A 144,179-nucleotide genomic window follows, 5' to 3' on the forward strand; every position below is an offset into this window, starting at 1 on the left:
GCGCAGACAGACATTAATCCTGAAATGACTTGCACATGTTAATCAACAACAACTGCAACAGACTTTTTGTGGCCATGCTGAGCCATTTCACAAACATGTTTTTTTTCAAACACTGGTTACTTGCAGTGGTTTAGATTAAATGTTAATACGTTTTAGGTTGATTAGAAGCATCTCTCCAAATGGATGTAATACCAGTGGCTCTGTCTTTCCACTGACTTTCATCAGTCATTTTTTCTACAACTTATGTCTACCTTTACCATGCCTCAATTTGTACCCCATGTGTATCACAAGCTAATCTTATTTAGCTATGGCTTCCCTGATGCAATAACAGTTGCTGCTCACTAAAAGACAAGGCATAGTGGCGATACAAACCAGTTAATCTCACCAATCTGTGCCATGGAGAGCAACATAAAATACACTTGAATCGAGTCTTCACCATAAAGACTCGAGCAGCTTTCACTGAAAGTGACCCAAATCAGAATTTAAAAAGGCTTTTCTGTGTTTGTTTGCTGTTTTGTTTTTTTTGTTTATTTATCAAGGCATCCCGAAAAAAATCTCATCTGCATAAAATTAGAGGAAAAAAAAGTCAGAAATGGGCGAGATTTGAGTTGCAGTCTGTTTTTCATTGAAAGCAATTTGGTAAAATTATCTTGGCCAGTGTTTAAATTGTGTCTGGTATATAAAAACGTTTCATCAGCCAGAAGACATGTAGACCTGTATATAGCTCAAAACATGCTTTAGGAGATACATCAAGATTTTAAAATATTGTTGAACACTAGTCTTAAGCCAATTAGATAGCTAGTAATATATTTAGTGAATGCTATCAATCCATGTATTTGCCATATGTCTACTGGATTAGTGCACATTAGCTGATAGGGAGGAAATGGATAAAACCGATGGCAAGTACCCATCAGAGTGGTGCTCAAGTAGGATTAGTCTGTACAGTTCATGTGTACATTATTTAGGTTAGCATCCAATGTCTAAGACCAGGGGAGTCGACTTAAGACCACTAACCAGGTCTCATCATGTCAGTCTGACTTTTTAATTTACAGTACCAAGAGTACAGTACAGTAAACAGAAACACACTCAATGACGATATCATAAGATATCATAATAAATCAAAGACCTTTTTGCATTTCAGTTCTTTAATGTTTTAATGGCAAAATGAGTCATGGAGAGTGTATTCAGCAATAGTGAATCATAAAAAAAGATAATGATGTACAGCCTGATGCAAAATATGTGTTGTCACAAAGGCACATTTTCAGGATCTTTATTATGACTGATATACATGGTCTGATAAGCTCAGATGATAGTGGACTGAGCCTACTGATGCTGAATAATTTACCTTGTATGCAGAGCTCCTGTTATAGTGATATGCATGTGGTAAGAAGCTCCAATGTCCTTTCAGCATGGGGGCTTAAGCCTACTGAGTCGATGGGCACAATAGCTGAATCCGAGCTGGTAGTAGCACATAAATTGTCTGACATTTAAGTTGTGATGAACTATATTCTATAATTCTCTATTATCAATATGACCTGGTCATGGTTTTAATTTTGATTCAAATATTAGCATTTGCCACAGTGTACACTGACAGCCCTGGAGTAGTTTGACAGGAGAGGTTTATCTTTTAGCAATTGGTTTTACAGGAAAATCATCTAGTTGGTAGTTAGAAACTATTGTATGTTGCGCCTTAAATGCATATTTATGAAGCAGTTTATTGTGTCATACAGTTTGAATATATAAGGTTTATGAGTCTTACCATGACTGCAAAAAGCAGAAGGTTTGATTTCCACATCCCTAATGTTATGAGAAGCAGTCATTGAGGACCTGCAATGGTCAGAGCCACCCCGACATGAAGTGAAAGAAGTGCTAGGATAACAAACAGTCAATGATAAGAGCTAAAGAGAGAGGTGGTGTTTGTCTTAGCCTTTTATCTCCTGAGACAGTTGTTACTGATTTTGCCATTCCCCCCCTGATATTTGTAATCTCAAGATTACTTCCTGGTTAGAGAAGAGATTTTATATATAAAGTAGGTGGGAGGGTGTGATATGGGAGAAAAAAAAACATGATTCATTGTGGAGAGGCGGACATTGGGTGATTCTTAAAGGGATTAGTTTTCATTTTATGATTGTAAGCTGGGAGAAACGCCGACACTTGTCTGTAGCTCCTAATGGGAGGTATGCTTGTACTTACCTCACAATCAACCATTCACACCTTGTTTTCTGCATCTTTTTTTTTTTACTAAGGCTTATTTTGGCTACAGAAATAACCATCTGTCTTTGGCCCAACAGCCCTGTCCTCTGTAAGCACCTCCTTCCCTATTGTATTCAGCAGCCTTGCATAACAAATGTCCTTAAGCCTGTCAGCATGTGCAATGGCACAGAAATGTGGCCTATCTTGTAAGACAGTGCTTGTCAATCTGAGGGTCAGGCTAAAATCAGGCCATGACACGGTTTTCCTGAGTCATCATGTTTGCAAATATTTGAAATGATACTTTTAATATACATCCAGCATTTATTATCATCAGTTTAGCTTCTAAAATTAGTGGCCTTTTTTTTTCTTGTGAAGATATGCATCCTCAGAGTTTCTTCTGATAATTAATCAGTGGGGGAACATAAAAGTAATCAGTTCTTATCGATGTTTACCATTTTGCATGTCAAAATCTCAAACAAAGCACTTCCACGAGGCCTAAATTGATTTTTAAAGGTTGTTAAACAAAATGCAGAGCTGTGACGTACTATGGATTGGGAAAACAACAACTTAAAATACCTGAAAAGGGGCGAGCCATAAGGCTGGTAGAGCTGATACCTCTCCCCCTCTCTGTACCGTCCATACCCTGTAAATACATTCCAGGACAAGCAAAGGACAAAGCAGAGACGTTATCTGATCTATCTCCCTCAGATAAGCTTTATTATAGTAAAAAAGGCAGGTTCTGCAGGTTATGGCCTAATCATTTTCATTTAATGTTACCCCTAGCCCAGGCATATTCTTTTAGCTGCCACTCTTTACAGAAGGCACTTCTATGACTATGTACCTATATCACATAAGTATGTAAGTAGCTAGAATGAGTAGGATTTGTTGGTTGTGGTTTGTAAACACATTCAAAGTTGGCCCCTCCTTCCCAGCTCAACGTCACCAGAAGCAAGCACCCCTGGACTGCAGTTGCCTTGCCAGTGTCACACATCCCAGTGTAAAGGGTGTAGTGACCCTGTACTGTTGGGAGTGCTAATTGTCTGAGTCAGTCTATCGTCCCCCTGCTCTCTGTCAATCATGGGAATGCATGTTATGTTGGTGAGTGCACCTGCCTGTGGTTGGTGGAGCTGGGGGGCGGGGTTATTGGTTTCGTTGTTTATCATTCGGGGTGAGAGGACCAGTGAGTTGTTCAGATAATGGCGGTCTGTATGGCGTGGATGTGGCCGACAGCAGCCAAGAATAAAGTCGACATTTGGTTGCAAGTTCTGTAAGTGTGATCTATATAGCACTGAACACAAGGCCAACTTCATTCTCATCCTCTCCTTCAGTGCTCACCAACGTGTGAAAGCCAACCCAAGATTCACTCTCATTTTGGAATGAGCTTTGTCTGCTTGGCGTTTCATCTCGCTATATTTGCGTCGTTTCAGCGCTTTCAGGGTTCCCACTCTTAAAAGGAAATAATGTTTCAAGGACATATTCAATGGCTTACATATATACACTACCGTTCAAAAGTTTGGGATCACCCAAACAATTTTGTGTTTTCCATGAAAAGTCACACTTATTCACCACCATATGTTGTGAAATGAATAGAAAATAGAGTCAAGACATTGACAAGGTTAGAAATAATGATTTGTATTTGAAATAAGATTTTTTTTACATCAAACTTTGCTTTCGTCAAAGAATCCTCCATTTGCAGCAATTACAGCATTGCAGACCTTTGGCATTCTAGCTGTTAATTTGTTGAGGTAATCTGGAGAAATTGCACCCCACGCTTCCAGAAGCAGCTCCCACAAGTTGGATTGGTTGGATGGGCACTTCTTTGAGCAGATTGAGTTTCTGGAGCATCACATTTGTGGGGTCAATTAAACGCTCAAAATGGCCAGAAAAAGAGAACTTTCATCTGAAACTCGACAGTCTATTCTTGTTCTTAGAAAACGAAGGCTATTCCATGCGAGAAATTGCTAAGAAATTGAAGATTTCCTACACCGGTGTGTACTACTCCCTTCAGAGGACAGCACAAACAGGCTCTAACCAGAGTAGAAAAAGAAGTGGGAGGCCGCGTTGCACAACTGAGCAAGAAGATAAGTACATTAGAGTCTCTAGTTTGAGAAACAGACGACTCACAGGTCCCCAACTGGCATCTTCATTAAATAGTACCTGTTAGAGCCTGTTTGTGCTGTCCTCTGAAGGGAGTAGTACACACCGGTGTAGGAAATCTTCAATTTCTTAGCAATTTCTCGCATGGAATAGCCTTCATTTCTAAGAACAAGAATAGACTGTCGAGTTTCAGATGAAAGTTCTCTTTTTCTGGCCATTTTGAGCGTTTAATTGACCCCACAAATGTGATGCTCCAGAAACTCAATCTGCTCAAAGAAGTGCCCATCCAACCAATCCAACTTGTGGGAGCTGCTTCTGGAAGCGTGGGGTGCAATTTCTCCAGATTACCTCAACAAATTAACAGCTAGAATGCCAAAGGTCTGCAATGCTGTAATTGCTGCAAATGGAGGATTCTTTGACGAAAGCAAAGTTTGATGTAAAAAAAATCTTATTTCAAATACAAATCATTATTTCTAACCTTGTCAATGTCTTGACTCTATTTTCTATTCATTTCACAACATATGGTGGTGAATAAGTGTGACTTTTCATGGAAAACACGAAATTGTTTGGGTGATCCCAAACTTTTGAACGGTAGTGTATGTGTTTTCTGTTGCTCACAGGTCACCTAAAAATGATTCAAATTGGACAAAGTGGCCAAACAGTTCAAAACTACGTGAAATTGATGTTTACATGTAAAAAATGAACACGCGAACAATGCACAAATGTGTTGATTTCGTATAAACACTGTTGATCAAACCGTCGTTTCAGTTCCCAACACGTGGCACTGCAGAACGGCAAGAGACAGCAGCTGGGTGTCAACGGGTGCTGAAATGGGGCGTCAGCCGCTAAAAATGTGCAATGTAAGCTCAGGAAAACATTTGAAAAGGTAATCTCAGATTAACTTTATAACTTTCAGGATCTCATGTCTATTTACAAAACATTTATAAGTCTTCATATTTTCCAGTTGTTTTCCATGACTTGGAAAACTAATCCGTAAATTCCCAGATTTTCCAGGACGCGTGGGAACCCTGCTGGCCTTGTATCTGCCATTGTCGAAGCTTCCCCTTGGATGTGTACTTGCAATCTTGATCTGCCACCTGGTCGCTACGTTTGTATAGAGCCCCGCTGCCCAAAGCTTAACGCCCAGAAACGTCCCGTACACAGCAAAATAAGAAAATACAGGCAGGATCTCTGCACATACAGACACCACCAAACACATCTAGAGGGGCATAAGTGATGATTGCAAGGGTTTATTTTTGTATGAGTCTATACATTGATTTTTAGGAAAACCCTACTCTTTCGACCTTTACATCGAGAAAGCGTCAATCACATGGATCCAACAGCAATGAGTGCAAGGGTTAAAAACAGCCACCAGATAACAGCTGTGATAAACTACTTGGAAGAATATTTCCTACAATATGTGTCAAGAGAAACCATGGACACTGAATGGCTTTTGAGCCATGAAAACCCAAGGGAGGTCTTAAAAGTTATCCTGGATATCCACACGTGTCTATGCACACACACACACACACACACACACACACACACACACACACACACACACACACACACACACTTAGGCTTTAGTCTTATATCTCATATTATATAAAATGTGAGATTTTTGCTCCATTTTTACTAGATGCATTATTTGCATGAATTTGACTTAACCTGAATGTAGTGCCCTAAAAACACACGTCTCTCAATTCAAAATCGCAAGTGAAACAAGCATTTTGAGTCTTTGTAGTTATCTTACATTATACCACATGTTACATTACAACTTCACTACAAAAATTGAGAGAATTTACAAATTATTTTAACCCAAAACTTCCTCTTCTACCATAATTATAATATATGAACACAGATTATGGTTTATAGCATACTCCAAATAAGTGCTGTGACAGAAGGTCACTTCAGGAGCTTTTGCATGACTAATATTCATGGTTTGACAAGCACAGCTCATATCAGAGTGACCCAAACTTCCTCAGCTGGACGAAAATGAATTAACTAATTTTCTTTTCAATTAGCGGCACCAAGATAAAAAAAAAGTCTTGAGCGAAATTGTTTCCATAGAGAACTAATGTTGGCAGTGAACTCTGTTTTTACTAGAGGGTAAAATACGTAGACAGGGTGTGCATGTAGAGGTGGTTTTCCACATAAGAGCTAAAATCGTGTAAACAAGTAAAATTGAATGTCAAAGAATTTACTGGCTGAGTTTTTGGCACCGGTTTTCATTTGCAGGCAGCATGTTGTTTTTTGTGCGTGTGTTTTTTCACGGTTCACTTCTGGAGTTACCCGGCTCATACATTCTTCCACAGGTTGGGGTGAGGTTGCCAGGATAAAAAAAAGGTATTTCAAGGCATAACAATTTTGCCTTTGGTGTTCGGCGAGTGATTTATTGGTGTTTTACTAGTGTATGCATAGACTCCTTGCATGTTAATCAGGTCAGAAAATAACACGGAATAATACATTTTGGCATATTTTAATCAGAGCAGGAAATAAACACCAGCTACAAGATAAATACTGCCAGTTGCGGCTTGCAAGCATGTCTACTACACCAGCTAATTTGGCAGGCAGTCAACCATAATGACTGGCTTTTATTCTATTATAAAATATCTAGTCTACTTGGGGAAACAATGAAAGTAGTTGGTAAATCTTGGTACAAACCATCCACTATAAAAGACAAGTTTTCTGCCCTAAATCACACACTAGTCCCATCTCCCAAAATCGAAGTTTATTAGATTTAAGGTATTTTAACTTGGACTGGCATCAGTGTCCAGCTTAAGGATGCTCCAGCAGATCAGATGCAACTCAAACTGTAATGTTTCTGTTTCAAAGCAAGTGCACAAGCCACTAGGCCTTGCAGCCGTCCTATATATCATTTCACATTAAGGTCTGGTGAAAATTATTTTAATGCACAAATAATATGCTTATATAGTGCACTGGATGCTTTATCGTGCCATTTTAAATACATATCATAATAACGTTAGAAGCATGCTTATGACCAGAGGGCTGCTTGACTGCGTCTGCCAGAGAAGCACCTCTAAATGTTGGGTTATGCCAGGATCAGACTACACGATTTCAGCCTGATTTTGCCCCGATTTTGTCGTCGCCAACAAATTTCCAGGATCGGGCGTGATTATGAACATCGGAAACGACGAACGGGCGTCTTTACCCCGTGGTGTGACATCAGAGCCGGCCCAAGGCTTTATGAGGCCCTAAGCAGAATTTGATTTCCCTCTCCAACCGCCCACCACCGACAATATTATGTACACGCTTGATCGTTACCATACCATTGTCATGACTTACTACCGTGCTGGCAAGTCTTAAAATAAACGAGTAGACAATGACTGAACAAGTTAACTATTTTAATTGCTTTTGAACTGTGCTAAAGTGCAGAACAGTAACAAAGAAATAAATTATTTTCTAACATAAGATGCAAATGCAAAAACAGACAATATTAAATAATTTTTTGGTGATTACTACTGATATAACACACACACACAAACTATATATATATATATGTATATTGATCAACCTGTCGTATTCGACATTTCAAGCGCTCTTAGTTAGCTTATGCCTTGTGTGACATAATCGAAGAACAGCGACGTGGCGTCTGGGACGCCCCAGGACACCCCGACGAAAAGTTTATTAACTCAGAATTTGATGTATTTTCTTGCCTAGTCTGGTGTCTCCTATGAGTGTTCCTTGGCGTTGACCAAGGAACACTCATTCATAGGATGACAGAGGGCTCTTTGGCGCACGTAAAAATGGCAAACAGGACGCTATGATGCTATTGCTGCTGTCAGGTTGACCAACGGAACCGAGGAAACGTACGTTGAGCAGTGGCAACAATACCCTTGTCTTTTTGACGTTTCCTCTAGGAAGGACCATGACAGAGTCAAAAAAGAGGCTAAATGTTGGCGAGAAATAGCGGAGGCACTTCAGCGACCCGGTGAGTAGCTGGTTAAGCTATGCTAGGTTAGCATTCGCCAGTAGCACTAGCCGCAACAACGTCCACAATCAAGGAAGGTGGAATCAGTTCATGTGGATACAGCTGACCCAACCTTCTTTGGTTTTCTTACCTGGATTACTGAGCGAGCATCAAGACGACATCCACAATCGTTTTTTCTTTTACTTTTCGTAACAGAAGGCCGCCAGTGTCACACAGCGTTTCTGTAGCCATGATTGAGAATTTCTTCACCCTCCTCCCCGACGACCCATGAACTCGCGCAAGCTCGTGAAAGGCAGCGTACGGTGATTGGTCGGGGTCATACTTGCACTGTTGCCAGTCTCCCGGCCAAGACACGGCAGGACTGTATGTCGCCATGATTGCCTAATCTGACCATCGTAAAAGACAAAAATATCGTGTAGTCTGATCCCGGCATTAGTGGAATTAAAGACAATATGCGTCCCCCTCTATCAGCCACTATAGTGAAGAGGCCGTCGAACAAGGCACCTAAATAATGTCCCTGGTTAGAATAGTATGCAAAAGTAAAAACAAAAACAAAAAAACAACAACTCCCTAATAAATGATATCAAAAACAATATTTCGTCTCTGTGACCCACACAATTTTCACATGGATCATGCAGAATCTGAGACAGTTGCATTTACTATCTTTATAATGTCAGGATGCACCTGTGTGTGTGTGTGTGTGTGTATGTGGGTGGGGGGGGGGCACTGCTGATGCCATGGTAGACCTTTTGTATTTATTTATTTATTTTACACATTTCAATGTGTCTTTTCTTCACTTGTTATTGCTGTGGTCATGATCCAGATAAACTACAGTTAAGCTTCAAAGTAAACCATTTAATGTGTGCCCTTATGATGTTTTATCCAAAAAAGACACTACATGGCAACACCATCATGACTTCTTGAAAAGCTCTGTAATAAAGTCCGCAGGAGAATGGACCTTTATACAATGATGCCAAAACCATCAAGTTTGCTCACATCATAGTCTTGTTGCATTGTTACATCCTCTTGGGCACATAATTCATGAGCGTGTCTAGCAGTACTTCCGCAGTATTACTGTACAAGTGCAGTACTTTTCCATAGGTTGTTAGACAGGTTAATAGAGTGGAATAAGGCCATTTGAAAAGTAAAGCATTCCCTCAGGTTATTCCCTCTTGGCGGGCACAGGCTAGATGTCTAGCCAGGGAAGGGAAGCCTCTTGAAGAGCAGCAGCCGTACATGTTCTAACATGTCCCCCTTATCAGACACCTTCACTATGCTGAGGAGGGAACAGACTGCAGAAGCAAAGCAAAACACACTCACGTGACAGCATGCCCGCTCACTCACACACACACACACACACACACACACACACACACACACACACACACACACACACACACACACACACAGATAGACATCAATTAGACATGCAAACATGTACACTTAAAAACACACATGCATGTGAAATACAGATACACACACACACACACTATGTCATCCTATACTTGTGGGGACCCCTTACTGATGACATTCATTCCCTAGCCCTTAACCTTAACCAACATAAATACATGCCTAGCCTTAACCCTTACCCTAACCTGAACCTAATCCTTAACTCTAAAACCAAGTCCTAACTCTAAAAATAGACCCTTTTCCTCATGGGGGACCCATAAAATGCCCCCACAAGGTAGGTGGTTTCAGGTTTTTTTTTATCCTAAAAGGGAACCAAATGTTCCCATTAGGATAGAAAAACATATTCTCTGTCAGAGGACTCATAAAGTAATGTGACAGAAAACAACAATGTATTGAGCATATAGTATGTTTAATATTGTAATGTTGAGGGATGTTTGCCGTGTTGTATATGGATTTCACAGTGACACGTGTCACGTCAAGGCGTCGCTCGTTCTTGATGGTTATCCTTCTTCTATATGTAATTTCAGATTTCATGGAGATATCTTTTAGAAAGTGCCAAGACACATTAATATAAGTGGAAGTTAAGGTGGCTTACTATATATATTTAACGATGAACGCTATCTGATGCAATTATACCCCATTAAGTTACGCATGTGATAAAATGTCTGAACCCGGTAATGTTAGTGCCATGATTTAACACCAAGTTGTGAAACTACTTTCTCAAAAGGTCGCTCTGGATAAGATATACTCTTTTCTTGTATTTGACACATATAATGTATTTCTTTTCTGCTCCGCTCTTTGTTTTACTCGGACGGGCCTTAGCGCTGCTAACTAAAACACAGTGTGTCTCTGTATCCCTGGAAAGTTTCCCTCACTGTGGTCACAGTCGCCCACAAATTCAGTCTCCTCTTCATTCTCAGTGAGGCCCCGCAAAGTGCTGCCTGAAGACGTCACATATACACAGAACAGACATCTAACTCACATGTTTGTCATAATGTTCATACGATCTACGTTAATCCCAACCAAAACCTAAAATCAGACTCCGAAAGATTCCTACACTGTCGTTACACTATGTGGGCATGAACAATTTTGGAGACTATTTTAGATTCACACACACACACACACACACACACACACACACACACACACACACACACACACACACACAATTTTTAAAAGACGGAGTATTATAAACCTTGTACCCCTAAATAAAGCTATGAGCATATGGAATCCATTGGGCCACCAGATGTTTTCGTGTGTTACGTGAAGGTTAATTTCTTTTCAAACAACTTCCTGAGTACATAGGCTGTAGATTTTATCAGTGTGCTGAGATTTATACTGGGAGACTGAAGACCTTTTGGGGGTGGCAATGAGTGATATTGTAATATAAAAAGGGAAAATAATCTCTATATTAATCTCAAGGATTTAAATACAATTTGAATATGGCGCCCTCTGGTGTCTAGTTTGGGATATCACCGCTGCCTGGTGAACACTGCGGTTTAAATCCACCGACGAGTCAATATAACGAGTGTCAAAAGTTTCCTCATGTCACTGTGTCATCTTTTTCGTATTCTAATATTCATATTTATTTTATTTATACTTTTATGTAAATATCTCAAATAGCTAAGTGGTTAGAAATAGTGTTCACATTCTTAAAAGTCAAGCCAATTTTATTTGTATAGCCCATTATTACAAATTACAAATTTGCATTGGGGGACTTTACAGCAATACAACACATCCTGTCCTTAGACCCTCACATCGGATAAGGTACAACTCCCTACAAAAAAAAAAAAAAACCTTGAACATGGAGAAAAAAATAGGAAGAAACCTCAGGGAGTGCAACGGAGGAAGGGTCTCTCTCCCTAGATGGACAGACGTGCAATTGATGTTGTGTGTACAGAATAAAACACAATGTACAGAATACAATACTGAAAGAAGATAACAGAATTATAATGGAATTATAAGATATATGAAGAATGTGATGAGGAGGATGCCAAGCAGTGTCCAGATGCCACCAGAACAGCCCAGGACCTGAGCCACGCGACCACCGTCACCATGTAGACCTGACAGAAGGACAGACTACACATGCACACAGGGGAGACTCGCAACACAACATTCACATACACAGGAGAAGAGACAAAAAAAAGAAGACATTAGTCACACATCGGCGAGAGAGAGGGATAAAACATTGAAACTGGATAACAACATTATATGGATTTATAAGATATATAAAGAAGGTGATGAGGAGGATGCCAAGCAGTGTCAAAGTGGCGACCACCATCACCATGGAGACCTGGGAGGACAGACTACACATGCACACAAGGGAGACTCACATCGCACCATTCACATACACAGAAGAAGAGAAAGGAGAAGACATCATTCAGAGAGAGAGAAAAGACATGAGAGAAGAGAACAGTTTCCAACAGCCAATAATCTATACTCTATAATCTCGTCGGCAGAACAGTGCTCGGTAAATTCATTGAGACACAAACTGATCCGCCATGCAGTACAGATTGTGAAGTACTCAATTTAAAGGCAACTAATTGTAGGCTAAAGCAAGAAGATTTGGATTTAAAGGACTCAACAGACTCTGATTATCTGTTGGCAGCAGGCCGGTTATTCCACAAGAACGGGGCCCGATAGGAAAAGGCCCTGCCACCAGCAGCCTTCTTCTTGACTTTGCATACACACAGGAGCCCTGTATGTTTTTCATACACAGGAGAACATGTCTCTTTAACGAGGAGTTTGCTGAGTACACATGCTTTTTTTTTCTTTCTTTCAGCCATTTTCTGCCTCAGAGCCACACAGCTCCACACATTCACATCCAACTACAACACACTTGCAGCCATATAGTCCTTTACTGTTCGTCACAGAGCAAAGCCACTGCAGCGACGGAGAGTGAAGTGTCCTGCCTATGGGCCTATGGGAGAGTGTGGGTATGGATTCATCTACTGTCCCCACCCATTCTTGTTCCTGGTCTTGAGAATCAATTTGACAGCCTTTTGGTGATAAGTCCTTACATTTCTTCACGCTAGGTGAAAAATAAAATTGTTTTTCTAGGTAAATCTGAAAATATATGCCGTACATGTTCCACCAACATGGTAAATATTTACATATACAAGTATGTGTGCACATTAAGCACCAAGTAAAACGTACTTGTGTTCAGCTACAGACGACAGATAAGCATGCGAATGTACCGTAACAGGTTCCTATTTCCCCAGCATGTACTCCTGAATCCGTTCAAAGTGAAGGATTCATAATCTCTAACAGCCAGCAAAATTCTTTTGGATTCACTCGCAGTGCCACTCGGTGTGACTGATGTGTGTTATCAGCATATCCACGGATGAGGACGAGTGCTGCCTTATCAGTGAATGCTTTATGAGACAGGGATACTCTCTCTTCGCTGTAGGTCAGAGCACAGCGTCGGCTACAGAACCGTCTCCTGATTCAGTGATTTAGCGTTTTCCTGCAGTATGCCTCAGCGGAGGAGATGCTTGCTGACACATGACTTGGATCATCTGATTGCAGAACGGTTTCTCTACTCTCTGGGCCCCCTTTGCTGCAAAAGTGTTGCAGACTTGGTGATGAAACGTGGCATCATTTTCACTTCTGTGTCCTTCTCAACGAGCCTCATATTCAGTCTTAAAACGCCCCGTATAAATCTGTCAATATGTCTTGATGCATGCTCAATAATGTTGGTAAGGAAATCACAGAAAGTTGGATCAGTCTGTGTCCAAATGGACTGATTCAACTTTCTGTGAAATCTGTCAGTGGCATCTGGCAGTTACGTGTTTCCCTAGTGCAACCTCCCTCTTGTGCATTTCACATTGGTCTCAGTATCTCAGCTAACAACATGAAGCAAGTCCCCGAACAGGATGCTTATTTCCAAGAGACAATAAAGGCACATGAAACTCTATGTGATAGTGACAAGTAAGACACAGGTAGTATGCACCACACGATGGCGCTGCGTACCTTATTATTCTCCTAACACTGCAGTCACTGCAGCCTTGGACTTCACTCCCACCCTCCTTCTCAGGTTGTGTATGTTTGCCTCCTGGCTTCCCCTACCGTACCTCCAGCTGAGACGAGTGATGGGTTAGACAGGGAGTACCCATCACCACCAGGGACATGGAGGAATCAGCACGTTGCAAACAAAGCTGTTCTTATCACCCTTAATACCCTTGAGATATATATATATATATATATATTTTTAATCTTTATTATTATCGTTCAGAATATTTTTTTTGTTAAATGTAAATAAAGAGACATTTTATCATTTAATAAAGACAAATATTTTCAATGAAACTCTTTCTATTCCCAGTGAATAAGTCGCTGTCCAAAATCGAACATAATCAAATATGAACTACACGTAAAGACGGATCAAATGTGTCACGTGTCGAATACCGAGCGTCATGTGCTTCTTTCTGTGTGTGTGTGTGTGTGTGTGTGTGTGTGTGTGTGTGTGTGTGTGTGTGTGTGTGAGTGTGTGTGTGTGTGTGTGTGTGTGTGTGTGTTTAAGTGTTATCGTTCAGCTATGTTGGTGAGGACCAATATGATTTATTAACCACAGCTGTAAGGACATTTTTGCAAAGTGAGGACGTTTTGGCAAGTCTTCACTTCTTCAAGGGTCTGTGTTGGGATTAGGACTTGGGTTTAGGGTTAAGGTGAGGTTAAGGGTTAAGGTCGGGCATGTACTAGTTCTAATGGGCAAAGTTAGAGTTAGGGGCTAGGAAATGAAGGTCGTCATTAAGGGTCCTCATATGTGAAGAAATACGCGTGTGTGCATGTGTGCGCGCCTACCGTCAGAGCCCGTGCTTGTGTGTACACGTGTGCGGTGTGAGTTGCTGAACAGCACCAGCTCAGCCCTGAAGTTATCAGTCGTCCCTGTCATTCATCCCTTCACTGCTATACGTCCTCGAAAGGGGGATTTGTGGTGGGGGCTTTATCGCTGTTCAGTGTGTTTATTTGATTGCGTAAATTTAATTTATAGTCGGGTGAGAAAAGTGTAAAGTAGCCTGCTGCAAGCGACTGATTCAATGTGTGTAATTGCACAAACGTTAATCAACCTGTAACCTGCAGGAAAAATCAACTCAGGCGTGGATTAACGTGATACGCAGTCATAATCTAGCACCGCACATCTCTGAAGCTCTTTTGGATTTATAGGCAAAAGGCCAAACACATGTATTTCATCACCCATTTTTATTTCAACTAGATGCACTAGTAGATGAAAAAAACAAAACATCTAGTAATATCAGTAATTGTGTAAATTATTCAGATTGGGTGGAAGGATTGTGCTGGAAAGCAGCCATTCCATTAGAAATATTCAGTATTAAAATAATACTCGCTGATCACTTATATACCAGACTCGTTTCACAATAATTATAACATTGTGTAACATGTGCACATACAGCCTTTACTTATCTATAAATATTTGTGGACCATACATGCTCTTAGTCAGCAACACCTTGATTGACACCAAGGAGCTGCCCGGTATGTGTTAGGGCTCGGTCTGTTGACCAACCTGGCAACCAGCAATGAGAGCGGGGGAAGGGCGCGTCTGAAACACCTGCAGCCTACCTACTCGTTAACCACTCTAGTATAAGTTTGTTTGCTTTCCAGAACTCGTCGCGAGTTCGTCCTGAACAGTCCCGTGAGTAAATTCTTCGTCTCGAGTTTTGTGACATTTCTGTGTCTCCCGGTGGAGTACAGATTGTAGTATTCTCCGTGTTTTTGCTTGTTTGATTATTCCCTTGTGTCAGTTCTCCTTGAGAGCTTGTTCGGAGAAGAACTCTCTTTGTGTTTTCCCCATTGGATTTTCCCATCGTGATTTTCTAGTTGAGATCAAGTTTTTGATATTCTAATTTCTCCTCTCTCACTGTGGATCTTATTACTCGGTTGGACTTCTACCTTAAAGGAGCAGTTTGTGTTTTTTTTTCCCTTTCGGACTTTAAAGGAGCAGTTTACGTTTTTTCCCTTTCGGACTTTAAAGGAGCAGTTTACGTTTTTTCCCTTTCGGACTTTAAGGGAGCAGTTTACGTTTTCCCATTTTTAAGAAGCTATTCTCAAGTTCCGCCTGAAGCGCCTCCCCCTTCTGTCCAGGCCCGGCCGGCTCTCCTCCACGAGTCCTGCCAGGTTGGTGCTTTACTTTGTCTTGTGTTGTCGCTATTGGGTTCGTTCTACAAACCTTAACAGTACGAACTCGCCCTCACTATGAACCCAGACAACCTAGACGCCAATCCTGTCCAGGCTGCTCTCTATAAGCAGATTCAGCTTACAGCCTCCCACGGCCAGCAACTACAAGAGGCCGCTGTTGCCATGCAGGGCCTCCGGGCTCAGGTGCAACCCCTCCAGGCTTCGGTGGATTCTCTTTCGGCCCAGCAAGCGGCGCTCGCGAGCCAACAAGAGGAGGTTCTTAAGCAGTTGCAAACTCTCACAGCGGCTATCACCATCCAGCCAGCTGTCCCACCAGTTCCGGCCGCCCCTCCTCCAGCAGTGCCCGCAGCCGTTGCCTTAGACAATCCTACCGTTTATGTTTCGGATTTCCGGGAGCCCAGTATCTCCAATCCCAAGCCTTTTGATGGCAACTTTGAGACCTGTGCCACGTTCATCATGCAGTGTGAGCTTGTCTTCGCCCACCATTCCAGGGGGTTCACCACAGATGCTGCAAGAGTTGCTTACGTGACTAACCTGCTGACTGGCCACGCTGCTCAGTGGGCCACTGCTTCCTGGTCCATGGGGGCCAGTTTCTGCTCTTCCTACGATGACTTTGTGGCTGAGCTTCGGAAGGTATTCCATCATCCAGTGTACGGTCAGGATCCGGGTGTCCGATTGAGCAGGATCCAGCAGGGCAGTGGCAGTGTCACTGACTACTCAGTCGAGTTCAGGCTGGCTGCGGCTGAGAGTGGCTGGAACGACCAGTCACTTCGGGTAACCTTCCGTAGGGGCCTCAGCGATGCCGTCAAGGATCAGCTAGCCACCCGGGAGGATCCTACCTCTCTCGACGACCTTATCAGCCTTGCCATCCGCATCGATGGACGTCTCCGCGAGAGAAGGCGCGAGCGAGGTCTACGGGGAACCGTTTCTACCTCTCAGCCATCCAGAGCTTCCGAAGGGGGCTCTTCTTCGTCGCACTCCACTTCCCCTGTGGCAAGCCTCTCCTCCTCCCAGACAGTGACAGAGGAGGAACCTATGCAGCTTGGGCGTACACGACTGACTCCCGCTGAACGTGAGGCCCGGTTCAAGGCAGGTCTCTGTCTTTACTGCGGTCTTAAGGGACACCGGATCAGCGAGTGTCCTACGCGGCCAAAAGATTAGGCTCACTGGGACCCCGGGAGATCCTAGTGAGCCGTCTTTCCTGTTCCCGCCATCCTGCTCCGGCTAACCATCTTGTGAGCGTTACCCTGGCTTGGGCAGACCAGCGGCTCACTGTAGGCGCACTCATCGATTCGGGAGCTGATGGGTGTTTCTTGGACTCTACGTTTGCTGCTCAAGCTAACATTCCATGTGAGGAATTGGAGAGGCCAATAGAGGCCTTTGCTCTGGATGAGCGCCGCCTGGCCAGTGTTACCCGACATTCCTGTCCCGTGTCTCTCACTATTGCTGGAAACCATGTGGAGAGCCTTCAGTTCTTCGTCATCCAGTCTCCCTTAGTTCCTGTGATCTTGGGGCGTCCCTGGTTGGCTCAGCATGAGCCACACATTGCTTGGTCGTCTGGTAACATTTTGGAGTGGAGCTCCTCCTGTCACGCCCGGTGTCTTCAGGCCGCACCTGGTCCAGCAGTCCAGACTGTTCCGATTGCCCCTCCTCCCGATCTTTCCTCTGTTCCTCCCGAGTATCATGATCTCGGGGAGGTCTTCAGCAAGACGCGGGCTCAGTCTCTCCCTCCGCATCGGCCATATGATTGTGCTATCAACCTCCGTCCTGGGGCCTCTCTCCCTAGCAGTCGTCTTTACAGCCTTTCCATTCCCGAGAAGGCTGCTATGGACGATTACATTTCAGAATCGTTGGCGGCAGGGCTCATCCGACCCTCATCCTCCCAGGTGGCAGCTGGTTTCTTTTTCGTTAAGAAGAAGGATGGTGGTCTCCGACCTTGCATTGATTATCGCCAACTCAACGACATCACCATTAAGAATAAATACCCCCTGCCTCTGATGAGCTCCACCCTCGAACCCCTGACCCAGGCGACTGTCTTCACTAAGCTGGATCTCCGGAACGCCTACCATCTCGTTCGGATCCGGAAAGGGGACGAGTGGAAGACAGCCTTTAAGACTCCCCGTGGTCATTATGAGTACCTGGTAATGCCGTTCGGCCTCACCAACGCCCCGGCGGTGTTCCAGGCACTCATGAATGACATCCTTCGCGACATGCTCGACCAATTCGTTGTCGTCTACCTTGATGACATCCTCATCTTCTCCAGGTCCCTCGAGGAGCATGTCCAGCACGTGCGGCAGGTTCTCGAACGCCTCCTTCGTAACCGGCTGTTCGTCAAGGCTGAGAAATGCCTGTTCCATTCTGAGTCAGTGGACTACCTAGGTTTTATCGTGGAGGGAGGCAAGACTCGAGCTGATCCTCGCAAGATCAAAGCGGTGGTGGAATGGCCGGATCCTAAGTCACGTAAGGAACTGCAGAGCTTCCTCGGGTTCGCGAACTTTTACAGGAGGTTCGTCCGAAACTACAGCTCTGTAGCAGAACCCCTCACCCGTCTAACCTCCCCCTCTCAGCCGTTCGTCTGGTCCCCAGCTGCTCGCTCTGCATTTCTGTCGCTCAAGGAGAGGTTCACCAGTGCCCCCGTCCTACTCCATCCCGATCCCAAGAGGCAGTTCATAGTTGAGGTGGACGCTTCGGACACCGGATTGGGGGCTGTGCTCTCCCAACGATCAGAGACCGACCAGAAGGTTCATCCTTGCGCGTTCTTCTCCCGCCGGTTCCTTCCCGCCGAGGAGAACTACGATGTTGGTAATCGGGAGCTTCTCGCTGTAGTGGCTGCACTTGAGGAATGGCGCCATTGGCTGGAGGGGGCAGAGCATCCATTTACCATCTGGACTGATCATAAGAACCTGACGTTCATCCGGGCAACCAAACGTCTCAATGGTCGGCAGGCACGGTGGGCCAGTTTCCTCAGTCGGTTCGACTTCACACTGACTTATCGTCCTGGCTCCCGCAACACCAAGGCAGATGCTCTGTCTCGTCAACACCTTAAGGAACCTGTAACGGTGGAACCAAGTCCCGTCCTCCCTGAGACCAAGGTCGTTGGCGTGGTGACCTGGGGCCTTGAAACGGTGGTCAAGCGCGCCTTGCGCTCCAGTCCAGCCCCGAGCAACGTGCCGCCTCGCCGACTGTTTGTTCCGGACTCAGTGAGGTCTCGGGTCCTCAAATGGGGCCACACCAGTCAGCTCGCTTGCCACCCTGGAGTCCACCGCACTTTCACTTTCATAGCTCGACGGTTCTGGTGGCCCACTATGAGGAGGGACGTCAAGGAGTTCGTCATGGCCTGCACCATCTGTGCCCGCAGCAAGGCCTCTCACCAGGCACCGGCTGGTCTGCTGCAGCCCCTTCCTATTCCCAGTCGGCCCTGGTCCCATGTGGCGTTGGATTTTGTCTCTGGACTTCCTCCGTCTCAGGGCAACACAGTGATCCTGACGGTGGTGGATCGCTTCAGCAAGGGTGTTCACCTGGTGGCTTTGCCTAAGCTTCCTTCTGCTTCAGAAACCGCTGACCTCCTGATGAGCCACGTCTTCCGTTTGCATGGACTTCCCAAGGACATTGTGTCAGACAGAGGGCCCCAGTTTGTTTCCCGTGTGTGGCGTGCTTTCTGCAAGGGGTTGGGCGCCTCGGTCAGCCTTTCGTCGGGATATCATCCGCAGACTAACGGACAGACTGAGAGGATGAACCAGAGTGTGGAATCTGCTCTCCGTTGCGTCGCTGCCAAGAAGCCAACCTCCTGGAGTCAGTTTCTCCCCTGGGTCGAGTATGCGGTCAACTCCCTGGTCAGCTCCGCCACTGGCCTCTCGCCCTTTGAGGCATCCCTGGGTTACCAGCCGCCCGTCTTCTCTGCACAGGAGTCCGAAGTGGAGGTTCCCTCCGTGCAGACTCATCTGGACCGCTGTCGTCGTGTCTGGGAGATCACCAGGGCTGCGCTGCTCCGTGCTACGGAACGTGCCAGACGAGGAGCTAACCGTCGCCGATCCACAGCACCAGCTTACCAACCCGGACAGAGTCTGGCTGTCCACCAAGGATCTCCCCCTTCAGTCCTCTGCCAAGAAGCTGAATCCCCAGTTCGTTGGACCCTTCGAGATCCAGGAAGTACCCAGTCCTGCAGTTGTGCGTCTTAAGCTCCCGGCCTCCATGAAGATCCATCCGGTTTTTCATGTGTCCCGAGTAAAGCCTGTCTCCGAGAGCCCCCTTATGCCTCCGGCCCCAGCTCCGCCTCCCCCTGAGATTGTGGATGGGCATCCACAGTGGAAGGTCCGTCGGCTGATGGACGTCCGACGCAGGGGACGGGGGTTCCAGTATTTGGTTGACTGGGAGGGCTATGGGGTGGAGGAACGAAGCTGGGTATCCCGCCAGCTCATCATGGACCCTGGTCTGCTCGCTGAGTTCTATCGCCGTCACCCTGACAAGCCTGGCAGGTCGCCTGGTGGCTCCCGTAGAGGGGGGGGTACTGTTAGGGCTCGGTCTGTTGACCAACCTGGCAACCAGCAATGAGAGCGGGGGAAGGGCGCGTCTGAAACACCTGCAGCCTACCTACTCGTTAACCACTCTAGTATAAGTTTGTTTGCTTTCCAGAACTCGTCGCGAGTTCGTCCTGAACAGTCCCGTGAGTAAATTCTTCGTCTCGAGTTTTGTGACATTTCTGTGTCTCCCGGTGGAGTACAGATTGTAGTATTCTCCGTGTTTTTGCTTGTTTGATTATTCCCTTGTGTCAGTTCTCCTTGAGAGCTTGTTCGGAGAAGAACTCTCTTTGTGTTTTCCCCATTGGATTTTCCCATCGTGATTTTCTAGTTGAGATCAAGTTTTTGATATTCTAATTTCTCCTCTCTCACTGTGGATCTTATTACTCGGTTGGACTTCTACCTTAAAGGAGCAGTTTGTGTTTTTTTTTCCCTTTCGGACTTTAAAGGAGCAGTTTACGTTTTTTCCCTTTCGGACTTTAAAGGAGCAGTTTACGTTTTTTCCCTTTCGGACTTTAAGGGAGCAGTTTACGTTTTCCCATTTTTAAGAAGCTATTCTCAAGTTCCGCCTGAAGCGCCTCCCCCTTCGGTCCAGGCCCGGCCGGCTCTCCTCCACGATTCCTGCCAGGTTGGTGCTTTACTTTGTCTTGTGTTGTCGCTATTGGGTTCGTTCTACAAACCTTAACAGTATGACCAGAATTGCACTGCTGTTAAACGGACCTAGTGCCTTGCTCAAGAGCACCCTGATGGTGGTTGTTCAGTCCAACACTTCTTGAGTGATGACGGATTTGCCGGGCAGTGACGTTGACCTAGTATTTGTTTTATTGATAAGCCTATCATATGGTCCATTTAGAAAAAAAATTATCTATTTGGATAATTCATCCAGATCATCTTGACAAACACCTTCATGTTTATCTAACCTGTATGTAGAAAGATAAGATCATCCATCCATCCATCCATTATCCAAACCGCTTATCCTGCTATCAGGGTCGCGGGGATGCTGGAGCCTATCCCAGCAGTCATTGGGCGGCAGGCGGGAAGACACCCTGGACAGGCCACCAGGCCATCACAGGGCCAACACACACACACACATTCACACCTAGGGACAATTTAGTACAGCCGATTCACCTGACCTACATGTCTTTGGACTGTGGGAGGAAACTGGAGTACCTGGATGAAACCCACACAGACACAAGGAGAACATGCAAACTCCACACAGAGGATGACCCGGGACAACCCCCAAGGTTGGACTACTCCAGGGCTCGAACCCAGGACCTTCTTGCTGTGAGGCGACTGTGCTAACCACTGCCTACTGGGCCACCCAAGATAAGATCAGTGGTATGAAAAACCTCTTCCACTAAGAAAGGCCTGGCCAAGAAATCAGTTTCTTAAATCAAAAACGTTTGTTAAGCAACAAACAGCAAGATAATTTCAACCATAAGCACAAATAGCAATAACAATGAACTTTCGTTGCACTTTTACTTTATCAAACCTGCAGATGTTCAGACCATCAAAAACTGCAAATATTACACTTGAAAGATAGCTAAAAACAGGTGTAAGGAGAGAAGTAAATCTGAAAAGCCTGCAGGGTGCTGTCCAACTGTAATATCTTTTTCCGGCTGTGGTCTTTTAACATCTGGAGGAGCACGTTCTATGGGAATGGCCGCTCATCATGTCTGCACAAACAGCAATACTACACATCAAGCCTCCACTCAATCCTCTACATATGTCCACATATTCCACGAGCTCCACTTTTACTGTCTACTTAGTGAATCCATTCACACACTAAGTTCTTCTGAACATCAGCATAGCTTTGGTCTGATTCCCATGCACAATATCCTCCTTTGTGCTTCACTGCCAGTTTGAAAGCCTTTTTTTTTTTTGGAGACAGAGTTGTCCTAAAGTAGATTTACCTTCAATCACCATTTATTAAATCTCCATCCATTAAAGAGCACTGCCCTCTGTCCCCAACCATGTCCATTAATCCTGATTATGGAGAGGGGAAGGGAGAAGGGGGTCCATGTGTCAAGCACTGTTGCTGTTGAGCTCTCACCCACGCTCCATCGCGCTCCTGTCTAACTCTCTTCATAAACGGTGGTGAGGACAAATCGGCAGGGAGAGCCGACCTGAGAAGGCAGGCCCAGTCGAGACAATATGACTGGGTCTCCTGTGAGACTGCTGTTGGAGCCTTGTGTCTGAACTTGTGGGTTTACTCTCAGTTTGGGATGCATCCTGAAGTTGATGGACAGGAGAAGAGTGAGATAGGCTGTGGCTGAGTGACTGACAGAGGCCAGAGAATGAGCATGGAGAGCAGGGGCTTCATCGGGAAGAGGGCCACCAGCGGGTCCATCAAACGGTCCTCCATCAAGCGCAGCACATCTTCGGGGTCACAGAAGGTAAGTTTAACTGCCCCCCCCCCCATTTCGGGACCTGTTTCCCATGAGCAACAAGTGTTTGTGGATTGAATTCTCCTCAAGACTGTCTAATTTTATAGATAGTGGCCTGTAACAGAGCAGTTGTAGAATGGTTGTGATCTGTTTCAAGAGACACAAATTACTCAAGTTGGAATAGGCTCAACGAATCTTAATATTGTTGCATTATCACATCTTCCTCCTGACAAGAACCCAATAGTTTACTTTGCTGGACTTGGTGAGCTAGTCCTTGCCAAGCTTAAGGAAAGCTGGGTAAAGAGACTGTTACACACAGGGTTTTTTTCATGGGAAATATCCGTCGGCTTCTTCTACCAGGCTTGCAAAACTTTTGAGCTGCAACTCAGTCCTCTGTCGAGTGCGTGCGTGTGTGTGTGTGTGTGTGTGTGTGTGTGTGTGTGTGTGTGTGTGTGTGTGTGTGTGTGTGTGTGTGTGTGTGCGTGCGTGCGTGCGTGTGCGCTCACGTGTGTAAGGTCCTCAGCAGGAAGCATGCTGTTACATCATGCACGGGATTTTTCATCACTTTGATTAACAGCAGGTACATCTACTGAGCTGCGAGAGGCTCTCCCAGACTCTCTGCCTCCCGCTGGTGCACAGACTAGGCCTTCAAATCAAAGGTGTTCTTAAGGAAGCAGCCACAACTCACACAAACTGAACAATCTTGTTCTTATTAAGTCACAAAGAGAGAGGGGATGATGATGCTTTCTCATCCTTACGCTCAATACTTTCACATGGAAACCGTTGGCAACCATTCCCAAGCATCCAGCAGTGCTTGTGTCTGTGCACCCCGATGCTAAAATTATCCTCCAAAAGTTTTATTTTATTTTGATATTGCGCAGCTATTGCTTTATTGATTTACTGTGGCATGTTGAGTGATTCTGAAGTGTGTAATAAATCACTGTTATATTGTGGAATCCTATGATTTGGCTTCAGTCTTCTGGGCTCTGCCTTCTGTGTCAGAACTGCCGGAGGTTTTGAGTTTGTGTTTGAGGCAGTTTAGAATGAGATTGTGCAATTTAGTTATAGGAATGGATTTTGCAATTGTTTTGAGTAGACACAGTACAGTGCACACATTGTTTGTCAGTGTGCCATCTCCTCTTTCTGTCAGTCCAGAGTAACTGTCTACACTTTTTCACATTGCCACTTTTTGAAGTTCAAGCTTATGATTCCTGTCTGCCTGTTGCTGGTAAAACTGACCATCTGTAATGCTGGCAAATTGCTGTATGTCACCATCCCAATTAGATTTGATATGTACTTCATGTGGGTGGCACGGTGGAGCAGTGGTTAGCACAGTTGCCTCACAGCAAGAAGGTCCTTAGTTCGAGCCCCGGGGTAATCCAACCTTGGTGGGCCATCCCGGGTCGTCCTCTGTGTGGAGTGTGCATGTTCTCCCCGTGTCTGCGTGGGTTTCCTCCGATTTCTTTCCACAGTCCAAAGACATGCAGGTCAGGTGAATCGGCCATACTAAATTGTCCCTAGGTGTGAATGTGTGTGGGTGTGTCGGCGCTGTGATGGCCTGGCGGCCTGTCCAGGGTGTCTCCCAATGACTGCGGGGATAGGCTCCAGAATCCCCGCAACCCTGAGGGCAGGATAAGCGGTTTAGATAATGGATGGGTGAATGGATGTACTTTATGTATTGTGCTATACACTCAACCAAAGTGTATCGTGACAGTGTACTTTACAACACAGTAAAACAATGGGAAACAGGGTACCATCGTGGAAATGGAGACTGCCCGGTTTAAACCCTATATTAGTAAATATCCACTCTGCTGAAGTGTCCTTGTGCAAGAAAAATAATCTCCAATGCCTTCAGGGGAGCTTTTCTGTAGCCGAAAAGAGAAAGTATTTATCTACGGTAGATCGATGAGGCACCACATCATTATCAGTAGCACAGCATCAGTTGAACTTGGTGTCTGCCATGCTGCTGTGTTCAGGTTTTGCTTTACAGAAAGATTTACCTGTTAATCTAAGAGAATTGACTATGTAGAGGCCAACATCTGGCCCACCCTAAGCCTTTTGTTCTCCCTGATGTCCATTGCTTTTATGTGATTAATGCACTACAATAATGTACACTTTAGAGATCCGTTGCACCAGAGTGATGCCGGAGGGGCTTAGACAGCCAAAAGCAACAATATAGAAACTGAAACTGGGTCAGGTGACTATTCCATGATGAACTAAGATGCAAAATAATAATATAATATCATGTCTAGTATAGATATGAGTGTATGGAGTCATAAAATTTCATATAACTTGAAGCAACTGACAAGAAAAATTGCCAGTAGGATGCAATTATCTCATTTGCTATCAACAAAAATAAGCTTGTTTCAGAAACCTTATAGATTCAAGATATTTTATCTTGCCACCCTTGATGCAGTGAAAATGTTTGCACTTGTTTCAAGTAAATTAACCAATTGGACCAGTTGAAACTGATTGAGAAATGTGAAAAAGAATTTTCAGACTCAAACCTACATTGAAGAAGGTTTAAAGAAGGATTGCTTAAAGCACATCCGCAGCAGGTTTGAGCAATTGTATTTAGATTTGTTCTTTTACTGACATTTTTATACATTTTAAAATTAAAATGTTCCTGCGTATAATAATTGCAGTAAGGAGTTTCTCAACATAAACATTTAATTTAATGAAATGTGATCATTTATCCAATCAAGTGCAACATGAATGTGAGTGAAGTTTGTGCATAACAGCTCTTAGAATGATCTGGATGACTTTTTGGTTAATGGCATTTGTTTGTAAGACTACAAAAATCAAATACCTTATGTCCTCTAGAGCAGTGGTTCTCAACCTTTTTGGGGTCCTGGACCCCCTGCGTATTTTTGATCTACCTGAGGACCCCTCCACCTGATCTTGGGGGAGGGGGGCTGCAATTTGATAGAAACAGTAGAAACTGCATTTTAAATTGCATTATAGCATTTATTCACTCTTTGGGGCAAAAATAAGAGCTTTCAGTTGTAACTTAGATATAGTTAACAAAACAGAATTCTTATGCAGTAACTTTCAGATATATGTAACAACCGAATTGTTATGCAGTAACTTTTAACAATGCAAACGGGAGCGAGATCTCTTATTAAAATACAATAAATTACACTTGTGAAACAGATGTCATTAGAGAAAAAAGTCCTGTTACCCTTTATAGTTTAGGTAGATAAAGGTCTCAGTCACATTTGAGTAAAATAATCCTATTTCTATAAATGTCATAGGATATTTTTTTTAAAGATGTTTTATTTTCACGGACCCCTTGCAATTACACCACGGGCCACTAGGGGTCCGCGGACCCCCGGTTGAGAAACACTGCTCTAGAGGAACCAAGAGGTGGTCATTGTAGTTAGCCGGTACAATTGCCGGCTGCCATATCAACATGTACCCTGGCTCTGCCAAATGATGGAAGCTAAGTAGGTATGGGCTTGGGTAGTACTTGATGAGAGACCTACCGGGAAAACTGAGCTGCTGCCGGAAGTGGTGTTGGTGGGCCAGTAGGGGGCAGTCTTCCCTCTGGTCCTAATAAAAAAAAAACAACAAATATCAAAATCCCAATGCGCCAGTGCAGTGACGGGGACACTGCACACTGTAGGATATACTGTCCTTCGGATGAGACGTTAAACCGAGGTCCTGACTCACTGTGGTCATTAAAGATCCCATGGCACTTATCACAAAGAGTAGGGGTTCCCCGGTGTCCTGGCAAAATTCCTAAGCTGGCTCTCTCCATCTGGCCACCTAATCATCCCCCCATGTAATTGGCTCAATGATTCCTCCCTCTCCACCTCAAGCTGATGTGTGGTGTGCGTTCTGACACAAAATGGCTGTTGGGCATCACCCAGTTGGGTGCTACACATTGGTGGTGGTTGAGGCAAGTTTCCCCCTTCAATGTGAAGCGCTTTGGGTGTCTGGAAAAGTGCTATATAAATGCAATTATTATTATTACAATAGTGAAATAATTCATCTTTGGTATTTAGTTTTAACTCAACTCAGACTAGATCTTAATGAACAACAACAAATTTCTCCATTTCTCTGTTGGCACCAAGTCCCAATCTGTGTCTCAGGCAAAAGCCATTCAGCTCTAACTGATTTATATGGAAATGGCGGCTTGGTGATGCTCAAACATTTAATCAGACTGGTTGAGAGGATTTTGCAATCACTCAAATTGGATATGATCATCTTGGATAGGCTATACTCAGATAATATTGCCAGTGACCTGAGAACCGTTGTGGCCGGGCCTGTTTTATTGATGGGACACGTGCCCCCTCAGGTAAACAGGGGTTTTTAGTTTGATTTTTGTTGCTAACATTTAGGCATGCAGATTTATATTGTATAATAAATTCTATCTTTATGATCCATCTAGCGCTCTGTCTTGTGACTTCAAATAATTACACAAATTTTACAGCAGCCCATTTTGGACATAGTGTATTTTTGTGACAGAACAAATACGATGTACCACAGTGTAGCTATCAAATCAGGTAGTAAAATCGCACATGTCCAGGAACAGGGTGGGCAGTGAACATTGTCTGGTGGTAAAAGAGACTGCCTCCCTACCAGAGAAGTCATTGGTTCAGTTCTCCAGAGATAACCCTGAATCTAAACCAGCTTCATGGGTGATACTCTGTGGTCGACTCAGACCTCCCTCAGTACAGCAGACTACCCTCCAAAAGACTAGAAGAGGTAAGGGAAAACAGAATTAAAGGTGCTTTGTGATGTTTTGGCTCTCCCAAGGCATACTAGGAAATATCAGCAGGAGTCGCTGACTGGCGGTGACTGGCAGAAAGTAAATGACTCAAAGCCCCACCACTCCCCTGATTTCTGCATTTTTTAAAATGCAGGAACCTGCTGAGGTTTTTGCTGTTGTTTGACACCTTGCTCACTGGAAAGACTTGAACTCACAGTCCTCAGCAAGCAGTAACGCCACACACACAGCAAATGACATCTACTGAGCAGGGCCGTCGCGGGGGGGGGGGGGGTGCAAGGCCCTGCTTATTGACATGCATGCGCATGAATCACGGTCTAGTCTAACTATTCTAGTCATAACAATTCTAGTTCTACTGCACGCGTAATTATAGTGCAATATATTTTAACGAGAAGAATAATACAGGACCAGATAGAGGAGGACATGAGGAGGGTTGGACTGCGGGAGAGGGATGCATCAGACCGAAAGTTAGAGAGGGCAAAAAACCTCTGGTGACCCTTGAGAAACAGGGAACAAGCCGAAAGAAGAAGAAGGAGAATACAGCACCATCATATATACAGTCTCAGTTATTACCTTTTACTAATATAGTCTTTCAAAGGAGAAAAATCAACTGTAAAACTACCCAGCAAACAAAAAAAAATGTCCCCAGCATGTCCCCTAACGGTCCTCTCTGAAGGTCTGATAAATGTCATTGTGTAGGGTTTTCATTATGTCACAGGGACGTTATCGCGGGACGTCCCTGTAACGTCGCGAGGACATTACAGGGACTTAGGGGAACGTCCTCTAGACATCCCCACAACGGATGTTATCGCGAGATGGCCCTGTAACGCCCCGAGGACATTACAGGGACTTAGGGGAACGTCCTCTAGACATCCTCCCGACATCCCGGGGACGTTATTGTTACAGGGACATTAGGGGAAAGTCCTCTAGACATCCCTGTGACGTCCTGGGGACGTTATCGCGAGATGTCCCTGTAATGCCCCGATGACATCACAGGGACTTAGGGTAACGTCCTCAAGATGTCCCCGCGACATTCCGGGGACGTTATTGTGGGACGTTCTCCCGAGGACATTACAGGGACATTAGGGGAAAGTCTACTAGACGTTCCCGGGACGTCACGGGGATGTTACTGTGGGACATTCTTTGAACGTCTCGTAATAATGTCCCCGTGACGTAATGAAAACACAACATAATGACATTTACTGGACTTTGGGAGAGGACCTTTAGGGGACGTGCTGGGGACGTTCTTTTGTTTGCTGGGTATTGGCTCTACATCATCAAGTCATCTTTATTTTGGCAGGATGAAATATGACAGCATGTTACAGTTCAATATTTCAGGTCTATAGCCTGCATTTCATTCAGAGTTTAGATCACTTTTTAGACCGGCCATTACATGTAGCCTGCGGTCACAGTCACATGCAAATAGCTACTCACCACATCTCTGGAAGTGGTGACAAATTTATCTAGCGATCCTTGAGACTTGTGAAATTCTTCCTTCTTTTTTTTCTTTTCTAAATTTATTTCTGATTTTTCAATTTTATCTCCCAATTTAGTGGCCAATCGATCCCTATTTTAGTTCAAACACCCACCCTCGTACTGCATGCGTTCGCCAACTGCATCTCTCCGGCCGGCAGTCTGGAAGGAGACTCCTCGCCACTTTCGTGACAAAGCGAATCCAGGCCGAACCACTGCTTTTTCCGACACCCCCCCCCTTTCCGCCCCCTTCCCGAAGACAGCGTTGCCAATTATTGCTGCTTCATCGAGTCCGGCCATAGCCTCCAGTGGGCAACCGCATCGACACAAAGCTGATGCTTAGGCCGCTACACCACCGCGGACCCTAGTGAAATTCTTCCTTGTTTATTTTTTTCCCCTTTTCTTTGCACCTGACCTGTGTTTACAGAATTGGTTGTGCTTTCGTGGAACCGATATTGTTTCCCCGTATCATTCTTCCTGCAGTGAGCAGCGAGATGGAGCACATACTTCGTAATGACGCAATATCGAAAATGAAAAAAATCTGAATACATTTTTTGATTTTTTTTTTCATGTGACCTTGACTATGCATAATGGAACTGATACACGGGAATTTCAATTTAGAAAGATACTGGGTAGAGAAGTCATGAAACAATAATCTATTAAGGGCTAAAAAAAACCCCAAACAAACAACAAAGGCGTCCGGGTGGCGCAGCGGTCTATTCCGTAGCCTACCAACATGGGATCCCAGTTCGAATCCCCGTGTTGCCTCCGGCTTGGTCGTGCGTCCCTACAGACACAATTGGCCATGTCTGCTGGTTGGAAGCCGGATGTGGGTATGTGCCCTGGTCGCTGCACTAGCGCCTCCTCTGGTCGGTCGGGGTACTTGTCCGGGGGGGGGGGGGGCTGGGGGGAATGGCGTGATCCTCCCACGCTCTACGTCCCCCTGGCGAAACTCCTCACTGTCAGGTGAAAAGAAGCGGCTGGCGACTCCACATGTATGGAGAAGACATGTGGTAGCCTGCAGCCCCCCCCCGGATCGGCCGAAAGGGTGGAGCAGCGACAGGGACGGCTCGGAAGGGTAGGGTAATTGGCTACTAATTGGATACAATTGGGCAGGAAAAAAAGGGGGAGGGTCCAATAAATATAAAACTTTTTTTTTTTTAAAAGGCCTGCAGGATTGCAGGCCAGCTGCGAGGCCCTGTGGAGTTGCACACTTCACACGGTCCATGCGATGGTCCTGCTACTGAGGTTGTTGGAGAAGGGCAGATCTGGGCATACCTGCTGTGTATCAGTTACCTTTTTATTTGAATGTGTTTGTTATGCTTGCTTTGATGTGGTGTTGTTGTTGTTCACATCTGATGATTGATAAGTTTAGGATTCTAGTAGAATTGCACATTAACCCTGAAACTTGTGTCCCAAAGCCTCCAAATTGCTGTTGGCCTTCTCTCTTCAACTAAGCAAATGTTTAAAAGCATCATGCAGAGTAGTTTTAGTATGGACTAAAGCACATTGCCTCGTACAGGGCCATGGAAGAAAGAAGAAGAAAGGGAATGTGTTCCCTCATAACGGCTTGTGTGCCCGTGCAAAAGTGAGCAGAAGATTCTAGCAGGCCACAACTCCACCTCCTCTAAATCATTACATTCTTTCGGTCATCTTTCCGTCAAGACAGCCCCTCCATTGTAATAAGCATTTACATCATTGCGATACACACTTAGCTAGACTTGACATCCTTCTAATTAAGACCAAGTACAAAGTAAAATGAAGCAAATTGCTTAACAGTTGCATCAAAGTCTGGCTGCAGTCCGTGTAACAGACTATAATAGTTCAATGAGCAGCTTAATTCATGTGACTGAAACGTTGCAAGAGCATATAATTAATTGCTTATGGACCTGAAACATTGATTGTTGAGGGACAACAAAAGTATTGTGGGGGCCCCTAAATGTGACAGGAGGGGACACAGAACCGTCCATTTTAATTTTCCTCATGGTACCATGCATTTGAAAATTTGAAATGTAAAAAAAAAAAAATCTGATTCATGATATAACTTTAGTCTTGGATAAGCAATTTTTTTATGAGACATTTGATCCCTGCAACACTGAAGCCAGACAGTAACCGTTTGGCTAGTTTGCTGCTTACCTGGCTCGCCGTATTTACCACACGGAGAGGGATCCCACAGGAAATGTTAGCGCATTTTGCAACCGAATGTTATTTTTTTTAAGGCAAATATGAATCTCTTACAAGTGAGAAAACTATAAGCCATTTTTGTCCCCATTCCTGTTCCTAGCAGACTCATAAAGACCACCTGACCTTGTTTTTCAGGGCTAATCAACAGCGTGTCCGCCCCATGTGATCGGCCCGCTGCTTCCTCAGAGATACAGAGACACAATCAGCTATTTCATTGAATGCTTGGACCCCAAATGCATGCAAACACATGTGCCTGTTAAATCGTAGACTGAGGACAATATTGAAGTCACAGTCGGTCAGAGCTTACACACAAACGCTTTATTCAGTGACCTCAAATAAATCACAATCAATTTTCAGTTATCATTCCTTAAATATCTTCAGAAGTCCGGACACGGATAAATTGCTTTTTTACATACAAGTACCGTTAATTGTGCATAATTGTGTATAATTTTTCCTTCATCTCACGGTAAAAGCAATTGGCCGGGAAGTTTGAAAAAAGAAGCGGGGGAACTAAATTGCTAAAAGAAGTACGCTGACTCATCAACATGAGAAATGAGATATTATCGTAAAGTAAATTAGAAGTTCATGCTTAAACTGATAAAAAAAAAATGCAGCATAGCTCTATGACTGTTCTCCGTATGAGAAAATGTGACTTCTTCTTCATTGAGCAGACATTTTTTATCCAATGCAACTCACAACGACTGAATGTCCTTATGGCTAATTTGATTTCCACTCGGGTTAAACTGCGGACTTTCCCTACTTCTCCATGTCCTCGTCCATTTTCAGCAGTATTTGATCTAGTTTCGGTCCAGCATTATCCTCACATCTTATGCTCTTATATGCATTAGGATACTGAGGTCAGTGCCTGCACCCAGACCCTGCCCCAGGTCTGCTTCATGTTGTGATAAAAACAATGATATAACAGCTCATATAATCCAAACAATTTGTTCCCGTCTAAGCACTAGTAATCTCTTTCTAAAGCCTGAACCAGCAAAAGGCCAATCATACACTTGGTTCGCACTCAGTCGCCATTCTCAATTGTTTATTGTTTGTCTGTTAATTTCAAGAAGTTGGATGCTTGTCATTTTGATTTGGTTTACGGTAAAAAAAAAAAAAGAACGAAAAAGAAAAACTAATCTGATTCTGTAATTGCTTGCAGGAGCCCCTTGCAAAGTTATTCATTACTGGTAGGATTTCCTATTGGACTGTGTGGATAAAGTATTTAAGTGGCCCTTAATAAGGGTGACCTGCTCCTCATGAGGCTCAGGCTGAGGACTGCAGTACACGTGGGCTTCATTACAATTCACACTACTGTAGTCACCTCCCAGGCATTTTGGGTCATATTGTCTCAAAAATAAGGAATTTCAAAGTTTGTGCGTGTGTGTGTTTCGGGGGGGGGGCACGTGGTATTATAAAATAAATCTGACTGCACTTGAACTTTCTGAATAAAATAAAGACAGAAAGAGACAAAATTTTACCTATGGAAATTAAACATCACTACACAAAGCAGGGCAGCATAGCTCAGGAGGTGGAGCGGGTCATCTAGTAATCGGAAGGTTGCTGGTTCGATTCCCAGTTCCTCCAGAGAGCATGTTGAAGTACCGTTGAGCAAGACATTGAACCTCTAACTGCTCCTGCAGGTTGGCGCCTTGCATGGCAGCCTCCGCCATCAGTGTATGAATGTGTGTCTGAATGTGTGAATGTGAGGCATACGCTGTAAAGCACTTTGAGTGGTTGGTAGACCATAAAAGTGCTATTAAATGCAGTCCATTTATACACTGAATCAAAATTGTTCTGAATTTCAAAATACTTCAGCAGAAACTCTGGCAATCCTCATAAAAGTCCTATAAACTCAATCACCGCGTAAGAACTCTTTATAATATCATTTGAAAAGTATAGCATTTTGATACACACATCCTCTGAATACATAATTGTTTGGGCAAAACCCAGAACGGACGTGTTGCATCTGTCCCAAATAAATACAGCTTACAACACCAGTGCAGATAACTATGTATTCACCAGCACTGGCGGTCAGACCATTTGTTCAAACAGTGATTTTTTTTCTTTTCTTTTCTTTCTTTCTTTTTTTAATGAGAAGCCTTTACGAAACAACCCAGCATCCAATTGTCCCAATTATGCAAATAGAGTTCAACTATAGCAGCAGGGGGTGTGACATGCTAGAAACAATAAAAAAAAAAAACCAAAACAAAACAAAATTTTGTCCTATATTTTGTTTCCTCTCTCATCATCCTCCCTGTTTGTGCTTCCTCTTCCACCATTCAAAGTTTAATTTGCACAACTAGAAGAGTTGTAAACGGTGTTGCGAGGGGAGCTATCTGCTCCATAAGCTGAGACAGTGGGCAGAAAGTCCTCAGCCCCACTGTGGTTCTGCAGATTAGCGGAGAACAGAAAGGAGGGAGGACTCTGGGCTCTCAAAGTAGATTTGTTGTGCCTCGTTCCAGTTGAGGGTGTAAATACCCTGTGTTCAAGTGGACGGGTCATGGGACTCCCTAAAGGATTACCCTGGACCAGAGTCACAAGACTCGCTTGAACAAAGACCCTGCTTGCTCACATGCTCATCATATGAACCTCCAGCTGCATAAAGTGAAGTAGTTTCATATCTTGTGGACTTCATTGAGCTCAAGAGAGCTGAAAGGAGGGCAGCCAGACATGAGGGCCGACTTCTTCCCCGTTGAACGGTGTTCACTGTCTGTCCGGTAGGGTTGGTGTTGGGGCCCTGGTGCCACGTTTGGATGTGTAGTAGAAGGTAAGGTCTGTTTGATAAATCAATGATGTTTTATGTGTTGTAGATAACTATTACATTTGTGTTTTTTTTTTTTTACTTCTTCATAACCTTTCTTAGGGGGATGATAAATGTTAAATATGGGATGGGAAGTTAAATGTTAATTTCTAAATTACTATACATGCATTTTAAAAAATAACTTATTATTATATTATTATCATAATCATAATTACATTTATATAGTGTTTTTCTAGACACCCAAAGTGCTTATCACAATCATCATTACCTACAATGTATTTTCCAATTTCCAGTTTATAAAAGATAGTACTACTCTGTGTCATCCTTTAAAAAAAAAAAACTTAGTTTATTATAATTATGTTCTGTTCTTTTTGTAATACTAGGTTCCCCTGTTTCCCAATGGCTGAAATCCAGCCAACTCTTTTATCGTGCGATAAATCTCTTTCATTTCACGAGTTATTATAGACAATCATCACTCTTGGCTTTTGGTAGGTGGCGCTCAATGAAGATTTATTGGATGTTGGCAGAATTTGCATTATGCATCTTATGTTTCATATTTGCCTAGTTTGGGGGTCAGGCAAAGTTGATCAGATTGGAGTTTTGTTCTCTAAGTACCTCAGATAGGAGGCACAAGAGTGTAGAAAACGGTTGCGCTGAACAAGTTGCTTTTACTTTCACCATTGGGCCATTGCCACCATTTACATTCACCATTCCAAAGGGAAACAAATGAATCTGAGAAACTCCTTGGTGGAAAAGTATTTTCAAAATATTTTGAGACAGCACTTTTCTTTATTTTTTTCAAAACTCCTATTTTAAAGAAGTGGGTAACTTGACAAATAACACGTTGACTATTGTGCGTAGTGGCTGCACTGTAGTAGCGGCTGCTATGTGGTAATGGGAGCTAGCTGCCTTGCTCAAGTGCACTTCAGAAGGACCCACCACCGCTACCACTTCCATCACAGCCTAGATGTTCCCAGGCCGAGCAAGAATTTAAACCATCAACCTGTCGGTCACAACACTGGCTGTAATAACCTTCAGGGATCCCCTGGCATAACATTCCCAAGAAACACACAGGCCTTTTTGTTTTCTTTTACATTCCCACCTTTGAGGCTAGAATTAGCTTCTGCTGTTATAAGCATCAAGAGCAGCAAATAGCACAAAAAGCCACTAATAGTTTTTTGACCGTTTAAATTTTCAAAATGCGAATAAGCTGTTTTTTGTTGTTGTTTTTTCTTCGTTGAGTTTATTTCCTGGGAAACTTCTTGGAAATTGGAAAGATAAAATGTTTAGCTAAAAAGATGGTGGTAATGTGAGCAGTGACTCAGCTCAGTGCTGGACACGCTCTTGGCTTAAAGCTAAATTGGACTTAAGTCCACTGTTGAAAGAGGTGCGTCTCACATTTTACAGAGGCTCTCCTGATCTAAAACCATTTCATCTGAGCCAGCTGCCCATAGTAAAACAGAAGCAAAGAAAATAAAATGTCACTTGAAATGAGTTAGTTTTATAATCAAAGCTTGGAAATGATTTAACTGCAACGTATAGCTGAATTCTATCTGTTAACCACTTAGTTAAGCACCTTGAGGCTACAACCATCAGGACATGTCACAGATAAGATAAGATGAAATAAGATAAGATAAGATAAGATGAGATAAGATAAGATAAGATAAAGATGAGATTCGCATATTGACGGGTGAACATATTGAGAGTCAGTTTGCATGCTTAATCATTAATATTGGATAGATCTATTTCCTTGTAACAGAAATTTTGTAAGACAACTTTGGTAAAACTTTTTTTTTTGCTGCTCTTTTTGATGTGAAAAAGACAACTTTGGATCTCACAAGATGTGTACTATATACATGAGTATTGTACGTCATGTGACTTGTAGATGTTGAGACATGAGTTTAATCTGCTATGATCCATAGTGAACTTTTTTTTTTTAAACTGTAGCCAGAGGCCACTGCGTATCTCTCCCACTGCAGAGAATGGTTAATCACTGTGGCGCAGAAGCACACAACGTAGTAGTACAAAGTCACACAACTGTATACATGCATACTTGATAATGCACTCAGCACGCATACACACATAAAAGTATAATTAATACACAAACAGATACACATGCAGACCCTCACACACGAATGATCACAGTCACAAAGACTGACACACACAAAATTAATCACACACACAACCACAACACATACACATGAATGCACCAAAAGACCAGAGTGGACTCTGGGTTTTCTTTGCAACAGCATTTAGGACAGGATTAGGAGCAGGCAACCCATAAGCGGATTTGATGTATAATTTTTTTAGTTTTTATTTTTTTGCATGGTGCAGTGGAAAAAAGCATTCTCCTAGTAATTAGGTCGACACATCCACGCTGTGAGACATGAATGGGACACTTGGCGACAGCCATTTGCTGCGGATAAAACCGGCTGTTATGGAGTAATATTACCAACAAGAGGTGATAACTAATGTGACACTCAAATTCAGACAAGAGTAATTCTTTGGGAAAATGTGACTTTGCTCTTAGTTCAGTGATCAGACGTTACTAAGACTAGTCTAATACTATGTCAGTTGAGACACAAGAGTTCTGTGTTATGATGTTTACTTCTACTGCAGGATGTTCAAGCAGAAGCAGAATAAAAGAGTGATTTCTATAGTGGTTACTGCTGTTTCCCACTGCTACCTCTCGTTGCCGCTGATTAAAATTAAAATCCCTATTTAGGAGAATTGGGACAGAAACATGGACAGAGTGTGTTTCCAGATTCTGCTCCAGATCATTCTTTCTTGATTTTTGTTTTCTTCCCCTTCCTCAGGTTCACAGAGTGTGGATTGAAAGAACATTCCAGAAGAGGGAATGCATTCAGATTATACCCAGCAAAGACGCAAGCAGGTAGCATGCATTTCATCAGCCTGCCATTTAACCGTCCAACTCTTTTGCAATTATGAATTTGAGCACCGAACCAATTGGTTTGTCACAAAATTGTTTGGAGAAATCAAGATAGACATTAGATTTGTGCTATACCTATATGCAAATCTGTTTTTGACAGTAAAACATGGGGGGAAAAATGCAGTTTTGTATGACACAAACATTTTTGAGTGCTTAAGGATGAATGAAGGGGCCACTCTAGAAAAAAAAAAAGTCACAAAAAAACAACCTATCAATAAATGTGCACAAAATCCCTCCAAATCGCATGCTTTGCATAAAAAGCCTTCGAAGAGATGAAAGTGAAATTTGCCCAGCACTTGCATTAGATGCAAACAGCTGCTTTTGGTGTGCAAGTGAAACGCTGCTTAGTGAAACCGTTAAAGTCTTAAGTCATTATTTGCATAAACCGTCCATCTCACACACTGTCCCCATTATTATTGTTATCTGCATCACTGAAGTTTTGATTCATTTAACTTCCCTTAATTGATGTTTTCATGCCACTCTCTTCGCGGACACGCGCTGTCTCAACCCTGGCAGGTGCTGCTGCGGTCAGCTAGTGAACCAACATGTGGCCATCCTTCCTGGACCCGCAGCCAAAGAGGAGGGCAGCCTGGTGGTTCAGGTGGACACTATCCAGGAACGCTGGTCTGTTCCCAAACACACCCAGGCTACTCCCACAGACGCCTACGGCATCATCGAGTTTCAGGGAGGCGGCCATGCAAACAAAGCCATGGTACAAAAACTGCAAATACACAAACATACAACTATACTGCCTTATTGTACTCTCATAATCAATATACTGTACATTTGTATTCGGTGATAAATACAGCAAATCAAGTGGGGGTTTTTTGGGGCGGTTTTCTTCGCTTTCTTCAGTACATCCGGGTATCTTACGACTCCAAGCCAGACAACCTGCTCCATCTGATGGTTAAAGACTGGCAGCTGGAGCTCCCCACATTGCTCATCTCGGTCCACGGAGGCTTGCAAAACTTTGACCTGCAGCCCAAACTCAAGCAAGTGTTTGGGAAGGGCCTGATCAAAGCTGCCGTCACCACCGGGGCCTGGATCTTCACTGGTGGAGTCAGCACCGGTATGTGCCTCACAAACTTCTCTGTTTAGTTCTTCTTTCAAGAACACTTTGTTTATGTCTGACTTGTGTTCTGGTCAATTTTAATTTCCCTTACAAACGATGAAACCGAAAAACAAGATGACAGAAATGTAAATTGAGCAGTTAATAAGACAAATGGGATCGGATGGGCTCCTAAAATCATCTAACCTTAAAAGAAGAATGAAAAAAAAATCTGAGATGGTAGACATAGATGAACAGAAACCAATCCACAAAACTATGCCTGTCTTTGCCAATACATTATGGAGCTTGGCTACAGAGATTGTTTGAAGAGTAACTGCACTTTTAACAATTAAAAAAAAATTATCATTTCCAAATATAACAACGTACATATTTCGATATTACTGCAATAAATCTGCCAACTTCCGTCGTGTTACCTCCGGCTTGGTCAGCCATCCCTGGGAAGCTGGATGTGGGTATGTGCCCTGGTTGCTGTGCTAGCGCCTCCTCTGGTCCGTCGGGGCACCTGTTCAGGGGGGATGGGGGGGGAACCAGGGGGAACAGCGTGATCCTCCCACGCGCTATGTCCCCCTGGCATAACTCCTCACTGTCAAGTGAAAAGTGGCTGGTGACTCCACATGTATCGGAGGAGGCATGTGGTAGTCTGCAGCCCTCCCCGGATCGGCAGAGGGGGTGGAGCAGCGACCAGGGTGGCTCGAAAGAGTGGGGTAATTGGGGGAAAAAAAAGGGGGGGTCTACCAACTTCACACTCCTGCTTGATGAGCTCTGCCATACGTAGGCATCCCAAAAGTTTAAGCGTCAGAGTACTTCACACAAAAACGTCTCACACACAAAAAAAAAGGATGACCGTTACAATCCCCAAACCAGCCACTCCTCAAAATGTCCCATTTCTGAGCATTTTTCCAAAGATGATAACGGGGCAGAGCACGGCTTGATACTGGGGGTGATATCACTCTGTAAGTCTACTTTGCTAATGTGAACACTTGCAAAACTATCCTACACCGATGCACTGCATTATCTTTACGGTCACTTTCATTAAATATACCATGCTTAACGGGTCAGCAGTGTGTTTTTCATGATATGGTCACGTTTTAGTTTTTATTTTGGGATTAGTTTAAGCACTTGATGAAATGAGAACGGCCATTGTGGCTGCCCGGAAATGGTGGGAAAAAAAACAAAACAAAATAAATAAATGTCACTAATGCTAACTAAGTAAGTGAGGTGAAAAGGGCTGCAACATGGATGCAATTTTAGTCAAAATCCCATTTAGCATTCAACAAAGTCTTATTGTTCATTTAATGGTTTAATGGGATTTGGGTGATAGTTACAAAATGGCACTCCCATTTCTTTACTTAGTCAGATGTTTGTTTGGTAATTACAGAGGAGCCAAACCATGTGTCAGCGGTTTCACAGGACACACTCTCATGTCTCCTCTCTTGTCCTCTCTGACCATATAGGCGTGATCCGCCATGTTGGGGATGCACTGAAAGATCACTCCTCAAAGTCCAGAGGGAAGGTCTGCGCCATCGGAATTGCACCGTGGGGAATTGTGGAGAACAAAGAAGATCTCATTGGGAGAGATGTAAGACAATACAAAAAAAAAAAAGCCAAATACAGCAAGGGAACAGCCAAATGGTGTCAGAGCATCTTCTCATGAATAAGCAGGCAGAGCTTTCAAAAGGACACATGGATGTTGTAGGGGCTTTAACCAGGAACATCTTATTTAAGGTGTGGGGAGTGTGTCCACTCTGCATGCCATATCTGCACACGGTGATCCTTTGTACATTTATTTTCACTTACATGAGCCAGGTGCCTGTCAGAAGTACTCTAGAAATGACAGGACTTTTTGCACTTTTGTTCAAAATATGAAAATTGGACAATTTTTGCCAAGTTCCCTCCGACAAGGGTCCAGAAATTTTTCCAGTCTCACAGCAACTACACCGAAATTAATATACTAAGCGAGTCAATAAGCCCCCAACTGCACCTCCAGAGCTGCTTTGTTGTCAATGACACCACTTGGTATTGGGCTAATCCCAGTAACTAGCTGTAAAACATCATGGTTGTACTGCACACGCCCCAGTGGCCAACTGCATAACACTGTGGCTGTAGTGGGCAGCCCACAGTCCCCGACAATAGAAGCGTGTGTAATCCCCCTCCCCTAGATAAACCCCCCCATCCTGGGCATTGCTTAATTTACAGTGTGCTTTGAGGTAACTCTCAAGGTTCTCTAACGGTTACAAATTGTAATTTGATGCCAAACTGTTGCAGTGCAGGATCAGCATTAGTGTCACAGTAACTGCCACCATCCACTGTGCTGAATTTACCTGCTTTGCATTGCAAATGCAACTCACAGTTTTTACATGTTTGACCACGAGTGTTGTAATGGCTCCCAACTGCTCCGTTATATAAAACTCTCTCTGTAATGTCTGACGACTAAGGAGAGGTCTGCTGTAGTTCAACAAGCATGTATAAAACATGGGACTCCCATGTTGGCTATATTGGTACATGACACTTTTCATATATTATATAGTGTGTGTGTGTGTGTGTGTGTGTGTGTGTGTGTGTATATATGTTCCGCTCCTCATTAGTTGAGCACTTCTATCAACACCATTGGTTTTGGGGGAAAAACACTATATATATATATATAGAGAGAGAGAGAGAAAGAGAGAGAGAAAGCGAGAGAGAGAGAGAGAGAGAGAGAGAGAGAGAGAGAGAGAGCAATAAAGAGAGACTACTAGTCTTCCATTATTTCTGTCCCGTACAGGTGACGAGGCCATATCAGACCATGTCCAACCCTCTCAGTAAGCTGTCAGTTCTAAACAACAGCCACTCTCACTTCATCCTTGCCGACAATGGGACTTCTGGGAAGTATGGCGCTGAAGTGAGGCTGCGACGGCAGCTGGAGAAACACATTTCCCTTCAGAAGATAAACACACGTGAGTCACTCACACTTCATTTCACTGTCTCTTCTGTAGTTTAAGTCTGTTGAGTAAATTGTTGACTTGGGTCCCATGTAACACGTTTTATTGCCCCGGTTGTGTCTGCGATGCAGTGATACTTTTCATAATAAATGGATTTGTTCTTACTCCTCAGAACTTCAATTTTCAATTTCCTTCATTCTTCTTTTTGCGGTGGATTTTTTTTTTGGTGAATCTTTAATAAATGGGAAATGTGACTGCAATCATGCTGTTTTTCACAACTGCTTTTCCACTGGTGGAGATAGTATTCATGCTGTGATCGAGCATCTTTGCTGAATAAACAAAGGGAATTGTTTCAGTTGAAGCCTGCATGTAAATGAAAAACTTTAGTGCAAAATGAAAATGATGTCTACCATTTTAGATAAAAAGGAAATGCCCACTCCAACTGAATGATTCATGGTATGACACTAAAGCATGCTAATTTCTATTAAACCTTAGATGTTAACTTCCATTACAGTGACTGGACATTCTCACCACATAGTTCAGTTTTTTTATAGAATTAATAGTTTGAGTTTTGAAAATTACAACTGATGACGCAGGTAGGAGAATTTTAAATGATCCTCAAGCGTTTTTGAAAGAGATCCCTCATCAGCTCTAACTGACCGATAAGAGTTTTCTGTGGGTGGATGTGAGTCAAGTCCAGGCCCTTTCCACTGTGGCATGTCAATGTAAACCCTTATGTGACCTGTGGGTTTCCCTTTGTCATCCTATGCCTGGGACTTCAGTAAGGCAGGGACAGCAAAGGGAGGCTCAGCTGTCACCACTCACCTCAGTCCAACGACAGAGTCTGGAATGGGGTGTAATGGCCCAGCGCAACATTTACTGCCTTTGCAATGTGTTATTCACCATTTTGCTTGGACACGCGTGTGTATGTGTGTGTGTGTGTGTGTGTGTGTGTGTGTGTGTGTGTGTGTGTGTGTGTGTGTGTGTGTGTGTGTGTGTGTGTGTGAGAGAGAGTGTGAGAGCGAGAGAGAGAGAGAGAGAGAGAGAGAGAGAGAGAGAGAGAGAGAGAGCCTATCTGAGATTGTCTGCCTTGTAAACCTATAAACTCATGACTTGATATTCTAACATGTGTACGTGTGATTGTGTGTGTGAAGGCTGTGCATTATCTATTAATCTCCATAGCAGTCCACCAGGTGATTGGTGTGAGAGAGTGTATCTGCATATGTATGTGGGTATTTTTCCAGCCACCACGTAACTCAGTTTATTTTTCTTGTGTCTATGTTGAGGCAGGTCTGGGTCAGGGGGTGCCTCTGGTGTGTCTGATTCTGGAGGGAGGACCCAATGTGATCTCCATTGTTCTGGAGAGCCTGAGGGAGGAACCACCAGTCCCTGTCGTGGTCTGTGACGGCAGCGGGCGAGCATCTGACATAATTTCCTTTGCCCACAGATACTGTGAGGAAGACGGGTGAGTCTTCTGAAACACAGGACCTGTGCGCTAGTTGAAGCGTTCGGCTGAAGCTTCTGACATGTCACCACCATAACCCCCCTCCTTGTCATGTCTTCTATTCTTTCACTGAATGAGGCTATCTTTCTTATTGTTTGTCGTTGTGGTTGTTTTGCTTCCAAATCCCAAGATTTCTGTTGTTAAAGACATACTGAAATCGGGAATCAGATTTAACTTTTCACATTTAAAAACCTTGAACATGGCACATTATAACATTCAGCAATAATTTTTTATTTGTAATTGGTTAATATTGTTTTTTATACCTTTATCTATTACTGTTCTCCACTGTATCAAGAACTGTGAGGGAGTGGTCTAGCCCTCATTAATATTCATGATATAACTTTTGCGTGACAATCACAAGCAAGGGCTGGTGGTAAGGGTGGGCGGGGTTTCATAATTTGATGATTTGATGTGATCGGCCGTGTGTAAACGAATGTGTCTGATGACATGAGCAGAAAAGAAGATGGGTTGAAATAAGCTGAACTATGGGGACCTCTTTTAGAAAGAGCAAAATCATAAAAACTGACTTCACTATTTACACATTTTTTTTCAGTAGAAAGAGACAGCACAAAATGCACAATGATAAAAGTAATAAGTGATGATAGACAATATCAGTAGTTCAAATTTCAGTCTGACTTAATAAGTAAAGAAATCTCCCCCACAGTGATTGCTCAAAAGCTATATGAATTTTCCAACAGGTTGGTCAGTGAAAGCGTCAGAGATCAGCTCCTGGTCACGATCCAGAAAACCTTCAGCTACAGCCGCAGTCAGGCGCAACAGATCTTCCTCATGATAATGGAATGCATGAAGAAGAGAGCACTGGTAGGTCATACAGCGGGAAACCACCACAGACAACACAGTTAAAAAATAGTAGCCTTCAAAATACAGCATTAATTTCCAACACATTTTGAATCGCTCCCATTTTCAAATACAGCATAAAATCAATACCTTAGGATTATTTTCATGGTGTGTTTAAATCCATCTGCATTCATCTGCTTTTCCATTAGTGTATGTAAAAATAAAACTACTGTGCTGTTTATTAATAATTTGCATTGTCATTTGTGTGTTGTTGTCCATTTCTCACACCAAACTCTTTCTTTAACAACAGTCATATTCATCAAACAACACATTTACTACATCATCATTAATTTATTCTATTTGTTGAATTACTTCTTAATACACTTTCTTCTTTTGAGCCAGCCAAGAAAGCAGCAATGGAGGCAAAAAGACAGCAAGTCGAGTTCTACATTAAAAAAATATTATCTAAGTAACTGTCATCTTGTTCACACACCATCCATGCTTCACATTTATTGGCTTCATAAGGGCAGAATGTCTTTTTAAAACCACTGTATATATAAACATGTATAAACATGTTACTCATTTCTCTGAGATCAATGGTTGTGATAATACTACGTACATAACATCAGAATAGATGATAAATGATATCTATATATGTTGATTTAAATAGCTGTAAAAAAACTAAAGGAGACTCGATGCAAGGTTTTTAAGCGGTGTTTGACAAGTGACAAATTGTAAACGTGAGCTCTCTGGAAGGGGCATTTCACAGAAAAGGAATATGAAAAGCATGCACTTTATCACTTCTTGTCTTGAATCTAGATTAGGAGTCAGGATTAAGGATTGCAAGAGGAGTCCTTCATGCAGGCTCGTTGATAAGTCTAACGTTGTCAGTCAGTCGAAGGGTAGAAACGTTGTTTCTTTACACCAGCTAGAAGTTTGAGTTCTGTATTAAGAAGCATGAAACTTGCTTTTATCTAAGGCAGGAGTGGAGAGAATTGCAGTAATCCATATCTGAGATTGCAAACACATGAATGACCTTCTAAAGGTCACTCAAAAATGAGCTGGTTTTTAAAATGGTTCTCAAATGGCAGTTTGCAAAGTTTCTTGGAGTTGTGCCTCCCCTGGTTAAAGTGATAATCTCAGACTTTTCTGTTTTGTTACTATCTGTCGCCGACTATGGTAAAAAAAAGAAAAGAAAATTGGTTCAGCTCACTATCAGTTCATGAAAGCTTTTGCTTCTGGAAGCTTTTGATGTTTAAAAATAGTCGTGAACACCAACCTGATTATTCTGGGGGGGTCGCGACTCGAAAAGTTTGAGAACCACTGATCTAACAAGACAGTGGAAATCTTTCAAGAATGCCACTTTAATGCTGCTATGTCAACATTAACTAAGGGAGGAATAAATGGCTTTTGGACATCACGTTTCAAAAATAGGCAAACAAGAGTTTCAATAATCAGTCGAAGTCTACATACACAAAGAAAAAGTCACAAAATAACTGATAAAAGCAAAGCGCCTAACACTGACAGTGTAACTGAGAGACACTATACCCATGTTGACATTGAGTGCAACAATATTGTAGATCAGAACTGCTCTGGATAAGTAAGGTAAACTATTTTTTTTTACCCTATCTTATTTTATTGCAAAAGTATTAACATCGTACAGGTACAGCAACTTGTTTTCTCATTAGGTTGAAAGTGTAGTCTTCCACAATGTTCAACTCACAAAAGGTCCTTCAGAAGGTCGGATTTGGGTTTGGAGAAAAACATAAGAAATGGGCTGGAGTACCATTTATTAGCTGGAGATAATTTGAATCCGTTTTACAGTTTAGCCAACAGATTTTTTACCATTTCCTTTATTTTAGCTTCCTTTGATTAGCATCTTGCAATAGGGGTGATGTAGCAAATATTGCTGCCATGCTTCAATTATATACATGAGCAGATAGACGGTTCGAGGCTGAGTCAGAAATGTGCAGGCTACAAACAATGGCCTTGTGATCAATGACACATATTTCAATGAGTTTTATGAAGTTGAATTGCTGAGAGAGTTGATTACTGGGTCAAGTATATATTAATAGGATTATGAAATCATTGGCGAGTACGTGACATGGACAGCACATATGAACATTAAAGTAACGACTTTGTCATACTTAGGCATGATTAAAGTCAGGAGTTCAGACTCACAATAAAACTACTGTCTTACTTAGCAAGCTTGTAATCTACATTACACAGCGGAGAAGTGCTGTCTCTTAAACCGGGATCAGACTACACTATATTTTCGTCTTTCACGATGGTCACCGTGTCAGATTAGGTAATCATAGCGACATAAATTCTTTCCGTGTCTCGGCCGGTAGACTGGCGACACTACAGGTATGACACGACCAATCATCGGATGCTGCCTTTCACAATCTTGAGCGAGTTCATAGGTCATTGGGAAGGAGGGTCAAGCAATTGTCAATCATGAAGCGCTATGTGTGATGCTGGTGGTCTTGTATTCCGAAACGAAAAAAAAAAGAAAGATTGTGGACGTTGTTGCGGCTAGTGCTACTGGGGAATGAATGATAACCTAGCATAGTTTAACCAGCTACTCACCGGGTTGCTGAAGTGACTCCGCTGTTTCTCGCCAACATTTAGCCTCTTTTTGACTCTGTCATGGTCCTTCCTCAAGGAAACGTCAAAAAGGCCTGCAGTGGTGTTGTTGCAACAGCTCAACGAACCTTCCCTCGGTTTCATTGTTCAGCTACAGCAACAGCAGCATCCCTCTTTGTCTTTGCCATGTTTACATATGTGCACCAGAGAGCACTCTTGTCATCCTGTTGGTGAAAGTCGAGGAACACGTCATAGGTGATGTCAGACCAGGCAGGAAAATCCAAAATTGTTTTTGACATACTAGACTTTTTGTCAGGGTGTTGTTGGGTGTCCCAGACTCCGCATCACTGTTCTTCGATTATGTCACAGTACGGACATAAAGACGCCCGTTCGTCATTCCGGACATTCATAATTGGGCCTGATGCTGGAAATTTGTCGGTGACGGTAAAATCGTGTCAAAATCTGACTAAATTTGTTTAGTCTGATCCCGGCTTTACTGGGAAATTCAGAGATTTAAAAGTCCCCCAACAACTCAAAACACTTGAGTGAAAACCTGGTATTTACTGACCTCAGAAAATAGTCTAGACGGTTACGGTATGAAATATAACATCCTTGGATTCATTTATATTGAATCAAGTCTAAATTCTTTATAAAATCTTAGTTGTTGAAACTTTTGTAGAACATGGCATTAAGCAGAGAAAAGGTGGCAGGATTATTTAGAAATTGTAATCAACCTTCAGAGATGGGCTACTCCAGCATCTAGAAAGGAAATTTCTCTCATTGTGGAAATGTCACTGTTTGGCATATTCCTATGATGAGAGGGCTTGCCTTTATTCACAATGTGAGCTGGCCTAAATTGATGCAGAAAACAAGCTTTACAGCTTAATGGAGATTGTGTTCTCTGTTTTCCTGCCCCCTTTTTTTTAATCTCACTAGATCTTTTCCTGAACACTGCAGGATCACATGCATTGGCATATCCCATTGATTTATTTCGCAAAGATGGACAGTGTCCACTTGTATTCAACTCCAATGACTTAATACTATATCTATTTAGATGAACATTTTCTATTTAGATGTATGATTAGGTCCACTATAGGATGGTGATTTTTACTGAGAAAAATGGTAGCAGGGATTTAAAGATTGCAATTGAACCAACATACCTACCATAGGAACATAGTAGTTCAAAGTTGTCTTTATTATCCCACTACGGGAAATGTTTTATGCAGCCAGGATTCACATAATGACAGAATACAAAAGGACAACAACAACATCAACATTAAATCACAGAACTAGTGCAGCAAAATGGAAATTCATACCAAGTACAAATATGCAAGAGTGCAACTATGCAAGTGTGTAAATGTGCCAGAGTAGTGAAAGGAATGCAGCTAGAGCGTTAACTGCCATTAAGCATATCAATAGCACTTGGAATTTAAGAGACATGGAGTCTTTTAGTCCTCCAAACAGGTGCCCTGAGACAACAGCCCAAGGGCAACAGCTCAAAGTCCCTATGAAGTGGATAGTCCTGGTAGTCCAATGTAGCAGTAACCTTCCTAAGGACCTGCCTGTTATAAATGACAATAAAGCTTGGCCTGACTCCTCACTGTGACCTTAATGGCAATTTTCACAAGACTTCCAAGTCTATGTTTAGGTTTCCAGACCAAGCAGTAATACAAAACGTTAATACAGATTCAATTAAACTTCTGTAAATACAGCCATCATCTCAGTAGAAACGTTAAAGGAGTTAATTTTTCTCAAGGAAAAAAAGTCACGGGAAAAAATGTGACATCGCCTCTGACGTCATCACGTTGATGTTAAAAGTAAAGATCATTTTAGAGAAACGCTGTCTGTTGGAGGAGCACGGCATTGACACAGCTATTTTTTTTAACTTTCATTATCAGTGAGGATCAACAGGTATAACCCATTACTTGTTGATGGCACAGTAACCCAATGATCCCCTCAGGAGGTGGTTCTCACATGGCCAGCCAAGCTAATAAAGTCTGTAATAGTGCTCTAATGATATAAGTGTCAACCTGATTCCTCAAATTGTGTTTGTTCTAGAGAGCGATATGCATTTTTCCAAAAATGTAAACATATTCCATGTGTTCAAGAAAGATGCCCGCAAATTATAACCACGAGGGCTTAACTCCTGACAAAAGCGTTGTTGTGTTCACGTAAACACAGCTGCATTATTAGGATTATTAGGCACTGCCTTGTGACTCTCCTTGGGCCAAAGTGGATTTGGAGTAGGAAAACTGACAACAAAGATGGCACTCATACAACATTAGACAGCTGGTAGACAGAGTGGCTTAACAGCTTACTTCAGGGTGTATTTCAGTTTCATGGTTTAATGGTTTTATACCTAACATAGTCACAATGTGCCCTTCCCACAATAAACAATGAAATACTCACACTACCGAGTCTTGTTTGGTGGCGGCTACTTAGGGCTGTGCACAGACTTTGACCTCTGACCTACTAGCTATTCTTGAAGGAAAATCCAGCAGTGCATGTAGAGACAGACTATGTTGAGTAACATATAAAGACAACTGTGTGCATGGTATGTCCATTTCCTCAAAGGAATTACTTGAAACAATTACCTTTTGCTGCAAGTATTGGAAATGGTATCTTCCACGGCCCAGTGACTCCTTTCATATTCAGTGTATTGTCCTTGATTAAAAAAAAACCCTGTCTATCTTAGTTTACAACCTGCTGACTAAATTAAAGGGTAAATCTGTATTTTTAAACATGGGACTATTTTTCCATTATTGGGGTCTAAATGACTAATAGAGACAAACGTCTTTGGTCCAGTAGTGAGCGGGAACGCTTCAGCCGGCAGCCGCGAAACGGCCTGCGATGTAATCCACCCTTCAAAGTACGCCCACTAAAAGTGTTTGGTTTTGCCATCGACAGTCTCCGATTGCTATTATAAGTGTCTGACAACATTATGGAAAGGATCCCTACATCCACGACCCCTACAGAGATAGACATTTTTCTTTACGTTTCGCTTTTTCCGGTCTGTCGTAACGTTTTTGTTTTTTTGTTTCTGTCGTAACCTCCCTTTTACGGCTGCTACGCGTGGGGGCGTGGCTTGCGTTCAGAATACCATTCATTTTGGGGCAGCATAGCTGGAGACATAGAGAAACTGCTAGCAGTAATTTATTTTCAAAGTCATGTCTGAATATTTAGCTGATTTTGACAATGTGGACGAAGCATTTGAATTCGATGGCCGCACGTATTTATTTGAGCCAGAGTATATGGATGAAGAGCTCCTAGAAATTGAAGAGGACAAAGAAGAAAGAGAGAGAGAGACCTTTGACCTTTATGCAAGCCTTTAATAGTCCAATTCTTCATTCACATCAAGATAACAACATCAACACAAATACTCATATACATAGTGAAAAACACAACAATTGCCATACAAAGTAAAAACAAAAGGATACAGACCTCCCCCTATTTTTTTTCTCAGAAATTAAGAAGCACTTGGTTTTCTACAGTGCACAGCACATCTCCATGTCCCCAAATAGAAATAAATCCTTCCAAGTTTGAAATAAGTTTGAAAAACATGTGTGAGAGAGAGAGAGAGAGAGGCAGAGGAGGGTGAACCAGTTTCTTTAGCTGCAGAGAAAGAGAGAGGGAGACAGAGAGAGAGAGAGAGAGAGAGAGAGAGAGAGAGAGAGAGAGAGAGAGAGAGAGAGAGAGAGAGAGAGAGAGAGAGAGAGAGAGAGAGAGAGAGAGAGAGAGAGAGAGAGAGAGAGAGAGAGAGAGAGAGAGGCAACAGGCAGAGGAGGGTGAACCAGTCTCTTTAGCTGGCAGTAGTCTTCTTGGTGAAAATGGTCTCTGCAGACTCGATGTCCCAGAAAGTTGAATCACTTCATCTGAACACAAAGTGCCTTTTTTTCAGTTTCAGCTGACTGCAGGTGACCTTATAAACAATACAGTTACATAACGACCAAAGCCGGTGATCAGTTTATGCGATCGCCGGACAGGCATGCATATGCATAGAAACCCATCGCCGGTTTCATAAGCCGATCTCCGTCATTGCACATCAGGATGTGATCCCAGAAAGTTGAATCAGTTCATCTGGACACAAAGTGTAATGGGAGAAACGTTTCATCACTCATCTAAGTGACTAGGTATCCCCAGTTTCGGTCGATATGCAACTGCTGTTTATAAGGCTGGGATCATCATCTAGTGTGCACTTATACTAAACTCATATGATGTGCACTCTCAGCTATGAAATAATTACTGTGTAGCACTCTGTGATGTCTGTTGGTAAGACTGGAATTTATCTGCAAATTACTGAACCTTAGCATTTGCTAAATGGGTAAATGTAATTGTAAATATATACCTCACTTTTCACCCTCACCAGTAACACCTCCAGTTTGTAGATAACATTCAATAAATAAATCATGCTGACAAGATTCCTACTTGAAGAATCATTAGAATCTCTTGGTAACCTTTTAATTTTGCTTCTGTCGTGCAGATTACAGTGTTTCGCATGGGTTCAGAAGGACAGCAGGACATTGAAATGTCAATACTTACCGCTTTACTGAAAGGTAATTTGAAGTAATAGTTTACTAGCTTGTCTCTCTGACTGTGTGTCTTTGTGTGTGCACTTTAAGGTAATTATGGAGCTGTACAACATTGATGTATGACAACAATATCTATCTTATCAAAAAAACATGTATGTCTTTATATTGATTTTATATATATATATATATATATATATATACATATATATATATATATATATATATACACACACACACACACACAAACCATGGAATTCTGACAAAAATAGATGTAGAATAACTAGAATATCAAGGTGGAACCTATAGATGAAGGATTTCCCATATGTGTGAATAGGTACAAATGCCTCAGCCTCTGACCAGCTGAGTCTGGCCCTGGCCTGGAACAGGGTGGATATTGCACGCAGTCAGATCTTTGTGTATGGACACCACTGGCCTGTGAGTTTCTAGAAGCACTATCTATCTATCTATCTATCTATCTATCTATCTATCTATCTATCTATCTATCTATCTATCTATCTATCTATCTATCTATCTATCTATCTATCTATCTATCTATCTATCTATCTATCTATCTATCTATCTATCTATCTATCTATCTATCTATCTATCTATCTATCTATCTATCTATCTATCTAATCTGTCTGCTTGTCTTATTTACTTTTTTATACTATGTTAAAAATGTAATCTGACAGGGGTTCATGGTGGGACTCGGGCGCAGACAAAAAAGAAGACTGAGGCAGGATAATGTTGAAAATTCAAAGGGCCTTCACTTGGCAAGATATATATATTAAAAAAAACACACAGAAAAAGGGTGACAAGTCAAAAAACCAGAAACAAAACTAACTCAGGAGGTCTGTCAAACAAACAGCAGAACTTGGGAATCTAACGATCAGAACTTGGGAATGTAACGATCAGGAAAAAAGGCAAAGAAACAGTGAAAACCGAACAGGCGTGAAACTAGACAATGGCGACCGGCTAAGAGCAAGGCTATGCATGGTAAGGTTACTTGACAAACTGGCAGTGAGGTTGAGAAGCGGCATGGTTAAGGTAGTGAGCTGTGCCTGGCATGAAATGGCAGGTGTGTGAGATAATGAAGATGTATAACAGAGGCCAGCCAGAAGAGGGAGGCACAGAAAGGCATGAACGTGGCAGTAATCAGTATACCAGACATATAAAAGTAGGTTCGAGAAATATATTTTGGCCACGCGATGGTTACGTTAAAAAAAACTGAAATTGAATGCAGTTTTAGGCTCACCAATAACAATGTAGAGATTTCACTGTAATTCCTGATGCAGCTCAGTCAGCAACTAGATGCAGTAATACCGCTGTTGTTACAAGTAGCCTCAGTAACTTCAGTATTACCTTGTTGATAGAGGGAGATTCTTCATATATAGGGATACAACCAGTGATCCGTTCAACAGGACAATGAGCACGCTGTTCACTAAGACAGAATAGAAATCATACAGAAACTCACAATAAACAAATGTCAGTGCCAGCGCCTCATCTTTTTAAACACACAAACACACTTTTATATCGTAATTATAATATGTATCGATGCTACTCCAACTTAGTTCATTTTCCTTATTTGTTACTATCAACTTTATCATTTTTATGCTATTCTTTCCTCCTCTGTTATTATTCGTTCCTCTACTGTTGTTTTGATATATGTGTGTGTGTGTGTGTGTGTGTGTGTGTGTGTGTGTGGTGTGTGTGTGTGTGTGTCTACTTTATTCTCACAGCCTGTAAGCGCCCTGCCCACTGACCGTCCAAAAAGTCCATCGGCTGCCCCCCGTGCCGTGCCCGGGGGTGGGGGTGGGGGAGGGGGTGGAGGTGGAGGGGTGGGGAAAGGGAAGGCCCGGGGCAAGAAAGGCAAAGGTGGAAAACCCAAACCGGAGCCTCCTGAGGAGACTGACCCCAGGAAGTTAGAGCTGCTAAACTGGGTAAATGACCGGCTGCTCTCATTTCAATCACAACCGGTATAAACTGTGCAAATGCCTTCGGAAAATGTTGGACTATTTATTTTTGTGTGTATTTGTTGATCTACCTACCTACCTACCTACCTACCTACCTACCTATCTATCTATCTATCTATCTATCTATCTATCTATCTATCTATCTATCTATCTATCTATCTATCTATCTATCTATCTATCTATCTATCTATCTATCTATCTATCTATCTATCTATCTATCTATCTGCCTATTTCTCTTACAAAATGTATATAGACCTTCTGAGACAAACCGCTAGCACAAAGGTAACAATGTCAATTTTAGAGTCATTAGGATTATGCATCACAGAAACAGCAAACGGATAATTTTGAGCAGTAAAGGTCACCTACTGGACATATATGTATATCATGTGCTTAAAGAAAATCTGCATCATGACCTGCTGTTGCCCATCCTGTAGGTTAATTCCCTGGAGCAGGCCATGATGGATGCCCTGGTGATGGACAGGGTGGACTTTGTCAAACTGCTGATTGAGAATGGGGTCAACATCCACCATTTCCTCACTATTCCTCGCTTGGAGGAGCTATACAACACGGTCAGCAGGACTAACCAGCAAGCTATTAACACTTAACTGTACAACAAGTACAAATATTTGTACAGCGCAAGTAGGGGAAGTTGTTGCATGTAACAATGCATTTTTTTCCTGACTGAGGTTTCCTGGAATTGTCTTTTTGCTAAATATAAATGCAGTGCAACAGTAGATTACTCTTTATTTCTAGATCACTAGCATTACAAGTAACCAAGAGTAAGAAGGTCAAGGGTCAGAAAAATTATGCCCAGCTGTGACCTTACAATTGTGTAGTGGCATCCGGGTAGCATAGTGGTCTAGTCCATTGCTTACCAACACGGGGATCGCCAGTTCGAATCCCAGTGTTACCTCCAGCTTGGTCGGGCGTCCTTACAGACACAATTGGTTGTGTCTGTGAGTAGGAACCCGGATGTGGATATGTGTACTGGTCACGGCACTAGCGCCTCCTCTGGTCAGTCGGTACCTGTTTAGGGGGGAGGGGACACTGGAGGGAAAAGCGTGATCCTCCCACGCGCTACGTCCCCCTTGGCAAAACTCCTCACTGTCAGGTGAAAAGAAGCAGCTGGTGACTCCACATGTATGGGAGGAGGCATGTGGTAGTCTGCAACCCTCCCCAGATTGGCAGAGGGGGTGGAGCAAAGATCGGGATGGCTCAAAAGAGTGGGGTAATTGGCCAAGTACAATTGAGGAGAAAAAAAGGGGGGGGGGGTAAAAAAAGGATGTACTGAAAAAAAGAAAAGCTAAGGGGAGAGGTTATAGCTATATCAGTCAGCTAGTAACCAGACCATTCCTTTAAGATTTGAGGAGGGGGTTGCCTGGCATGACCCATGATGTGCCGTAAGAGTTAAATTCCTCATCCATAAAAGAGGGAACTATAAACTTAGGGGCTCCCATGCCATTTTGTCATAAAAAGCCTGACCTTTCAGCCGAAATACTTGCCTTGATACAAGTCTCTGTGGAGTGTTCAGAGCGCGTGCAGCCGACCGACCCCCATCTTCAAAACTGTGAACAAACCAATACTTAAGTGCACATGACAAGCCTCTTTGAAGCCTTGTCATGTGCTGTCTGCAACCCAGTGACTCTGTTGCTGGATTTAGAGACGTCTCAGAGCCCTCTCGTGACTAATTTTCCCAAAGTTACCAGCAACAAATCTAGCAACAACAAAAAAATTCTGATCATAGAAAAATGTTTTTGTGTTGATTAATGATGCATTTGGCAACAAATTGATATGGATTGAAGCAATGACAGGCTGTACACAGTAAGACTGACGTAAATGAATACAAAATTCATTGCATAGTTACTTGATATGACTATCTCTTTTAATATCTATCCCCTGCCCCATTCCAGACGTCTGACTCAATTCAAACACAGTTTTCAACTTTTGAAAGCTGACAAGAACGCAAAACCTTTACGAAAGATGCTGTGATCCAAGGCAGTAATCCAGCACACATCGTTACATTTTGTGTCTAAATAGTCATAGTATAAGAGATTAGTACTATTTTTCTAATCCCCTAATCGTCCATTTTCTCTTTTTCTGTTCATCAATGGCTGAAAACCCTTTAGCGGCCCATGTATAGTCTTTTCATGTCCATTTACGTCCAACCCAGCATCCAGATGTTCATCTTAATCTCATCTACTACTCTGAAAAACATGCACTTAAAACAAGTGATTCTGAATAGACTCTTCGTGGTCAGGTGGGGCAACATTATTCAGATTTTAAAGAGATACCACGGATACCAACTAGTGTTTGTCCTTTATCATGCGCCTCCTTCCGCAGTGTGCTGCTATCTCTTGGGATGTTATGTCTCAGACATATCTCTTATGTCTTAGGAAGTACTACACAGCAAAGTAAGGCTTCATTGATAATCCTTTGTGACGTCCGTGTTTTCCTTTTCTTCTTTCCCAGAGGCTGGGACCAGCCAATACATTGCATTTCGTCGTCAGAGACGTGAAAAAGGTGGATAACGTCTTTTCATATGGTTTGACCTCAGTACTTTAGTGACTCTAGTGAGAGCATACCTGTAGCAGCCACTTCCACGGAGGAGGGCAACATCCGAAAAACAAGTGAACAAATAAATAAATGGACTGCATTTATATAGCGTTTTTCTGGTCTACCGACCACTCAAAGCGCTTTACAGTGCATGCCCCACACTCAGCCATTCACACACCCATTCATACACTGATGGTGGAGGCTCCCATGCAAGGCGCCAACCTGCTCATCAGGAGCAATTAGGGGTTCAGTGTCTTGCTCAAGGACACACTTTGAAATGCTCTCTGGAGGAGCCGGGAATCAAACCAGTGACCTTCCAATTACTGGATGACCCACTGTACCACCTGAGCCATGCTGCCCCACACACATATAAGATTGCTGCATACTGATTTTGAGCATCAACAGTACAATTTCAGAAAACTCACCTAAGATATAAATAAGCATGAAATATTTCATATCAAGTTTGGGAGACTTTTCCCATGACAGCAGTGTTGCCAGTACTTGAAAATTTAAACCAGCCCAAATGACTGCAACTTTTTTTTAAACAGGCTCTTGTAGGCTTTTACAAGCTCAAGTAAATCCTAGAAGCTTTAACAAATAATGAAGCAGATGTTTTGTTATGCGATGTTGGCAGTTGTAAATAGCATTTAATATCTTAATAGATGTTCTTAACCTTTATATATCATGGAAAGGTTTGGAGATATTTTCGTGCTCTTTTACCACACTGCCCTTCTTTATATCCACCCAGCTCTATACATGCACATGTGGTAACTGGTTGGCAGAGGCATACATTTCTGTTGTTGGGCTGTTAGCAGAAACTTGCGTGCACTGACAGACGTTGTTGAGTGAGAGGAGAATATCACTCATTCACTTTCCCTTCTACAGTTACAGCTTGCTCAATTGTATTAATGAAATAAAATTATACTGAGTACCCCCACGTACTAAATAAAAGCATTTCTGTATGTGTTAGACTCCATTTGTGCTCCTAGTCATCTGGGGAATAATGTACTTTGGTCAGGGTGTCAGTTTTTAATCTGGCACATCTATGTATATATTAGTATCTACATCCGAATAACAATGTTCTGATTTTTCAGGGAAATCTTCCACCAGATTACCAGATAACCTTGATTGATATTGGCCTGGTTTTGGAGTTCCTAATGGGAGGAGCGTACCGCTGCAAGTACACCAGGAAGAGCTTCAGATCACTGTACAACAATCTCTATGGCTTGAAAAGGGTAAAAACCAAATCATTCACATACACCCGAAGTGGGTATACTGGAATACACAAAATACTAGCAGAGTCATCATCATCATCGGCGGTCACTCGGGGTCGAGTATGACTGTCCCTTTTCTAGGTCGTTGTGGGTCTTCAGGTGGGCATAGAGGCCGATCCTGGAGCCGCATATTTTGGGGCAATGTGGGCAAGGGTGTGAAGAAGTGGTCGAGGATGTGGTTTGGGCCTTTCTGGTAACTCGCTCCTTTCTGAGTCTGCGCTTGTTTTCAGCAGCACGGTGGAGGTCATGGTTGTAGTGGCCAGCATCCTCACAGACAGCCAGTCTCCAGGCCTCCCTGTTTTTTGCTGCTTGCTCCCAGGAGTTAAGGTGGATGGCAAACCTTTTGACGTCGGCCTTGATGTTATCTTTATATCACTTCTTCTGTCCTCCTGGGGCATGGCATGAGCTGAGAGTAAAGGACTTGCTTGGGGAGGCGAGAGTCCGACATGTGGAGGACATGGCCAGTCCATGCACCGCTAGCAGAGTCCATTAGCAGAGTGCCCCTAGTATTACACACACATTTAGGCGGGTTCTTGATGAATGCAACTAACACTGCATACCAGTAGAATTATCTTCATTACCTTGAATACAGAAGTTACAAGTGGCTGTTTGCAAGGAGTGTAAGGATTACCTCAAGGCACTATGCTATCCCTCCAATCCATATTTCTGTTATATGAAGGCTTGAATGTCCATATTTAACCTGTCCCTTCCCCTTTAAGCAAGATGTTCAAGATGGTTTTATTTTACTTCAATAGGAACAGCATGTGTGTTTACTCTGAAGTTGCCCTATTTTTACACTATTCCCCCCCCCCCCCCCCATTGCAGCCAAAAGCACTGAAACTGCTTGGAATGGAGGTACGTTTTATTTTTTTCTTCCTTCATCTGAATAGCTTACTTCCAAAGCACTTTGCATCTATTTTCTTCAATACACCACAACTGGGAGTTCATCTTTTAATACCTCCAATATTCAGGATTAAGTCTACAGGCCCTTCCACATATGTTCATTTTGTAATTTTGTCAGAACAAGATGTTACTTACTGAGTGGCATAATATTATGTGTTTTTGACTCCTGTCCAAATCGGGACATCTCATTTTGCAACCGTTCTCATTTTGATTCTCAGTTCAGTTTCAGTTGGGTTGAAACATTAGCATTCTCATCACTTCATTCCAGGACGATGAACCCCGAACAAAAGGGAAAGGCAAAAAAAACAAGAAAAAGGAGGAAGAGATTGATATCGACGTTGATGACCCTGAGGTCAGCAGGTTCCAGTATCCCTTCCATGAGCTGATGGTGTGGGCAGTACTGATGAAACGCCAGAAGATGGCGCTGTTCCTATGGCAGCGGGGTGAGGAGGCTATGGCCAAGGCTCTGGTTGCCTGCAAGCTCTACAAGGCCATGGCCCACGAGTCCTCACAGAGTGAAATGGTGGATGACATTTATCAGGACCTGGAGAACAACTCCAGGTGGGATGTACATACTGTGACACAGTTTGAAAAAAGAGTTTGAATTTCAGTTTATTTCCATTCTGACTGGCAGAACAGAAAACTATGTTGACTCTAACAGAACTTGTGCTATCAAACAGGGGTAGTCATGAGCAACTTATTATTGAAGACTGCAGATCATTGAAAACACATGGCACAAAACAGTAAATCAAACTCTCAACAATTTACGTTTCATGAACGGCCTCAGTATGTTACTATCATTTATTTGCATTCACTGGCTTAAGTCCAATCATAACCAGTGCACAGCCCTGGAGAACCACATGCTGGACTGACACACCAAAAAAAAAAAAAACTTAAAAAAAGCTTACAAAGTGTTTTTTAAAAGGATGTCTCCATCCTTGAAGACTAACGAAATAGATGTCTTTAATCCAGGTAAGAAAATCACATGAAGTCGAATCAGTTCATCTGGACACAATGTTTATTGAGAAACGTTTCACCACTCATCTAAATGACCTCTTCAGTCTCAACTGACTGCAGGTGCCCCCACCCTTATAAACAATACAGTGGCATAACAACCGAAAACAATTGGTTTCATATGCAAATTGCCATGATCATTAACTAGAGTTTCAACGGCCATGTGTACTATTCAGAGGCTTTCTGAATGGTTGCAATCACAGCATGGTAAGATGGTGACAGATGTACTCTTAGCCCCCCCCGGCTTAGGGATGGTCATTCTCTCTTCACATAGATGGCCTCTAACTCCCCCTTCAAACCAGTGTTCCTCTCTATCAAGGATGTGCCCATCCTCATCCCTGAGAGAGTGGCCACTGGACTATACATGGGTGTAGACTGCGGAGTCCTGGTCTGACGGGTTAGCTCTTCTGTGTTGTGCCATCCTCTTGCCCAGCGTCTGTCTGGTTTCCCTGATGTACAAGTCACGGCGATCCTCCTGGCACTTAACAGTGTACACTACATTGCTCTGTTTGTGCCGGAGGACCCAATCCTTGGGGTGGACCAATTTCTGGTGCAGCTTGCTTTGGGGTTTGTGCCTTAGTCAGGGAAGTTAATTGTGAGCAGAACAGCCTCGTGTTTTTTGTCTTCATTTACCTTTTTCAATCCACTTCAATCTTCTACATTCCATACCGTGGTAGCATCAGTACATCAAATGTATTCTGACATACTGTTCTTAGGTCCGTTTATTATGAAAGTTCGATGTGCAATATGAGTATTTTGGTGACGATTGATAGCCGATACCAGGATGGTAGCATGCTAGTATGTTTCAGCAAGCTAAACTTACCTTGTGTTGTACTATATGCAAGTCGATTTCAGTTTATTTAGATAAGCGATATAGATTGTTTCACACTGTGCAATGTTGTACACTGTACAACATTGTTATTGCTCATAAGCCTTTATGTTAGCTACAGCAATACTACAGCCATGAGTAGTTAGTTTTTTTTTTAAAACACTGAACTCATTCAATAACCTTTACTTTTGCATGGAAACACAGCACTACTAAAGCAGTCATAAATGTGATCATGTGCAAGCACAGAGCAAAAGATTTGTGCAAATGACGATATGTAATACTATGAAGTAATATACAGAAATGCATGTCTGTAAAATATGCAAAACGAGAACACGCACAGATATGCAAAATAAAATAAAAAGTTTAATACAGGATAAATTCAAATCATAAGTGTATGGCTGTGTTAGGGGTGCCATTCATTTGGTTGTGGATAGAAGGCTGTCTATGGCTATTTTGAGGTTTGTAGATTGGTATTGTGTGGTTTTTCCAGTGTCTAGGATTTGGTTTGTTCTTCCCAGTTCAGAGGTGTTTGGGTTTTGGATCAGGCAGTTCCCGTATTGGTAGTGGGCTTTTCTTGTGGAGGATTATTGATTGGTTGGTTGGTTTTGGTCTTAGCATATGGTTTGGGTTGTAATGCGGGTTAGTTCATCTGAGAGTAAGGGGCTGGGTATGGTCTCATGCGAGATGGAGGTCCGGACAGGACCACTGGTTGTTTTTGTATCCTGGCCGGTTCTTCAGTGTGTATACATTTGTGTGTTCCTATAGTATCGGTTTGGCTCTTTGGGATATTTGCATTGGACAGCATGCTCATGGATATGTGGGTATCTTTTCTTAATGCAGTTTAAGGTTATTCCCAAGGCTATTTCCAGGTTGTCCATAGGGAGAGTAGCCAATGTCTTTTTATACTCTTTCAATTTTATTTAGTGTCTTCTAAAATTGGGTTCCTGTGTATGACCAACTTTTGGCATTTCCAATTAATTTATCCCTTGAGATAATTGGGTTCAGGTACCTGGATTATGTTTGTCAGCCAATGTTGTACATAACGAGGTAATTGAAGTTTTGAAGGGTGTTCTTGAATCCACCATAGATGGTGGTGGGCTCTGATAAACTTGAGGATTGTCGATGTTTAGGGACATGATGGATTGGCATCTGTTCTTCCAGCCCTAACTGCTGTCTCCCATCTGCAAGTATAAAGGTGGAGTTTTTTTTAAGAATTTGATCATGTACATTATGCACACTTAGCTGCTCATTGCTTTTGACTTAGTATAGAAAGTGCCTGGAAGTCCAAGGCACAGCCGGGTTAGGTTTGAATGAAATTAACCGATGGCGCTCCCTGTATCATCTTCTGAATCAACAGTTGGATAGACAGCCACCGGGCAATCTCGAGCATTTCTGTCAGTGCTGAAGCGCTAGTGGCATAATGTTGGCTTTTTCTGTCTCCAAGCCTTGTCTGCTATTGCAGTTTCATCTTGTTTCTCTTTTTAATTTTCCCATCATGTTGTCTATATCGGTCCATCTTGATTCTAATGTAGGTGATTTGTATTCATTTGAAGGGGCCGGTGGCCATAAAAGAGTTGAGAATTCAGCCTTCCTGTAAAATCTCCTGACATCGAGTGTTTGTCAGGGCTAGTGGCATAATACCAGTTTCTTCTGTTTTTCTAAGTCTTACTAGCATCTGTTATTTGCAGTTTGGATGTTTTTTTTCCTTCTTTAAAATTTGATGTCCCGTTGTCTCTATCTTGATGAGTTTATCCTGTTTTAATTAAACTTGGAAGTGATTTTTGTGTTGCATTGAAGTTGTCTGCTATTTCAATTTAATGTTTATTCTTTTTAATATTTGTCGATTCTTCTTTGGCAGTCCATCGAAACAATGATGACTGTGATGCAGTTAAAGCTTGGCAAGCACGCCTGTGGGCCATCAGGCCCATGTTAGAGCGACAATATCGTCCACATTCGTCACAGACGAATGTTGTTTGAGTTGGTCTGTTATGTCTTGCGTGGTGGTGGGCCTTATCATAGGCTTCTTGTCTCTTTTATTCAACATGTGTTCTCGATTGCCTTACTGTGGAGTGCCATCTCCATTGGTCCAGGGCCACTGTCTCCCAGCTGGAGTCATCTATGCCGCAGATCTTCCTGTGGCGCTTGAGAACATCTTTGAAGCGTAGCTTCTGGCCTTCCGGCTTCCTTTTTCCCCTGGCACAGCTCCCCATAGAAAACCTCTTTTGATAGGTGGTTGTCTGGCATTCTCATGTGGCCAGCCCATCTGAGCTGGGAGGCAGTAGTTAAGACCGTTGGTGTCATGCCCCTGCCAAACAGTCTCTCTGGACCTCAGAACCCATTCCTAAGCAGTATACCGTAGTGCAGCGGGCTCAGTAGATAAAGAGGTTGCCCTGCAGTGACAGCTTACTTGTCAAGTGATGCCATCCATTGACCAACAGAGTGGTTCCTCTGCATGTCATCTGATGTTTGTGCCATTGGTCCAATAGGGCTCATGATCCTATTGGGCTTTTCTGCCGCAAGCACCATCGAGTGCCCTGCTGCCACTGTCTTAGATTTGAATTTGGAGTTACCCTCTCCTAGCATTTGCCTGAAGAGGCAAATCTACAAGGCAGTAGAAACAGAAGCAGATAGTACCGTCTACTGTCATAATAGTAGCAGCAAAAGCTGACCTGACTTGAATTTGGTCCACCAATTAACTAATCAATTAGCCAGCATATACATACACATACAAACACACACTATATAATACCTCTCAATAGCCAGCATACATACAGATTCTAATAGCTATATGTATAATATATATATATATATATATATATATATATGGCATGGTAGTAGTTAGCGTGTGCACCTCATAGCAAGAAGGTCCTGAGTTTGAGCCACGGGTCATCCTGTGTGGAGCTTGCATGTTGTCCCTGCGTCTGCGTGAGTTTCCTTTGGGTGCGTCGGTTTCCTCCCACAGTTCAAAGAGGTGTAGGTCAGGTGAATCGCCATACTAATTGTCCCTAGGTGTGAATGGTGTGTCAGCCCTGTGATGGCTTGGCGGCCTGTCCAGCTCCTGCTGCCCAGTGACTGCTGGGATAGGCTCCAGCATCCCTGTGACCCTGAGAGCAGGATAAGCGGTTTGGATAATGGATGGATGGATACGTGTATGGCTACATGTGTAAACACGACCCCACCTCTGATTATTTACACTTTGCCAGTCTCACCTGCACAGTCAGTATTAGTATGGATCCAGGCTGTGCTGGAGACGAGCTGGATCAAGTCTTCATTACGTTTCCATTCCTCCAGACTCCTCTCGGTCCTGTTACGCCTCAGATCCTATGGGCCAGCTGGATGTCATGCGGGAACAGGGTGACCCGCTTGGCATGCTGAGCACAGAGGTTAACATCAGTGAAAACCACAAGGAATGCCTCAGCTGCTTCCTGCAGGGCCAGCAGAGCATACAACTGCCATATCAACATCCATAGGCAATATTGCATACACTTCCAGAACCAAGCAAGTGAAGGTGCCTGGTGGGACAGCAATTTGGTGGTCTTTTGAAATTTCTGGATCTCCATCACGGCCCTGGTTTCTGGGTGGACCCTCTTCTTCCTGGGCAATGTAGGGGACAGTTCTGTCCTTCCACATTGTCTTGGGGGCCAGGGCTGTGGGAGTGAGAGGCCCTGGGCAGCCTGTGGCCTTTCACTGATGCATCATCCTTTCAGGATGCATGTGGAGGAACAAGTTGGTGATCTTTTGGCATTTACAGATCTCCATTAGGGCCCTGGTTCCTGGGCAGAACCTCTTCTTCCTGGGCAACCTAGGGGATGGTTCTGTACTCCCAATTTGTCTTGGGGACTGAGGCTGTGGAAGTGAGGGGCCCTGGGCAGCCTATGAGGGCTGGAGTTTAGGGGTTGTGGCCTTTTGCCAATGCTTGGATGTGTCACGTCTCATCCTTTCATGATGCATGCGGAGGTGCAGGTTGGTGGTCTTTTGGCATTTCCGGGTCTCCATCAGGGCCCTGGTTCCTGGGTGGAACCCCTTCTTGCTGGGCAAGATGGTTCCGTCCTTCCACTTTGTCTTGGGGCCTTTCACTGATGTATCAAGTCTCATCCTCAGGATACAGGCAGGACTTCCCCGGGACTCAAACCCTCCCTTTTAAAAGATGTTTGGTAAAAGCTGTAGCTTCTATCATCAATTGTCCGTTATTTCTTTTGACAATTATAGTTGTATGGCGTTTGTGACCAATGAGATGCAGGTGGTAGGCCTCTGCTCTGCCTGCAATCCTGAAGACACAAACAGGAGAGAGAAATGAGGGCAAGGGAGTGGCCAAGATAAGGGAAACAGCTGTAAGAATTCAAAGGGATAATTGTCAGCAAATTATGGAAAGTTTAGTTTTAAATAAGGAATACAACAACAATGCTCAAGTATGTGTAATGCACACTTTGTCCAAAGGAAAAACAAAAAAAAGTTGTAGCCAGTTGTTGGGACATTTACTGAAAGACAACATTATGCATTTGTCAATTTGTGGAATAATAGGTATGAGTTAAAAGGGAACTCAAAACTATTCCCGTTAAAGGGTCACTGAAAAGAGAAGAAAAAAAAACGAAACTTTACAATTTGTGCTGTAAGAGCATGGGACAAACTTCCAGAGGATGTGGTGCAGCCTCCCTCGGTTAATTTTTAAAGAGATTAGATAAATTTTGGTCAACAAAGGACGTAGTTGTGATCATTGTGCGACTATTATTTGTAAGACTATGCGATTTTATAACTATATTGTGGTTCTTTTAATTTGTAGAGTCTGGTGTAGAGGATTTGTATCCTGTGCCAGAAAAACTTTCATTAAATTTTTAGGACATGAAAAAGGGAATGAATCATGGCGAAAGTTAAACTTTGGCCAATAATAGCCTGCTTTAATGGATAAACTCACAGCAGACGATCAAAGTGGGGAGATGCCTGATATATCTAAGCAAGGGTGCTGCTTAGGCAATGCAACATCGTCAGCGGTACGAAGCTAATTTGAGCGAGTTTACGCTGTTTTGAGTGACATCCGTTCTTATACATGTCAGTGGTTCAAGTGCGCTCCTTGCTCAGGTTAATGGCGCTCTGCTCACATGTTCTAATCTGTACTCTACTTCCTATTAAAGCAGGCGTCCCAAAGTGTGGTGCGCGCACCCCCCTGGGGTGCTTGAGCTGCCCTTAGGGGAGTGCGCGAGAGGCAAAAAAATGCAATGGTGGTGTAACAATTCTCTGAGCCTACGCACGTGTCCTTCTGTTCTTTACGCGGTGGATCGTGTGCAACTCGATTGGAATTTGATTCAAATTACTGGTGTTCTCATTTCCGTAACCGCTGTGTTATGTATCCATCAATCCATTATCCAAACCGCTTATCCTGTTGTCAGGGCCGCGGGGATGCTGGAGCCTAGCCCAGCAGTCATTGGGCGGCAGGCAGACAGATACGCTGGACAGGCCGCCACACCATTACAGGGCTGGTTCATTTTAATTTAAACTCGACGCACTTTTTTTTTTTTTTTTTTTAAATGAGGCTGAAAACCGGCCCATCTTCTCTCCTGAAGGGCCGGTCTGCCTCTGAGCCCGAGTCCTCCCCTTCATCAATCCTCTTTGCTCTTTAAAGTGTCAGCTTGTGCATAACTTTGGCAGTTTATTGACACTTTGTTGCAGTGTAGTTCGTTTCATTCGAATATCAGCGCACATTGTTGAGATCTCTTGAACATTGTGCTACGTGTGTTCTAATTATTTGTGCATGATTAAACTTGACGCCTATGAATAGACTTTGGGTGCATCAACTCGGTCGGGACGCAGAAAGGGGGGGGGCGTTGCCTAAAAAGTTTGGGAACCGCTGCTTTTCATTTTCTCATTCCTGTCCATAAGGGGAACAGGCCACTCGTGTTTTCATCCAGTATCAGTTATATAAGAATTTCTGTCTAAACACAAATGTGTTTTAAACAGATTGCTAATCAAGTCTGTTCATGAAAAGATACAAGTTAAATTGGGTTTTTTTTTGTTAAATAGCTGCAATGTAAAATTCACGACCCCATCGACTCAAAATTCAACGGGTTGCCATTTGTGCTCTATTCCTGCCATCTAGTGGGCACTTAGGCGAACACGTCACATTAAATGAACGTCAAGTATTAGTTTTTCCTCGATTCCTTTTGAACATTTTTCCATTCGGTTTACTTTTCCAAAACAGCTCACAGCCCTTAACAGAAGATGAAATGACCTAAACAGCATATGATGTTTGCAAAATGATACCACCTTCTCAAAACTTGTCACACACCCACCAAAACCAAACATTGCCATCAAAACTTACAATTTGTGCTCAATTGAAAATGTATGTTTTCTTCATTTATTTAACAATGGATAACAGAATTGAAACTACAGCCATCTATATCAACCTCTGCAATCATCACTTCAACTTTTGTGTAGCACCCTCACAGTACTGACTGTTTGACCACTGAGAACCATACTACAATTAGGGTTTTGTACCAAGCACTCTTACTTGGGGAATATACTGTCAGAAAGTATTTGAATTTGTATATTATGAAAGTCAATTACTCTATCGTAAATGGCTTCAGTGAAACTACAGTACTGCATTGTGGCAACACTTTACAAAAGTATAGAAATGGTTGTTGCCAAGAGTGCAAACACAGTACAGTAAGTTGACTGTAAAGGCCGGCAAAGTGACTTACCTATTTTCATTGCGGAACGTACGAACAATTGATGCCAGTATGACCGCTCAGGTTTGGCTGAACCCTTTGGCCAGCCTCTCTCATGGAGAGGCCATGATTGACTACGTGATCAATGATTGCTGCCCTAATTTCATTAGAGCACCTTACACGAACCACGGCCCCTCTATCGCTACCCCGACCGCTTCCTCCTCCTAGTCCTCGCTGAGGTTGCTGGTGGCGGGCTCCTTAATCCACGTTTGATATCAACTTCAATCTATTGACCGCTTTTATAGATTGAGACCTGAAGAATTGTGCACAGAGAGTTCACACAGCTGCTAACAATATTCAGAATTGAGAGCAGTTTCAGTAGGCTGTTACTGTCTGCAATATGTTGACATGGTTATTCAATTAGCTTTCGTGTCTCTCTCTGAGAAGTGTGCTACCCGTTTCGAAAAGTGTGTTAAAACTCAAAGAAAATTGTGTGAAAGCAATGAGAAACAGTTAACCCATTCGCCAGAGAAGACTCTTGCTGTGCAAAGGTGTGAGCATTAGATTAAGTTGACCCATGATTTGCTAAATGCAAGCAATGAAGAAACTGTATGTTGTTTACAAGCTACATTTATTTCCTCAACAAGTAACCAGTAGCCTACAAAATGCAGATGTTAATAATGTCACCATAAATCATTAATTGTTAAGCCCAATTCAATCAATATTATTTCTTAACCTCAATTTATACAAGTTAGGATGAGTAAGGAATCGTTTTCTCTCTTGCAACGATTGCATGTAGGGTTTCCCCCCAGGGACTAATGAATTGGTAGCACCCAATTTTAAACACCTTAAGACGTTCAAAATGGACGTGTTAACAGGGTATTTTCTGTCGTCTTAAGATGTACTAATTTGACATATAAAAGCACCTCAGTGACAAGAGAACTCACTGGAAGCTGAGGGGAGGATGTAAAATGTATCAGCATAATGAGCTTGAAAATACCAATACAAATGAGATTGTGGTGAGATTAATTCTGCTCATCAGAGAGAGTCTCCGCTTCTCATGTCAGATTTAATTTTCATAACCAACTTCATAAAATTATTTTTTTACGGAGAGAGGGGAGAGTGTGAGCAATGTTAACAAATAATATAATGTGGGCCAATTAAAATGGAAGGGTAACTGATGGAATTTGCTTCACTTCCTCATTAATAGGGTAACATTCACTTTTACTGATGTTTAACTTACAGCCCGAAAATTACCCAAAGGTTGTCAGGATTTGTAAAATATCTAGTTACCTGGGTCTGTGACATAAAGCAGAAGGTCATCAGCATAGGGCAATACTTGATGTTCCAGTCCAACTTGTTACGACCCTCGGTCTGGAGAAAGTGCAACTATTAGTGTACTGAGTAACAGTGAGGGGAGGGTGCAACACAGCGAGACATAAACGTATAAATATATTTATTGACAATGACAGGACAAGGGAACCGAACGGTTGCCAAAACAATCAACTATTAACAAAAGTAACCCACCCTTGACAGTGCTGAAAAGCACCAAACCGAAAGACAAACGATGGCAACCGCTGCTAACCTAGTGTGTCTGACAGAGGTAAGCTACGTGATGGGGTGTTTGCCCACGGGCATCTTACCTTGATCCCCTTGCCCAAAAGAGCTGAACAATTGAACATATAGTCAAAATGCAAACTAAACCAAAAACGGGCCAGACATTACAAACACAAAGTAGCTACAACACACAAACTAAACTAGCTGGCCCGTGAACTGAAGACATGTGGGGGTTTAAATGGGAGACTGCACAGCTGATGAAAATTAGATGATTCGTTGACCGGTTGATTACGTGATGAGGAGCACCTGGCGGATACCTGAATGTAGAGTCAGAGTGAGGGTTAGATACAGGAGGCAACAAAAAACTATACGGACACACCCGTGGCCGTAACAAACTCTATAAATACCAGTGGAGAGTGAGGAGGATTTCAGAGCAATGGAAAGAGGTTCCCTCGCTACAGCAAAGAGCAGGGGGGGAAGATTGGGCAGTTTCGATGGTACCTCTTGTTAGGGAGAAGTAGTCAGACCTTTGAGAATTAGTTGTCACACAAGCAGTAGGGGCAGAGTATAAAAGTTGTATCCAAGAAATAAATTTAGACCCAAAACCAAATTTCTCCAGAACAGAAAATAAATAATCCCATTCAACCCGATCAAAGGGTTTCTCTGCATCCAACGATGTAGCCATTTCAGCCTTTTGAGATGTGTCAGGACATAGCACAATAATTAAACATCTTCGAATATTAGTTGATAATCGCTGTCCTTTAAAAAACCGTGTTTGAGCTTCAGAAATTATGTCTGGCATGCAAGGATCCAAATGGCATGCCAAAACCTCGGCTAGAAGCTTTAAATCTGAATTTAACAAACTCATTGGTCTCCAGCTGCTGCAATCTTCAGGGTTCATATCTTTCTTGAGAATAAGTGAAACTGGAGCTTAATTTAAAGTTGGAGAGAGGGGACCTTGTTTCAGTGTATCATTGAACATGCCCAATAATAAAGAAAAAACACAATTGTCTGTGGATGGGAAGCCGGATGTGGGTATGTGTCCTGGTCGCTGCACTAGTGCCTCCTTTGGTCAGTCAGGGCGCCTGTTTGGGGGGAACTGTGGGGAATACCGTGATCCTCCCATGCACTACATCCCCCTGGCAAAACTCCTCACTGGCAGGTGAAAAGAAGCGGCTGGCGACTCTACATGTAACGGAGGAGGCTTGTGGTATTCTGCAGCCCTCCCCGGATCAGCAGAGGGGGTGGAGCAGTGACCGGTATGGCTCGGAGGGCGCGGTGATTGGCCAGGTACAATTGGGGAGAAAAAGGGGAGAAAAAAAATCTGGTCTCGTTGTTTTTATTTATTTTTCCTGACAAACTTTTAAAGTTTTCCATCACAAAGAGGGCGAAGTTGAATCAGTCTTGTTAATCTCAAGGAAAACACTGATTCTTTCTGAGATAAAACCACAGACCTCCTCATTAGCTAGTAGCCCTGTATTGAACTTCCATTGTCTCTTAGTATTAGGCGAGAGTACTAAATCTAAAATGTGTGGGGCATCAGAAATTATAATAGCAGAATATTCAGTATATTTCACAGCAGAAAGAAGAGCCTTGTCTAAAAAATAGCCAAAACGAGAATAAGCTTGGTGTAATTTAGAAAAATAGAATTATTTTGTGACCGAGTGAAGAAAGTGCCAGAGATCTATGTAGCCTAACTGACTCGTTAGAGATGACGGGGAAGTCAAGTCAATTTTATTTGTATAGCCCAATATCACAAATTACAAATTTGCCTCAAGGGGCTTTAAAGCAACATCCTGCCCTTAGACCCTCGCATCCAATCAGTGTCTTCGACATGGCAGAGGGGGCCAGTGTTTTAGGGTGTGAGAGGTCATGCTTGGGGTCAATCACTAAATTCAGGTCCCCCCTTAATATAAGATGATGGATGTCCAGATTTGGAATACTAGAAAAAAGGGAGGTCATAACATTTGGGTTGTCCCAGTAAGGAGCATGAACACTGACCAATACAACAGAGGTCCAATATAAAGTGGCACTTACTATGACATAATGCCCTCTAATAATCTGAGCAGGGGAGAATTGGATACATTTGTTAATCAAAACAGCAGTGCCCCTGGGTTTACCGTTAAGAGCTGAATGAAATATTTGCCCAATCCAAGGTTTCCACATTCTGTTATGATCCCTTATACATAGATGTGTCTGTTCAAGAAGAGCAATGTCAGTGTTAAGGTGTGAAAATGCTCTGGATCGCTTTACTGGGTCCCCTAGTCCAGGAACATCCCAACTCATCAGCCCTAATAGAAGACCCATCTATTCTTCTCTGGGATATATTTTGATTAACTATTGATTACATCTAGAATAGAGAAAATATTAATGATAAAAGTTGAAATGAAACAAGCATCTTTGTAGTGAGCAGAGGATATTAACTTTGGATTAAAAAAAAATGAAAAAATGAAAAACCTCCCAGTGCATACCCAGCGAACAAAAAATGTCCCCAGCACGTCCCCTAACGGTCCTCTCCGAACATGCGGTAAATGTCATTGTGTAGGGTTACCATTACGTCACGGGGACGTTATTGCATGACATCCCTGTAAAGTACCGAAATTATGTCACAGGGATGTTATTGAGGGACGTCCCAGTAATGCCCCAAGGACATTACAAGGATGTTAGGGGAAAGTCCTCTAGACGTCCCTGAGACGTTATTGCGGCACATCCCGAGGACATTACAGGGACGTTAGGGGGAAAGTGTTTTAGACGTCTCCAGGACGTCACGGGGATATTGTGGGACATTCTTTGAACATCTCACAATAACGTCCCCTGACGTAATGAAACCCTACACGATGACATTTACCGGACATTTGGAGAGGACCTTTAGGGGACGTGCTGGGGATGTTTTTTGTTTGTTTGTTTGTTTGTTTGTTTGCTGGGTAGCAATAATCACAATATTCCCCCAAAAACACAAAAATACATTTTTACAATAATTTCACTCAAATTAATCAATAAATCATTTCCTAAATTCACCATAACAGAACAAGATGAGTTGCAGTATGGGATCACACAACTGGTTTACTATGCAGTGGATTTCACCTCCTGGTGATCCAGAATATATGCCATATGAACATTTTTAACCGTTAACTAGAAACGCATTATGTTAGGAATTATAAAAAGCAGGCAGAATTAGAATGGGCTGATCGAACCCTAATAATATTTTACAGGGAGTTATCTCAGATGAAATGATGGAATAAGGGAAGGGGTTAGATTTGTACCAGATTAAGCATATTGATTTAGCTCCAGCTAAAATGCGCATAATAAAAATAGAAAAATACAGTGAAAAAATTGTGCACCATACAACCATGGATCCACTAGGGTATAACGTAAAGAGAGCGGTGGATTTGAATTACCCACATATCCAAATGCATAAGCCTACATATCCTCACATAGAGAAACAATTTCATATTAATTAAGAAAGCCCAATGCAGAAATCAGTAAAAACAAAACACAGATGGGCTATGCAGGCTGGATAAGAGTAAATGCAGACTAAACACTCGTAAATGGCAAAAAGGCTTAACATTTCAAATATTAGTGCCTCAGTCCAAGGACCTAAAGAATAGCCCGAAATGAAAGGGAAGTGATGATAAAGAATGATAAACATTAAACCAACATCATGTATGACATGAAATCCAAACAACACACAACTTGACTTCCTGTTCATATTAAATTAATGGCAAAATAGAGGAATATGAGGTATCCAAAGTCTTGTCTCTTTAAATATCATAGTCGTGTCTGTGCTGTAGCAACTCCAGAACAGAAAAATAAAAACCCCTACATGTTATAAAGTCAAGTGAATTGGTGGCGATATTGCTTTTTTAGTCCCTTCTTTCATGAGTTATGCATGCGTTCTTGGTAGAACTGCTCAATTTGGTCTGGGGAGTCAAAGATAATCTTTGTCATTTTTATTACATCCTTTGTAAAGAACATTGTTGATGGGTTTTGGAACGTTTTTGACAAAGGTAATGATGTTGGTGGGCAGCATGGTGGTGCAGTGGTTAGAACGGTCGCCTCACAGGAAGAAGGTCCTGGGTTCGAGCCCTGGGGTAGTCCAACCTTAGGGGTCATTCTGGGTCATCCTCTGTGTGGAGTTTGCATGTTCTCCCCATGTCTGCGTGGGTTTCCTCCGGGGGCGCCGGTTTCCTCCCACAGTCCAAAGACATGTAGGTCAGGCGAATCAGCCGTACTAAATTGTCCCTAGGTCTGAATGTGTGTGTGTCGGCCCTGTGATGGCCCGTTGCTCTGTCCAGGATGTCTCCCCACCTGCCTTCCAATGACTACTGGAATAGGCTCCAGCATCTCTGCAACCCTGAGAGCAGGATACGCGATTTGGATAGTGGATGGGTGGACGGTGATGATGTTGGTTATTCACACGCATTTTCTGCAGGAAATGAATTTTCTAGTTATATAATGTAACCCTTGGTATGGAAATGTAATCGCCCCCCCATCCCCCCTCCCCCCCCAGGGAGTTTGGCCAACTGGCCTATGAGCTCTTGGACCAGTCCTACAAGCATGACGAGCAGGTGGCCATGAAGCTGCTGACATACGAACTGAAGAACTGGAGTAACTCCACCTGTCTGAAACTAGCCGTGGCCGCCAAGCACAGAGACTTCATCGCCCACACCTGCAGCCAAATGCTGCTGACTGACATGTGGATGGGCTGTCTAAGGATGGGGAAGAGCAATGGTCTTAAGGTACTTCAAGGCCATCCCTCTGTCAAACTAACAGCATCAGAAGAGTTGCAGTGCATGTGCTCTATATATTTTGCTGATGTCTAGATGATGTTTGCATAAACTAAAACAATTAGTGTATTTAGCCCATTGTTTTAGTTAGTTCTCCTCAGCATTTTAAGGTGAAAGCATTGCATCAAATAATCAAAACTGCATTAAAATGTATTTTGCAAGATTATGCAGCAACCATCTCCAATCCATCTCTGATTATCACAATGCATTTCAGCTATAGAATTACTGTGAAGATGGTCTAGTTGGCATATGTGGCAACACAAAGATAAAAAAAAAAAAACACCAAACTGGGGCATCCGGGTGGCGAGGCAGTCTATTCCATTGCCTACCAACACAGGGCTCACCAGTTCGAATCCCCGTGTTACCTCAGGTTTGGTTGGACATCCTTAGACACAATTGTCCGTGTCTGCGGGTGGGAAGTCGGATGTGGGTATGTGTCCTGGTCGCTGCACTAGCGCCTCCTCTGGTCGATCGGGGCACCTGTACGGGGGGAGGAGGGGATAGCGTGATCTTCCCACGCGCTACGTCCCCCTGGCGAAACTCCTCATTGTTCAGGTGAAAAGAAGTGGTTGGCGACTCCATGTATCGGAGGTGGCATGTGGTAGTCTGCAGCCCTCCCCGGATCAGCAGAGGGGGTGAAGCAGCGACCAGGATGGCTCAGAAGAGTGGGGTAATTGGACAGGTACAATTGGAAGAGAAAAGGGGGGGGGGTTCTGGATTGTTGCTTGTAGGGTTGGTTAATTTAAATGTACTAAATTGGTGAGATAAATAATTTAGAGAGGGAAAGTGCATAAGCATTGCTTTTTCTTTATTCAGCCAGTATTGTCAAAGTGCCCTCGAGTAAGGAACTGAATCTCGTGGACAATAAAAACTGACAGCAGAAGACTACAGTTGGCAGCTTCCTTGTGTAAATGTGTGTACATGTAGTGCTTTAAGTGCTCATTTAACCTTCCCTGGATGAATCACAATCAAACAAACATTAAAAGTGGAGGCAGCAAAACCACTCCCAAGACAATATTAATTTGTCAAATGCCATGTCAATATAGCACCATAGCAACTGCTGGTCATACAAATTACTTGGCATAAGACAGTAGGTACTGTAAAAGAAAAACTTTTCATTGCCTGGTAATAATATTCTCACCTCATTTTGTCCCAAGGTGATTTTAGGCATAGTTTTTCCACCTTCAATCCTCCTACTAGATTTTCGAATTGGAGACGAAGCATCATATCATTCTTCCAAGGAGAAGGATGAGAGCAAACAGAAGGAAGACGACAACAAATCTGCCAAGGTACATAACTTGTTATAATGTCGGATTTTATGTATAGTCAAAGTTAGCCATCTTTCAAATAATGTCTTAAAATGCATTTTGTATGTTTTACTCTGGCTGTATATGCCTGTCCAATACTTTTATGATCTTGTTTTCATGTCTGGTATTTGTGTTTTCACTCAGTATTGTTTTATAATCAGTGATGCCCTTCCTACTTCAACCACTTTAATTAGAGCAGCTGAGATGGTGTTCATCGCTAACATGTCATGTTTGACTAATCGTTCATTTTTTCCCTCCCAGGACGGTGTCTCTAATGTCGATGCTATGTCTAAGAAGGGTGATGATGAGGAGAACCACAAGAAACAGAGAAGGATTCCAATTGGGAGGAAGATCTACGAGTTCTACAACGCCCCTTTCACCAAGTTTTGGTTCAACACGGTATGCAGAACTTAAGTGGTTAAAAAAAACAATGTAACTTCCAGTGCATGGCACATAAAAAAAACTTGCAGACATTATAGGCAGTGTATAATTGTGCAAACAACACTTGGGTAACAACAAACTAAATGGGCGCTGCAGTAAGTAGTATTATGTAGGATTATTCAGCTCCAAGCATGATAGGCATTCCCCGTGTCTACATCGATGTGGTGTGGGCCACTTCATACTACTGTCAGAACTCACAACTTTTTTCAACGTGACATTAATATATATCTTATGCCTCGGTAGATTTCCTATCTTGTGTACCTGATGCTGTACAACTACATCATCCTGGTCAAAATGGAGCGTTGGCCGTCCCTGCAGGAGTGGATCGTAATCTCTTATATCATCACTCTGGGACTGGAGAAAGTCAGACAGGTATGGTTACAAGGTTTGCTTTTGTAGCTATTATAGGTAAATATAACCCATATATTTGGATTGATAAATAACACTTTTGTGTTATTGTTCAACACAGAATATACTAAGAAGGTGTTTGTGTTGCTCACAGTATCTATCAGCACCGACCATTAAGTCTTTTTATTGTGATTTTTCTGTGCACTTGTTACCATTATAATGGGTCCTGCATCACTTGTCAATTTTTCTCTTTTATACAGTTTTATCATTTTAGTTCATTAATTTCTAGAAATGTACTTTGAAGAGCAACTAAAACTAAAGGCCCCAGAGTGTAAGGTACCCTCAGACAGTGTAAGGTACCCTCTTTTGCACTTAGATCCTGATGTCTGAGCCGGGGAAGCTGAAACAGAAGATCAACGTGTGGCTGGAGGAGTACTGGAACATCACAGATCTGGTTGCCATCTCAGTGTTCTTGATTGGCCTCCTGCTTAGGCTACAGAGTGAGCCCTACATGGGTTATGGACGAGTCATCTACTGCGTAGACATCATCTTCTGGTACATCCGGGTCCTGGACATTTTCGGTGTCAACAAGTACCTTGGACCCTACGTCATGATGATTGGCAAAATGGTATTTGTTTCAGATGGATCACAACTGCTATGAGTTAGCTGAATGAAAGACTGAATGATGATGGAAAAGCAAGAGAGACACAGATGGATAAATTGTATACTGTATTGAGGATATATGATATGCAATGATAGTATTGATGAGGCTTGGGTGAATAGACAGGTACGTAATACATTTGATGGCATAAAAAAACAGTCCTGATCTAACCTATACATTGTATTTTTCCGATATATCCCAGATGATCGACATGCTATACTTTGTGGTGATAATGCTGGTGGTGTTGATGAGCTTTGGCGTGGCCCGACAGGCCATCCTGCACCCAGACGAGGAGCCAACATGGCGCCTGGCCCGGAACATCTTCTACATGCCCTACTGGATGATCTATGGAGAGGTGTTTGCGGACTCGATAGACCGTAAGACTAGAATTCATAGTAAGATTCTGTTTCCTGTTTAATGGGCAGATGATCAGTTGTATCCTTATCTCATCATTGCTCTCTGTGCCTGTGAACATCTCTTTGTTTAATCCCCATCATGACTTCCCCACCATCAGTGGCCTCCAGCCTCTCCCCGACCACGCTCCACTATCACCATCCTCGTGCATGCGCGCACGCACGCATGCACACACACACACACAAACTTACGTTATTGCCTTTTGTTTGTGGTGAATGTGGGTATAGTGCACCTCCATCTGGCTGATTTACAAACTGCAAACTGTTCTTTTTTGGTTTGACTTTAAAGGAGTATTCCAATTAAGTATCAGTTAAAGGCCATGTGCAATAAAAGTGATAGTTTTAACCTTTGAGTTTTTATATCCTAAAATCAAGAAAAAATGAATTTTGGTACATCTTTAACTTGGCCTCTAGAATAGTAAAAACAAGATGTTTTTTATTTGAATTCTTTGAATTTCCTTCATTTACTTCAGTTTGTGGTAATAAAAAGGCCAGCTGGATACTGGTTATCCATTTCAAATCCCCAAATGGTCATGTTTTTTTCAATTGTTAAATGATTTTTTTTCTAATTCTGTGTTGGTGTCTGACTGGAATAATAAATTTAATTTAAAAAATGTTTTTTTTTAATGTGGACCTAAATTGCAGACAATTTAATGCTTAAATGGCTATTATAATGATCATCTGCCTGCAAGAGATACATGAAATGGTAGCACTTCTAACCTCAGCCTGGAAGAAGACTTGCATTAATTTCAAATGATTTGTTGGTTCTGGCAGTCATCTTATCATGATCAGGAAGCACAGAACATATCTATCCAGTTTAGAAAACACTCCAGGTTTCATTTGAAAACTGCAAAGGCATTTTTTTTAACCAGTGCTATTTTCTTTACTTTTTGCTTCAAAATGTCTCTTTTATTTATCTCCAAGTTCTTTATTTCCTGTTCCTTTCTTTTCACTCACATGAAATAAGCAGATCTAATTGGATATAATGCCATCTTCCTCCTCGCTGACTGGTGCTGAATGATATCAGTTATATGATAGTTGTTGGACTTTTAACTATTTTCTCTTCGATCTCTTCTGCTTGACTCGGACCCTTAATCGATAGTCTATGCAATGGAAATCAATCGTAAGTATCTCTTATACCTTAATTTATAAGGAAAGTTTTAAGAAATCATTCAACACACTTCTAACTAACCTACTTGATTGCTAAATTATTTATCTTACTGGGAATGTGTTAGAGCAATTTGAAAAAAATAAATAAAAAAAACTTTTTTTTCACCTGTAAAATCCTTTTTTTCCCCCTGTGCCATTGGGTTTTTATCATTACAAATGCATAAGCTAAGTGAAAACACATTGTTTTTACAATACAAATTTGGAGAAATGCAGCTGGATAAGTTGCTTTTATCACCAATATATGACCATTTCTTAAGCCATCACCAAACACCTTTTGTTAAATCGAGCCTGTTTTCCAGCACCATGTGGTGATAACATGTACGATGAGGATGGCAAGAAACTTCCGCCCTGTATCCCTGGTGCTTGGCTCACCCCAGCCATCATGGCCTGTTACCTACTTGTTGCAAACATTCTGCTTGTCAACTTACTAATTGCTGTCTTCAAGTAAGTCTTAATAACTTTTTCATGAACATTTTGAAAAGTGTAGGTTAATAATCAGGTAATTTGCCATTCTTAATATTTTTTTTTTTGTTGTTGAACAGATTGCAAAGATAGTATCTACTTTGGGAATATCAGATGATGATAACGTCTAGATAATCTTTAAAATGCAACAGAAGATTAAGCGTGTATTCCTAGATTCTCACCATTCCAAGCAAACAATACTAAAGATTTAAATATACCACCTTGACTATAGCTAGGAAAAAGTATTCTTGTGATTTTATAATGATCATATATTATAGAAGACAGTTTAGGAAAGGGAAAATAAGTCATTTTTAAATGTATACAGTTACAAATAGTTACTTCCGGGGCGTCCGGGTAGCGTGGCGGTCTATTCCATTGCCTACCAACACGGGGATCGGCGGTTCGAATCCCCGTGTTACCTCCGGCTTGGTCAGGCATCCCTACAGACACAATTGGCTGTGTCTGTGGGTGGGAAGCCGGATGTGGGTATGTGTTCTGATCACTGCACTAGCGCCTCCTCTAGTCAGTGAGAGCGCCTGTTCAGGGGGGAGGGGGAAATGGGGGGAACAGTGTGATCCTCCCACGCGCTACGTCCCTCTGGCGAAAATCCTCACTGTCAGGTGAAAAGAAGCGGCTGGTGACTCCACATGTATCGGAGGAGGCATGTGGTAGTCTGCAGCCCTCCCCGGATCGACAGAAGGGGTAGAACAGCAACCAGGAAGGCTCATAGAGCGAGCCAGGTACAATTGGGGAGGAAAAAAAAAGGGGGGGGGGACAAAAACAAAAAAAACGTCACTTTCTACCACATCTCATTACATCCTTCTGAAAAGCCCTTCATTGGAAATAATTCTTAATTAAGACATTACAAATCATCATGTTGTATGCTACATACTCATTATGGACACTGGATAGCAGTATCTGGATAATGCCTGAAAGAAATGATCAACTGCCATCTTTTTTATCTTTAACAGCAATACCTTCTTTGAGGTGAAATCCATCTCCAATCAGGTGTGGAAATTTCAACGGTACCAGCTTATTATGACTTTTCACGACCGTCCCATTCTCCCTCCACCGCTCATCATCTTCCCTCACATCTACATCGTCCTCAAGCGCCTCTGCTGTCGCTGCAAACGGAAGCAAGAGGGCGAACAGGACGACCGAGAGCGAGGCCTACGTAAAAACACTTTGTGATGTTTTTGACATGTTGTAAATAGTACTTTTTGATATAGTTTGGCCTGCAGGGTGGCGTAGTGAGTAGTGAGACCGCCTTCAAACAACAGGACCATTATCCAAGAACCAACATCAGTGTGCATCTGTCCTACACTGAGACATTGAGTAGGGTGTCCACGTGGCGTGGCGGTCTATTCCGTTGCCTTCCAACACGGGAATCGGCAGTTCGAATCCCCGTGTTATCTCCGGCTTGGTCGGGCGTCCCTACAGATACAATTGGCCGTGTCTGCGGGTGGGAAGCCGGATGTGGGTATGTGTCCTGGTCACTGCACTAGCACCTCCTCTGGTTGGTCGGGGCACCTGTTCGGGGGGGAGGGGGAACTGGAGGGAATACCGTGACCCTCCCACGTGCTACTGCCCCCTGGCGAAACTCCTCAATGTCAGGTGAAAAGAAGCCGTTGGCAACTCCACATGTATCGGAGAAGGCATGTGATAGTCTGCAGCCCTCCCCGGATCGGCAGAGGAGGTGGAGCAGTGACTGGGTTGGCTCGGAAGAGTGGGGTAATTGGCCAGACACAATTGGGGAGAGAAAGAGGGAGGAGGGACATGGGGCGGGGGGCATTGAGTAGCTCACCTACTGGTCTGATTTCCAGGTTTCAGGGGGGCAAGTTTAAAACAAAAACAAAAACATGGAACTTTATAGTCATCAAAGGGTAAGGGCTCAGTGCCTTGCTGAAGACTTCAACACAATATGATTATTTATGGATGTTTATTGCTTATTACAGAGTTTGAAGGTAAGGCCCTTAGTTAACTGTCTCTGTAACCACTGCCTGTCCATAGCAAAGGAGGAGGACTTCTTTGTCATCAAAACAGTTAACGTTTTAACTCAATTAAAATGATCCCCAACACCCCAAAGTCTATGCTGTATTATTGCTTAGTAGGCAGTAATGACAGAAGAAGATTCGAGATTGAAAACATGTTTGTATTTTATGATCTCTAACAGAATTGGTGCTGAATGCAGAAGAGCTAAAGAGTCTGTATGAGTTTGAGGAGCAGTGTGTGGATGAATATTTCCGTGAGAAAGAGGATGAGGAGCAGTCATCTAATAATGAGCGCATTAGGGTAACATCTGAAAGGTAGGAGATGCATTTCATGTGAGAAGAGAATGCGAAACAACATGTATATTGGAAAAGTCACATAACTATTTAATGAAATTCTCCCAAATACATGATGTACTCACAAAAGTGTGATGGCACAATACAAGTTTAAATAATAGTGCACATGTACTTTTTACTTGAATTGTTGATATAATGTATTATTGAACTTTTGTATGTTATCCTTTGTAATACATATTGACTTGCGAATTGCAAACAAGATCATGATACCTTTACTGCATAGTATCAGCATAGTTTGTGCTGTTGTCTGTGCTATCTCCCTGCATCTCTGTCTGATCTCCAGGGTGGAGAACATGTCCATGCGCCTAGAGGAGGTGAATGAGAGGGAGCATTCCATGAAGGCCTCCCTGCAGACGGTCGACCTCCGCCTCGCCCAGCTTGAGGAGTTCTCGGGACGGATGATGAATGCCCTTGAAAAGCTTGCAGGCATCGATCGCACTGAGCTGCTCAGAACGCACTCTCGAGGCTCTTCCATCTGCGAAGTGTCCACCTTACTCCGCCACAGCAGCATCAACAGTGCTGATGGCTATAGCCTCTACCGTTATCACCTAGACAATGACGAACGACCGTGTGTGTCTGGAGACGCAGAGGCCATGGAGAAGAGAGTGCAGCCGAGCCCTGCTGAGAGACAGGACAGCACGAGCGAGGGGGTTCCTGCATCAGGTGATGGAAACACCAATGTCAAGAACAACAGGACAACCTTGGAGATGACGGGTGACAGGGACAGGACTCGTTCTAACTCCTGTGTTGATATTCTGATATCTCCCTGTGATATGGAAGAGAGTCCTCCGGATACCTCTCTGAGTCCTGCTAAAGAGGTGCTACTGAACAACAACCCCAGCGATGCTACGACAGGCATGGCAGAGGAGAAAACAGTGACAAAGAGCCAACTAGAGGCAGCCATTTCCTACCCCCTGACAAGACCAAAGGTCATGCAATATTTACCATCACCAACTATCAGCACTTCCCCATCCTTGAACCAGAGGTCTATGAGCAGTATCGTATACACTCCTGACAACGGAGGAGAGGAAGCCAACTGGGCAACAGATGCAACCTCTGCTGACACTGAGCAAGGGACAAAGTCTCCGACCATGTCTCGGTGGGCAACCCGCTCTGAGTACAAAGTCCACCCTTCCCCCTTTGGTCACATGCCCAAAATGTCAATGGTGATGTCCAGTGAGGATTTGCAGTCCAATGAACCTAAACAGGAATTTGAAGGAAAAACCCTACAGCTACTTGCTGGGGAAAAGGAGGTACTAAAGTCAGGCAACACACAGGCTAATTGGTGTGAGGAGGAGTCAGAAGACACTGAACACTTGCTGGAGGCGGAGGACAGAATATATCCAGCTCTCAGGTCTAAGAGCCTGAACATCAATCCTCGGAAGGGGAAGATAAAGAAGGAATATCCAGAAAAACCCTGTGCAGCGAGTAGTGTAAAAGACCTGGTGTCAGCATTTGGTGGCCCTGGGGACAAGACAGAAATAATGTCAAGGACAGGCTCCAAAGACAACTCTAGCTGTTAAAGCATGATAGCTGGTTTGGTTTGATTGTAAACTATTGACTTATTTTTGTATTTGTGTTAATTTTATACTATTATATGTGTGTTATTTATCTAACCCATCCATCCATCCATTTATTATCTGAACTGCTTATCCTGCTGTCAGGGTCGCGGGGATGCTGGAGCCTATTCCAGCAGTCATTGGGCGGCAGGCAGGGAGACACCCTGGACAGGCTGCCAGGCCATCACAGGGCCGACACACACACACACACACAAACACTTACACACACACACACACACACACACACACACACACACACACACACACACACATTCATACCTAGGCACAATTTTGTATGGCTAATTCACCTGACTTACATGTCTTTGGACTGTGGGAGGAAACCGGAGCCCCCGGAGGAAACCCATGCAGACACGAGGAGAACATGCAAACTCCACACAGAGGACGACCCAGGATGACCCACCAAGGTTGGATTACCCGGGGTTCGAACCCAGGACCTTCTTGCTGTGAGGCCCAATGCATAAATATTACTCAAAGGAAGCCAGAAAGCATTTATGTAAGTGTAAATGTGACATAGCACTTTCTAAAACCGTATCACAACATGTGATACAGAGCAACAGATAAAAATATAGTACAGGTTTTTCAAGAAAGGGAAACTAGAACATTTCTTTCATAGCTTTCTGAGTAGATATACCGATAATATTTGTGATATCTTGTTTTACCATTTCCACATGGAAGAGAACATATTGTATTTCCTTAAGCAGTCACAGTCTCCCTCTTATTCTGACTCAAGTATCAAAGAGGTTTAGAAGCTTTGCAAGAAAGAGAATATATGAAGCCAAGAGATACGAAGCCAACATATTTGGAACTTTTTAGATACAAATATGCCAAGTGTTTACTTGCTTGGATTGAACAACAGTAGAGTTTTAGCATCTATGACACTGGGTCCTTGTTCCCCTTTCAACTTTGACAACTTTTGCATTTGAGTCTCTTAAAATGTGCCAGAGTTAGATCTGATCTACTCTTGATGTGGCCAGAAAAGGTACATTATTTACCTTTCCAGGTTGAAAAAAACTCTACAACTGCTGAAATGTTTATATCATTGTGCATTTTTTTCTTTAAGGAAAACTGTTGATTAGTTCCTGCATACGCTGAAATGGGAATTAAAGGGAAGGATAACTACCTCAATGTAAAACATAAAATATTCCATTGTGAAATAAAAGATGCAAAATCATATCACCAAGTGCCGGTTGTCATTGTAGAATGTGACAGGTGTGCCTCGTCATATGGCTAACTGAGTTCTCTGACAACAACAACAACAAACAACAACAATGAACATAAAAAAGGCAGAGTTTGACCTTAATTGTGGCATAATTGTAATATTTGACACATATGGCAAATGCCTTGCAATGGCACTGATGTTGCCATTACTGCGTGTGTGTGTGTGTATGTGTATACAGCCATCCATTATGCAAACTGCTTGTCTGCTGTCAGGGTCGCGGGGATACTGGAGCCTATCCCAGCAGTCACTGGGTGGCAGGCAGGGAGAACCCTGGACAGGTCACCAGGCCATCACAGGGCTATATATATATAGCGTTTTTTCACGAAACCGTCAATAGTGTTTGTTGAGTGCTCGACTAATGAGGAGCGGAATATCAACACGGATACAGGAAAAAAGATTTTAATGCATAGCAGTACAGGCCTCATCAGCTGCACTCATCAGCTGCGCACGAGCAGCTGAAGAGTGCGAGACGCACGAAACAGGCCTGTACTGCTATGCATTAAAATCTTTTTTCCTGTATCCGTGTTGATATACTATATATACACTCACCGGCCACTTTATTAGGCACACCTGTCCAACTGCTCGTTAACGCAAATTTCTAATCATCCAATCACATGGCAGCAACTCAATGCATTTAGGCATGTAGACATGGTCAAGACGATCTGCTGCAGTTCAAACCGAGCATCAGAATGGGGAAGAAAGGTGATTTAAGTGACTTTGAACGTGGCATGGTTGTTGGTGCCAGACGGGCTGGTCTGAGTATTTCAGAAACTGCTGATCTACTGGGATTTTCACGCACAACCATCTCTAGGGTTTACAGAGAATGGTCCGAAAAAGAGAAAATATCCAGTGAGCGGCAGTTCTGTGGGCGAAAATGCCTTGTTGATGCCAGAGGTCAGAGGAGAATGGCCAGACTGGTTCGAGCTGACAGAAAGACAACAGTAACTCAAATAACCACTCATTACAACCGAGGTATGCAGAAGAGCATCTCTGAACGCACAACACGTCGAACCTTGAGGCAGATGGGCTACAGCAGCAGAAGACCACACCGGGTGCCACTCCTGTCAGCTAAGAACAGGAAACTGAGGCTACAATTCGCACAGGCTCACCAAAATTGGACAATAGAAGATTGGAAAAACGTTGCCTGGTCTGATGAGTCTAGATTTCTGCTGCGACATTCGGATGGTAGGGTCAGAATATGGCGTCAACAACATGAAAGCATGGATCCATCCTGCCTTGTATCAACGGTTCAGGCTGGTGGTGGTGGTGGTGTAATGGTGTGGGGGATATTTTCTTGGCACACTTTGGGCCCCTTAGTACCAATTGAGCATCGTGTCAACGCCACAGCCTACCTGAGTATTGTTGCCGACCATGTCCATCCCTTTATGACCACAGTGTTCCCATCTTCTGATGGCTACTTCCAGCAGGATAACGCGCCATGTCATAAAGCTCGAATCATTTCAGACTGGTTTCTTGAACATGACAATGAGTTCACTGTACTCAAATGGCCTCCACAGTCACCAGATCTCAATCCAATAGAGTACCTTTGGGATGTGGTGGACCGGGAGATTCGCATCATGGATGTGCAGCCGACAAATCTGCAGCAACTGCGTGATGCTATCATGTCAATATGGACCAAACTCTCTGAGGAATGTTTCCAGTACCTTGTTGAATCTATGCCACGAAGGATTAAGGCAGTTCTGAAGGCAAAAGGGGGTCCAACCCGGTACTAGCAAGGTGTACCTAATAAAGTGGCCAGTGAGTGTGTATATATATATATATATATATATATATATATATATATATATATATATATATATATGCACAAGCTTGTTTTCGTGCATGAAACAAGCTTGTACTGCTATGTATTTAACGTTTTTTTTCCTGCATCTGTATTGATATTCCGCTCCTCATTAGTTGAGCACTTCTATCAACACCATTGACGGTTTCTGGGGAAAAAAATGCTATATATATATATAAAATCCAGTGAGTCAAGTAAATTCTTTATGAGACAGTACAAGCCTGTTTCATGCCATAAGCAATCATCAGCTGTCTACACACACACACACACACACACACACACACATATATATATATATATATATATATCCAACGACGAGTCTCAAACATGAAGCACTGGACTGCACCAGGCCCTGACATGATTCATGCGTACTGGCTGAAGAAGCTAACGGCACTCAATGAACACCTGGTGACACAGATGAACCAGCTGCTAAAATCAAAGTCTCGCCCTGACTGGCTAACACAGGGGAGAACAATACTGACCATGAAGGATATCCCCACAAGGGTACAACACCTTCAAACTAGGGAGAGCGATGCGTGAGAGACAATTGAGCAGCCGAGTCTCAGTTGGCAGGCCTAACTTCTCCCAAGTTAAGACCCATCTTAGTCACACAGACATGCTCCAATCCAGCAGCAGTGGGGCTGCTCTGTGTCACCAACATCTTAAGAGTATCTGCAAACTCTTCAACTTCTTCAACTCCTTTTTCTTGTGCAGGTGTAGATGAGGAAGTTGGCTGATAGACACTTCCTGACCTGGTTACACCTAGGTGATTTGGGACAAAATTACTTCTCAACACTGTTGGATCCATTTAGGTGTCAATGCAGGTGGATTCAAAGCTTGGTCCAGTAGGCCAGCATAGGGTGGAGGTGGAGGAGTCACGATGTGGCCAGGAGGTGGTGCTGCAGCAGCTCCCTTGCTGTCAGAAGTCATGGTTGTTTCTGCCGTAGTTCCATTTGCAACCTGTAGGAATGGTTCTTTCTTTGGTGAATTCACTCACTGAGGATGATGTTGTAGTTGCTGTTGTTGCCCAGGGGTGGGGGGTGCTAAATCTGGTTGCAGTGGAGGAAGTCCTCTAGGAGAGTCCAGTAAATCATTCACTTTAACGAATGCTGACCATGGTAGCAGAAGGCGGTATTATTCTAGGGCAACTGAGAATCGTTTAATTAATGTGACAAAAATGTTGCCCTATGGTGTCCCAGACCCCAAGGCATTCCACCACGTACTCATAATCTCACTCAAAAAGCCCTAAAACAGTGGGAAGCTCTACTAGCTCATGCAGTAACTTAAGCTCATGCAGTAACTTGAGCCGAGATTTTTCAAAGGAGCCAATTTGTGGCCCTCCAAAGTCTAACTCAGCCACTTTCACAAAGTGGTGTTCCAAAAATGGGTTGTGACCGTCATTCCTTCTACCAAGGTCTTGGCCATGGTTTGCATTATTTTTCACTAGTGCAAAAGGCATGATTGAAACTCCCGAATTGAGAGAAGCCTGAATATATATGCCACCTTTTCAAATACTGTGTGGCAACAGAGTCATACTTCTCATGCATAGCTTTAGCTGGACCCTAATAGGTTTTCTGATGACCATTGTAGCACCTATGACGAACTTATCACAATATGGGGTTCCTCTGACTTAAGGTTTGAAAAAAAATAAAAGAGGGTTCTAGCAATGGTGAAACCTCTCTCTCATATACATGGGGGGGGCCTTGGGGGTCGAAAAAACCCCTCACAGCACTCCCTCTTTATAGAGAAAAAGTGGGGGGGGGGGCAATAAAACACTTGCACCGGGCCCAGATGGTGTGTCACCCTCCTGTCTGTGCTGACCAGCTGGCTCCCATTTTCACACTGATCTTCAAATGATCAATGGAGCTGTGAAGTCCCCTCATGCTTCAAGAGCTCCACTATCATCCCGGTCCCCAAGAAACCCCTTATCACAGGATTAAATGACTACAGGCCCATTGCCCTAATCATGTCTGTGGCCATGAAATCCTTTGAGAGACTGGTGTTGGCCCACCTGAAGGAAATCACAGGCCCCCTCGTCGACCCCCTGCAGTTTGCCTACTGAGCAAACAGGTCTGTGGAGGATGCAGTCACCATGGGATTGAACTACATCTTCCAACACCTTGACTCCCCAGGGACACATGCAAGTGTCCCATTTGTGTTTTTTAGCTCAGGATTCCAACAGCATCATCCTAGATAGCCTCCACTCCAAACTCACTCAGCTCACTGTACCAGCCCCCACCTGCCAGTGTACTAAAAACCTCCTGACATACAGGAGGCAGCTTGTGAGGCTGGGGAAAATCATATTCAGCACCCAGACAATCAGCACTGACGTCCCCCCAGCGATGTGTGCTCTCCCCTCTACACATATGACTGCACCTCAGGAGACCCTTTTATTAAACTCCTGAAGTTTGTGGTTGACACAACCATCATTGGCCTTATCCGGGACCGGCGGCAGGATATGTCAGGACATTTATGGGATCCTACATCTCGACATGTTTATGTGTGTAGTCGGCACTTCATAACAGGTAAGTTTGCTTTATCCAAGTGATACATTATTTCCTAAGTGGCATGAATGTTGGGTTAGTTTTGTTGTGGGTTGTGCTGCGGGGCAGGAACCTCGGATGTCCACATTGTAGGAATTCTGAGTTCCGATATCTGAGGTATCACCAAGCTGGAGATCAGGTCAGAGTTTAACTTGAAATTTTGTTCATTTTTTATGTACTGTACACTGTTGAGATCTTTTCATACTATTATTACTATAAATGTGTTAACTCCAACTGCCTTTTTCTACTGAAAGTATTTGAAGTCCTGTAGTCCCCATGTTGTACTGGGTTCTATTCCCATTATGTTTTGATGGAATATGTCTGTGTAGTATCCTGATATTGTGTTTTTTAATTTCATATTCTTGCTGACAGAGGTTTCACTTTGAAGGACGACTTCGCTGTTCTGGGTGCACAACTTATAACTCTATCTTTCACATGGGGGCAAAAACAGCTGTCAGCAGAAGATGTGGCAAATGGGCTCACCAGTATCGCCCATTGTGGCCAACTTATATATGGAAGAGGTAGAACACAGGGCCCTGAACTCCTTCAGAGGAACACCTCCGAGCCACTGGTTCAGATATGTGGACGACACATGGGTCAAAATCCAAACACAAGAGGTGCAAGCATTTACCAAACACATCAACTCAGTGGACAAGAACATTAAGTTCACAAGGGAAGATGTAAAGAACAACAGTTTGCCCTTCTTGGACTGCGACGTCCACATTGGGGAAGACAGGAGCCTCCACATTGGGGTTTACAGGAGACCTACACACACAGACCAATATCTACTTTTCGACTCACACCACCCTCTGGAACACAAACTGAGCATCATCAGAACTCTGCAACACAGAGCTGACAATGTGCCCAGCAGCACTCAGGCCCAACGAGAAGAACACAAACACCTGAGTGGAGCTTTAAAAACCTGCGGCTACCCCAGTTGGACCTATGTGAAAACTGCAACATGTTCCAAAAAGACCAACCGGCTGAGCGATGAGGAGAAAAGGAACAGAAGGAATAGCACAGTCATCCCGTATGTTTCTGGGGTCTCCGAGAAACTCAGGAGAATTGTCAACAAACACTGCATCCCGGTATACTTCATACCCAGCAACACACTCCGACAAAGACTGGTTCATCCCAAAGACCGTGTACCACACACCCAAAAAAGCAATCTGGTGTATGCTGTACAATGCAATGAGGATTGCACTGACCTATACATAGGAGAAACCAAACAACCACTACACAAACGGATGGCCCAACACAGAAGGCCAAACTCCTCAGGAGAAGACTCAGCAGTCTATCTAAACCTAAAGGAGAAGACACACTCCTTCGAGGACAGCAACGTACACATTTTGGACAGAGAAGATAGATGATTTGAAAGAGGGGTGAAGGAAGCCATCTATGCGAACTGGAAAAACCATCCCTCAACAGAGGAGGAGGTCTGCAACACCACCTATCTCCCACTTACAATGCCGTCCTTTCATCTCTACCCAGGAGATTCAAGAAGCCTAGCCTCCAAGAACAACAGTCGGTCACTAACGGCTCCAACGACTCTCGTGACCACTGAATAATGAAGTCGAAACTAACACCCCCAACGACCGTCGCTGCTAAACAAATGCAAACCAATAGCTCCAATGGCGACGGGCGCGGCTGGACATCGGGGCATAGGAGATCCACGCATATCAATAGCTCTGATAACGACGGGCGCGGCCAAACATCGGTACACAAAAGAGCCACTCATATCTATGGCTCCGACAACGACTCCAAAGAGGATATATTTTGAGTTTCATCACCAGCCAGCCAGTCAGACTAGCTTGGTCTAGTCAGAAAGGCACGAACTGAGGAAGCCTCTTGGATGAGAGGCGAAACGTCTTCACGGATATATACCAAGTCCAGTTGCACTTGATTCAACTCCTTTGGATAACCATGACCTGGATGAATGAGAACATTCACAGACTACTTGGCCATAAACATGATTCTGATTCTGATTAAAAAGTATTGTGTTTATGTGTTAAGTATTTCAAAAATGGAATCGAGTTCTATTAAAATACATATTTGAAGTTGCATAATTTATTTAGAACTTTACTGGGGGGAGGCAACTTAATGTTTTTCAGAAGTTGGAGGGGACACGTCCCCTCCGGCTCCGACCTCCCGGGATCTGCGCCCCCTACTGGCAACGTTTGCAGGCTCTTCAAGATGGTGTGTATGTTTGGATAAAGGTCTGGAATTCCACGTTCTGGTGTTAACTGCAATACCACTGGCTCCAAAAAGGTGCTGCCGATGGCATGCGCATTGATGCGTACTAGCTAAGGCTGCAGTCGCCACTGACCGCAGTAATCAATAAATCATGCGATAATCACAATGAAACATAATTCCCAATAAACAAAGCAAGTAGTCTTACAAACTGCTAAAATATTCTGAACTAAGCATGGATTGTATTGTATTTAGAAATCACGTCAGGACACAGCGCTGTCGCTCGACACAACCGCTACGTTGCATTCTTTATTTAGACTGACACAGCATCACAGGCAGACCCGATCAAACAACCCAGAGCCCGCGGGCATCACCAATCGATCCCAGCACAATAGAACAGCACCAAATCAAATGCAGCACTGTCGATGTGTGCAGACATAACAGATTGATTTGGTGCCCCTGCAGCACAGCACAATAAAAACAATGACATGTCCAGATTGTGTAATGGATTGAGAAATCGCCTTCATTAAAAGTTTAGAATACCCCCCCCATTTTTTTGATTAAATACAATGTGGGTTTACACCACCAAGTCAGTAGGTGGCGCTGCAGCACTTCTGGGAATCAGTACGAAAGAGAGCAAAGCTTCCTTAAGCTAGACCGGAAATAAACTGGCGCGAGGTTGAGTGACAACGTATTTTCATCGCGCCTCTGTTTTTGAGTCACAGATCCACAGCGCTATTTAGCCTGTGTATCATTTGCTGCCGGTCCGGATATCCCCTGGGTCTGGAGCCGGCAACAATTGGGGGCCCGTCCGGGATTTAGCACCGCTAAGCTGAGGAAGCAGTAACTGTGACGACGAGATCCTGTGCCCAAAGCTTCAGGGAAGACCGCTACAACACGCGTCATCCAGAGAGTCATGGCGACAGGTGTGAAGTCATGTCAACTGTAACCCCCCGGCGGATGCTGATATTCCAGATCCAAAAGAAACTCACAGATTTGAGAACGAGTCAGCTACAGGCCCTTGCAAGTGCGATTGATGATGGCAAAGGGACTTGTGATGTCAAAGACCTATGTGAACCAGAACTCTGTGACTTGATTGTTAATTATGTCAGAAGTGAGAAGCTGGAAGCTATGGAAGATGAAGGTATGGCTAAGCTCCTCCTCCTTGATGACATGATCAATGGAGCGATACTAGCCCAAGACACCGGAGTGGCTGAAGCTAGCCAGGCCACACCCCTCCTGACTGAAACCGAACCATACACAGACCCATCCTCAACAGACAGATATTCACACACACCCATCCTCCATGGACAAAGACATCCACACGCATTCAACCTCCATGGACAGAGACATTTTCACACACCCAACCACCACGGACTGACATTCCCACCAATCCATTCACACAAGCCAGAGGTCCCGCCATACTGATGCCAGCCAAGTCCAGCCTCAACGGGGCCGGGAGTGCTCCCCGCGGTCGTGCGAACTCATCCTCCACTATCACGGATCAGGTGGTAAGGTTGGCTGATGTGGCTACCCTGTTTCCACGCAGAGAGTTTAAGGTGCATGGTGGTCAGATCTCTGATGCAGGTTCTGACATCTCATATAGTAGTCGGGGTAAACAGATTGATGAGGGGTTGCGAGAAGGGTTTAGTGAGACAGAGGTCACAAGAACCATACTTAAGATAACTAAACCTGATGTATTCAGTGAGATGTTAACCAGCAAAGATGACCTCACAGTGGATGGTTTGAAACAGTTTCTTCACTCCCAAATAAGAGATAAAAATGTTACTGAGCTATACCAAGAGTTAAAGTAATGCCAGACAGCAAGACAAAAAGAGCCCACAACAGTTTTTGTACAGAGTTATGGGGTTAAAGCAGCGAGTTCGTTTTGAATCACAACAGCCTGGTGCATGTTTCAGCTATGATGGAAAGCTTGTGCAGGGCACCTTCCTTCACACACTCAACCAGGGGTTGAATGAGAGAAACAACCATGTCAGGCATGACCTAAAGCCCTTCGTTTCAGACATGCAGGTCAGTGATGACTTTCTCTTAGAGCAGGTCACCAAATCTACCAGTGAGAAGAAGGGAGGGTAAAACGCCTAGGTACAACAGCCAAAACTAGACCAGTGTGTTACATCTGTCCCTCCTTCCACAGCCTCCACCTCAAAGGCTGCTTAACTTGAGCCAATCCCCGAGTGTAAGTCTCTCTGTGTTTGTGTGTGAGTGGAGACAGGTGAGCAGAGCCTCACCAGCTGCAACCCATTCCTTAATCAAACCAACCTGCTATAAAAAACCAGCACTGCCACTTCCACCCAGCCAGATCGTAGCCTCTGATCCGTCAGTGTACTGCATCCAGCCTTGTTCACTAAGTCTGTTTTTGTCTGTATTTTTGAACCCGCTGTTTGACTAATATCCTCCTTTTCGCTGCTGTTATCCTGCTCTGCCTCCGGTCCCTGTTCTCCAGATTTTTCACCTGTTCCAGATCGCTGCTCTGCCCGGCTCTCTCCACCACCCACGGTCTCTGCCCCCGGTCGTGTTTCCCCAGCCCAAGGAAGCCCAGCTCAACCCCTCCACTGTGTGTTTTCGCCTTAGCTGGCCTCCTGTAATAAACTCCGAAGTCAGTTGGAAGCAAGTTTTGTGTCTGCGCCCGAGTCCTTCCTGAGTGTCCCGTAACACAGTGACTGTTGGTGCACCTCAACATGACGGTAATGAACAGACTGACCAGACTAAATTCGACTCTGAGTTACAGGCTAACCGTGCTGCTATTCAGGAGCTGACAGCACAAGTGTCTGCTTTAACCAAGCAGATGGCGAAACCCACTGAAAATGTTAGGTCCGGAGGCTGAGGCTTAACTATGAAATGTCGCCAGTAACTGAGTCCAAGGGTAGATGCAATGACCGTGTCCAAAATGGCAATGTGAGTTGTCCCCACTGTTTTATCTGTGGCCAGGCAGAACAAGGGGCCATTGGCTGTCTGCAGAAGAGGATGTCGGGAAACGGGGGGGGGGGGTCGTTGGAAAGGGGCAACCAGCGATCTTCAGCAGCAAGAGACCCCCAGTAAAGGTCAAAACAGCTAATTGAAACACGCAATGTCAGCAAACCTCAAGAAAACGTGTAGCCCAACTTATTGGAAAGCGAACTAGACCAAGCCAGTCAGACTAGCTTCGTCTAGTCAGAAAGGCACGAACTGAGGAAGCCTCTTGAATGAGAGGCGAAACGTCTTCACGGATATATACCAAGTCCAGTTGCACTTGATTCCACTCCTTTGGGTTCTCCAGATAATGGCCCCTGGGGAGACACCACCCCAGTGTAATGTAAGAGTGTGTAAGAAAGGTCTAACTATTCCCGCAGGCCAAATCAGATGTGAGATGCAAGGTTAGGGGGTGGCCAGTGGGTGGCACAAAGTTATTTCAGCCTAGTCCAGAGAATAACTACCCTGAAGGTTTAGAGCTGTTTCCAGCTCTAGTAGATGTCCCTTGTGGGTCAGCAAAATGTACTTTAGTCCCCATTCAGAACTCCACTAGGTATGATATATATCTAGCGCAAAGAACAATCCTTTGAACTCTCGAAGAAGTCATTGATGTGAAACCAGTCAAGTGTCCCACATTGAGTTCTGAGCCCACACCCCAACCCACTGCCCAAACATGCTCAGCTTAGTTGAGTACAGAGAGACTAATATGAGCAAAGGGAAAGACAGACACTCATGCGCAAACGACAAAAGATAAGTGGTATTCACCTATTGACTTGTCACATCTCGGAGAAGATGAACAGAAGATAGTTAGCCACATGTTATTCAACGAGTCAGATGTGTTTGCCAAGGATGATGTAGACATAGGTTGCATCCCAAACCTGCAACTCAAAATCCACCTAAAAGATGAAACACCGGTTCAAAAGTCCTACAATGCGATTCCAAAGCCACTGTACAGAGAGGTAAAGGAATATGTACAGAACCTGCTCAACCATGGATGGATCAGAAGATCCACCTCGCCGTATTCCTCTCCCGTGGTTTGTGATAGGAAAAAATACATGAGCCTATGTCTATGCGTTCATTTCCGTGGGCTGAACAGCAAAACAGTCCCTGACCGCCACCCACTCCCACGCATCCGGGATCTGCTGGATAACCTTGGAGGCTACTCATGGCTTTCAATACTCGACCAAGGCAGGGCATACCATCAGGGCTTTGTCGATGAAGGCTCCAGGCATCTGACGGCTTTTAGTACGCCTTGGGGGCTGTATGAGTGGCCCCGCCTCCCCTTCGGCCTGACCAACGCTCCAGCAGCCTTCCAGAGATGTATGGAAGATGTTCTTGATGGTCTGAGGGACGAGTGCTGCTCCCCATACCTGGATGACGTGCTCTGCTTTTCCAAAACCTTTCATGACCACATGGAGGATCTGAGAAGGGTGTAGTGTCGCTTACGGGAGCATGGTGTGAAGTTACGGCCAAAGAAATGTGAGTTGTTCAAGCGCCAGGTGAGGTATGTTGTATGCCTGGTGTCAAGTGAAGGTGTTCAGGTAGACCTTAAGGACATGGAAGCAGTGCTTCAGTTGAAGGAGAAGGAACCAAAGAACGTGGGAGAAGTCCGCGCTCTGCTAAGGTTCTTAGGCTACTATCGATCCTTCATTCAAGACTTTTCCAGGATAGCACGGCCGCTGTTTAAGCTTCAAGAGGGCCCCGGGGAGTCTAGTAAGCACCCTGTTACATCTACGTCTGCCAAGGCTACACTGAAGGGCACAAGGAGTGGCCAATTGCCATCCAAGATACCCATACAATGGACCCCCGAACACAGTGCTATCGTGTCTCGCCTGGTAAACATGTTGACCAACCCCCCCCCCCATCTTGGCATACCCAGACTTCAATTTACCATTCTACTTACACACCGATGCATCCAACGAAGGCCTGGGGGCAGTGCTGTATCAGGAAAAGGAAAATAAACTCCGTGTCATTGCTTATGGATCCAGGACACTAACACCTGCTGAGAAGAATTACCACCTCCATTCTAGCAAGCTTGAGTTCCTCGCTTTAAAGTGGGCGATCTGCGATAAGTTTAGGGACTACCTGTATTACGCACCCACATTCACGGTATAGACAGATGATAATCCCCTAACTTGCGTTTTAAGCACGGCCAAGTTAAATGCTGTCGGACACCGCTGGGTGGGTGAGTTGGCCGACTTCCATTTTACGATCAAATACAGGCCAGGCAAGGCAAATATTGATGCTGATACCCTCTCTCGGTATCCATTGAAACTCCAAGACCACATGAGAGAATACACAGAGACCCTGCCCCCCGGTGTCATCTCCACCGTCTGGCAAGGGGACAAGGCCAAAAGAGACGAGGATGTGCCATGGATGGCAGCATTACAGCTGGGTTCCATTGATGATGACTCACCTCCTACGAGCACGCCCATGTACACCCCAGAGGACATCAGAGCTGCACAGAAAGATGATGTGTCTATTTGGGAACTGATAACATTAAAACAAAGAGGATGGAATCCTAACGATAAGGACAAGAGACAGATGGGACTGGAAACACGAAGACTGATACATGAGTGGAACAAACTCAGACTTGACAAGGGAATTCTGTACAGGCAGACAGAACAACCTGAACAACTCGTTCTTCCCAAGACGCTCAAGTCCACTGTACTAAAACACCTGCATGATGACATGGGACACATTGGGGCTGAAATAGTCATCCACCTCGCGAGGCAGAGTTTTTATTGGCCATTCATGCAGCGAGAAATCGACAATTATGTCAATTGCCAGTGCCAATGTATCAAACAGAAGCGACCCACCATCCCAGAGAAAGCACCAATGGGCTCGATTACAACCAACAGTCCCTTTGAGCTCATTTCTGTTGATTACCTCCATCTCGAACCAAGCCGAGGAGGTTACGAGTACATCTTAGTCCTGGTAGGTCACTTCACACGATTTGCACAAGCCTACCCGACTAAGAACAAGTCAGGCAAAACCGCAGCGGAGATTTTCTATGACTTTATTCCATGCTTCGGGTACCCTCAAAAACTATATCATAATCAAGGCCGGGAGTTTGAGAACAGACTATTCCAACGACTTCAGCAGCTGGCAGGAATTGCCCATTCTCGAACCACCCCCTATCACCTGCAGGTGAACCCTGTTGAACGCCTAAATACGACGCTTCTTCAGACGCTCCGCACCCTGCAGGAGACAAAAAAAAAAAAGCTGAGTGGAAAGATCACCTGCCAAACATGGTCCACGCTTACAACTGCACACATCACGAAGTGACAGGCTACTCACCCTTCTTCCTCCTGTTTGGAAGAGCACCGTGGTTGCCCATCGATTTGCTCTTTGATCACGCACCTGAGCAGCAGGCACAGAACCGACAGGAATATGCAGAGAAATGGGCTTCTCTGATGCAGGAGGCATATAAGATTGCCTCGGAAAACAGCAAAAGGTGCTCAGCGAAAGGAAAAAACTACTATGATCGAGTTGTCAATGGAATCATGCTTCAACCCGGTGATCATGTACTCGTTAGAAACATGGCTGAGAGAGGCGGTCCAGGCAAACTTCTTGCGTATTGGGAGGAAAAGGTCCACGGCGTGGTTGAAAGGCTGGGAGATGGTCCTGTGTATAGAGTTCAAGCAGAGACCGGGGACGGGACCCCACATGTGCTTCACTGTAACCTCCTCCTGCCAGTAAATGATTTGCCAGTCGAGCAGGAACAGGACTGTCATGGACAAAAGAAACCACAAAGACGGAGACAACAACAAATAAATGACAGAGAGACAGCAGAGGGGGACTCCAATGAGTCTGCGGAAGAGGAAGAAGTATCCTACAACTTCCAACATCTATCTGTATGTGAAAGGAAGACAGTCAGAATTCCATGACCTCAGGTGGAGCAACACCATCAGCTTAGAGCTGCAGCACCAGCATATCAGCCAACGTGTCAGGAGACTGAGTTCGGTGATGTGCAACAGCAAAATGATCCTGCTGTAAGGCCAGAGTCAGGACAATTATCAACACCTACTAATATGCCATCGGCTGTGGGAGCTCAGAAACAACCCGATGGGGATGATGCTATGGACTATGGAACTCAAGGGGAACCTGGAATGGTGGTTGAATCTGTCTCAGAGTCAGGGGATGAGGAAAAGCCACCCTTGAGAAAGTCTGCCTGGGAATTAAGACTCAGAGGGATGTTTACATACGAACAGTTAGGGCAGCCCACCTACTACCCGTGGAGACTAGGAGCAAATGTAATGTTGACCTGTGGACATACTAGACGCAAAGCGGAAGACTTGAATGAACAAAGGACATGAGAGACTCTGACATTGACAAACACTGACTGTGACATTACAGCAAGACAGTTGACTTGTTTAGTTCTAGATGTCCGGAGACATTTCTGAAAGCAGGGGAGAATGTAAGGGATTGAGAAATCGCCTTCATTAAAAGTTTAGAATACCCCCCCCCCATTTTTTAGATTAAATACAATGTGGGTTTACACCACCAAGTCAGTAGGTGGCGCTGCAGCGCTTCTGTGGAGCAGTACGAAAGAGAGCAAAGCGTCCTTAAGCTAGACCGGAAATAAACTGGCGCGAGCTTGAGTGACAACGTATTTTCATCGTGCCTCTCTTTGATTCACAGAACCTCAGCGCTATTTAGCCTGTATCATTTGCTGCCGCTCTGGATATCCCCTAGATCTGGAGCCGGTAACAATTGCATCCCTGGGAATTTAGTCATAATTCTCAACAACATGGCACGAGTCGGGACTGCCAAAAGTCCAGTGAGCACAAGCTATTTCTGTGGGCCAATGAATTGCAAGTTGGAGTTAATCAGGTTAGCATGCAAACTAACTGCAACTTGATCGCAGCGTTAACTCGTAACTTCTGACACTTGAAATATGCAACCCACTTGACACGTCCACTGCACAAAGGTGTACACACACACACACACACTTAACCGCAAATGTTTGTAGAATTAATAAATTATGCTAGAGAAATCAGATTTGCTCAGCATTTTGTCAATGAAAGCTCATGCACATGCGTATCTAGGTAAGGATGAATGAAAAGCATATAGTGTTTCAGAAGTTCACTTCAAACCACGCATCAGTCCCAAAATGGGCCTTTCTTGCTAAATCACTATCAGAGCAGTAATACCTTTTGAATTGTTTAGGCAGTATTACCTATCTTGCTTATTAATAGTATTGCAGAAGACTTAATTATTTTCTAATTCTTAATATTCAACCATGAAAAGCTATCAGGTGATTATCAGCACTTTTTTCCTGAAAATGGATACATACAAATTTGGATATTAAAACTTTAAATTCTACCTTTTCCCATCAAATGATTATCACTGATTTACATTATGAAGGCTCTACTCAAGTCAACACAATGGAAGCATTAGGCAATTAATCAGTGAATCCACATTAATAATGTAATAATGGAATGATGACAAGAACGACTATACTTTTTTCAGCTATCCTTTAATTATGGTTGATCTTAAAGAATTTTAAATGTAGGATCATTAATAGATAAAAAAACACACTATCAGAACACCTTAAACTAACTTGTGTTATAGAATCACATTACAGAATCTGTACTTAATCATACTTAGCACAGTAACATACTTAAAAACATTACACCAGAACAAATGAAATCTGCAAATAGTACTTAAATAGTGGATCATAACTGCAACTGATTTTAGTTTGTGTAATTTCAAAATAAATTTAAAATTCTGATTTCACATCAAGATTAGTTATGTGGTGATAACAAATTAAATTAAGATTAAGTTTAGATATATTTTGTAATGCTTTTCGAAATTGGCCCTTGAATGATTTCTTTAGCAGCGGTAGAGTCGGTTGATCCTCTGGATGTCAAGGCGGGACATGCCCCTTCTCTGGCCGATCTGCACATTGGGGTTGGGGATGGGGGTGATGGTTTCCAATCCATACGCCACAGCAAAGGCCGTTCTGCCATAGTGCATGACAGAGGAGTAGTCGTAGGGAGTGTTCAGGTTGTTGGTGTTCTGTCTATGGAAGTTGTAGGCCGTATTTGGGATGATGTTCTGCCAGTTGATCCTGACGTAGCCGTCGCGGTCGCTCCTGGTCTGCTCATGCTGGAAGCCCAGAGCATGGTTGACCTCATGTTGGACGATGCCATGGTAGAGGCAGCCCTGCCTGTTGAGAGACAGCACCTGTCCACCTCCCTGTCTGCCCAGAGAAGAGAAGCACCCGTCTCTGTTCTCGACGCTGATGTAGTCGTACTCGTTGCTTCGAGGCACAAAGCGGATGCAGGTGCTCCCGTGGAAGGACTTCAAGCCAGTGTCGATCAATTGTTTATCAGAGCCAGAGAAGGCATTGCTCACTATGTAGGGAACGACGACATAGCCATTCCTGTTTTTCCTCCACAAGCAGCTGCCGCCCCAACAGACCATAGCATTTCTGGTTTTGGGTGCGATCAGGTCTCCCTCCAGCAGGAACTCACTGGATACGTTGTTGGTGGTCAGAATCCTGGTGGTGATGTCTATATCACCAGCCTCATTTTCACCCTCCAGGTCCTCTGGTTCACTGTCTTCCTCCATCATAGGATCAGCCTGGGAGAGACCCAGCAGCAGAAGCAGCAGGAGGCTGAGAGATGGATTCATTTTTAGTGTCTCTCCGATGGGTCCTTGGCTCTGGAAGTGAGGCTTTTTCTGGAGGGCTGCTTTGGAGAGGCTCCTTGAAGCTTGTGTGAGTCTGACCAGTCCAGAGGCTTTATATACAACTTTTTAGGTGTGTCTGCTGGGGGATTTAGGGCTGGGGTCTAGACTGCTAGTCCTAAATAAACCTATATAGGGAGGACTCCATGCACAAACCCACTCTTTCAATATACTTTGTAAACCATGGTCAATAAAGGGACAAATATGTGTTTTAGAAGGGCACATTTAACTGAACACTGTAGGCAGACTTTTTCAGAACTAATGTGGCAAAATTAGTATATTAATGTTTTATTTATTCTTAAAAATATAATTGAGTATTAGAAGATTATTCATAATTAGTTCACACAGCCTCTTTCACTTGTAGCAAAAGAGACCTTCCAATCTGAGGATCCAAGAGGTCAGTGGACAAAGCAATGCATTGTTAGGAAATATAAATTCAAACGTCAGATAACTGTACATTCATTGCTGTTTACAGTTTTTTTCATTCATGTTTGTTCATATCAAAGAAGTTTTCATCCACTTCCTTTTAACAAACTCAAATAGGGTTTAAAAGTATCTGTACAGTATGTCTCTTTAATTTATATTATTTTTGCAAGCAGACCAGGTAGCAGCTATCTATGATGGGCCCCAGAGCAATAATTTCTATGGGCCCACCCTCAACACAAGACAGATGTTTGCGAACAGAAACACACACACACACACACACACACACACACACACACACACACACACACACGCACACACACACACACTCGTTAAATATTGGTCCTTTACAGACAATTTGATGGATTTTGTGTCCCATGAAGTTATTGGAAAAGTTTAAGTCAAGAAAAGGCTACACTTCAGAACAATGGCTAGCATTTGGTCTCGTTTAGACAGTGCCAAGAGTCTAAATAGACAGTCACAGAATTAAATCAACAAGTCAACAAAACAACTATACAATAGTTGATATACACTCACCGGCCACTTTATTAGGCACACCTGTCCAACTGCTCGTTAACGCAAATTTCTAATCAGCCAATATCATGGAAGCAACTCAATGCATTTAGGCATGTAGACATGGTCAAGGCGATCTGCTGCAGTTACACCCGCGCGTCAGAATGGGGAAGAAAGGTGATTTAAGTGACTTTGAACGTGGCATGGTTGTTGGTGCCAGACGGGCTGGTCTTGAGTATTTCAGAAACTGCTGATCTACTGGGATTTTCATGCACAACCATCTCTAGGGTTTACAGAGAATGGTCCGAAAAAGAGAAAATATCCAGTGAGCGGCAGTTCTGTGGGCGAAAATGCCTTGTTGATGCCAGAGGTCAGAGGAGAATGGCCAGACTGGTTCGAGCTGATAGAAAGGCGACAGTAACTCAAATAACCACTCATTACAACCGAGGTATGCAGAAGAGCATCTCTGAACGCACAACACGTCGAACCTTGAGGCAGATGGGCTACAGCAGCAGAAGACCACACCGGGTGCCACTCCTGTCAGCTAAGAACAGGAAACTGAGGCTACAATTCGCACAGGCTCACCAAAATTGGACAATAGAAGATTGGAAAAACGTTGCCTGGTCTGATGAGTCTCGATTTCTGCTGCGAGATTCGGATGGTAGGGTCAGAATTTGGCGTCAACAACATGAAAGCATGGCTCCATCCTGCCTTGTATCAACGGTTCAGGCTGGTGGTGGTGGTGTAATGGTGTGGGGGATATTTTCTTGGCACACTTTGGGCCCCTTAGTACCAATTGAGCATCGTGTCAACGCCACAGCCTACCTGAGTATTGTTGCTGACCATGTCCATCCCTTTATGACCACAGTGTTCCCATCTTCTGATGGCTACTTCCAGCAGGATAATGCGCCATGTCATAAAGCTCGAATCATCTCAGACTGGTTTCTTGAACATGACAATGAGTTCACTGTACTCAAATGGCCTCCACAGTCACCAGATCTCAATCCAATAGAGCACCTTTGGGATGTGGTGGACCGGGAGATTCGCATTATGGATGTGCAGCCGACAAATCTGCAGCAACTGCGTGATGCTATCATGTCAATATGGACCAAACTCTCTGAGGAATGTTTCCAGTACTTTGTTGAATCTATGCCACGAAGGATTAAGGCAGTTCTGAAGGCAAAAGGGGGTCCAACCCGGTACTAGCAAGGTGTACCTAGTAAAGTGGCCAGTGAGTGTATCTAGGCTACATAACAATAGTTTGTCCTATATGCTGCTCACGTGTCAGTAACGGAGGAACACAACACGTCAAGATCAAAAAGCGGAAAGGATTCATGGTTTTACAAAGCAGGAAATATTGTAGGTCTATACTTTTTTGCACAGCGTCTTTATTCACATCATTGTTACGTTTGTAGATTAGCAATATGTGTTTCCCATTGTGTTTTTCAGGTAATATTTTCACTTTTTCAATTTTGCTATTCAAGTTCGACCATGTCTCTCTGAAGTTTGAATTGTTTTAAAAAAATAGTTGTTAAAATGTTAATTTTGGTGTCAGTCGTTTCCTAGCAGATATACTAACTAACATATGCAATGTGTTAATATCTCAACTGGGTATTTATCTTGACAGAATATAATTTGAAAACCGTCAATTTGACTGCCCATGGTTGTTTTAGGTAGGAGTGAAATCCCGGTTGTTCTTTAATTTCACCAGCTGTTCAGGTTATGTAGAAATATGTAATTTATCAAAGTTATGCATTACAATTTGCCCTTTTGTATTCTCCCCAATTGTATCCGGCCAATTACCTCACTCTTCCGAGCCGTCCCTGTCGCTGCTCCACCCCCTCTGCCAATCCGGGGAGGGCTGCAGACTACCACATGCCTCCTCCGATACATCGTGGAGTTGCCAGCCGCTTCTTTTCACCTGACAGTGAGGAGTTTCACCAGGAGGACGTAGCGCGTGGGTGGATCACGCTATTCCCCTCAGTTCCCCCTCCCCTCCAAACAGGTGTCCCGACCGACCACAGGAGGTGCCAGTGCAGCGACCAGGACACATATCTACATCCGGCTTCCCACCTGCAGACATGGCCAATTGTGTCTATAGGGATGCCCGACCAAGCCGGAGGTAACACGGAGATTTGGGCCAGCGATCCCTGTGTTGGTAGGCAACGGAATAGACCGCTACACTACCCAGACTATTCTGTTCATGTTTTAACTGAATTTGTGTAAACGTGATCAGATGTGGTCAGGCTATATATTTTTGCCAGGTGGAAACAATTTCATGACTGGAATGATCATTAACAGACTCTGTTACAGCACTTTGTTAAGTGGAACAACACTGACAACACTCTGAACAAGATCCTTTCTTCTTCCCTCTCCACCATTTACCTTTTTTCTGTTTCTTGTGCTCAGTCCCCTCCTCTGTCTGCTGACCTCTCCTGAAAGACACTGCCGACTTTAGATTCTTCTTCAACCTCTCTGTTTCTCTCCCTCAGCAGGGTACACCCCCTGCCAGGTAACCCTGTCCTCACCTCTTCCTATTGCCAGTAACAGGGCAGAAAGCACAATACGGAAACCCCACTTCCCCCATCTCTCTTCCATTATGACAGATTCTCCTCACTTTCTCAAACCACATTTTGAACTTGCCCAAATACTTCCCTCTCTATTTCATCCTCCTTTCATCTCACCACCACAGAAGGTGGCATACCAACCTGGGGTAGTCATATCACTTCTCTGTCTGCTTTTAATTGAATCATATAATTTTCAGTTGCTATTTCACCCATTTCTCTTACCCCACATCTCCAGTCCTCACCACCAACTTACCTACAGAAGCAGTGAAGACACTCTCTGAGTAGGACGCCATCCCCAGGTGGTAGGTCCAAGTAGCAGATCCTACAGTCCACAGCCTATGGGTTAGGCACCAGGTCTTGGCAGTCCACCATCACCAGCTGGGCAAAGTTCTACCTGCACTCCTCCTCCTTTGCCTGGGATAAGGGGCGAGGTTGGTGGGTGGGTTAATGGTGTATGACAAAAACTGAGCTGTAATGGGGATCGTCATATGGAGCATAGGGTGTTTAGTAATGGGGTGGATGGTAATGGATGTTTAGTAAAAACAGTTCAGCATCATGGACGAAATGAATAACTATGCATGCCATACAGATTTGTTCTAACAAAAACACACAGTGATATATTTTACCACACATTTGTACACATAATCAGGTCGTAAGATTTTATTTGATTCATTTGGCAGTATACAATCACACAGTGCAAAATTAACAATATTACATTCAATTTAAAGGCACAAATGCCTTTTAAAAGCTCTGAGTAAAACTGGCAACAGTCAATAATAATGGTAATTATGTAGCTGGATTATCAACACAAGAGTAAAACGGTTACTCACAGTCTCTGCCAGCAGGGATGGCACATTTTGGCCATTGTTTTGAGTCCAGTTTCTCTGCATTCCTCTTCTCACAAAAATCTAGCCCTTCAGCTAAATATGCACTGATATTTATCCTTGTATGGGATAATGGGAAATCATTAGTGTAAAATAAGGGGCAAACCCAGTCTCAGGGGCAGCAGTGTAATCCTAACTGAAGCTCCTCAGTTCTTATACTTCCAATTTGAAGTGGTAGATCCCTAAACGTTCAACTTGACCCCACATTCTTTAGCATTTGTATTCAAAGCTGTTCTCAAGGCTCTCTGACTATCTAACTAATATAACTGAACACTTCTGGGTGTATCTAAATAAGTTGGTGCTGCAAATTATGACTATTTAAAACAACAAGAACAAAAAAAAAGAAGATAAACTTGGGCGTGTGAGTGTGTATGCTTGCATACACTACCGTTCAAAAGTTTGGGATCACCCAAACAATTTTGTGTTTTCCATGAAAAGTCACACTTATTCACCACCATATGTTGTGAAATGAATAGAAAATAGAGTCAAGACATTGACAAGGTTAGAAATAATGATTTGTATTTGAAATAAGATTTTTTTTACATCAAACTTTGCTTTCGTCAAAGAATCCTCCATTTGCAGCAATTACAGCATTGCAGACCTTTGGCATTCTAGCTGTTAATTTGTTGAGGTAATCTGGAGAAATTGCACCCCACGCTTCCAGAAGCAGCTCCCACAAGTTGGATTGGTTGGATGGGCACTTCTTTGAGCAGATTGAGTTTCTGGAGCATCACATTTGTGGGGTCAATTAAACGCTCAAAATGGCCAGAAAAAGAGAACTTTCATCTGAAACTCGACAGTCTATTCTTGTTCTTAGAAATGAAGGCTATTCCATGCGAGAAATTGCTAAGAAATTGAAGATTTCCTACACCGGTGTGTACTACTCCCTTCAGAGGACAGCACAAACAGGCTCTAACCAGAGTAGAAAAAGAAGTGGGAGGCCGCGTTGCACAACTGAGCAAGAAGATAAGTACATTAGAGTCTCTAGTTTGAGAAACAGACGCCTCACAGGTCCCCAACTGGCATCTTCATTAAATAGTACCTGTTAGAGCCTGTTTGTGCTGTCCTCTGAAGGGAGTAGTACACACCGGTGTAGGAAATCTTCAATTTCTTAGCAATTTCTCGCATGGAATAGCCTTCATTTCTAAGAACAAGAATAGACTGTCGAGTTTCAGATGAAAGTTCTCTTTTTCTGGCCATTTTGAGCGTTTAATTGACCCCACAAATGTGATGCTCCAGAAACTCAATCTGCTCAAAGAAGTGCCCATCCAACCAATCCAACTTGTGGGAGCTGCTTCTGGAAGCGTGGGGTGCAATTTCTCCAGATTACCTCAACAAATTAACAGCTAGAATGCCAAAGGTCTGCAATGCTGTAATTGCTGCAAATGGAGGATTCTTTGACGAAAGCAAAGTTTGATGTAAAAAAAATCTTATTTCAAATACAAATCATTATTTCTAACCTTGTCAATGTCTTGACTCTATTTTCTATTCATTTCACAACATATGGTGGTGAATAAGTGTGACTTTTCATGGAAAACACGAAATTGTTTGGGTGATCCCAAACTTTTGAACGGTAGTGTATGTTCAGTGGTCTTGGTCCAGGAGTGAGATGTTTTAAGCGTCAGTACTCCTTAACTCCTCTCTTCTCCCTTTCTCCTTCAAAAAACAAAGAGACGGAAGAGAAGAGAGTCAACCTGAGAGAGCCTCACCTAATGTCTACCACCAGCCCGGGCTCTAACTGCCATTTTATCTTTGCATTGTCATACTGTAGACTTGGGTTGGTTTCAAATTATTTATTGGGTTTATTTTAGAAACTACCTGGATGACCAGGTGGAGTGGGGGTTGTCAGAGGGGACACTTCTGCACAAGATGTGCCACGAGGTTTGAACAAGCACAATAGTCATTTGTTAATTCATTATTTTCACTATATCTGCTTAATCCAATTCAGGGTTGCATGGTGCTGGAGCCTATCCCTTCACGTGTTTGGCAGAAGATAGTGAGACACCCTGGATAGGTCACCAGTTCATCATGGGGCCTCACATGTTCAAACCAACCACAAAGTGTTCATACATTTCGGCGAGTTTGAGTCTCCCATTAATCTGATGTGCATGTCTTTGGACTGTGGGAGGACACCGGAGCACCCCAGGAAAGCCACATGAACACAGAGGAAAACATACCAACTGCACACAGTAAGGCTAGGACCAAGTGCAGGACCCTCAACCTTCTCGCTTTGAGGCAACAGTGTTAACCATGGAGCCAATTGGGTGACAAAACAGTACATGACAGTCAATTTAATCTGCTATACTACAAGTGTTTGAAGACTAAATTGACACCATCTGCTGTAAATAACCGGATTTCTATACAGTCCCATTGTCCTAATGTCTGTGTTCATGAAATCCTTTGAGAGACTGGTGTTGGCCCACCTGAAGGAAACCACAGGCACCCTGCTCGACCCCCTGCAGTTTGCCTACTGAGCAAACAGGTCAGTGGAGGATGCAGTCAACATGGGATTGCACTACATCTTCCAACACCTTGATTCCCCACGGACACATGCAAGTGTCCCATTTGTGGTTTTCAGCTCAGCGTTCCAGCCACATCGTCCTAGATAGCCTCCACTCCAAACTCACTCATCTCACTGTACCAGCCCCCATCTGCCAGTGTATTAAAAACTTCCTGACATACAGGGGGGGCAGCTGGTGAGGCTGGGGAAAATCATATCCAGCACCCAGACAATCAGCAAATTTTAGACCTTTAGTCTTCAAGTAGGATTTTTTTAAATTGCATTTTTCATTCATGAACAGATCCATCTTTAAGTAGGATGAATTCTTAACAGCTCTCTATATAGATGGATTTCCTGTTTACAAACGTTACTGGGTGCGTGCGCAGCTGGGGGCAAAACCGCTTTGGTAGCTCTCAAAAGTTTGTAATCAACAGTTGTAATCAACGTAGATTTCGCATTGTTTGTAAGTTCTTGTTCACTCAATAATAAAATACCAGAGATGGATCTGTCTGTTTGTCTTTCATTTGTATATCAATATAATTTGCAAAATGTTAGCGAGCAATAGTTAGGCTATCTAGCACTAGTTATCGGTCTCTGAAGGAAATTACCCCACTATTTTTTTTTTCTAAAAAGAGCCAGCCGAATCACAGAAACCTTTATGGGTTGCTGACATCTATGAATTTTGCTCATCTTACCTGATTGATTATTGGGCCTGTTTATCCTCTTGCTATTTGATCATATCAGGAGCTTGGTGGTGACGTCAAAAAGCTAACTAAATCAAAGTAAAAATGTTTACGATAGGCTCCTTTACGACCTGCCACATTTGAATAAAATTTGACAGCTACAGTAAACATACGACAGGCTACTGTACGACCCGCCAAATTTAAATGAAATTTGACAGCTACTGTAAACATTTACAGTAGCTGTCATGATCATGATATGCATGACAGCTAGCAAGGTCTGGCACAGTGAAGAAATGGCTGGCACAGATTACGTCAGAAGCCTGAGTAGTTTGGACCACGCCGATTACAATAATAAATTAGTTCTCAGTTCTCAGTAATGGTGAGAAATTACCAGATCCCTACACTATCCCAGCCAACGAATGGGTATTTAGATTGCTGGCCACTTGGACATCCAAGTGGCCCGCAATCGTATAGCCCGATATATACACCTATCTCATTGAGAAGCCGTACTAAGGAAAATCTGCGAGCATACAAAGCCCTAGATGCATATAATTACGTACTTTGTGGTCATGTGCAAGAGGTAAAGATTTATGATGCGGGATTTTTTTTTCTCATTTTGAGGATAGGTGTCCTACCTAGCCAAAGACAGGGCCAAAAGATTAAACCCTATGATGCCTGGGTTTACATGCATAAGGACCTTGGATACATTTTAATAGCTAAATTATCCCTCGTAGGTATCACACAGGGATAATTTGAGTTTGGCAGTCAGATCTTTCTCAGACTTGGAGCGCAAAAAAAAGAAATATTGATAATTGCTAAGCAGCCATACCGCTACTTAAGAGTAGTTTTGTAGAGCCGAAGGAACGGAGAAGACCGTAGGTTCACACTTTAGCCGTGTAGGCAACTTTCTTTAATCCACGGTAAATCAGAGAGACAACAAAACCACAGCTCGACTGAGCGGAGGCGGCAAGAATAATCAGAAAACTGGCTGGACAACCATAACTTAACCCTGCGTTAACCTGCCAGGGCAACCCTGACTTAACCCTTAGTTCCTGGGGTGAATTCTATCCCCAATACGTGTCCACCACATGAGCCCCCCCCCAGAATTCGCCCTCGTAATCGAAGTCAGGCAGCCGCGGACGGCCGGTCGTCCGTCCGCGGCGGCTCCGGGTAACAGGGGCCGGAGTGTCTCTGGGAGGCATTGACGCGGGCCTGTGGAGGTCGGCCTGAGGAGCAGAAGAGGCAGCGCGGGCCTCCACGGGGGGAGGAGGCGGAGCCGGGGGACAACCGCGACGAGGAGGTTGGGCTAACTCCAACGGCTGCGTCAAGTCCAGGTGTGCGGGTTTAACTCGGTCCACTGAAACATGCTCGGCCTGCCCCCTAAATCCACCACCAGGTGCTTAGTTCCCCGTTCCAGGACGCGGAAGGGGCCGTCATAAGGGGGTTGCAGAGGCGGGCGGTGTGCGTCGTGACGGATGAACACGTAGTCCACTGACTGCAGACCTGGGGGCACCTGGGACACCGGAGCGCCGTGTTGGGCGGTAGGGACGGGTGTGAAAGCTCTGACCCCGTCCAGCAAGGAGGCTCATTGGTCCACAGCTGACCAGGGACGCGTTGCGTTGGGCATGAAATCGCCTGGGACTCGCAGCGGCGTGCCGTACACCAGCTCCGCAGAGGAGGCTTGTAGGTCTTCCTTCGGGGCGGTCCGCAGGCCCAGCATGACCCATGGGAGCTTGTCGACCCAGTTGCAGTCCTTGAGAGTAGCCCGAAGTGCAGCCTTCATGGACCGGTGGAAGCGCTCACATAGGCCGTTCGCCTGAGGGTGGTAGGCGGTAGTGCGGTGAAGCTTGACGCCCAGAGCCTCACCCACAGCATTCCATAGCTCTGAGGTAAACTGTGGCCCGCGGTCAGATGAAAGGTCGGAAGGCGTACCGAACCGTGAGGCCCACGACCCAATAAAAGCTCGGGCCACATCAGCAGACGTCGTGGATGCCAGGGGAACAGCTTCAGGCCAGCGCGTAGTCCTGTCCACACCAGTGAAGAGGTAGGTGAACCCATGGGAGGGGGGTAGGGGACCAACGAGGTCGACGTGGACATGGTCAAATCGTCTCTCCGGCACTGCGAAGCGTTCCAGGGGCGCCTTAATGTGGCGGTGTATCTTAGCCCGCTGACAGGCAACACACGAGTCGGCCCACGCTTTCACGTCTCTCTTAAGTCCCTCCCACACAAACTTAGCAGAGGTCAGGCGCACGGATGGCTTACCGCTTGGATGAGAGAGGCCATGCACAGCTTCAAACATGGGGCGTCTCCAGCTGTCCGGGACGATGGGCCTGGGCTGTCCTGTGGAGACGTCACACAGGAGGGTGACACCCATGTCGCTGAAAGGAACATCCTGCAGGCAGAGCCCCGTGTCGGAGGTCCGGAGATGGAGGATGCTCAGGTCCGTGGCCTGGTCAGCGGCCATCTGTGCATAGTCCAGGCCTAGGTGGACCGCTCCAATCACTGCCCTAGAGAGGCAGTCAGCTACCTGGTTAGACTTACCAGCGACGTGCTGGATGTCGGTAGTGAATTCCGAAATGTAGGAGAGTTGTCGCTGCTGGCGAGCGGACCATGGCTCGGCCGTCTTGGACACGGCAAACGTGAGGGGCTTGTGGTCCACATACGCAGTAAACTCGCGGCCCTCTAGCAGGAACCGGAAATGCCGGACGGTGAGCCAGAGACCGAGGAGTTCCCTGTCAAAAGTACTATACTTGCGCTCTCGGGGTGTAAGCTGGCGACTGAAAAAGGCCAAAGGCTGCCAAGCCCCCCCCACCCACTGCTCGTGAACCGCACCAACAGCATAGTCCGATGCATCCGTGGTTATGGAAATAGGCGCTGTAGGTGAAGGATGCGCTAGCAGGGTAGCCTGGGAGAGCGCAGCTTTAGTCTCGGTGAACGCACGGTCCCGCTCTGCTGTCCAGTCGACCGCCTGGTTGGGGGACTTGCCTTTCAGCGCCTCGTACAGTGGCCGGATGATAAAGGCGGCTCGGGGAATGAAGCGGTGGTAGAATGTCACCATCCCGATGAACTCCCTGAGCACATGAGCTGTTTGGGGGCGCAGAAAGGCCGCCACCGCTTCCACCTTTGAGGGCAGGGGGACCGCCCCGTCCCCAGTGATGCGGTGCCCGAGGAAATCAATGGCCGTCAGCCCGAACCGGCACTTCGCCGTGTTGACGATCAGCCCATGCTGGCTGAGGCGTGTGAAGAGGGCGTGAAGATGGGACAGGTGTTCTCCCTCGGAGGCGCTGGCGATGAGTATGTCGTCCAAATAGACGAAGATGAAAGGAAGGCCACGGAGCACTGAATCCATTAGCCGCTGAAAGGACTGGGCCGCGTTCTTGAGTCCAAATGGCATTCGTAGGAATTCAAATAGGCCGAATGGGGTAGTCACCGCTGTCTTGGGGATGTCCGAGGGGTGCACGGGAACTTGATGATAACCACGGACCAGGTCGACTTTTGAGAAGACGCGTTTGCCAGACAGGTTTGCAGAAAAGTCCTGGATATGCGGGACAGGATAGCGGTCGGGTGTGGTGGCGTCATTTAGTCGGCGGTAGTCCCCGCATGGGCGCCAACCTCCATCAGGCTTAGCGACGATGTGGAGTGGGGACGCCCACGGGCTGTCAGAGCGGCGGATGATCCCCATGCGTTCCAGGTGCTCGAACTCAGACTTGGCAATGGCAAGTTTGGCGGGGTCGAGACGCCTGGCTCTGGCGTAGACCGGGGGCCCCTTCGTAGCAATGTGATGCTCCACCGCATGCTTAGCGGTGGGTGCAGAGAAGGTAGGCTGGGTGAGGTCAGGGAACTCAGCGAGGAGGCGGTTGAACTTGTCTGCCTCTGAGAGAGAGTTGGCTAGACCTGCATAGGCCGCTTCCCCCCGCGTACATGCGAAGGAGGAGAAGGTTAAGGCGTCGACCAGACGGCTGTTCTGAATGTCCACTAGCAAACCATAAGCGCACAAAAAATCAGCTCCGAGGAGGGGAAGCGTTACATTGGCCATGACGAACTCCCACGTGAAACGTTGTCCACCAAAACACAGTTCTACAGACCGCACGCCGTAGGTGTGGATAGGGCTGCCGTCAGCCGTCGCCAACTGGGGGCCCCGCTCCCCGCCCATGATGTCGACGTCAGTAGCAGGGAGCACGCTTCTCTGTGCGCCCGTGTCACAGAGAAATCGCCGACCGGAGATGGTGTCGAGGATGAAGAGTAGCCTGCTCGTATCGCCAACACTCATGGCCACTACTGAGTGTTGGCCCTCTCTTTTCCCGTCGGCCTGTAGTCGCAGGGGGAACGGCACCGTTTAGCTTTCGCACCAAATCGAGCGTGGTACATACAGAGTCCAGAGGGCTTGTAGCGGTCTGATGCGGTGGCGCCACCGTCGGGCCACGCCCGCGATGTCGGCGGGGGGCCAGTGAAGGTAGGAGCCAGCACCCCGGCATGGGAGGAACGTTGTGTAGCGACGAAGAATCGGTCAGCCTCCTTTGCCAGCTCACGGGGATCAGTGATGGTGGAGTTAGCGAGCGCAGTCTGGACGTGGGGCGGCATGTTGCGCAGAAACAGCTCCATAAACAGGAAACATGGCTTTTCTTGACCCAGTAGGTTTAACATCCTGCTCATTAGCTCCGATGGTTTGCCATCTTCTGTAATGTTCTGTGCCCTCTGGCTATGTTAACTTATAACATTAATAAAGCAAGGACGACTTCTCTCGTGCTGGGTGTTTATTCACAGACCTGATTCCCGCTGACGTTGTTACGTACATCACGTGACTTTGTTGTGGCGCTACGGAAAGCCGTAAGGGACATTAGCAAATCAAATATTACTAGAAAATATTACATCTCCCTTTTTCTGAAAAGTGCTGCTTTCTCTGCAGAGATATAGACCACGTTGAGCACGTTTATAAGCGAATACAATCTTAGTAAGAAAGAATATGAAAGTGGAACTCTTATATAACTGGACTGCAACAAAGTAGTGTAAAACATTTCCTTCACTGTCTAAATGTGACACCGTAATAACATTTCACCTTTTTTTCCTTTCATTACTGGTAACTGCAAACAGCAGGTAGGTACACAAGGTAAGTGAACGCTGTAAATATTTCTTTTCAAAACATAGCAGGTATAGTACAGGTTGGTGTAAAATTCTCTCTCTTTTTTACATTCATAAGTCAAGGATTTGTCTTGGTTTGATCGTGCGACCTGACCTCGTGGTGTAACCAGGCTGTGTGTCTGGTTGTCGCTGATTGTTCGTGTCTGGAGGTTCAGCATGCTCTTGCTGATGGGCTTGTGTGTTGTTGTTAGCGCTGGTAACAGTCTGCTGTGAAGTGTGTGTGTGTGTAGTGTGAGTGTTCACTCTGCTTTGTCGCAGGTGTTGACGGTTGCGTTGGTAGATCTGACCTTCTTTGGTTTGGATGTGGTAGCTCCTGTCTGTGTTCGCTGGTCTTTCCACAGTTGCAGGTCTCCAGGATCCATCCTCCTGCCGGAAGCGGATTGGTGTGCCTGCGGGCAGGTGGGGCAGAGGTTTGGCTGTTCGGTTGTAGTATGCCTGCTGGCGCTGTTGACATACCTCTCTCCTTTCGTGAACATCCTCCTGACTGGCGATCTGTGGCTGCAGGTGTTTTGCTGTTGATGGGAGAATGGACCGCAGCCTCCGACTCATCAGTAGCTGTGCCGGTGATTTCAGGTTGTCCACCGGTGTGGTGCGATACTCCAGTAAGCTCATGTAGGGGTCTTTGTTCTCAGCTTTGGCTTTGTCCAGGATGCGTTTGGCCGTCTGGACAGTCTTCTCGGAGAGGCCGTTGCTCTGTGGGTAGTGGGGGCTTGTGGTGGTGTGTGAGAAACCCCATGTCTGTGAGAAGTTGCGGAACTCACCAGAGCTGTAGCACGGACCGTTGTCGCTGATGATAGTCTCGGGGATTCCGTGTCGAGCCATTGCTGCTTTCAGCTTCATGATGACGGCAGATGAGGTGCAGCTGTAAAGTCTCTCTAGCTCGAAGAATCTGGAGTAGTAGTCCACAGTGACTATGAAGTCCTGTGAGTTCCATGTGAATAGGTCTGTGCCTATCACTTGCCACGGCCGCTCGGGTATGGCGTGTGACATCATTAGTTCCTTTGCATTTGCGCTGCACCATTCTTGGCATATGCTGCAGTCTGCTACCGCATCCTCGATCTGTTTCCCCATGCCAGGCCAGAACAGTAAGTCTCTTGCTCGGCATTTGCTTTTTTCCACGCCAAGGTGGCTGGCATGGATGCGCTGTATCATGTCCTTGCGAAGCTTTTGGGGGACAATGATTCTCTCACCTTTGAACAGGATACCGTCCATTTCTGAGATTTCTGCTCTGTGGTTCCAGTATTCCTGGATGCTGGGCGGGCACTTTTTCTTTGTGTCTGGCCAGCCAGTGAGTGTGGCTCGTCTGAGTGCGGTGAGCTGTGGATCTTGCGCTGTTTCCTGCTTGATTTCTGTGAGTCTTGTGTCGCCCACAGGGATGTTGCTGAGGACTGTGTGCACTTGGGCCTCCATCCCTTCCTGTAGGTCACTGTCGTGGTGTTCTATTGACTTGCGTGACAGTGTGTCGGCCACCGGTATGTCCTTACCGGGACGGTGGATGATTTGGATGTCGTATTTTTGGAGCGCCAGGATCATCCGTTGCAGCCGGGGTGGTGCTGCTGCCAGTGGCTTTTTTAGTATTGCCTCCAGAGGCTTGTGGTCTGACTCCACAATCACTTTTCGTCCGTACATGTACTCGTGGAACCTCTTGCAGCCGAAGACCACAGCGTAGAGCTCCTTCTCTATCTGTGCGTAGTTTTCTTCAGTGCTGTTGAGTCACTTGGACGCATAGGCAATTGGTTTGCCATCTTGGAGCATGACAGCCCCAAGGCCACTTTTGGATGCATCCACTTGGAGTCGCAGCTCTTTCTGCGGGTCGAAATATGAGAGTACTGGACCTGGGTGCTGTGTAATGAGATTCTTCATCTCTTGGAACGCCTTGTCGCGGACTGCATCCCACACAAACTCACTGTCCTGTTTCAGAAGCTGTCTGAGGGGTGAGTTTATCTGTGAGAGGTGTGGAGCGAATCTGGCGAGGTAGTTGATCATGCCGAGGACTGTCTCCAGCTCTGCTTTGTTCTGTGGGGGTTGCATGTCCTTGACCGCCTTCACCTTGTGTGGGTCTGGTTTGATGCCTTCGTGTGAGAGCGTGTGGCCGAAGTAGCTTACCTCGGACATGCATATGTGACACTTGTCGGGGTTGAGCCTCACCCCTCGCTCCCTTGTGCGCTTCAGCATCGCTCTGAGACGCTGGTCATGTTCCTCTTTAGTCTTGCCGAACACTAGTATGTCGTCCACTATGGCCGTCACACCGTCCAATCCTTCATATGTTTCATCCACGCGTCTCTGGAATTCGTCTTGAGCGGACACGATTCCGAATGGCAGTCTGAGGAAACGATACCTGCCAAACACTGTGTTAAATGTCGTCAACATTGAGGATTCAGTGCTCAGTTTGATGGCCCAATAGCCTGACCGCGCGTCTAACACGCTAAAGTACTCAGCTCCAGCGAGCTTTGTGGTGGCGTCCTCCAGCGTGGGGAGGGGGTAGTGAGGTCGTTGTATCACTTTGTTAAGAGCTCTGGGGTCTAAACACACTCTAAGTTTGCCTGTCTTTGGCTTCTCAACAATGACGAGTGCGTTCACCCATTCTGTGGGTTCTGTTACCTTACAGATTATGCCGCCTTTCTCCATGCTGTCAAGCTCGTCCCTCAGTTTGCTGCGTAGGGCGATGGGGATTCTGCGTGGCAGGCAGACGACCGGCGTTGCATCTGGTGTGACGCGGAAGGTGCACTCGCCTGGGAACTCTCCTATTCCCTGGAAAACATCTGCATACTCATCCATTATGCTCTGTGATGTGACATTGTTTTCCTCGCTCACAGCCATCACTATTTTTACCAAGTTTAGGTCACGGCATGTTTTCATTGCCATGACTGGTGGGGCGTTTGTGTCAATGACGTAAAAGTCCAGCATCATTGCATTGTCTCTGTACTTACATTTGAGTTTGCATGTGCCTTTCACACTCAGCGCGCCTCCTCCATATTCAGTGAGTCTGTGTATTGCTGGTTTCAGTGTCACATTTTTGAACAACGCCTGGAACAGGTTGGTTGGAATAGTATTGGCCTGTGCCCCAGTGTCTAGTTTAAACTTTACCCTCTGTGGAGGTGTGCCAATTCCAACCTCTACGTAAGCCTGCTCGTTGCTTTTTCCGTTGTTCTCTATTGAGATGCAGTCTATGTACAGCTCTGTCTGTTCTCCCACAGCGGTGCTCTCCACTGTAATGTTGTCGAAGTACAGTTCTTCCTGCTCTCTGTCAGTGGTGTACTCTTCTGGGTTCTCTCCGACGGCATGTACTGTGCCGCGGTAGTACTTTGTCTGTCCCTGGGAGCTAGACTTGCATACTTTAGCAAAATGATTGAGCTTCTTGCATTTAATGCATTGTTTACCCTTAGCTGGGCAAGTGGCTTTAGCGCCGTGTAGCCCTCCACAATAGCTACACGCCCTGGCGGCGGTGCTAACGTTACCCTCCCTTTGTCTGAAGTTAGCGTTAGGTGCTTTGGGTGCGTTCGGTTTGTAAGTCTTTCTGCCTATTGCGTGCACCGTTTCATGTGTGCTGCCCTGGCCCATAAACGTTTGCTGTTGCTTTGCTAGCTCGTGTGAGCGGGCTACATCTATGGCTTTTTCTAGCGTTAGCTCAGCTCCCTGGCTAAGTAGCTTTTCTCTCACTCTGGGTGAGTTGGTGGCAAACACGATGCGGTCCCTGACCATCTCGTCGGCATTTGGGTAGCCACAGTCTTTGACTAGAAGCTTTAGCCCAGTTACAAATTGTTCGAAGGATTCACTCTCTCCCTGCATCTTTTCATGAAATTTATATCTGGCATAAATCGGGTTTGCTTTGGGGGTGATGTACTCAGTGTACTTATCGTAGTACGTTTCTAGCTTCTTGGCTTGTTCTCCGCTGAGTGTCCAAGTGTTGTGCACATCGCGCCCTTTTTCCCCTATCCAGAGCAGGAGGTAGCTGCATTTCTCCTCTTCGTTCTTCCCGCTCAGGGGGCCCTTGAACGTTAGCTCCGTTGTTTGTCGAAATCGTCTCCATGCTTCAGGTAAGTTCGCCGATTCCCAGTCCATCCGTGGAGCTGGAACGCCGTACGAATCCATACTGGGAATTTAAACTCCGCTACTCTGACACCATGTAATGTTCTGTGCCCTCTGGCTATGTTAACTTATAACATTAATAAAGCAAGGACGACTTCTCTCGTGCTGGGTGTTTATTCACCGACCGGATTCCCACTGACGTTGCTACGTACATCACGTGACTTTGTGGTGGCGCTACGGAAAGCCGTAAGGGACATTAGCAAATCAAATATTACTAGCAAATATTACATCTCCCAAGCCCTGAATTGCGAAGAGGCGACGTGCTCTCTCCGTTGTTGACAGTTCAAAAGTTTCAAGGAGGAGATTCTTAAGTGCGGCGTATTTACCATCGGCCGGTGAGTTGGTTATGAAACCGCTTATCCTGGAAGCCGTAGCGCCCCCCAGCGCTGCCACTACGTAGTAGCACCTGGTCTCGTCTGCTGTTATGTCTCTGAGCGCGAACTGTGCCTCAGCCTGCGCGAACCATGTAGCCGCGGAAGACTCCCAAAACTCCGGCAGTTTAATTGCAACGGCGTTCGTAGCCATAATGTGTGTGGTTTCAGAAAACTTATCCGAAAACCGACGTCGGGGTCACCAGTGTAGAGCCGAAGGAACGGAGAAGACCGTAGGTTCACACTTTAGCCGTGTAGGCAACTTTCTTTAACCACGGTAAATCAAAGAGACAACAAAACCACAGCTCGACTGAGCGGAATAATCAGAAAACTGGCTGAACAACCATAACTTAACCCTGCGTTAACCTGCCAGGGCAACCCTGATTTAACCCTTAATTCCTGGGGTGAATTCTATCCCCAATACGTGTCCACCACAGTTTTTAATTTAACCCATTTATTAGGAGCCGGGTACTCTATCCTAATTCTACACTACTCCCTTTGATCCCAATTTTTAATTCAGCAGATAAATAAGTTTGTTCCAAACAACAGAGACGCACTAATGTGAACTACATCAATGTTATTAACAAACTGGATATGAGTCCACTTACTGTTGTCTGCCTCTGCCAAAAATTGCACATTTGAGCCACATGAGCCACAGAACATGTGAATTGTTCCCAGACCTTGTCCATTGAGCTGTTACGCTGAGAGCGCTCCCTGAGAGCGCCCCCTGCAGGTTTGGAGCGTTATGAAGTGTTTTTCTTTTGAATATCGTTTCTTGGTTTGTATCGTTTTGTGCTTCGTTTCTCTATTTGCAGCGCGTTTGATGATGCTGCATTTGTCTTTGTTTTTTGCAGCGCGTTTTTTCATTTGCACCACGTTCCTCTTTTTGTACCTCGTTTAGACTTGTGTTTGAGTTTGTGAATTTGAATCGTTTCTGTGCTTGAAGCTGTTTTCCTTAACTGAGACGCGTTATGCCGTAGACGTTTTCCCCAGCCCACAGCAGTACAACATACAGACAAACACATTCAAGAACTACAAGAACACATATCAAAGTAACACATATATCCAAACTAACCTAAAAATAGTAATAAAATAAAATAAAAAACCTCTGTCCAAGGGAACAAACGCCAGCCTGGATGACTGTCGGAATCGCCGGTCTGCATGGGCAAGCAGTTAGCCTATTGAAGCACTATTATAGGCTATAGTGCTACAATGCTACATTGCTACATTATAGGTTACTACTACTACTACTACTTTCGGCTGCTCCCGTTAGGGGTCGCCACAGCGGATCATCCGTTTCCATTTCTTCCTGTCTTCTGCGTCTTCCTCTGTCACACCAGCCACCTGCATGTCTTCCCTCACCACATCCATAAACCTCCTCTTTGGCCTTCCTCTTCTCCTCTTCCCTGGCAGCTCCATATTCAGCATCCTTCTCCCAATATACTCAGCATCTCTCCTCCACACATGTCCAAGCCATCTCAATCTTGCCTCTCTTGCTTTGTCTCCAAACCGTCCAACCTGAGCGGTCCCTCTAATATAATCGTTCCTAATCCTGTCCTTCTTCGTTACTCCCAGTGAAAAGCTTAGCATCTTCAACTCTGCCACCTCCAGCTCCGCCTCCTGTCTTTTCGTCAGTGCCACTGTCTCCAAACCATATAACATAGCTGGTCTCACAACCATCTTGTAAACTTTCCCTTTAACTCTTGCTGATACCCTTCTGTCGCAAATCACTCCTGACACACTTCTCCACCCACTCCAACCTGCCTGCACTCTCTTTTTCACCTCTCTACTGCACTCCCCGTTACTTTGGACAGTTGACCCCCAGTATTTAAACTCAAATGCCTTTGTCACCTCCACTCCTTGCATCCTGACCATTCCAATGTCCTCTCTCTCATTCACGCATAGGTATTCCGTCTTGCTCCTACTGACTTTCATTACTCTTCTCTCCAGTGCATACCTCCACCTCTCCAGGCTCTCCTCAACCTGCACCCTACTCTCGCTACAGATCACAATGTCATCCGCGAACATCATCGTCCATGGAGACTCCTGCCTGATCTTGTCCGTCAACCTGTCCATCACCATTGCAAACAAGAAAGGGCTCAGAGCCGATCTTTGATGTAATCCCACCTCCACCTTGAACCCATCTGTCATTCCAACCGCACACCTCACCATTGTCACACTTCCCTCATACATATCCTGCATCACTCCTACATACTCCTCTACAACTCCTGACTTCCTCATACAATACCACACCTCCTCTCTCGGCACTCTGTCATAAGCTTTCTCTAAATCTACAAAGACACAATGAAACTCTTTCTGGCCTTCTCTATACTTTTCAATCAACATTCTCAAAGCAAACATCGCATCTGTGGTGCTCTTTCCTGGCATGAAACCATACTGCTGCTCGTTGATCGTCACCTCTCCTCTTAACCTAGCTTCTATTACTCTTTCCCAAATCTTCATGCTGTGGCTGATCAACTTTATACCTCTGTAGTTGTTACAGTTCTGCACATCGCCCTTGTTCTTGAAAATCGGTACCAGTATGCTTCTTCTCCACTCCTCAGGCATCCTCTCACTTTCCAGGATTGTGTTAAACAATCTAGTTAAAAACTCCACTGCCATCTCTCCTAAACATCTCCATGCCTCCACAGGTATGTCATCAGGACCAACTGCCTTTCCATTCTTCATCCTCTTCATAGCTGCCCTCACTTCCTCCTTGCTAATCCGCTGAACTTCCTGATTCACTATCCCTACATCATTCAACCTTCTCTCTCTCTCATTTTCTTCATTCATCAGCCCCTCAAAGTATTCCTTCCACCTTCTTAGCACACTCTCCTCGCTTGTCAGCACATTTCCATCTCTATCCTTGATCGCCCTAACTTGCTGCACATCCTTTGCAGCTTGGTCCCTCTGTCTAGCCAATCGGTACAAGTCCTTTTCTCCTTCCTTAGCGTCTAATCTGTCATACAACTCACCATACGCCTTTTCCTTTGCCTTTGCCACCTCTCTCTTTGCTTTACGCTGCATCTCCTTGTACTTCTGTCTACTTTCTTCATCTCTCTGACTATCACACTTCTTCTTTGCCAACCTTTTCCTCTGTATAATTTGTTGTACTTCCTCATTCCACCACCAAGTCTCCTTGTCTTCCTTCCTCTGTCCTGATGACATACCAAGTACCTTCCTAGCTGTCTCCCTCACTATTTCTGCAGTGGTTGTCCAGCCATCTGGCAACTCTTCACTACCACCCAGTGCCTGTCTTAACTCCTGCCTGAACTCCACACAACAGTCTTCCTTCTTCAACTTCCACCATTTGATCTTCGGCTGTGTCTTCACTTGCTTCCTCTTCTTGGTCTCCAAAGTCATCCTACAGACCAGATGCTGCCTAGCTACGTTCTCCCCTGTCACCACCTTGCAGTCTCCAATCCCTTTTAGATGGCACCTTCTACATAAGATATAGTCCACCTGTGTGCACTTTCCTCCACTCTTGTACGTCACCCTGTGTTCCTCCCTCTTCTTGAAATAACATTATAGGTTACTACAATGTATGAAATAGAATGTACACAAAAAAGATGGATTATTAATTCACAGGTAAAATTCTCACTGCATGTCACCATTAGTGCGTCTCTGTTGTTTGGAACAAACTTATTTATCTGCTGAATTAAAAATTGGGATCAAAGGGAGTAGTGTGGAATTAGGATAGAGTACCCGGCTCCTAATACATGGGTTAAATTAAAAACTGTGGTGGACACGTATTGGGGATAGAATTCACCCCAGGAACTACGGGTTAAGTCAGGGTTGCCCTGGCAGGTTAACGCAGGGTTAAGTTATGGTTGTTCAGCCAGTTTTCTGATTATTCTTGCCGCCTCCGCTCAGTCGAGCTGTGGTTTTGTTGTCTCTCTGATTTACCGTGGACTAAAGAAAGTTGCCTACACGGCTAAAGTGTGAACCTACGGTCTTCTCCGTTCCTTCGGCTCTACACTGGTGACCCCGATGTCGGTTTTCGGATAAGTTTTCTGAAACCACACACATTATGGCTACGAACGCCGTTGCAATTAAACTGCCGGAGTTTTGGGAGTCTTCCGCGGCTACATGGTTCGCGCAGGCTGAGGCACAGTTCGCGCTCAGAGACATAACAGCAGACGAGACCAGGTGCTACTACGTAGTGGCAGCGCTGGGGTGCGCTACGGCTTCCAGGATAAGCGGTTTCATAACCAACCCACCGGCCGATGGTAAATACGCCGCACTTAAGAATCTCCTCCTTGAAACTTTTGAACTGTCAACAACGGAGAGAGCACGTCGCCTCTTCGCAATTCAGGGCTTGGGAGATGGCAAACCATCGGAGCTAATGAGCAGGATGTTAAACCTACTGGGTCAAGAAAAGCCATGTTTCCTGTTTATGGAGCTGTTTCTGCGCAACATGCCGCCCCACGTCCAGACTGCGCTCGCTAACTCCACCATCACTGATCCCCGTGAGCTGGCAAAGGAGGCTGACCGATTCTTCGTCGCTACACAACGTTCCTCCCATGCCGGGGTGCTGGCTCCTACCTTCACTGGCCCCCCGCCGACATCGCGGGCGTGGCCCGACGGTGGCGCCACCGCATCAGACCGCTACAAGCCCTCTGGACTCTGTATGTACCACGCTCGATTTGGTGCGAAAGCTAAACGGTGCCGTTCCCCCTGCGACTACAGGCCGACGGGAAAAGAGAGGGCCAACACTCAGTAGTGGCCATGAGTGTTGGCGATACGAGCAGGCTACTCTTCATCCTCGACACCATCTCCGGTCGGCGATTTCTCTGTGACACGGGCGCACAGAGAAGCGTGCTCCCTGCTACTTGTGTTTGTGTTTGAGTTTGTGAATTTGAATCGTTTCTGTACTTGAAGCTGTTTTCCTTAACTGAGACGCATTATGCCGTTGCAGTGCGTTTGGCCCTTGTCGGCCACCGTACATTTCACTTCATGTGCGCAAGTGCATGAGGTGAAATGACAGTGTTCCAATTCCTGATATCAAAATCACAATGAGACGGGATCGGCGATGGTCCAACTCAGAAACTATATTATTCTGGCTCAGCGGCCAGTTAAAAAATACCTCTAAAGGCTGGCATGGTGACCCATCAGAAACCCCAAATTCCCTTGAGAAAGCACTTGTACTCACCTATTTGATTGGCATTCGATAAGCTCTGTGTTGTACAAAATCCTCCAGTGTCCTTCATATCCAAGTCCTAGGCTCCAGTGTTGTCAATTGACAGGATAGCCAGGTCATTTAGTCTCTCCTGCCTCACGCTGCTCCTCATGTGGTTGTTTATCGATTTTAATTTTGAAAGGTATCGCTTCGCTGTTGTGACTCTGGCAGGTAATAAACAATGGCGAGGCAGCGCAGACCTCACCAAAGGAAGATGTTATTAAACGATTATCCAAACAAGCAACTTTGCAAGTTGAGAGTGAGGACCTAGCGATCTTTGCATATCATAAGATAACACTGATGCCAAAGTAATGACTGCAAATTAGGCCGACTTTCTCTAACTAGGACATGGGCCTTCTCAGAGGACGGCTCTCAACGCAGCCCCACTGCCTGTTTGAATATCCATCCATCCATCCATTATCCAAACCGCTTACCCTTACTCAAGCTTGCGGGGATACTGGAGCCTAGGTCTTAATATTTACAGATGCTGTTATATTGCATTTTACCCATATGTAAAGGGGATACTGTAGTGGTTATGGGGCTACATAATTCCCCTTATTGAGCTAGTAGGAACGTTAGTTTACAGCTGCTGTTTCCTCGGTTCGGGTTTACAGTGACACACTTCCACTGCGCGGGTTTTTTGTTGTTGTTATGGTGAAGGAATAAATGGTGCACGTTGTGTAGCCGAAAGAGAAAGTTGTCACAACTCCTGCTCGAGCTCCTCTACACTGGTGACCCCGACGTTTGTCTCTTGGTAGTTATCAGAGACAATCTTTCGAACGAACATGGTTGACGAAATCAACGCGGTTTCTCTCAAATTGCCAGAGTTCTGGGAGTCATCGGCAACGACATGGTTCGCCCAGGCGGAAGCGCAGTTTGCTATCCGCAAAATAACGGATGATGCTACTAAATACTACTACGTGGTATCGCCGCTCGGATGTTCGACTGCAACTAGAGTGGTGAGTCTCCTTACAAATCCTCCGGCGGCAGACAAATACAAGGGGTTCAAAGACCCCCTCTTGAAGATTTTTGAACTTTCCGACGCCGAGAGGGCCCACCGTCTCTTTTCTCTGCAAGGCTTGGGTGACAGCAAGCCATCCGAGCTCATGGACAAAATGCTGAATCTGCTGGGACCGGCGCACACACCTGATTTCCTCTTTGTCCAACTGTTTCTGCGACAACTACCTGCTCAGGTGCAGGCCGCTTTGGCTAACACCAGCATTACCGATTGCCGCAAGCTAGCTGAAGAAGCTGACAAGTTCTTCCTGGCCAGCCAACAGCAGCACTGCGCGTCCGCGCTCACCCCTGCCCACCCCCACAAGCCACCAGCTGGTGACTCCATGGTGGTCGCCGCGGCAACCCCCGGTCGGCGACAGGAGCCCGGCCTGTGCTTTTACCATGCAAAGTTCGGGGCCAAGGCGACAAAGTGCACCTTCCCGTGCAATTTCAGCTCGTCGGGAAACGCCAAGGCAGGCGCTCACTAGTGGCCATGGGCGTCGGCGTGGAGGACAACAGGCTACTTTTCCTGCGAGACTCCATCTCGGGGCGGCGTTTCCTATGCGACACTGGGGCGCAGAGGAGTGTCGTACCTGCATCGAGTGTGGACGCACTGTCGGGTGCTCACGGCCCTCCCATGGAAGCTGCTAACGGCAGCTCTATCCGTACGTACGGCACGAGGCACATTGACATGTGTTTTAATGGACAGCGGTTCAGCTGGGATTTTGTCACCGCCGACGTGGCATTTCCCCTCCTCGGCGCAGATTTTCTTTGTGCTCATGGGCTGCTGGTGGACGTCAGGAATCGACGCCTGATTGACGCCGTCACCTTCGCTTCACACGCGTGTGCACTCAGCGATACAGGCTCCGTCAGGCTGTCCAGCATGCTCTCCACTGAGGACGTGTTTCTCCATCTTCTCTCCGAGTTCCCTGACCTCACTCAGCCCACATTCTCGTCATCTACGACCAAACATGGGGTTGAGCACCACATCGCCACCACCGGCCCGCCGGTGCACGCCCTAGCTCGGCGCCTCGACCCGACCAAGCTCTCTGTCGCCAAGGCGGAGTTTGAGAACATGGAGCGCCTCGGCATCATCTGTCGCTCCAGCAGCCCGTGGGCTTCACCCCTCCACATAGTGCCTAAGCCTGGCGGTGGGTGGCGTCCATATGGTGACTACCGTCGGCTCAATGACGCAACAACACCGGACCGCTACCCGGTCCCTCACATCCAAGATTTCTCCGCCCACCTGGCTGGGAAAGTGATCTTTACCAAGGTGGACCTCGTCCGTGGATACCACCAGGTGCCCGTCCATCCCACTGATGTCCCCAAAACGGCTGTGACAACTCCGTTCGGACTGTTCGAGTTCCTGCGCATGCCGTTTGGGCTTAAGAACGCCGCGCAGTCCTTCCAACGCCTCATGGACTCAGTGTTGCGGGACCTGCCTTTCCTCTTTGTGTACCTGGATGACATCCTGGTCGCTAGCACCTCCGTGTCCGAGCACTTGTCCCACCTCAGAGCCCTTTTCGAGAGACTCAGCCTGCACGGGTTGATAGTTAACCCGGCTAAATGCCAGTTTGGTCTGAGCATCATCGACTTCCTGGGCCATCGGGTCACCAAGGACGGGGCGGCCCCCCTTCCATCTAAGGTGGAGGCCGTCGCAGACTTTCCACGCCCACACACGGCCCAGTCCCTCCGGGAGTTCATTGGCATGGTGTCCTTCTACCACCGGTTTATCCCCCGGGCTGCCGATCTCCTCCGCCCGCTATATGAGGCTCTGAAGGGCACAGCCCCCAAACACGCTGTGGACTGGTCTGCAGAGAGGGACACGGCTTTTAAGGATGTGAAGGCCGCCCTGGCTGACGCGGCGATGCTGGCACACCCTGTGTCTGGAGCGCCCATTGCCATCACGACGGATGCTTCGGACTACGCTGTCGGCGCGCTTTACGAGCAGTGGGTGAGCGGTGCGTGGCAGCCGCTTGCCTTCTTCAGCCGGCAGTTGAACCTGAGAGAGCGCAAATACAGCACCTTTGATCGTGAGCTGCTTGGCCTTTTCCTCGCTGTTAGGCACTTTCGTTTCCTACTGGAGGGCCGTCAGTTCATGGCTTTCGTCGATCACAAACCGCTGGTGTTCGCGATGGCAAGGTGGCATTTTTCCTTGAACCAAGCGTGCATCCTTCTACTATCTATCTATCTATCGATCGTTGAATTAGCACAGGTGTTTCAAGTTTAAAGGTACTGGTATTTTATTAAATGCCAATATCTGGTCTCTGCTGCCAAGGCCTTACCTTAACAACATAATACCTTTGGAGAGGTAAAGATGCAATGACCAGTGACCAAATACCAATTGCAGAAAGAAACAAACATTGGTCCATTATTGCAATAGTCTTGTAATCCTTATAATCTTAGCCTGTAGGTGCACAATTCATGAGCTGGAAAGAGTAAGTGAATGCTTGAAGCATGAAATATGCAGTTTATAGCATATGGTACCAGTAAATTGTTTGCTGTACTAGCACCTCCACTTTTGAACAGGCTTCCAGTTAGTATTCAGTCTAATTACACTGTTTCTGCTTTAGAATCCTGTCTTAAGACACATTTTTAGACTTGCCTTTTCGCCTGACAACTAGTCTTATTTGTTTACATAATATAGCTTTGTTGTGTAACCACCTGATTTTAATTGTTCTAATTTTTTCACTTATTCTACCTTTTGGATGATTTATTTTTAAATTTCTTTTATATTGTCTTTTAATTGGGGCGGCACGGTGGTGCGGTGGTTAGCGTGGTTATCTCACAGCAAGAAGGCCTTGGGTTTGAGCCCCGGGGTAGTCCAAACCTTGGGGGTTGTCCTAGGTCGTCCTCTGTGTGGAGTTTGCATGTTCTCCCCGTGTCTGCTCTGGTTTCCTCCTACAGTCCAAAGACATGTAGGTCAGGTGGATCGGCCGTACTAAATTGTCCCTGTGTGTGGGTGTGGGTATGGGTGTGGGTGGTGGTGGTGGGGGCCCTGTCCAGGGTGTCTCCCCGCCTGCCACCCAATAACTGCTGGGATAGACTCCAGTGACTCTGAGAGCAGGACGAGTGGTTTGGATAATGGGTGTGTAGCAAGTACCGGGCTTGGTACGGTGCAGGCAGTTATAGTTTGACAGATATCTGAAAACAGTCATGGAATAAAGACGTCAGTCAACCATGACTTGCTTTCTCGAAGTCTCTCAATGTTATCTTTATTTACAATCATCACCCTGTTTACATGGTCCTCTAAATCACTTGTACTATTGTACATATATTTATTGTCTGTCTAGACATTTACATTGGCTGCCTTACTTTACATATTAAATTTCTATATAAACACTCCAAATAAACTGGTCAATATCAAAATCTCCATATCCCTATCTCTCATCCATATCATCTACTGTCATCTATAAACATGTGTTTACATTCTGCATCTTAAATGCACTTTCATATACTTTTCAGTAGTATAGGAGGACCTGTTCACAGTAAAGAATGAATACAATCAATAATAATCTTATAAATTTATAATCTACACTTCAAACATGGAAACCGTTTTATAACACTTGAAACTGTTGAGCCAATCAAAACTTAGACTACAGGGGTGTGTGGAGCCAGGTACAACTAACGTTACAAGCTAGAGCATAAATATGAAGTTACACAGCACGGAGAGAATCACGTGACGTTGCCCAGGCGACAACAGAGCTAACGATCGCGGCTAGCCAGGTTGCATTAGCTAGCCATTAGTCAACGGTAAAAACAAGATAAACCCTATATTCGCCAATCTAATAAAACGAAAAAACACTGTATAAAGATCGTATGAAACAATATTAAACAATATATAGTGCTTGTGACACGGTAAACCGTGACTTGCTATCTCGAAGTCTCTCAATCTCATGAAGAAACCCCGCTCAACACAATATTGTAACGTGCATGGATAAGAAGACACGCTGGCCGCTGGCTGGCGGGTCTGACCCTTTAGTCGAGCGGTTAGCGATGTCTCCTGCGATGCGGGCGATACAGATTCGCTTCCCGGCCGCGGCAGTTCCTGTGGTTGCGTTGTCCCCCGAATTCGCTACAATATCATCACGCAACCGTGTCACAGCGCCCTCTGCTGTAATGGAGTCGCCACTACAGGCAACTGGGCTTAAACCTACTACTACTACTACTACTTTCGGCTGCTCCCGTTAGGGGTCGCCACAGCGGATCATCCGTTTCCATTTCTTCCTGTCTTCTGCGTCTTCCTCTGTCACACCAGCCACCTGCATGTCTTCCCTCACCACATCCATAAACCTCCTCTTTGGCCTTCCTCTTCTCCTCTTCCCTGGCAGCTCCATATTCAGCATCCTTCTCCCAATATACTCAGCATATCTCCTCCACACATGTCCAAGCCATCTCAATCTTGCCTCTCTTGCTTTGTCTCCAAACCGTCCAACCTGAGCGGTCCCTCTAATATAATCGTTCCTAATCCTGTCCTTCTTCGTTACTCCCAGTGAAAATCTTAGCATCTTCAACTCTGCCACCTCCAGCTCCGCCTCCTGTCTTTTCGTCAGTGCCACTGTCTCCAAACCATATAACATAGCTGGTCTCACAACCATCTTGTAAACTTTCCCTTTAACTCTTGCTGGTACCCTTCTGTCGCAAATCACTCCTGACACACTTCTCCACCCACTCCAACCTGCCTGCACTCTCTTTTTCACCTCTCTACTGCACTCCCCGTTACTTTGGACAGTTGACCCCAAGTATTTAAACTCAGATGTCTTTGTCACCTCCACTCCTTGCATCCTGACCATTCCGCTGTCCTCTCTCTCATTCACGCATAGGTATTCCGTCTTGCTCCTACTGACTTTCATTCCTCTTCTCTCTAGTGCATACCTCCACCTCTCCAGGCTCTCCTCAACCTGCACCCTACTCTCACTACAGATCACAATGTCATCCGCGAACATCATCATCCATGGAGACTCCTGCCTGATCTTGTCCGTCAACCTGTCCATCACCATTGCAAACAAGAAAGGGCTAAGAGCCGATCCTTGATGTAATCCCACCTCCACCTTGAACCCATCCGTCATTCCAACCGCACACCTCACCATTGTCACACTTCCCTCATACGTATCCTGCACCACTCCTACATACTTCTCTGCAACTCCTGACTTCCTCATACAATACCACACCTCCTCTCTCGGCACTCTGTCATAAGCTTTCTCTAAATCTACAAAGACACAATGCAACTCTTTCTGGCCTTCTCTATACTTCTCAATCAACATTCTCAAAGCAAACATCGCATCTGTGGTGCTCTTTCGTGGCATGAAACCATACTGCTGCTCGCTGATCGTCACCTCTCCTCTTAACCTAGCTTCTATTACTCTTTCCCAAATCTTCATGCTGTGGCTGATCAACTTTATACCTCTGTAGTTGTTACAGTTCTGCACATCGCCCTTGTTCTTGAAAATCGGTACCAGTATGCTTCTTCTCCACTCCTCAGGCATCCTCTCACTTTCCAGGATTGTGTTAAACAAACTAGTTAAAAACTCCACTGCCATCTCTCCTAAACATCTCCATGCCTCCACAGGTATGTCATCAGGACCAACTGCCTTTCCATTCTTCATCCTCTTCATAGCTGCCCTCACTTCCTCCTTGCTAATCCGCTGAACTTCCTGATTCACTATCCCTACATCATCCAACCTTCTCTCTCTCTCATTTTCTTCATTCATCAGCCCCTCAAAGTATTCCTTCCACCTTCTTAGCACACTCTCCTCGCTTGTCAGCACATTTCCATCTCTATCCTTGATCGCCCTAACTTGCTGCACATCCTTTGCAGCTTGGTCCCTCTGTCTAGCCAATCGGTACAAGTCCTTTTCTCCTTCCTTAGTGTCTAATCTGTCATACAACTCACCATACGCCTTTTCCTTTGCCTTTGCCACCTCTCTTTGCTTTACGCTGCATCTCCTTGTACTCCTGTCTACTTTCTTCATCTCTCTGACTATCCCACTTCTTCTTTGCCAACCTTTTCCTCTGTATAATTTGCTGTACTTCCTCATCCCACCACCAAGTCTCCTTGTCTTCCTTCCTCTGTCCTGATGACACACCAAGTACCTTCCTAGCTGTCTCCCTCACTATTTCTGCAGTGGTTTTCCAGCCATCTGGCAACTCTTCACTACCACCCAGTGCCTGTCTTAACTCCTGCCTGAACTCCACACAACAGTCTTCCTTCTTCAACTTCCACCATTTGATCTTCGGCTGTGTCTTCACTCGCTTCCTCTTCTTGGTCTCCAAAGTCATCCTACAGACCACCATCCGATGCTGCCTGGCTACGCTCTCCCCTGTCACCACCTTGCAGTCTCCAATCCCTTTTAGATGGTGCCTTCTACATAAGATATAGTCCACCTGTGTGCACTTCCCTCCACTCTTGTACGTCACCCTGTGTTCCTCCCTCTTCTTGAAATATGGATTCACCACAGCCATTTCCATCCTTTTCGCAAAATCGACCACCATCTGTCCTTCCACATTTCTCAGGCAACTGGGCTTAAACCATTATGGTTAAATAAACATACAGACAGACTCCACATATAAAATAAAATTATTATAAACAATATATTCTCTCAAACCCCAAGATACCATCATAAATATGATAACACTTCCAGTGGGCATCACAGATGACTGGATGGTCTTTTAATTGTGTGCTTGTATTGCTATCCCTGTATTTTTTTTTTCCTGTGCTGTTCTTGTGTTTTTCTTCTATATTTGTGATTGTTTTTATGCTGATTTTGGAAAGCACGTTGTGCTCCTAGCTTAAAAAGTGCTATACAAATATAATAATAATTATTATTATTAGAAGTAGTAGTAGTAGTAGCAGCAGTAATAGTAGTGGAAGCAGAAGGTGCAGTTGCAGTACTGTTACTCAATTTTTAGCTGTAACAGAAGTAATTGTTGTATAGTATTTGTAGCAGTGGTACTAAAATCCCACCAGCAGTCAAGTTCACAGTAAAAAATCCCAGTCAGAACAGTGTTCACATTCAATGCAATACATCAGCAATCCACAGAAACTCACAGTAAATGACAATCAGTGACTCCAGTACTGGAAAGTTACATGCTAACAGGGTGGCTCAGTTACATTGTGAAAGTTGGCTTAAATGTGAAGCATAGTTATTAAAATTTCACTTTCCAAATTAAGTAAGCCATGGATACAGCTGATTTCGGCATTTCATTTGTTTCTTTGTATTGCACCTGTATATGTTGGCAGAGTTTTAATTACAATGTAAGTTGCTGAATAAAAAACAAAGACAATGATTGGCCTCTTTGCTACACATTTATTACATTTATTCTTATGATTTTCAGGCATTACTTTTATTCATCGACACATCACAACAGGATCCAAAAGTACATGCTCCATTCATTTCATGGATTTGGTCAGCGGGATATCAGGGACATAAATGCCTTTTTGGCTTTATCCTTTATTTATTTGTACAATCATTTTAGCGAATAAAATGAAAACAGGTGACTACTGAAAGTAGTCAAACAGTGGCTAGTGGTTAAAAATTATTTTAGTTTGTGAACTTTGAGAAAAAAGGAGAAAGATTTGAAATGCTGGTATTGGCCTCAAGATCATTTGTTATGAATAACAAATTTAATTTCTGTTGGTTACAATGATAAAATCTGATGCTTTTCTAAAGGACGCCCTGAGAGTTGGCCTTAGCAGCGGTAGAGTCGGTTGATCCTCTGGATGTCAAGGCGGGACATGCCCCTTCTCTGGCCGATCTGCACATTGGGGTTGGGGATGGGGGTGATGGTTTCCAATCCATACGCCACAGCAAAGGCCGTTCTGCCATAGTGCATGACAGAGGAGTAGTCGTAGGGAGTGTTCAGGTTGTTGGTGTTCTGTCTATGGAAGTTGTAGGCCGTATTTGGGATGATGTTCTGCCAGTTGATCCTGACGTAGCCGTCGCGGTCGCTCCTGGTCTGCTCATGCTGGAAGCCCAGAGCATGGTTGACCTCATGTTGGACGATGCCATGGTAGAGGCAGCCCTGCCTGTTGAGAGACAGCACCTGTCCACCTCCCTGTCTGCCCAGAGAAGAGAAGCACCCGTCTCTGTTCTCGACGCTGATGTAGTCGTACTCGTTGCTTCGAGGCACAAAGCGGATGCAGGTGCTCCCGTGGAAGGACTTCAAGCCAGTGTCGATCAATTGTTTATCAGAGCCGGAGAAGGCATTGCTCACTATGTAGGGAACGACGACATAGCCATTCCTGTTTTTCCTCCACAAGCAGCTGCCGCCCCAACAGACCATAGCATTTCTGGTTTTGGGTGCGATCAGGTCTCCCTCCAGCAGGAACTCACTGGATACGTTGTTGGTGGTCAGAATCCTGGTGGTGATGTCTATATCACCAGCCTCATTTTCACCCTCCAGGTCCTCTGGTTCACTGTCTTCCTCCATCATAGGATCAGCCTGGGAGAGACCCAGCAGCAGAAGCAGCAGGAGGCTGAGAGATGGATTCATTTTTAGTGTCTCTCCGATGGGTCCTTGGCTCTGGAAGTGAGGCTTTTTCTGGAGGGCTGCTTTGGAGAGGCTCCTTGAAGCTTGTGTGAGTCTGACCAGTCCAGAGGCTTTATATACAACTTTTTAGGTGTGTCTGCTGGGGGATTTAGGGCTGGGGTCTAGACTGCTAGTCCTAAATAAACCTATATAGGGAGGACTCCATGGACAAACCCACTCTTTCAATATACTTTGTAAACCATGGTCAATAAAAGAACAAATATGATATGTTTAGAGGGGTACATTAACCTAAACACTATAAGCAGACTTTTTTCAGAACTAATGTGGCAAAATTAGTGTACTTACTATGTTTAATTTAGTCTTAAAAATATAAAGCATTTGAAGCTAGCTGATTCAGCATTAATTTACACAGCCTCATTGTTATCCCTAGTCAATAAAGGGACACATGTTATCAAGATCATATGAACCTGAACACTTTACATCTACTTATTTAACAGCCAAAAATGGAAAAAAGGGAGTGTAGTCCTATTTTATTCAAATTTTTAGCAGCATTTATTGAGTTTCGGCAGCTGCTTCAGGAGAAGATTGGGGTACATCTTAAAACAGAACAGCCCTGAACCGAATATTATGGCAAATAACTGGTTCTATACTGCTTAACAGCCAGTGGAAAGAGCCTCAGAAGATAAGTTGAACAAAGGTATGCCCCACCCCCCTTGGACTTGTGCACTGTGTAACCAATAATGGTAAATCAATCAATCAATCAATCAATCAATCAATCAATCAATCAATCAATCAATCAATCAATCAATCAATCAATCGATCAATCATTCGATCAATCAATCAATCAATCAATCAACCAATCAATCAATCAAGTTGCATTTGTTGGTATGTTGTAACTATTATGTGGTTGTAAATAGTTTAGTGTGATAGAACTTTTGGAATGATGTGCACACGTAAGGAACTGTGGGAGAATTTCTTCTTGACACAGTGTTCTTCAAAGTCAATCAATCAATGTCCAATACCTTCTAGTCTGATGTAAAAAGGTTTATTGCTAGTAGCACGCAATGGTTATAATAATATACCGAGCTGGTCCATGGAGCAACTGACCTGACGTCCTGATGCACACACCTTTATGCCATGACTTAGCGCGGGGCTTAACATTTGACCACACCTTTGATTCTCGAAAATAGACTCACCCCAAATGTATACTCCATTATCTTCTTAGCTGCAAATAGAATCACCCCGAATCTATACCCTATCATATTTTTATCTGTGCCTTTTTTTAACATGTTTAGTATTAACACGTACTACCGTATACTGCACTTCTTGATACCATTATTTTCCATACGTGTTTGTCGCCCTCTAGTGACATAAAATTATACTACACTTACCCTGCCTCCAGACGCCATTATTTCTAGTTGCAACATATCTGAGTGTCTATCTCCATTTTTCAAACAAATACATAATGTTGACCTGATGCCAAGATGTGTCATGTTTCTTTTTGTCAGTGGAGCACTCGTACTGTCGTTGTACTCCATATAGCCGTGGTCTTGCATGCCATTACAGATTGTACCTTTAACTATGAAAAAACTGGGATGCTGGTTATTGGACCCACAAGACTTATCAACATAAACAAGTAAAGGTAAATCTTCATAGCTGTAGATCTCCCAAATTTCCATGGTCAAAACTCATGGTGTTATTATTAGGTAAGACCCTCTCTTTTGAGTTTCACATTAGAGAAATCACTAAGACATTTTTTTTCACCTTTGAAATTTGCTAAAATTCGGTCTATCCTGACTACGGCCCATGCTGATACCCTGGTCCATGCTTTTGTTTCATCCTGACTAGATTATTGCAGTGTCCCTTATTCCAACCTACTACATGCTATCAAAAACCTTCAGATGGCATATAATGACGCGGCTAGAATCCTGATTAAAACTAGAAAATTCGACCATATTACCCCCATTATAGTTTCCCTTCACTGGCTCCCTATCTATGCCAGACCTGACTTTAATGTGCTGCTAATGTCTAAAATACCTCATGATTTTTCTCCATCTTATGGATCAGATCTTATAAAGCCTTATGTGCCATCCCGTACCTTCCATTCCCAAGACACAGGCCTCATGTCCATCTCCAGAAGTAAAAATAATTTAGCAGGTTGCAGAGTCTTTTCATACAATGCTCCTTTTCTTTGGAATAATATTCCTGTCGACATCAAGTCTGATGCTCAGGCTGAAAAATACACCTTTCCTCCAAAATTACCATAAAATCCAATCTGTATAGCCATGAATCTTCATGGCCATGCCACAGTAAGGCAGAAAGTGTAGCCATGATGGAATGAGACACTTAAACAATATCATATATTATATATATATATATATATATATATATATATATATATATATATATATATATATATATATATATATATATATATATATATATATATATATATGATATATATAATATATATCATATCATATATTTTTCATGCAACAACTGTACGTGAACACAAATCTATTCTGAAACAGTGCATAAAAGCTACTCAAGAAAATTATTTTATTTTATAATCGTTCATTGGTAAGATCAAAATTCAAAGACGTAATATGTAAGATTGGCATGAATGTACAAGGGCTTTCTCTCATAGCAAAAAGAGAGCCTGCAAGTGCTGTGTGCACACCCCACAGTAAGTGAGCAGACTATATTATTAAATACACTTGTAATTGAAAAGGTACATGCACCATTATTTAGAGATTAGAAAAAGACATCGTTCTTCCCTAAACTGGAAGTATGTTGACTTTGGAGCAAGTAAGGGTTGGTTATATTGAGTGTTTGCTGCACATTATGCACAAACTAAGGCCTTTTACGTTAGTATTTATTTTGGCTTAAATGCATTTTCTTAATTTTTCTTTTAGCATTTTCCACTTTTATTTTGACAGAGACAGTAGAGAGAAACAGGAAAGGCAGGGGCGAGAGAGGGGACATGCAGCTGAGACTCCAGACTGGATTCAAACCCAGGCCGCTGCGATAAGGACTCAGCCTTGATATGTGGCACAAGCTCTACCAGGTGAGCCACCGGGGCACCTTAGGTTGAATATATTTCTGTTATTTTCTCCAGTATTAAAGCTCATTATTCTGTATACTAGGCAAATCATTTATTGACTTTATTGAATTATTTTGAAAGACACGACTGAGCAAAGGAACTGCTGTGCATATTCACATACGATGGTGGATGTGCAATACCATTGAGAAAAAAAGTCATAAATGCCACAAGCTGTTATGCATTACTTATGAACTGAACTGTGCATAAAAAAACAGCTGTTTTATGAAGCCAAATGCAGGCCTATTTTAAGGAAAAATAAAAGCAAAGAGTCACTGTGAATTTAAAAAAAGTTATTTAATCATTGTACACTCTGTTGACCATGAGATGGGATGGATATGTTACACTGGACCATGCTGATAATGGAAAACATAGCAAAGTAGATAAGGTACAGGTCTGAGAGAGGAAAATATCAAGTCAGTTCCACAGACTTATATATTTAAGAAGTGTACACAAATGTACACACATGCTACTTTGTAGTTCCTTTGGGTAACCGATAACTTTTATGATCAAACGTTGTGTAAAAACAAAAACAAAACAACAACGACGACCCACATTGATCAAACATGGCAATAAAACACAACTCACGAAGCTGTGTTATTATTTGAAGAGACAGGCTTGGTTTTCAACAGCTGGTTCTCATTCACAATCCCATACTCAACTTGAGGCCAAGCATGACCAGCGATATTACGCAAGATGGTTCATATTTAATAATAAAAAAACAAAACAAAAATCATCTTAACAATTATTTCAAATACTGCTTTGTTAAAAGAGAGTTAGCCGGTGCTCTTGGGAATTTTGTTGAAATATATTTCAGACTTAACATGAGGTAAAAATGCTCGTCGAGATGGGTCCCTAGAGGCCTGTTAGAATTTGAATAGGAAAAAAACAGAAACTAAAAAAAAACGTGTAACTAGGTCATCCAGGGTACATATAGACAGGACAGATACTGTACCAATTATTTGATGGAAGTGTAGATGCAATAGTACGTACAGGAGTCCACTTACGGCAGTAATAACTAACAATAACTATATTTGCAGAACACTTTTCTCTACAAAAGTGCTGTCAACAAAAAAGGAAAAACACAAAATGGCTTCATGAGCAAATATGATACAATAAAGGGAAGATTATATCAATGTCCATCAGTCGTTAAGGCAAATTTAGTAAAATTCAGAAATTATACGGTACTCAAAGCAAATAAACAAAACCAACATTTCAACGCTTAGAAAAGTGAGTTATGAGCTGTCTCTTAAGATGCTGAGTTTGCTAAATAGATTTCCCTTTTTTTACATTTGTGTCATGATTTTCAGTTTCACATGTAAAGGCCAGTGGAGTGGTTCAGCTCGAAACTAACCACAATGCCGTCTTACTATCAAAAACTAAAGACACACACTGCACATGCGTGCATGCACACGCACACGCACACGCACACACAAAAACACAGAGAGGGCATAAAGTGCAGCTGGAGGAAGGACTAATACTGCTGCAATGGATTTGTAAACAATACACAATTGTTTAACAAAAAATAGAAATAACAAGAATAAGATTAATAAAACAGAAGTTTAATAGTACTCCTCTATGAATTGTAAAAAAAAAAATTGTAATTACAACATATCTTTGCCATTGTAGAGCAAATAAGCATGCATGAAGTGGTTTTCCTATGGTTTCTTGAGCATGTCAGAATTCAGTCTGATATCTTACAGGACAAAATATAAAAATATATAAATACTGTAATTAACCATACCAAATTCTGCATTAACACAGATAAACCACGTAAGAGGTTGTTTGTTTGCTGCTGTTTCGATAAGCGTTGAGTACACTCTTAAAAAAAAAGGACATGCCATATTCAACACATCCTCGTTGCCTTTCACTGGACCAGATAACACACGAACGGCATAACGAAGACCGCCTGCAGAATGTGTTGTCTGAAACCAGACACGCTGACACCTGGTTCATGTTCACTCAAACCAGTTCCATACTCATCATCTCTAAAATACAAAGTAAATGGCGGCTATTTTCAGTAATATTTTCCCATGCCGATTCAGTTTATGATCTATAGCATACATTAGTAATGTGCATCGGCACGTGTTAAGCTCCTTGGCAATGCAGCTAGTATCATTTGCAGCTTGCAATAACTTTGTTAATGTCCACGCTCTCGCTGTTGATTTGTGTTGTGGACATCTGCACGTGGATGGCCTGAAAATGGCATAATGTTTTTCGAGAGTGTATCTGCTACCAAAGGTTCTTTGCTTCAGGAAGTTATGTTCACTCAAATACTGCCTGGAGCCAAAAACAAGGCCATTTACAGTGAATGGAATGCAAGAAAGTCTTGAAGTAAAAAAAAAAAAAAAAAACACATTCTGCTTTTAAGAAGACACTTAAAGTTACTGTAAAAAAAAAATCACTCGGCTCCATAAGTCAAAGATGTTAAGAGGTTGTGGGCTTTAGTTAGTGGTTTTGTTTCCAATTAATCTCCAGTACTCCGGCTTATGGTCAGGGAAGACTTGGACTTGTCGAATAGTATTGCACATTATAAAAAAAGATCAGTCTACAGTGTATTATATTTCCTCTTTAAATCGCTGCTCTCCGAGGCGTAACATCTCCGTAAGGCAAAGTGAATAAGAGTGGCCTTTAAATTTTATGATTGTTGTTCATATAGTTGATCATATATTGCTGAAAATATAGCCTACAATGCGTGCTGGTTAAGTTTCATGGGCCATGTGGTCATAAACCTTACTCAGCTCAAACAACACATAAGATAATATAATTTACAAAAATATGAGAAGGTAAAAGGTTTGTCTTGTGAGAGCAGACAAATACAGTGTTGTGAAAGGCGTGGTAACTATAAAACGTTTTGCATTTTCTAACTAGGAGGTCAAATCACAATGAAACTGCACGAGCTCCTCCGTGCATTCTGCGAATGACTTTAAACAACGGTCGCAGAAACACTTCCTGTGCTGTGCTGTATGTAACATGCTTCTCTTATGAGTCCTTCCAAGTTCTGAACAGGATTTCAATTCAGTCAAAGAAAGTGCCATTGGCGAGTCTCCTCTACCCTGCATTGCATTGTCAACAGTGATTATAGAGCAGTGGTTCTCAACCTTCATGGCTCATGATGCCCAAACAGAAAACACTGGCAAACATTATTCCCTTTTGCAGGCAAAACATGCAGAGTGGTGAGCTTAGACACCAACTAATGATTTGAGCCCCCTTTCAGGCTGACATTGTTCATTATTTCACCAGACAAAGACTTTTATCATGAAAATAAAGGCATAATAACAAAGGTGTATGTGGAAAAATTCGGTTTTTCAGATCACTAGAATATTCTCTAACCTCCACCCAGGGCTGCTAATCCCTCAGGTTGAGAACCACTATTGCAGGTGATGCTGAATTGGGTTTCTAGGTGATTCCACCATGACCGCATGTGGAGACAGGCTGAGCTGTAGGCTTCATATTCACCAACCACTGTGCTATATCCCAATATTTATCTTTTTTTCCCCAGAACATGACTGATCCCACCTCCAACGGGATCATTGTTTGGAAATAAAGGCTTTACAAAATGGAAATATCTTTTGCTTTCTGTCAGAGCACTGTCAGATGTTGCTTTTTTTCCTTTTTCTTTTTTCCATGGCATATATCTTATTTTGGAACAAACTCTTCATTTGACTTCACGTTTAAATCTTCAGTGCTGTTGTAACATTTAAAAGATTATACTAAGTTTAGAGAAAATATACAAATACTAAAAGCAGAAAAGATAGATGCTGATAGCTATACTTTGTTTTAGCTAATGATGACTCCCTACCCCAGAGATGCAATCGGCTTTGGTAAAAACACCACAAAACAAAAATAAAACCCACACAACTTTGCTCCTTTCTGTTTAAGGTGCTATTATCCATCATCCATGGCATGAGTCTTCGTCACGGTGACTGGAATCTCTTTTCAAAAGCAGAATTAAGATCTGAATTGGTTTGTCGACACTTCCCATGGTAATTTTTTTTTTTTGCTGCTAAAATGGCATCCTTATAAAATAAAAATAAAAACTGAAGAATTTACTGTGTTTAGCAAAAAAAGTCAAGTAAAACAGGCAGTTTTAGCTGAAATGGGGAGGGGGGGGAGAAGCACTCGAGCAAAATTAAGTCCATGACCATTCATGACTGATCTGTAGCAGGACAGGGGAGGCGATGGGGGGAACACACTCTCAGCAGAAGAGAGACGAAAAATAAAATAAGAAAAACGATTGGGGTTCGTTCCTTCCCATTCCTTTCCGTTCTCTCTTCATATGTAAATATCATTGAAACAGGAGTTGCAAGATTTAGTCTTCTGATGGCTAACAGAAGTGTCAGCCCCTCTGCAGTGCTAGCGGTGACCAACAGCCCCTCCTGGCGGCGGGAGGTCTTGTGCTCTGAGGCAGCCAGGCAGAAAGGGGAGGAGGAGGAGACCGGAGCAGTCTGAGGAATGGCTCTGTCTACAGCAGTGTGCACCTGAAGAAGCTGCTCTTTTTAGAGCGGTTTTCAGTGATTTTGACCGGCCCTCCACTTCCAGAGGGGTTGTTGTCATTCTAGAGCAAACACAACAACAGGGTTAACTGCTGACTCGTGTCTGGTCTGACTAAAATCCATAATCATCAAATATTACACAGGAGAATGTGGCCATATACTAATGCCCATCCATCACTGGTTGCTCATGGAAAACTAAAGAGGCAGCCAGCGTTTTCATGCTGACAGATGATGTGGGCTTTTTCAAGACATAGAAAATAAACTGCAATATATTTGTTAGTGTCAATGTTATATTCATTATGTTGAAACTCACCATTTTTCTATTGAGTCTTGTCATAATGTCTCTTCCAAGCATAAAGAAGGCCTGTTTAATGATGTAAAAGGTGCCATATACCATTAAGAACAATCATGAAAAAACAGGAAAGTATTGGCTCTGATCTCTATGACAATATAAACTTTACTTACCTCTTCCACATTTATGCTTGACTTGGCACTGGTTTCCAAGAACTTAATCCCATAATCTATTGCCAACTGTGCAAAGGAAAATACAAATTATGACTATAATTCAAGGTGACACGATCAAATTCCTCCTTTCCGATATTTATAGGCTTTTGATTAGCATGTATATTATTTCCACTGTTGTTCTGTTTCACTTCGATTTCACAAAGCACAGAAAAGTGCACTCATCTACTGGCCTCTGAATACAGCAGATTCGGAAATTCAGCTGCTACTTTCACTTTTTTTTTTTTTGCAGGGGGGGGGGGATTCTCCCCAATTGTACTTGGCCAATTACCCTATTTTCCAAACTGTCCCGGTCGCTGCTCCACCCCCTCTGCTGATCCGGAGAGGGCTGCAGACTACCACATGCCTCCTCCGATACATGTGGAGTCGCCAGCTGCTTCTTTTCACCTGACAGTGAGGAGTTTTGCCAGGGGGATGTAGTGCATGAGAGGATCAGGCTATTCTCTCCAGGCCCCCACCCCCACCCCGAACAGACACCCCGACCGACCAGAGGAGGCACTAGTGCAGCGACCAGGACACATACCCGCATCCGGCTTCCCACACACAGACACGGCCAATTGTGTCAGTAGGGACGCCCGACCAAGCCAGAGGTAACACAGGGATTCAAACCGGTGATCCCCGTGTTGGTAGGTAACGGAATAGAATACTACGCTACCCAGATGCCCCCACTTTCACTTTTTTACCAAAGCAAAAGTTAGAGTACAAAGGACACTGGCTTATTATCAGAGACAGATTTTAACTGATGCTAAATTTCTACCCTGGGTTCACACAATGTTACCTGAGAGTGGTCTGTACAACTGGAATTCAACTATCAATAATTCAGCAGCTACACTAAAATGAGTAGGGTTAGGTAACTTGCTCAAGTACTATTGAGAAACAGTGTTACTTATTCATGCTCCCTGCTAGGTTTTTGCCAATTGCCTTAAGGATTTGTGCCAGTGACCCTCTTCTTGATATTTTATGGTAGAGGCTCTCCCAGAAAAAATACATGACATTCAAAGTGTAACAGGTTGCTATTCTCAGAGCTTTCGTGCCAGACATAGTGTGCAAACATGTGCACTCATGGCACTGTAAACCACTTAAGGTAAAATCATTCAATGATGTTATGTTACGAGTCACATACATTACAGATAGAAACTGACTCCAGTCAAAAGAACCCCACAGACCTTTTCCCCCCTTTCCTTGGACACCTGTCGCTTGTCATTCATGTCACACTTGTTGCCCAGGATCATTTTCTCCACGTCAGAAGATGCATGCTAGGGAAATACATGGAGTGAGAGCAAAATTGTGTGTTTAGTTTAAGTATGTCTTCTCACTTTTTATCCATTTTGAGCTCTCCACCAAGTATCATGAAGAGTTTATTCTCATAGTGTATTCTCATTCAGTAGCTCTGACCCATGACCTCTTTACTTTTGGTTGTTTGTAGTAGACGAAAGAGTTGACGCAAGTGTTTAAGTTTATCATATTATTCCCCTAATTGTGAGTTGCTAGAGATTAAAGACTCCACAAAATGACTTCAGGTTCACATGTCATAAATGATTGAAAAAATAGATGAAATCAATGCTCCAGCTCTGTTACTACTACTTTCGGCTGCTCCCGTTAGGAGTCGCCAAAGGGGATCATCCGTTTCAATCTCTTCCTGTCCTCTGCATCTTCCTCTGTCACACCAGCCACCTGCATGTCTTTCCTCACCACATCCATAAACCTCCTCTTTGGCCTTCCTCTTTTCCTCTTCCCTGGCAGCTCCATATTCAGCATCCTTCTCCCAATATACCCGGCATCTCTCCTCCACACATGTCCAAGCCATCTCAATCTTGCCTCTCCTGCTTTGTCTCCAAACGGTCCAACTTGAGCTGTCCCTCTAATATAATCATTCCTAATTCTGTCCATCTTCGTCACTCCCAATCAAAATCTTAGCATCTTCAACTCTGCTACCTCCAGCTCCACCTCCTGTCTTTTTGTCAGTGCCACTGTCTCCAAACCATATAACATTGCTGGTCTCACAACCATCTTGTAAACCTTCCCTTTAACTCTTGCCGGTACCCTTCTGTCACAAATCACTCCTGACACTCTTCTCCACCCACTCCACCCGCCTGCACTCTCTTCTTCACCTCTCTTCTGCACTCCCTGTTACTTTGGACAGTTGACCCCAAGTATTTACACTCATATGCCTTTGGCATCTCTACCCCTTGCATCCTCACCATTCCACTGTCCTCCCTCTCATTCATGCATATGTATTCCATCTTGCTCCTACTGACTTTCATTCCTCTTCTCTCCAGTGCATACCTCCACCTCTCCAGGCTCTCCTCAACCTGCACCCTACTCTCGCTACAGATCACAATGTCATCCGCAAACATCATAGTCCACAGAGACTCCTGCCTGATCGTCCGTCAACCTGTCCATCACTATTGCAAACAAGAAAGGGCTCAGAGCCAATCCTTAATGTAATCTCACCTCCAACTTGAACCCATCTGTCATTCCAACTGCACACCTCACCATTGTCACACTTCCCTCATACATATCCTGCATCACTCCTACATACTCCTCTACAACTCCTGACTTCCTCATACATTACCACACCTCCTTTCTCAGCACCCTGTCGTATGCATTCTCTAAATCTACAAAGACACAGTGTAACTCCTCTATACTTCTCAATCAACATTCTCAAAGCAAACATCACATCTGTGGTGCTGTTTCATGGCATGAAACCATACTGCTGCTCGCTAATCGTCACATCGCCTCTTAACCTAGCTTCTATTACTCTTTCCCAAATCTTCATGCTGTGGCTGATCAACTTTATACCTCTGTAGTTGCTACAGTTCTGCACATCGCCCTTATTCTTGAAAATCGGTACCAGTATGCTTCTTCTCCACTCCTCAGGTATCCTCTCGCTTTCCAAGATTGTGTTAAATAATCTAGTTGAAAACTCCACTGCCATCTCTCCTAAACATCTCCATGCCTCCACAGGTATGTCATCAGGACCAACTGCCTTTCCAATCTTCATCCTCTTCATAGCTGCCCCTCACTTCCTCCTTGCTAATCCGCTGCACTTCCTGATTCACTATCTCCACATCATCCAACCTTCTCTCTCTCTCATTTTCTTCATTCATCAGCCCCTCAACGTACTCCTTCCACCTTCTCATCACGCTCGCCTCGCTTGTCAGCACATTTCCATCTCTATCCTTGATCGCCCTAACCTGCTGCACATCCTTCCCAGCTCAGTCCCTCTGTTTAGCCAATTGGTACAAGTCCTTTTCTCCTTCCTTAGTGTCTAACCTGTCATACAACTCACCATAGGCCTTTTCCTTTGCCTTTGCCACCTCTCTCTTCGCTTTATGCTGCATCTCCTTCTACTCTTGTCTACTTTCTTCATCTCTCTGACTATCCCACTTCTTCTTTGCCAACCTCTTCCTCTGTATAATTTGCTGTATTTCCTCATTCCACTACCAAGTCTCCTTGTCTTCCTTCCTCTGTCCTGATGACACACCAAGTACCTTCCTAGCTGTCTCCCTCACTATTTTTGCAGTGCCTGCCCAGCCATACGGCAACTCTTCACTACCACGCAACTCTCCAGCTCTGTAATGGGGAGAAATTTGTTTAAAGGTCTTATAAATACATATACTTCATAAGAAAGTTATGTGGTTCACTTTTAGAAATACACAGTGCAAACTTCTTAGATTTAAACATTTGCCAGCAATTACTATCAACTGACGTTTCTAACCAGTTACATCCATGCAAAACACCTTTATGGCAGCAGGTGGCAGCACTCTAGCATGGAATTGATATCGGACTCTGTTCCTCTCTATTGATACATTTACAAATCAAAGTGACTGCTCATTATTGCATATCAAGCTAACATTTAGGGCTTGGGTTGAAAATGGCAGTGACACTCAAACGGTTAGAGGATCCAGTCTTTGTGTAGCTCAATTGGTCAAACTTGGTACTAAAACAGCCAGGGTACAGTACAGCGTTTGATTCCCACTAGAACTAACCACGCTGGAAATGTGCAGTGTTATGTGCTGTGGCATGTTAGGTTATGTAACTGATTATACCTCCTCGATGTTGCGGATCCAGTTCTTGATATTGTCAAAGGACTTTTCATTGGTGATGTCATACACCAGCATGATGCCCTGGAAACACAAAAGACAGGAAGTGTTTCCAGAGGGAGTGACACGCAATGTGACATTAGCAGGAAGTGCCCAGCCTAATGGCATTCAACTTCTGACCCTTGTAAAGAAAGGCAACCAGATGTAGATGTCATATTAATACTCAAGTAAATTGTTGATCAAGTTCAAAGTGGCTACCTCGTTTTCCACGATTCCACTCACCAGGTATACACACTTATATTTACCTTTTAGGCATGACTGCAACAGCAGAATATGTTACGCTCCCTACATTGCTGATATTAAGAGCAATAAATAGTTCAGTATGTTCCAGTGCCAAGACAATAAAAAGCAGAGAAAACTTTATGCTCAAGTTCTTATTAAAAAAAAGAATTTTTTTCATAGTTTTTGCCATTGTGCGTATCAGTTATGATATAATTTTACTCACCAGCTTAATTTTGGAGATTTTGGACATGGGGCCACCACTAAACAAAGCTTCACAATGGTGTCTTATGGGGTAACTGAACACAAACCCTAAACCTGTCCTTTCAACAACAACAAAAACTACTAGTGCCTCAGCTGGACCATGTACGTGACCTTGCATTATCTATGACTTTTCAATTATGCTGGCCAGGTGATTATGTTTACTTTGATGAGTGCACAGTGAGTAAAACCTGGTTATTCCCGCAAGTTGAACCAGGAGGAAACTCAGCGATGCAATCAACCATACTGGCCCTTTCAGATAATAACCTCTAACTTGCGCTTTATATCATTGGATTAAATTGGACTTGATGAGACATGTCTGACGTTGGAGTTCTGTTGCCCCATAAGACACTATTGTAAAGCTATGTCCAGAGGTGGTTCTGTATCCATAAACCTCTACAATAAAGCTGGTGAGTGAAATGATATTATAATCAATATGAATGATGGCAAAAAACTATTAACATATAACCCAGGTTGTTAAAAAAACCAAAACAGAATTACCTTTTAACTCCTAAGGGAAAACAATTCCCATCTCTGACTGGTAAAATGGAAGTCCACAGTCTCTGTGGGATGTCTGTCTTAATTTAAGTTTAACCTACATACACAAATCCCATGTTATCTGATTGGATTTTAGTATCAATTTAACAGAAATGATCTGAATGCCACACCAACAGAATAATGGTAAAGCAGCACCAAAAACACAGTGAGCCAACACATCTGCTTGAGAGAGCGCAGGCTAGGATCAAGCAAAAAAACAGAGAGGGTGTGACTGCCAAGGCCTATGGAAATGATACACTGGTCTAGATATGAATAACATGTGCACCGTCACGACAAGATTTACTCTCCTACAGCGCATAGCTCAGTGAAGTAATCCTTCTCTGATGAGAAGCTGCAGTAAGGGTAATACCTGTTGTCATAATGGTGGTAGCAATAGTATCATTAGTGTCTTTATGCATGCTCAATAATCCAGGTAAGAAAATTAAAGAAATTGAATCAGTTCATCTGGACACAACGTTTATTGACGGAAAAGTTTTATCACTCATCTAAGTGACATCTTCAGTCTAAACTGACTGCAGGTATCCCCTCCCTTATAACAATACAGTTGCACACAACAACCGAAACCAACGATCAGTTTCATATGCAAACAGGCGTGACCATTAACTAGTTTCAATCAATGGCCATACGTACTATTCACAGAGGATTTGGGACTGTTTGCAATCACAGCATTGTAAGATGATGACAAATGTAGAAGATGATCACTTCATGTCACACCCGATAATACATAACTCCTCTTCACCACTAGAGTAGTAGCACCTGTGGTCATAGCAGTAGTAACTGTGGCTATAGTTACCATAGTGGTAACAGTAGTGTTCACTGCATAAGCAATAGTACTAACGGATGACTTAGAAAAAGGCACAATTCACTCATCATGAACAATTTAAAAATCCTCAGCCCATACATCTCCTCCTTTTGGCCACTTTAACAGGAGCAATAGTAGTTATATCTACAGTAGTAGTAGTAGTAGTACTTATAGTAGTAACTATAGCAGTGGCAATACCAGTACTTTTAGTAGTAGTTATGAAAGTGGATTTTATAACTAATAGTAGTGGCGGTAGGAGAATAAAAGTAGTCTTAAATACCAGTAGTCATAACAGCAATGGAAATATCCATAGTAGAAGGGACAATGGCTATATTAGCATTATTAACATCAATGGTATTAACATTGCTGCCAG

The 144,179-nt window shown here is 44.1% G+C and overlaps 4 protein-coding genes across 5 annotated transcripts in view; 1 reads left to right on the top strand and 3 right to left on the bottom strand.

The window, feature by feature from the left end:
* The first annotated feature begins 22,625 nt into the window (after positions 1–22,625).
* trpm1a (transient receptor potential cation channel, subfamily M, member 1a) lies at positions 22,626–80,432 on the top strand. The gene is made up of 27 exons (XM_056279358.1): positions 22,626–22,718; positions 36,676–36,752; positions 37,326–37,521; positions 37,665–37,878; positions 39,333–39,457; positions 40,640–40,811; positions 42,087–42,261; positions 42,999–43,122; positions 50,165–50,237; positions 50,548–50,648; positions 51,953–52,153; positions 52,621–52,755; positions 54,656–54,706; positions 55,834–55,974; positions 56,839–56,868; positions 57,185–57,477; positions 71,486–71,714; positions 72,920–73,051; positions 73,331–73,468; positions 73,754–73,882; positions 74,235–74,486; positions 74,722–74,896; positions 76,035–76,055; positions 76,402–76,546; positions 77,536–77,738; positions 78,738–78,870; positions 79,193–80,432. The coding sequence occupies exons 1-27, from the start codon at positions 22,626–22,628 to the stop codon at positions 80,430–80,432; spliced, it is 4,998 nt and encodes a 1,665-aa protein (XP_056135333.1).
* A 16,618-nt stretch (positions 80,433–97,050) lies between these two features.
* LOC130112153 (high choriolytic enzyme 1-like) lies at positions 97,051–97,854 on the bottom strand. The gene has a single exon (XM_056279458.1). The coding sequence runs from the start codon at positions 97,852–97,854 to the stop codon at positions 97,051–97,053; it is 804 nt and encodes a 267-aa protein (XP_056135433.1).
* Positions 97,855–128,549: 30,695 nt separating this feature from the next.
* LOC130111064 (high choriolytic enzyme 1-like) lies at positions 128,550–129,745 on the bottom strand. The gene has a single exon (XM_056278081.1). It carries the CDS (start codon positions 129,743–129,745, stop codon positions 128,942–128,944), a length of 804 nt encoding a protein of 267 aa, XP_056134056.1. The 3' UTR covers positions 128,550–128,941.
* Positions 129,746–133,142: 3,397 nt separating this feature from the next.
* The window catches only part of rab8b (RAB8B, member RAS oncogene family), a 41,817-nt gene continuing 30,780 nt past the window's right edge, over positions 133,143–144,179 (bottom strand). The window contains exons 4-8 of one of the 2 annotated variants that reach the window (XM_056278378.1): positions 141,913–141,990; positions 139,027–139,116; positions 137,804–137,869; positions 137,652–137,702; positions 133,143–137,400 (exon numbers count right to left, since the gene is read on the bottom strand). In XM_056278378.1, coding sequence (XP_056134353.1) covers positions 137,308–137,400; positions 137,652–137,702; positions 137,804–137,869; positions 139,027–139,116; positions 141,913–141,990 — 378 coding nt within the window. In that variant the 3' untranslated portion in view covers positions 133,143–137,307. The other variant, XM_056278377.1, reaches the window with a different exon arrangement.

This window comes from Lampris incognitus, chromosome 4, assembly GCF_029633865.1.
Source record: "Lampris incognitus isolate fLamInc1 chromosome 4, fLamInc1.hap2, whole genome shotgun sequence".
NCBI lineage: Eukaryota > Metazoa > Chordata > Actinopteri > Lampriformes > Lampridae > Lampris > Lampris incognitus.

Excerpts from the sequence above, each read along its gene's own strand:
- trpm1a (XM_056279358.1), top strand. The coding sequence starts at position 22,626 with ATGGAGAGCAGGGGCTTCATCGGGAAGAGGGCCACCAGCGGGTCCATC. Across the intron at positions 37,522-37,664 it reads GCCATGCAAACAAAGCCATG|TACATCCGGGTATCTTACGA; the intron begins GTACAAAAACTG and ends CGCTTTCTTCAG. Across the intron at positions 39,458-40,639 it reads AAGATCTCATTGGGAGAGAT|GTGACGAGGCCATATCAGAC; the intron begins GTAAGACAATAC and ends TGTCCCGTACAG.
- LOC130112153 (XM_056279458.1), bottom strand. The coding sequence starts at position 97,854 with ATGAATCCATCTCTCAGCCTCCTGCTGCTTCTGCTGCTGGGTCTCTCC.
- LOC130111064 (XM_056278081.1), bottom strand. The coding sequence starts at position 129,745 with ATGAATCCATCTCTCAGCCTCCTGCTGCTTCTGCTGCTGGGTCTCTCC.